Source organism: Silene latifolia, chromosome 10 (genome assembly GCF_048544455.1).
Source record: "Silene latifolia isolate original U9 population chromosome 10, ASM4854445v1, whole genome shotgun sequence".
In the NCBI taxonomy this organism is placed as follows: Eukaryota; Viridiplantae; Streptophyta; class Magnoliopsida; order Caryophyllales; family Caryophyllaceae; genus Silene; species Silene latifolia.
In genome coordinates, this window is record NC_133535.1 from 145,756,220 (window position 1) to 145,878,115 (window position 121,896).

At 38.5% G+C, this 121,896-nt stretch overlaps 7 protein-coding genes across 8 annotated transcripts; 3 read left to right on the plus strand and 4 right to left on the minus strand.

The window, feature by feature from the left end:
* The first annotated feature begins 33,616 nt into the window (after positions 1-33,616).
* Positions 33,617-35,532, plus strand: LOC141609291 (uncharacterized). Its single transcript, XM_074428398.1, has 3 exons — positions 33,617-33,653; positions 34,819-35,171; positions 35,267-35,532. Exons 2-3 carry the CDS (start codon positions 34,824-34,826, stop codon positions 35,426-35,428), a joined length of 510 nt encoding a protein of 169 aa, XP_074284499.1. The 5' UTR covers positions 33,617-33,653; positions 34,819-34,823; the 3' UTR covers positions 35,429-35,532.
* A 14,947-nt stretch (positions 35,533-50,479) lies between these two features.
* LOC141609293 (uncharacterized) lies at positions 50,480-51,559 on the minus strand. Its single transcript, XM_074428399.1, has 2 exons — positions 51,295-51,559; positions 50,480-51,214 (listed from the first exon to the last, which is right to left on the minus strand). Exons 1-2 carry the CDS (start codon positions 51,547-51,549, stop codon positions 50,846-50,848), a joined length of 624 nt encoding a protein of 207 aa, XP_074284500.1. The 5' UTR covers positions 51,550-51,559; the 3' UTR covers positions 50,480-50,845.
* Positions 51,560-63,557: 11,998 nt separating this feature from the next.
* Positions 63,558-70,517, plus strand: LOC141606194 (uncharacterized). Its single transcript, XM_074425231.1, has 5 exons — positions 63,558-63,980; positions 65,481-65,582; positions 68,652-68,793; positions 69,714-69,763; positions 70,143-70,517. The coding sequence occupies exons 1-5, from the start codon at positions 63,894-63,896 to the stop codon at positions 70,362-70,364; spliced, it is 603 nt and encodes a 200-aa protein (XP_074281332.1). The 5' UTR covers positions 63,558-63,893; the 3' UTR covers positions 70,365-70,517.
* Positions 70,518-71,043: 526 nt separating this feature from the next.
* LOC141606193 (eukaryotic translation initiation factor 2 subunit gamma-like) lies at positions 71,044-76,382 on the minus strand. The gene is made up of 9 exons (XM_074425230.1): positions 76,169-76,382; positions 74,694-74,838; positions 74,533-74,594; positions 74,334-74,446; positions 74,028-74,130; positions 73,338-73,565; positions 73,015-73,233; positions 71,861-72,121; positions 71,044-71,610 (listed from the first exon to the last, which is right to left on the minus strand). Exons 2-9 carry the CDS (start codon positions 74,797-74,799, stop codon positions 71,308-71,310), a joined length of 1,395 nt encoding a protein of 464 aa, XP_074281331.1. The 5' UTR covers positions 74,800-74,838; positions 76,169-76,382; the 3' UTR covers positions 71,044-71,307.
* Positions 76,383-77,346: 964 nt separating this feature from the next.
* Positions 77,347-93,338, minus strand: LOC141606192 (putative phosphoinositide phosphatase SAC9). 2 transcript variants are annotated; one of them, XM_074425228.1, is made up of 14 exons: positions 93,141-93,338; positions 92,987-93,035; positions 90,914-91,515; positions 90,020-90,152; positions 87,255-88,471; positions 86,552-86,659; positions 86,245-86,415; positions 84,999-85,241; positions 83,903-84,328; positions 81,732-82,565; positions 80,502-80,699; positions 78,470-78,925; positions 78,090-78,320; positions 77,347-77,804 (listed from the first exon to the last, which is right to left on the minus strand). In XM_074425228.1, the coding sequence occupies exons 2-14, from the start codon at positions 92,997-92,999 to the stop codon at positions 77,523-77,525; spliced, it is 4,914 nt and encodes a 1,637-aa protein (XP_074281329.1). In that variant the 5' UTR covers positions 93,000-93,035; positions 93,141-93,338; the 3' UTR covers positions 77,347-77,522. The 2 variants fall into 2 exon arrangements, with proteins under 2 accessions (XP_074281329.1, XP_074281330.1); XM_074425229.1 differs by having other exon boundaries at positions 93,120-93,219.
* Positions 93,339-94,749: 1,411 nt separating this feature from the next.
* Positions 94,750-102,041, plus strand: LOC141606195 (uncharacterized). The gene is made up of 13 exons (XM_074425232.1): positions 94,750-95,182; positions 95,895-96,758; positions 97,360-97,460; positions 97,561-97,675; positions 97,904-97,981; positions 98,133-98,225; positions 98,417-98,500; positions 99,238-99,336; positions 100,823-100,885; positions 101,000-101,030; positions 101,271-101,317; positions 101,413-101,471; positions 101,571-102,041. The coding sequence occupies exons 1-13, from the start codon at positions 95,138-95,140 to the stop codon at positions 101,794-101,796; spliced, it is 1,905 nt and encodes a 634-aa protein (XP_074281333.1). The 5' UTR covers positions 94,750-95,137; the 3' UTR covers positions 101,797-102,041.
* LOC141606196 (uncharacterized) lies at positions 102,012-102,920 on the minus strand. Its single transcript, XM_074425234.1, has one exon. It carries the CDS (start codon positions 102,829-102,831, stop codon positions 102,292-102,294), a length of 540 nt encoding a protein of 179 aa, XP_074281335.1. The 5' UTR covers positions 102,832-102,920; the 3' UTR covers positions 102,012-102,291.
* Positions 102,921-121,896: the final 18,976 nt, after the last annotated feature.

A 121,896-nucleotide genomic window follows, 5' to 3' on the forward strand; every position in this document is an offset into this window, starting at 1 on the left:
AAAATCAAGCATACCTTTGGTGTTACATATACAAGGAGAAGATGGCTAGGACAAAAGGTGGAAACAAGGCACCTCCAAAGAAGAATCTCTCAAAAAGGCAACAAGCTCTACAAGCTTCAAAGGCTTTGGTGGTTCAAAGTGCAAGTATGGAGATTCAAGAGACTACTCCTACTATGGTGGAAACTACTACTTCTACTCCGGTTGTTGAGCAACTAGATGATTATCCAGAGGTAATTTTCATATCTGATGCCCATAGGAAGAAATTTTTATCTCTTACTAAGAAATCTATTTTACCCACCAAGTTCATATGCCAAGAGACTTTGACCAAATTGGGTGTCTTAGAACAAACAAAGAATTTCTTCGAGTCCATGGGATTGCTTACTTTGTTTAATATGCAAGAGTTGACCTACGCATCCCTCACCTTGGAGTTTTTAAGCTCATTGCAATTTACCAAGGTGGAAACTCGAACAAACATTGAATTCCGCCTTGAGAATGTTGATAGGAAAATGTCTTATGCCGAGTTTGGTAAAGTTTTTGGTCTTAGCAATGACTTGACCTATGTGAAGAAACCCGCCACAAAATATGATCCCGCTCCCTTATGGAAGGCTATTACCGGGAGAAAGTTTACATCTTACCATGATTGTCGTGCCCTTTATGTCCATCATCCGGGAATAAGGGTGTGGCACAAGGTTGTTGGGCATACTTTGATTGCAAGAAAGGGAACAAACCACTTCACCGAGCTTGATTTTATTTATCTCGAGTCAACCTTGAATGTTGGTAGAGAGTTCACCAAGAGGTACAATATTTTTCGACTTTTGATCGAGAGGTGGCTCAATATTGACCAAGGAAAGGAAGGCACGACCTTTATTGTTAATGGGGGATTGGTAACTTATTTGGCAAAACACTTCAACCGGGACTTCAACAAAGATGGAACCTATAAACCGGTTAAGGGAGGCCATATCATTGATCTAGCCAACATGGTTCAAAAATTCAAATGGGTCAAGAATGATACTCTTGACGACTGATGCGTGTCTAATATATGATGTTTTGCACCTCATTTCACACGAATTTCAGAGCTTAATTGAGTAGTTTATGCTACTATTTCCCTTGTTTCGTGTATTTCTTCTTTTTCGTGTGATTTTGTAGGAATATGAAGATTTCAGCGGAAAATGAGCCAAATCCGTCCCTAAGTATTTAGCATAGCATTTGACATGAAGGTAAAGCTTGAGGAATGAACTTGGCGCGCGTTTCAAGGCCTAAAGATAGTGGAAGCATGGGTGCGTACAAGTTAGAAGCATTTGACAAGCAAAGAAGCACTTCACGATATTGCAGCCTGTTTCAAATGGCTATATCTCGAGTTTTATAACTGATAATCAAGATATTCCAATTGCAGGTGAAATCTTATCCTCTTAGCTTTCCAACGCCGTGAGAATCGCTTTATTCCGATAAGTAACGAAGAAATGGCAGCTGTTTTAAGATCAGCGCGCGCTGCAGAATTCGTCAGAATGCATTGCTGTACAGCACGTTTGGTCGATCGACTGGATACATTGGTCGACCGACCAAGTATACTGAAGCACGAGATTTAGTTTTAGTCAGAAGCTACTGTTACCCCGACATTTGGTCGGTAGACTGCTCCCTATGGTCGATAGACCACTCCTCAATCTGACGAGAAACTAAAAGACGTGATTTAAGCCCATATGTAATTAGGTTTTTAGATATAGGTTACGTGACTTTGCTATATAACGTAATACTCCTCCCCTGTATTAATCATTCAGTTCCTATTAGGTTATTATTAGCTTACAATTAATTATTCAATACGTTAGATTGTTCTTCATACTTTATTCATCAATAAAGCTTTGCTTCGGATCTTCTTCTCCTTTGCTATTTCGGTATTATTCCCTTTTAACTTACAGTTCACTTTATTTGCTTTTTAGTTTAGAATTGCTAGTGTAGATATCCCGAAACCGTCATTAACGTTTTATGCAATTTAATTGTTCTTCTAGTTTAATTATGAATTCTATTCCTTTAATCGCAAATTACATTGTTGTTATCGTTGTTATTATGTCTAGCTAAATCATCATTGCTTGGATGTAGGCGAACTTAGCATAGATGGCATTAGAATAGGTGATCCCCGGATTAGGGCTTGGTCGACCGACTGGCTTACCTGGTCGGTCGACTGAGTCGGGTGGTCGGTCGACTGGGGTAGCTGGTCGATCGACCATCTTCGTGTCTGATTTGCTTCGTTTGATTCGTTAAGTGCAATATCTATCAATGAGACCTAACGGAGACTTGTTAGATACTTAGTTTTGACCAACCCATAGATCGAAAGATAGGGAAGGGCTTAGATTAACAAATTAAGACGGCTAAATTGCTAGACTGAAAGGTAAGTGATTTAGGCATTAGGATCACTAGTCAAGAACGAAAGTTAGTATTAGTGACACCTAGGGACTAATAGCATAGACCGAAAGGGGCTATTAGTTGACTTCGACCGAGAGGACTTGTCATACCCATTACCCACGACTGTGTTTCGAGACTTACCTAAACTTATGTGCCATCGTAGCTGTAGTGACCCGACCATCCTAGCTCCTTTTTATTACTTGTTCACATCGTTTATTTTCATTGCTTATTTTTCTTATTGTCTTTTTATTTTACTTGCATTTAGTTTAGCTATTATTCATATCAAAATCCCCCTCATTGTTACCCTCAGACTAAAATTGAAAGCAACTATTATCTCCCTACCTCCCTGCGGATCGACCCTTACTACCGCTTGCTAGTAGTAGTTTGGAATTATAAATATTATTTTTGGTGCACACAACGACACACATCAAATTTTGGCGCTGTTGCCGGGGAGGCAGCGCTAGTTTTAGTTGTTTTTATTTTAGTCTGTCTTTAGCCTCAAGGGATTTATTCGTTGAGGCAGTTCTCATCTTTTTCCTTTAGTTTTGTTTTTATAGGTCTTTCAGGTCCTATCTAAGCAGGATTTTGGAAGGAGAACATCAAAGGAATGGCTTGAGTACCTTTGATTCTTCCACCAAGATGTCTAACGTCTCAAGAATTATAGCACAATTTGAAGCTCAGAATGCAAAATCTGACAAGCTGGAGAGTAGACAGTCGCGGAAAGCAAGTGTAGAGATGAGTACTGTTGCGGCACTTGAGGCTTCTGTTAATGCTCAATCTAAAAAGCTTGAGGTGGCACAATTGAAGCAAGAAAATTCAGAGCAGAATGCTTCGGTTCATGGCACCAATGAGATTGCGGAATTGAGAACGGTAGTCCAAGCTCTTATGGCTCATATGGATAAAATTGAAAGCCAAATAGCTATCTTCGCAGCTAATCAAGTTGCTAACTCACCAAGTAAATTTGAGGTGCCTATTGAATCCATTAATGCCATTAATCTCCGAAGTGGCCTTTCTTATGGTAGACCCGTGAAGCAAGGAGAGGATTCGGGAAATATGGAGAAGCTTATTAAAGTTTCTGATGCGGAAAAAGATCACGTTCCCAGTACTCATGGTCGATCGACCGTATCCCATGGTCGATCGACCAACCTACCTGATGATACTGCACACTTTGACAGTCAGGAGCTTTCTGATCCCAGCTCCAATGGTCGACCGACTAACACAACTGGTCGACCGACCAGTATGTGATACCGTCGTAGAGTACCAAAGATAAATTTATAGTCCAAACTACTACTATAGCTAGTGGCAGTCAGGGTCGAACCACAGAGAGGCGATGCAATTTATAGTTGTCTAATTCTAGTCTAAGGTAACAATTGTGAGGGCGATTTGATTTGAATTGATTTATAACTAAAGGCAACAAATGAAAAGTAAACTAAGCTAATGGATGAAATCAAATATTAAAAGGGTGCTAAGATGGTCGGTTCACTATAGATTCGGCGGCAGTATCCTAGGTAAGTCTGAAATAACACATGAGACGGGAAAATAAGAAGTTCTCTCGGTCCATTCTTAACAGGTAGCATCTTTCGATCTCGCTACGGGTCCCTAATATCACTAATGCTAACTTTCGTTCTTAAAAGTGATTTAAAAGTCTAAATTAACTTATCTCTCGATCTTATTAAATTAGTCGTCTTAATTAGGCAGTCTATTTTCCTCCCCTATCTTTCGATCTTACTGGGTCGGTCAATTCCTAAGCATTCAACTAGTCGCGTGCACTCGATTCGTCAAAAATAGCAGTTAAATTAATTAAAACGAAACTGATCTCACGTGGCCAGTCGATCGACCAGGGTATGCGGTCGATCGACCATGGCGCGATTCAGGTATACTATTCTACGCCGCCTACTTCTACAGATTCCCTACATCCTAGCACAGGGTATTTAGCTACTCATGTTTACGATAAAAATAACAAGATTAACGAATAAAGATACTGAATTCATGATTAAATTTACTAAATGAACAATTAACATAAAATGACAATTGGCTTTGGGAATTCTAACCTAACAATTCTAGCTATGAACAAATTAAAGCAGTAAACTGAATAATAGAACAGAAGAATACCGTATGAAAACAGGAGGAAGAATCGAAAGTACGAACGAAAATAAACCAACAAAACCGATTGTATTGAGTGATTAAGAAATCTAATGCTAAACTTGAATGAAAACCCTAATTGTTTTTCTCAAACTGATGATATATGACTTGATGATAAAAACCTTTTTTTTATTCTGAAAACTAAGGTTACGTTATATAGGAATATTACGTAACTCTTATTCCTAAACCTAATAACAATGGGCTTCGGAATTCTCGTTCTATTAACTTGCGTCAGAATTAACGGTTTGGTCGATCGACCATAAAGCTCAGTCGATCGACTGGAATACGCTGAACAGTAGCTTCTGATCTTCGTGCTTTGGTCGATCGACCATATAGGTTAGTCGATCGACCGAAGTAGCTGGTAGTCCGCTTCTAAATTCTTTATAAAGTTGTCTTTCAGGCCTTGAAATGCGCACCAAGTTCGTTTCTTGTGTAAATACTTCATGTCAAATGCAATGCAAGGTACTCGGGGACGTATTTAGCTCAATTTCTACTTATTTCCGCATAAATCTGCAATATTACTTAAAAATACGACAGTAGACGAAATAGGGCAAATAGTAGCATAAACTACATAATTGAGCTCTGAAATGCGTGTAAAATAGGGTGTAAAACATCATATAAAAGACACGCATCAAACTTCCCCAAACCAAACCTTTGCTTGTCCCTAAGCAAGAACTAGACTCGATCCTAAAACCTAATGGAACGAGTTCAATCTCAGAGCGAAATGCAAACCGTAAAGCCTAAACCAATTTAATGCAAAAACTAACAATCAATTAATAATGTGAATCATGCAAACGAGTTATATAGTCATTAGAAACTGCTGAACCGTCAACTGTAGAGACTTATCAAATCGGACTCTCACGGGTCGCTCATATCACTCAATAAATACAGGTGAGTATATGTAAAGATAGAAAGAAGTAAATGTAATGACTCTCACCTAACTACGACCTATAAGAACATGCCTGCAATCTAATATGAAAATAATCTCTACAACCGTACATATGCATTCCAACCAAACAAATGACCATGACACATGCCGAGGTAAATTTGGATATGTGAGGCTATGGGTAAGAAGAGGCAAAACAATTATGGGAATGTGGAGGCATAGGTGATCAAACTAGTACCTAAACAAAACCATATGACAACATCCAACTTCTTGCTCAAGATTTTTCAATAAAACCAGTGCTAATTTTCAAGCACTAAACTCACAATCTCCAATAGATGTAACTCCCCAAATGATGATAATAAAGCATGGGAATAAAATCACCGACTAATCAAAACTCCAACCATGTGATTTTGTTTTTTTTTTCTTTTTTTTTTTTTCTCGGGCTGCAGTTGATCGACCAAGATGGTCAGTCGATCGACCGGATTATACAGTACAACACTCGTTTCCTCTTTTTTTCTTTTCGAATCATTTTTGTTCTCTTTTTTTTTTTTTTTTTTTTTATCTTTCTCCTCCTTCATTCTTTCATCCAACATCATCTCAATAAGAGCATATGCAACCAAAAATAATAAGAACATTCCCAAAGACTAATACTACTAGCTTGACAAAGGCAGGCTGAATATAGGATGTAGTAAAAGGGACAAAAGGCTATTTTTGGCTATGTGAAGCTTTTGGGCAAAATGAATAAAGGATACCTCTTCCACATATGTCAACAAACCACAAACCGAATGCATACAGGTATTAAGCAGATTAAGTTCATATTTATGCAAATTGATAAAACATGTCTCACAAGGAGTAACTACTCACATCCTAGATGAAGTGGTCATGAATGACACCAGTTATAAGCTCTAAACCTCAGAAAATGATGTAGTTTGCCAAAAATCAAAGTCAAGTCTCAAGTCCAGCAAGTAAATTAATGAAAACTCGTAGACTATGCATATGATTCTACTAATAACATGTCAATTAAGCACGGCTTAGGCATAAACAGATGAAAATGCAATGTCATCATTGAAATACTACCGTTCCGACTCGACCTATATGCTAAAATAAACATGCATTTTTTTGAATTTTTGAAATTTTTCAGTTTCTTTTTTGAATTTTGTATATATATATAAAATGAAAAAAAAACAAATGCAAACTGAAGTGCAATAAACGTGAAACAGAAATGCAATAAAACATATGAATGCAATGCAAAACCCTTCCCCAAACCAAATCACACAATGTCCTCATTGTGCAAAATCATGTATAAAGAAGCAAAAGAAAATGGGATTTTGCGATAAATAACTAAATAAGACATGAAGTAAGGACTCGGAAACTCACAAGACTTTAAGCGCAGCAAAAGGAAACCTCCCCAAACCAGCGTGAGCTAGGAGGTTTCAGTAGCCAGCAGTGCTACCATAGGTACCTGAAAAGACAAACAAAAGTACCGTGCGTAAATCCGAGAGAACAATTTATTAAACGCATAATTATGTGTAAAATAAAGAAACGGAAGAAAACAGAAATGAGTCGGAGAATAAAGTGGAGAAAAGACTCCCTCAACTCCACAAATCGACCAAACACAGCAGGAGAATGATCGAAAACAGGTATAGCAGCGCTGGGCGGTCGATCGACCACATCACTCAGTCGATCGACCAGAGTGAACAGGAACAAAAGCTCCTGGAATTCGCAGCTCAGTCGATCGACCATACAAGGCAGTCGATCGACTGGAAAACCTGCTGTAAGTTCTGATTTTCTTCGAATTAGCTCAATAAACTGAGCCAACATGGTCTATAAACGTGCAAATACACATAATAACGCGCCCAAAATTGCGCAAAACCCAAAGTAACAGTCTAAAGTATTTAAAATCCTAAGCAAACTTATTAAAATGCGAAGTCTCGCGCACACAAAAACAATAAAAAGAGTCTAACAAAAGCAATAAAATGTTTTGTAAAGTCTTAATCAACTAATAGTTGATCAAGAATGGCGTCAGTGGATTTAGGCTGAAAATCCACTACCTTGTCTTTGTTGTAGCACGAACCCTCTTCAGACCATCTCAAGAATGAGCCATTAATCGTCATCGGGTCATACTTTGGAACCGAAACTGACCCATCAGCATTTGGGTCTTGCCTTAATAATTTCGGAGTTGTCGTACCCCGAAATAAATGGTCCCTCAAGTTATTAGGCATTGGAGGACGAAAAGGTTCAATATCAGCAGCGCTGTCAGTCGATCGACCGGGTATATCAGTCGATCGACTGACTTCTACTAACTCCGTGTCGTATCTTGTTGCGTGTTTCGATCGATCGATCGGGTATGTCAGTCGATCGACTGATATACCTGGTAAACGTCTTTTTCTTGCCACTGTTCGTTACTGCCTTCTTCTTACTTGGTTCCGCCTCATCTTTTCCAGTAGCTTCTTCGACCATAGCGGGCCCATCAAGGGTGGACCCACTCCTCAAAGTGATAGCATTTAGGGTCTCCTTTTGATCCGGCTGCGACGGTAATTGCCCCGGAGCTCGAGTTGCACTCTTGCTTGCCAATTGAGCAATTTGACTCTCCAACATTTTTATCCCGGTCTCTCTAGCTTGAGACTCCTTTAGCAACAAAATTTTCAACTCGGCTAAATCGGAGCCACGGGACTGCTGCTGCTGCTGCGGAACATACGGAGGCTTTTGGTATGGCTGCTGCTGCTTATGAGGGGGCACATAGCTTTGCTGCTGCTGCTGTCGTCCTAGATTAAGGACATTATGGTTAGTCCACCTCAAATTGGGGTGGACATTAGAGGGATCGGGATAAGCACCAGTTTGCCTATAATGTTGAAAGGCAGCACATACTTCAGTCGAACTGGGACAAAAATCCGAAACATGTCCCTCAGCTCCACACCTCTTGCATATAAAGGGACTGTCTGAAACTGCATTAACTTTATAAATCCCTCCTTTTTGAGATCCCCAAAAATCTATCTTGTCAAACCTCGCAGTAAGGGCCTCTATTGCAGCTACAGCAGGTGATTCAGCTGACCTCCTCTGATTTCCTCTAGAATTCCCATGCTCAGCTTTATGGGTGGCTATGTCATCAATGATTTTCCACCCCTTTGTCTCACCACTATTTTCTTGAAATCTCCCATTAGCTGCAGCATCTAGGATGGCTCTTTGATCATCATAAAGACCATTATAGAATTGGTTGCACAGAAACCACTTCTCAAACCCATGGTGCGGAATGGTTCGCACTAGTCTCTTGAAACGGACCCATGCCTCATGAAAATCTTCATCAGGGCCCTGTTTAAAGCTCGTGATCTGAGCTCTAATTGCATTGGTCTTCGAGGCAGAGAAATATTTCTTGTAAAATGCTAGGGCCAGCGAATTCCAATCATTAATCCCGTTAGCAGCTCGATCCAGGTCTCGGTACCACTCCCTTGCAGCATCACGAAGAGAGAATATGAACAACGTCTCCTTCACCTGGTCCTGGGTCACACCGGTTGGTGGGGGTATGGAACAGTAGTAGTCAATGAACGTCTCCATATGTTTGGCTGTATCTTCATTTGCGGCTCCCCCAAATTGGTTCCTCTCAATCAAGTTGATATAAGACGGTTTTGGCTCGAATTTTCTATCCGTCCCTGGCAGTGCGAATCCCTTATAGAGATTCTCAGCTGTTGGCTCCGAGTGACTGGCTATACTTGCTTCTTCAGCCATATCTGGAGATGTGACGGTCTCAGCTGATGAAGTAGAAATAGGAGATGAAGGTGGATCCTCCTCGAATAGCTCGTTCTCGTAGTAACTGGACAGACTACTCAGCTCTTCCTCTGTCGGCAATACTCTAGATGATCGTCTCAACTCACGCAAAGTCTTCTCGATCTCAGGATTGGACGGTAGTAATTCACCACCCTGTGACCTGCGCATAAGAGGAAACTACAAGTAGAATATGAGAAAAGTTTAAGGAATAGATGTCCCTTAAACTAAGATAAAGACCAAAATAAAAACAACCAAAAAATTAAACAATTGCCTCCCCGGCAACGGCGCCAAAATTTGATACCGTCGTAGAGTACCAAGGATAAATTTATAGTCCAAACTACTACTATAGCTAGTGGCAGTCAGGGTCGAACCATAGAGAGGCGATGCAATTTATAGTTGTCTAATTCTAGTCTAAGGTAACAATTGTGAGGGCGATTTGATTTGAATTGATTTATAACTAAAGGCAACAAATGAAAAGTAAACTAAGCTAATGGATGAAATCAAATATTAAAAGGGTGCTAAGATGGTCGGTTCACTATAGATTCGGCGGCAGTATCCTAGGTAAGTCTGAAATAACACATGAGACGGGAAAATAAGAAGTTCTCTCGGTCCATTCTTAACAGGTAGCATCTTTCGATCTCGCTACGGGTCCCTAATATCACTAATGCTAACTTTCGTTCTTAAAAGTGATTTAAAAGTCTAAATTAACTTATCTCTCGATCTTATTAAATTAGTCGTCTTAATTAGGCAGTCTATTTTCCTCCCCTATCTTTCGATCTTACTGGGTCGGTCAATTCCTAAGCATTCAACTAGTCGCGTGCACTCGATTCGTTAAAAATAGCAGTTAAATTAATTAAAACGAAACTGATCTCACGTGGCCAGTCGATCGACCAGGGTATGCGGTCGATCGACCATGGCGCGATTCAGGTATACTATTCTACGCCGCCTACTTCTACAGATTCCCTACATCCTAGCACAGGGTATTTAGCTACTCATGTTTACGATAAAAACAACAAGATTAACGTATAAAGATACTGAATTCATGATTAAATTTACTAAATGAACAATTAACATAAAATGACAATTGGCTTTGGGAATTCTAACCTAACAATTCTAGCTATGAACAAATTAAAGCAGTAAATTGAATAATAGAACAGAAGAATACCGTATGAAAACAGGAGGAAGAATCGAAAGTACGAACGAAAATAAACAAACAAAACCGATTGTATTGAGTGATTAAGAAATCTAATACTAAACTTGAATGCAAACTCTAATTGTTTTTCTCAAACTGATGATATATGACTTGATGATAAAAGCCTTTTTTTTTATTCTGAAAACTAAGGTTACGTTATATAGGAATATTACGTAATTCTTATTCCTAAACCTAATTACAATGGGCTTCGGAATTCTCGTTCTATTAACTTGCGTCAGAATTAACGGTTTGGTCGATCGACCATAAAGCTCAGTCGATCGACTGGAATACGCTGAACAGTAGCTTCTGATCTTCGTGCTTTGGTCGATCGACCATGTAGGTCAGTCGATCGACCGAAGTAGCTGGTAGTCCGCTTCTAAATTCTTCATAAAGTTGTCTTTCAGGCCTCGAAATGCGCACCAAGTTCGTTTCTTGTGTAAATACTTCATGTCAAATGCAATGCAAGGTACTCGGGGACGGATTTAGCTCAATTTCTACTCATTTCCGCATAAATCTGCAATATTACATAAAAATATGAAAGTAGACAAAATGGGGCAAATAGTAGCATAAACTACATAATTGAGCTCTGAAATGCGTGTAAAATAGGGTGTAAAACATCATATAAAAGACACGCATCAGTATGACTGCACAGAATGAAAATCCGTCACTTGATTTGCATGACACCACAGCTAATGATAATGTGACGAGGGTTTTGAACATGCGCAACTTCGATGTTGTTGATTTGCGTGATACTTCGGCCCGAATTATTGACGGGTCATTCATTTCAAGAGCTATGAAGTCACTTCCGAGAGTTGATAAGGACAAGGTCCTTAATTCAAAGGATGTTTCAAAGAAGGAAGTAGAGGAGCGAGTCGAGTTGTCAATAAAGCTTCCATTTCTTGAGCGGCTCCCGAAATCGGAAGATGAGGTACATTATGTGAATATTGATGATGTCCCACCTTTTATTCCTACCCTTATTACTGCTCTAACACCTCCGCCCCAGATTGGGAGCAAGATGGAGGAAGATTTTGCTATTTTGACTGTTTCAGGAGCTGGTTTGGGGAAGAAAGAGCCACCTGATTTTCCAGCTTTGAAGAAGTCAGAGCGAGGCATGGAGTATGATCTGGAGTTCGATGAGCCGGATGATACTAGAGCATGGAGGGCTAGAGCTGCTGACGATCCATTGAGTTGCCTAGATGACGGAGATGGGTGGTCTCCATCTGCTGAGATTAGTATTGCTGAGGTGACTGCATCTAGCCAAAGGCCATGGTCGGAGTTATCCCGCAGTTTCCGCGGATAAACACTTTCACATTTTATTGCTTGAGTTTTAAGACAATTCTTTTTATTGCATTTTTTTAGACTATTCCCCACTTTAAGTTTGCGAGACTACGTATTTTATTTGTTTTGCTTAGGATTATTAAGACTATAGACTATTTTTATTGGGTTTGCGCGAATTTTGGGCGCGTATTATTGTGCACTTGCAGGTTTATAGGCCGTATTAACTCAATTTATTGAGTTAAAATCGAAGAAAACGAGTTCTGCTTCAGGTGCAGTGGTCGGTCGACCAGTCCCATCAGTCGACCGACCGGACCGCAGCTTCCAGCGAGTACTGTTCCTCACGACAAATGGTCGGTCGACCACACCATGTGGTCGGTCGACCCTTCTTGCTGCTGTTACCTGTTTTGACGATCATGCTTGGTCGTCTCGTGAAGCGTGAATGGGCATTCTAGGGAGTTTTTCTCTCTATTCTTTCCCTTTCACTTTTGTTTTCGTTTTCTTCTACTTTAAATTCCATGCACATTTTTCCCTCCCAAATTCTTCTATTTCCGAATGATGGATTGCTTTTCAGTCTTTCAGGTATCTTACGGTAGCACTGCTGGCTACCGAAACCTCCTAGCTCGAGCTGGTTTGGGGAGGTTTCCGTTCGCGCTTAAATCTTGTGAGTTCCCGAAATCTTTTTCTCTTATGTCTTATTTAGTTATAGTTCTTTAAATGCAGATTCCCATTTCCTTTTTCGCTTCTTATACATGATTTTGCACAATGATGACATTGTGTGATTTGGTTTGGGGATGGGTTTTGCGTTGCATTCATTCTGTTTTGCATTCACGTTTATTGCATCTTTGCTTGCATTGTTATTTCATTTCCTATATACAAAATACCAAAAAAAAATTGAAAAATTTCAAAAAAAATTAAAAAATTGCACGTTTATTTTAGCATATAGGTTGAGTCGGAACGGTAGTATTTCAATTATGACATTGCATTTTCATCTGTTTATGCCTAAGCCGTGCTTAATTGACATGTTATTAGTAGAATCGTATATGCATATCTACGAGTTTTCGTTAATTTATTCGCTGAACTTGAGATTTGACTTTGATTTTTGGCAAACTACATCATATTCTGAGTTTTAGAGGCTTTTAACTGGTGTCATTCATGACCAGTTTATTTAGGATTTGTGAGTAGTTACTCCTTATGAGACATGTTATATCAATATGCATAAATATGAACTTAATCTGCTTAATACCTGTATGCATTCGGTTTGTGCTTTGTTGACACATGTGGTAGAGGTTCCCCTTTATTCATTTTACCCATGAGACTCTCATAGCCAAATTTAGCCTTTTGTCCCTTAACTACATCCTATATTTAGCCTGCCTTTGTCAAGCTAGTATATTAGTTTTTGGGAATGAGTGTATTGCGGTTTGGTTATATTACTCTCTATTGAGATGTTGGTGAATTGGTGAAAGGGAAGAAGAAAAAAAAACAGAAAACAGAAAAAGAAAAGAAGAAAAAGAGTTCGAAAAAAAAGGGTCAGTCGATCGACTGTACCAAGTGGTCGATCGACTGAGTACTACAGCAGAAAAAGAAAATTCGAAAAAAATCACATGTTGCAATTGTCATGAGTTGGTGATTTACACTCCCATGTTGTATTTATATCATTTGGGAAGTTACATCTATTGGAGATTGTGAGTTTAGTGCTTGATAATTAGCACTGGTTTTATTGAAAACTTGACCAAGAAGTTGGATGTTGTCAAATGGTTTTGTTTAGGTACTAGATTGATCACCTATACCTCCACATTCCCATAAATGTTTTGCCTTTTCTTACCCATTACCTCACATATCCATATTTATCTCGGCATGTGTCATGGTCATTTGTTTGGTTGGAATGCATATGTACGGTTGTAGAGATTATTTTCATATTAGACTGCAGACATGTTCTTATAGGTCGTAGTTAGGTGAGTGTCACTACAAATGAATTCTTTCTCTCTTTTACATATATTCACCTGTGCTTATGTGTGATATGAGCGACCCGTGAGAGTCCATAATGATAAGTCTCTATAGTTGACGGTTCAGCAGTTTTAACGACTTCATAACTCGTTTGCATGATTTATATTCCTAATTGATTGTTGATTTGTAGCATTAAATTGGTTTAGGCTTTACTTGTTGCATTTCGCTCTGAGATTGAAATCGTTCCATTAAGTCCTAAGATCGAGTCTAGTTCTTGCTTGGGGACAAGCAAGGGTTTGGTTTGGGGAAATTTGATGCGTGTCTAATATATGATGTTTTGCACCTCATTTCACACGCATTTCAGAGCTCAATTGAGTAGTTTATGCTACTATTTCCCTTGTTTAGTGTATTTCTTTTTCGTGTGATTTTGTAGGAATATGAAGATTTCAGTGGAAAATGAGCCAAATCCGTCCCTAAGTGTTTAGCATAGCATTTGACATGAAGGGAAAGCTTGAGGAATGAACTTGGCGCGTGTTTCAAGGCCTAAAGATAGCGGAAGCATGGGTGCGTACAAGTTAGAAGCATTTGACAAGCAAAGAAGCACTTCACGATATTGCAGCCTGTTTCAAATGGCTATATCTCGAGTTTTATAGCTGATAATCAAGATATTCCAATTGTAGGTGAAAGATTATCCTCTTAGCTTTCCAACGCCGCGAGAATCGCTTTATTCCGATAAGTAACGAAGAAATGGCAGTTGTTTTAAGATCAGCGCGCGCTGCAGAATTCGTCAGAATGCATTGCTGTACAGCACGTTTGGTCGATCGACTGGATACATTGGTCGAGCGACCAAGTATACTGAAGCACGAGATTTGTTTTTAGTCATAAGCTACTGTTACCCCGACATTTGGTCGGTAGACTGCTCCCTATGGTCGATAGACCACTCCTCAATCTGACGAGAAACTAAAAGACGTGATTTAAGCCCATATGTAATTAGGTTTTTAGATATAGGTTACGTGACTTTGCTATATAACGTAATACTCCTCCCCTGTATTAATCATTCAGTTCCTATTAGGTTATTATTAGCTTACAATTAATTATTCAATACGTTAGATTGTTCTTCATACTTTATTCATCAATAAAGCTTTGCTTCGGATCTTCTTCTCCTTTGCTATTTCGGTATTATTCCCTTTTAATTTACAGTTCACTTTATTTGCTTTTTAGTTTAGAATTGCTAGTGTAGATATCCCGAAACCGTCATTAACGTTTTATGCAATTTAATTGTTCTTCAAGTTTATTTATGAATTCTATTCCTTTAATCGCAAATTACACTGTTGTTATCGTTGTTATTATGTCTAGCTAAATCACCATTGCTTGGATGTAGGTGAACTTAGTGTAGATGGCATTAGAATAGGTGACCCCCGGATTAGGGCTTGGTCGACCGACTGGCTTACCTGGTCGGTCGACTGAGTCGGGTGGTCGGTCGACTGGGGTAGCTGGTCGATCGACCATCTTCGTGTCTGATTTGCTTCGTTTGATTCATTAAGTGCAATATCTATCAATGAGACCTAGCGGAGACTTGTTAGATGCTTAGTTTTGACCAACCCATAGATCGAAAGATAGGGAAGGGCTTAGATTAACGAATTAAGACGGCTAAATTGCTAGACTGAAAGGTAAGTGATTTAGGCATTAGGATCACTAGTCAAGAACGAAAGTTAGTATTAGTGACACCTAGGGACTAATAGCATAGACCGAAAGGGGCTATTAGTTGACTTGGACCGAGAGGACTTGTCATACCCATCACCCACGACTGTGTTTCGAGACTTACCTAGACTTATGTGCCATCGTAGCTGTAGTGACCCGACCATCCTAGCTCCTTTTTATTACTTGTTCACATCGTTTATTTTCATTGCTTATTTTTCTTATTGTCTTTTTATTTTACTTGCATTTAGTTTAGCTATTATTCATATCAAAATCCCCCTCATTGTTACCCTCAGACTAAAATTGAAAGCAACTATTATCTCCCTACCTCCCTGCGGATCGACCCTTACTACCGCTTGCTAGTAGTAGTTTAGAATTATAAATATTATTTTTGGTGCACACAACGACACGCATCAATGACAAATTTGGGTGGTTAACAAAAGATGCCAAATCCTTCACTTTACTGAACAAAATTTGCCGATTAAATGTCCATAGGCCAAACTACCTTCTCCCACTCTTCGAGGAAGCCGATTACATTATACAACATCAAAGGGAGGACATTGCTGAGCCCTCCTCCTCAATTATCACTCCACCCTACCCATTCACCTACCATGAGTTTCAACCCGAAAATGTTAAGGCAGGGAATGACTACTTGACTCTTTTGATGCAACAAATGCACAAGCAAGCTTATGAGGATAGAATCGATGCTTATAGAGCACAATATCCGCTCCTCCTACATCTAGCTAGGAAAGGACTTCTTGACCCATCTTGTCCTTTGCCTAGTTGGGAGGATAGGGAAGTCTTCTTTCCTAGTGCTTCTAGGGGTGCTAGCTTGGGTGAAGAGGAGGTTGTTGTTGTTGAGAGTGGTGAAAAAGAAGGTGAAGAAAATGAAGAAGAAAATGAAGAAGGTGATGAAGAAGAAGAGGGTAGTGAGGAAGAAGAAGGAAGTTCAAGTGCAAGTGATGATAACTCCGGATCTATGGAGGTTGATTCTAGTGAAGAGGTTGATGATGATGGAGATGATAGTGATGACGCCATGGGCGAAGATTGAGGATTAGCAAGCTCTTGGGAGGATACACATTACTTTGTGAGTTTCCTACACCTCCTTTAAGGTTTGTTTATTTCTCTTGTTTTTCATATAATTTTTATCTTGATCATGATTTTTGAGTCCTAGCATCAATTAGAGGACTCAAACCTCGGTCCCATTGAGGTATTTCTTTTATTGTTCCCACATACAAAATCCAAAATGACAATTTTAGTTTCATGCATAGCATCTTTATGCATGAACTCTCCCAATTTTTGACATTAGAAATAGTGTCTATTTTGTTTTGGAAGTTTATGCATATGCATTGGGAGCTAATCTAAATTATGCTCTCCAACCAAAACAAAAAAATCATGCATCATATAGCATAGCTTAGTTTGCATTCAACTCTTGTTTATATGTCATATAGTTTGCATTTAGCTTAGAAATCATGCATTTTCATATAAATTGCATAATTTCCTATCGTATTGGCCATCGAGGACAATGCCCATACTAGTGTGGAGATGGGAAATTCTGACATGACTTCTAAAAACAAAAATGATAAAAATTGAAAAAATCTTGAAAAATACAAAAACATGTCATTTTATTTCATAAATCATAAAAACCATAAAAATTTGAAAAATTCAAAAACCCAAAAAAATGTTCGTTTCCTTTGTAGTGTAGTCTTGTATATATTGTGTTTGTTCATCCTTTTTCACATTAATCGACTACGCCACATCCGAGACATGAGGATATTGAAGACCGCGTGGTATGATCTTTCCAATCTCCTTTTTCCTCTTTATGTTAATGACTATGTGGCTTCATTTTGATTGATGCGGTAAAAACAATGTGATTATAGGATTGTATTTAGATTATTTGGCATACTAGTTGGTAGAAGCATATGCATTAGGCTGTATATATGTTAGTTGCATCATGGCATATAGTTGCATGCTGGGAAAATTTTTGTGAAACCATCTATTTGGGAAGGTTGACAAGTGTATATAAGACCCTTGTAGATACCTTTTCTTCTTAAGAATTTTCTTGTTAGAATACTTGTAAAACACCCTTGGATGTGTCATGTTAGTATTCTTTGACCCATGGATTAAGGCGTAATCAAGTGTACCTTGTGGTGTGATAACTCCTTGGCTACCGTTTATTCCAAGGTGACCCTTGAAACCATGCAACCGTCATCCATGTTCTACCACATTTTGTCATCAAAGGGAATGAGCACAAAATTGTTCAAATTTCAGTTCAAGCAATGAAAAGAAATGAAAAAGTTTGCAATTGCATTAAAAGAAAAGAGGAGTAACAAAATAAAAACTCCTATGCTTCAAATATAAGCACCCTCCCTGCAAATGGGGTGACTTTGAAAATGTTCAAAAGAAAATGCAAAAAGTTGAAAAATTGTCAAGTGTTGAAAATGCCAAACATCAAAAGAAATGGCAAAAAGAAAAGTGTTCCCAAATGTCAAATGCCACAAGAAATTAAGGGGAAAACAACAACAAAGAAAACTCCCATATGAGACTCAAGTTCTATTGATCTCTTTTCCATCGTATCCACTTTTGCGCATGGTAGAGAGGGGGCGACCCTTCTTCTTGTCTGGGCAAGAAGGGGAATTTCGCGATCCTCCAGTGTTTCTAACACCATAGGGAGTCTACTCTTGACGGAAGCATTTAACGATTGAGGACAAAGGTACCCTAGCTTGACACAACTTGGAGGTGATTTATTGGTATCCTTCTAGGCCTAGTAGTTTGAAGAAACCGTATCTAAAATGGAATGTGTACCCTTAGATTGCTTCCCCTTTAGACAATTTTTGCCACTTAGATGAGGAAAGTGGCTATTCATTTTTGTAGATGCATCCATTACTTATTTTGTGTGCTTTAATGCTTGGATGTGTCACCATTTTGGCAAGCCCCACCTTGCCTTGCAAAAAGGCATCCTACCTCATGGTTGTCTCGTTGTGAGTTGCCGGGGCGGAGTGAGACCCGCTAATTATCTCACATCGGCTATATTAGTAGGATAGTTTGAATAAGGGTCCTAGTTTTTGTCACCTCTTTACTCGGGACGAGCAAAGGTTCGGTTTGGGGATATTTGATGTGACTCATATTTAAGCATATTTAGTCCCCGAATTAGCCTCGTTCCTATGCTTTTTAGTGCATAATTGGGTCATTTACTATCTTTAGTTTTCCGTTTTTCATATTCTTTGAGGTTGTGTTCCCTTGGTAGGAAAGGAGTGCAAACCTTGCATTTTCATGGCAAAATGGAGCTAAATTGATCAAATTCAATGACCAAGCATCAAAGGGACGACGATACTAGAAGGCCTATGTATATAATAAAATAGATTGGGCAATGATGAAAGGATCCTTGCATCCTCAACAAGATCCCTGAGCATTGTTGAGGAAAGAAGAAAAGAGAAGTGCTGACCCAGAATCTGAGCGTCTCCCTGCCCAGGACGAGCGTCTCTCTGCCCACCAATTCGAGCGTCCCGATGCCGAGACGCTCGTCTTGAGGCCAACAAATTCGAGCGTCTCTCCCCTGATCCGCTCGGATTCCCTTGCAAAACCCACCGTGCTTACTGCCTAGACGCTCGGAACGAGCAGATTTCCTGGAGACTACCAAAAAGGAGATGAGCATCTCCTTGGAGAGGAGTACTTCTTCAACTTTTCGTAAAGGTCTTAATAGTCATTTAAGCCCTTAGTAACCCTAATCCTTATACCTAATCTCTAGTATAAATACCTCATTGTACTACCTAGATTGGCATGTCATCTTAATAGGATCTTAATCTTATCTTAATCAAATCTTAATACTCTCTTAATCTTGTAATCAACTCTTAATTTAGCATTAATACAAATCCCACTTCTTAATCGTTCCTTAATTTCTCTATTGTTCATCATTTATTTTGGGTAATTAGAAGATTATTTGGGTTTATTTGAAGGATTGACAACCTTCCATTTGAAGGATTGACAACCTTCCATCAATCATCAAGTACTTCTATTATTCTTTGCTTTATTATTGGGAATCATCTTTTTAGATATAATTCTCTCTTAATCCTTTTTAATTATTGTTAATCATCTTCATTGGTTCATCATGTTTTGCCTTGCTAGTATGATTGACAACCTTGTTAGCATGTTAAACTTGATAATGAGTGAGTATTTTTCTTAACTAGGGTTAATGGGGAATTAAGGGAAGCCAACATGGGGATTGATTCATGCTTAATCTAATATGTTTTCATAATTAATTTGCTTGCTTGTTGCGATTCCAACTTATGCACATGTTATGTTTGATGAAATGCGAGCCTATGAATCCTTGCATTTTTTTACCCATCACTTACCTTTTCAATGAGACTTGTAAGATATAAACCAACTCGAGTCTCATTAGACCATGCATATAGTTGGATAGGGAGGATTAAGTCGACTTGTAGGTGTTGTACAATCTAATCGATTCGGCTCCGGGACCCAAACCTTCCTAGGGATTGTAAGATATACACTAACTCGATCCCATCATAACAATAAGTGCTTGCATCTAGTAGAAAACATGTTTGTATGATCAAATCTCATGAATCCCCTATGAACCCATGACACCCTAGTGCTTTTAATCAATTGTTTACACCTCATTTTAATCATCTTGCTTGTTTTCATTACTCTATTTGTATTATTGATTAGTTTAGTTGATCTCCTACCTCAACCCAAATTATGACACCCTTAGACACAACCATTTGCAATCGAAAATCCTACATCAATACCCGTCTCTTGGGATCCGACCTTTACTTACCTCTTTACTAAGAGTAGAGTAGTTTGTGAAGTTATAAATATTGTTTTGGTCTAGGTAACTTTTGATGACGAGTAACAAAACCGAACACGACCACGGGAACCACAAGGGGCGAATCAAGGGCGTGAAGCCACTCCCGCAAGTGACTCCACTCAGCCGAGGACGCACCTCACCAATATAGCCAATCCACCACAATTCCAACAATCAAGAAAGACAAGCCAACAATGATACTAATCATGCCAATACAACCACAATCATCTTAAATCAATTAAACAGACAACTGAGTAGGAAAACCCTAACTTATCACTGATTCGAATCACAAGCACACAGCGAAAGCTAGAATTGTTACTCTACGAATCCTTTACCTGGTAACTATCACAACAATACTAATCACAAGCATGCCAATCAACCTTTTCCCCAAATCTAATCATTAGGGCAAAACCCTAAGAGACAATTCTAATCAAAAGACACAATACTAGTGAATTACCGACGAACCTGATGCGAAAGAGATGAATGAAAGACTCACGAGTCACGAACGATCAATTGCCTTGAGAGTGATTAAGGGTGATTAGAGGAGTGAAGAACGTAGTTTAGGTTTTGGTAAAATGAATTAGAAACTATTAACGAGGTTTATATAATCTTTAATCACCATTAACCAAACCACGGAAATTAATCCCGTCATACCGGTTACTTGGTCGAGTACCCCTTACTCGGCCGAGTATTACACTACTCGGCCGAGTGTTCCGGGACCAGAAAACACACGACACCTTACTCGGTCGAGTTAGCCCTATTCGGCCGAGTAAACTAGACTCGGGAAACCGTGGTATTACACACCGTCATGGTAAATAAATAAATAAGTGTCGGATTTGCTATTGTCGAAGCCAATGCTTGAAACATAGGTAGCAAATCGTTGATACCAGGCACGCGGTGCTTGTTTGAGGCCCTAAAGAGACTTTTTGAGAAGACATACATGATCGGGATGTGTATGGTCCCGAAACCTGGGTGCCTGATACATATAGACTGTTTCTGCTAGATGACCATGGAGAAAGGCATTATTCACATCAAGCTGCCGGATTGAACATTTTTTAGAAATCGCGAGACTAAGAACAGTGCGGATTGTTGCAGGTTTGATCACGGGACTAAATATTTCGTCACAATCGACTCCCACCTGTTGAGACCTACCATTGACAACCAAGCCAGCTTTGTATTGCTCCAAATCACCATTAGCCTTAAATTTATGCTTAAACAACCAAAGACAACGAGTTATATTGATATCGGGAGGTCGAGGCACAAGAATCCAAGTCTTATTCTTAATGAGTGCGTCAAATTCATCTTTCATGGCATGAATCCAATGTGGGTCATTACGTGCAGCGATGGGATTCTTGGGTATGGGAGATATGGAGGTTGTAGTGCATAAATAAAAAATGGGTTTAGGTTTAAAGATTTCATGATGAGCATGAGTTGTCATTTGGGGACACAGGTCATGTGGGGTCGTTGGGGAGGAAGTATGTGTGGTCGAGGGGTGTGTAGGGGTCACGGTGTATGGGGTGTCGTTGGTCGACTAGGGAGAATTGGACACGGGTGTGCGTGGAAGGGTCTGAGGGTCATTATCCGAGGTCTCGATTGTAGAGGTCGAGGAATTGTGAAGATGGGGGGTAATGTAGGGGGTCGGGTCAGAAGATAAAAAATCATAGGAAGAGGGGTAGGAGAAAAGGTAGTAGAAAATGGGAAAACCGATTCATCAAATGTTACATGTCGAGCAATAAAAATTTTTCGAGTGGTCAGGTCCAAACATTTGTAACCTCGATGGTTAGACAGGAAGCCGATAAAGACGCATGGAGTAGCACGAGGGGCCAGTTTGTGAATATTGGAGGGAGGTATGTGAGGATAGCAGAGGCACCCGAAGGTGTGTGTAACCAGGAACTCGACAATATAGACTGGAAGTGTGGGGGGGGGGGGGGGGGTCGTAGAGGTTAGCTTTACTAGGTAGGATGTTGTGAATGTAAGTGGCCATAGCGAGGGCGTGGTGCCACATAGAAGGGGGTATATGGGCGTGGAGAAGGAGGGTGCGGATTATGTTATTTATTGTGCGTATCTTACGCTCGGCCTTACCATTTTGTGGGGATGTGTGAGGGCAAGAGAATCGGAAAAGTATACCTTGACTAGCAAAAAAATTGTGAAAGGGAGAGTTGTCGAATTCGCGGCCAATATCACATTGAAGAGTTTTTATGGAACGATTAAACTGAGTCTTAATCATGTTATAAAATGTGGTGAAAACATTATAGACATTGAATTTATTTGTAATTGGATAGATCCATAAAAAATTAGCGAAATCGCCGAGGAATAAAATATAATATCGATGACCTAAAGTACTCGGAATTGGGGATGTCCATAAATCAGAAGGCAAAATGTCAAATGGACAAATAGTGTGTGATAAAGATGGATGAAATGGAAGTTTAATGTGCTTATGTGCTTCCCTAATTGACAAGAATGACAAACAGACAATTGTTTCATGGGACTACATGAGATAGTTTTATTATTGCAAAGATAATTAAAAATGTCGCAGCCGGGATGTCCTAGGCGACCATGCCAAACAGCAGACGGAATGGCCGTAAAAGCATGAGGGACGGTTGTGTCGGTATGTTTGGACAGACGTAGAAGGTAAAGATCACTCGTGCTATGGCTTCTCATGATCGGTGTCCCCGTCTTGAGATCCTTCACAGTAAAACCAAACGGATTAAACTCAACAGAGATATTATTATCGGTTGTGAATTTCCTAACAGACACGAGATTTTTAATGATATGGGGAAAGTGGAGGACATTTTTTAAAATAAGAGAACTATGGGGAGGAGGGAGGGACATAGCATCACGACCCACAATAGGAATCATATGATCATTACCGACTACAATATGACGATTGTTACTCAAAGAAGAATAAGAGGAGAGAGTACCATGATTGGATGTCATGTGCGAAGACGCCCCGGTATCCACATAATAATTGTCATCAGGCTGTTGAAGCGTGAGAGTCTGCATCGCGGCGGCGATGTCGGTAGGAACAAGAGCATCTGGAAGCATTCCGGTAGCATTAGGCTGTGCAAGAAAAGCTTGTTGTGGCCGAGGACCAAAGATCCCCTGCGAGCGAGAATTGCAAGGGGTCTAACTGGTAGTGGGGTAAGGACACGGTGGCACAGGCCTTCCCTGCGGTGGCGGGGTCTGCCATGGGGAAAGAGGGGCCCATGTCCATGAGGATGGAGCCGAGTTGTTATGTTGATTCCCGGATCGAGAGCCACCACCTTTGTGGGTTAATATCCGTATACTACCCCTTAAATTGCAGGACTATAACGTAAAATTTACATGCAATTTATAGTCATAAAACGATAAAACAATAGAAACGATAAGTGTATAGAAATCAACCTCGGGTCCTTTTAATTGCGGCGTAAAGATCAGAAATCTAAGCAGATTCCCTCCTAATCGTTGCACCCAAGACTTGGTCCGAGATATGCCCTTGTGCTAGAACAGTGTTCTCCGATTGCCTTGCAATATAGGGAGAACTGTTGTGAGTTTTGTCGAGATGAGAGATCTCAGTTTCAGAGAGAAAAATTAATCTCTGAAACCCTAATTCTTTCACTAATGATGATTAGCTCTTTCCCGAAGGAGGAGGCTCTCCTTTTTGTTCTCCTAATTCGGCCAAGCCGAGTCCATGGGGAGGAAATGGGCTTTTCCATTTCCTCTTCTCTTTGACTCGTAGTCCGAACCCAAATGGCTAAATGTATATGACGCGGTTTGATTATAAACTGTTATCGGTTATCGGAAATTAAGGCATCGGCTAATAATACGGGTTAGCTGAATTATTAATTCGTGTCCGACAAAAACAGTATTGTATAATTATTTTAATATACATTTAATTAAATATAAATCACGTATATTTAATTTCACGAATTAACTGGTTAATTCGCCTTAGCCCATGATATTTAATCCGTATTAAATATAATATCTCAACATCACGTATTTGACTAATTACTAGTCAAATAACTCGGACTAACTGGTTAGTCAATTTTGGCATCTACATGACAGTATTTTCATACCGTCACATCTCTCGAACGTATCCTATAGGTGTGACTTTTAGGGACCAGTTGATCACCGCCATCTGTATGACAATAACGTCAAACTTATCTAGCAAGCCAACCGTTATTGATAAACGTGGATCAACTGATAATAATACCAAAGTATGCCCTTTGATCCTTTTAGAGGTTTATAAGTCCTTGCACTAACTGTTAAGGACACCAACCCCAACAAGCTCCCACTTGTCCGTACAAGTGTATGTGCAATGACGTTATCCGCACTAACTGGAGGACACAAGCTCCAACAAACTCCCACTTGTCCGAACAAGTGTAGGTGCGATAACCGATTCTCATATTCATTTTAAAATTTCTCCCACTCAATGTAAAACAATTTGCAGATCTGGATCCACAAAGGTCGTATTTTACAATCGATCTGTATCTAGAGTGGTTTCCCCGACTAGAGAGTAACTTAACTGATAAAACGAATCCGTATCCGAGCATGGCCATGCATTTCGATTCTGACTCCTCGAGTGGCCCTGAGAAATATCGAGTACCTGATAAAGGCTGAATATTTCCTTCAACTCGACTCCTTCCGATCTAAGCACAGCATGAAATGACCCAGAAAAAATCTACTTGGCCCCCTGTTACGGATGACCGTGAGAAAGAAACCAAAGTCACCCAAAATCTGCCGTAGTCTCAAGAGACAGTCGATAGTCAAAGAATCGACTCTTAGGATCACCATGGAAGTCCTATCCACGACCGGGCAACGAATGTTATAAAACATTTAGGACTCCACGTCGATGTCACAATTGTGTCCTACGAAATATCCGTATAAATCGCCTCTGTGATTGGTCACCAACCTGTTGACTTATGGCTCGTTGAACCCACCATCAACCAACGTCACGAATAATTGCCGAGTTATCACTCATGTGGGCAATTAAGGACTAACAAGATATGATGTTTGTTCAATTCACTTTGTGGTGTTCAAAATTGTCGTACAATTCCACATGAAAAACAAAATATATATATAAAATATCAAAACGATGATGTCGTATAGAGTACAAAGGAGAATGAATCGATCCATAAAAGAGTACTACAACTCAAGAACACGTTTGATTCCCATGGAATTTACGTGCCCTTCATGCTTATCTTGTCGTAATGCTTTAGTGAGAGGATCTGCTATGTTATAATCAGAGCAATCTTTTCTATCACTACTTCCTTTTGCTCCACGTAATCCCGGATTAGATGAGCTTTCCGTTGTACATGTCTAGACTTGTTGCTAGACTTTGGCTCCTTAGCTTGGAAGATGGCACCACTATTGTCGCAATAGATGGTGATCGGGTCATTCGAACTAGGCACTACAGATAGTCCATGTAAGAATTGACGCATCCATATCGCTTCCTTTGTTGCTTCGACGCGGCATAGTACTCGGACTCGATCGTAGAAATCTGCTTGTAACAGTTTGTTTCGAACTCTTCCAAATGATCAGCGCCATTAAGAGTAAAAACGAATCCAGACCGAGATTTCGAGTCATCTCGATCCGTTTGGAAGCTAGCATCTGCGAACCGATTCGCATAGCGTTTGAGAGCCTCCATAAGTCAATGCCCAATCTTTAGTCCTCCGTAGGTACTTAAGAATGTTCTTGACAGCCAACCAATGTGGTTCACCTGGTTGCTGTTGGAATCGACTTGTCATACTCAATGCATATGCCACGTCCGGACGTGTGCATATCATGGCATACATGATTGATCCTATTGCCGAAGCATAAGGAATCCGTGTCATGCGCTCTTTCTCTTCCGGTGTCTCTGGTGCCTGAGACTTGCTCAAATGCACCCCTGGGGACATGGGAAGGAACCCCTTCTTGGAGTTAGTCATGCTGAATCTCTCTAGGACTTTGTCTATGTAAGACTCCTGACTGAGAGATAACATCCGTCGTGATCTATCTCGATAGATACGGATGCCTAGAATTCTTTGTGCCTCTCCCAGATCTTTCATCTGGAAATGGTTTTTCAACCATACTTTCACCGAAGTTAAGAGAGGTATGTCATTCCCAATCAGGAGTATGTCGTCAACATACAATATTAGGAAGACAATCTTGCTCCCACTCGACTTGATATATAGACATGGTTCCTCGACCGATCGAGTAAATCCATTTTCTTTTATCACTTGGTCGAAGCGATGATTCCAACTCCTTGATGCTTGCTTAAGTCCATAAATGGAACGCTTAAGCTTGCACACTTTCTTAGGATGTACTGGATCGATGAAACCTTCGGGTTGTACCATGTACAACTCTTCCTCCAAAAGCCGTTTAAGAAGGCGGTTTTCACGTCCATTTGCCAAATTTCATAGTCATGAAAAGCGGCAATCGCTAAGATAATCCGAATGGAACGCAAAGATAACTACGGGTGCAAAAATCTCATCGTAGTGCAAACCTGGCACTTGGGTGAAACCTTTAGCAACTAGTCGTGCTTTGTAGATATCTTGTTGACCTTCCACAGAATGCTTTATCTTGTAAAGCCATTTGCATTGAAGGGGACGAACCTTAGCCGGTAAGTCAACAAGATCCCACACGTTGTTCTCATACATGGAGTCCATCTCGGATTGCATGGCCTCAAGCCATAGCTTTGAGTCGAATCGGTCATGGCACCTTTATAGGTTGCGGGTTCACTACTCGTTAAGAGTAGAACGTCATCTATGTCATGTTCCTCGACCATACCGATGTATCTGTCCGGAGGAATAGAGACTCTTCCCGACCTCCTAGGTTCCTCAAGAATATTCACCGCAGCCGGGATTGAAGGAATAGGTTCCTCCAATGGTTGCTCGGTGTTTGGTTCTGGAATCTCCGACAGGTCGAAGGTTCTATCACTCTTTGCATTCTCGAGAAATTCCTTCTCTAAGAATGTCGCACTAGCCGCAACAAAAACACGTTGTTCGGTTGGCGAATAGAAGTAGTGACCACGCGTTCCTTTAGGATAACCTATAAAGTATGTCTTGACCGATCGCGGGCCGAGCTTATCCTCGTGTCTCCACTTGACATAAGCCTCGCAGCCCCAAACCCGTATAAAGGACAAGTTAGGGACCGTTCCCTTCCATAGTTCATATGGAGTCTTGTCAACAGCTTTAGACGGACTTCGGTTAAGTATTAGAGCGGCTGACATAAGAGCATAACCCCATAATGAATCAGGTAAAACCGTGTGACTCATCATGGATCGAACCATATCAAGTAGTGTTCGATTTCTCCGTTCGGACACACCATTCAACTGAGGTGTTCCAGGTGGAGTTAACTGTAGGGCAATCCCACAGTCCTTTAGGTGTTGATCAAACTCGTGAGAAAGATACTCGCCACCACGATCCGAACGCAGTGTTTTAATCTTTCTACCCAATAGGTTCTGCACCCTATTTTGGTATTCCTTAAATTTCTCAAAGGATTCACTTTTGTGCTTCATTAAGTAGACATAGCCATATCTACTCAAATCGTCCGTGAAAGTGATGAAATACCTATAGCCTTCTCGTGCGGTGATTGACATAGGACCACATACATCCGTGTGTATGAGCCCTAATAGGTCAGCAGCGCGCATTCCAACACCTTTGAAGGAAATCCGAGTCATCTTACCGATGAGACATGATTCACACGTGCCAAATGATTGAAAATCAAAGGCCGAGATAGCTCCATGTTTGATGAGCTGTTTTACGCGTTTCTCATTAATGTGTCCCATACGGCAGTGCCATAGATACGTTTGATCTTTGTCACCAACCTTTAACTTTTTATTCATTACGTGTAATATTTCATTGGTCCGATCTAAAACATAAATTCCATTCATGGAAACTGCCTTTTGTAAATCATATCGTGTAATGAGAAAATGCAAGCATTGTTTTCTATTACAAATGAAAAACCAAGTTTATCAAGCGCAGAAACTGAAATAATGTTTTTAGAGAGACTGGGTACATAATAGCAATCATATAATGATAACTTAAATCCGCTAGGAAGCTGGATCACATATGTCCCTTTGGAGATGGCAAAACTACTCTTGCTCCATTCCCAACACGCAGTCCACCTCACCCTTTACGAGGGGTTCGATGTTTCGGAGCCCCCGCACATGATTACACAGATGAGAACCACAACCAGTATCAAGTACCCAAGTTCCGTAACTTGCGTGGTTAATCTCAATCATATGAATAAAAGTAGAAGAGAGAGAAGACATACCAACAAAGTTTAACACGACCGCCTTTAAGTCCTCATGATAAACAGGACATGTGCGTCTCCAATGCCCAGTCTTGTGGCAATGATGGCATTCCATGTTTTCACTCTTGCTCTTTGTCATGCCTGATGAGTTACTCGACTCACCAGGACCACTCTTCCCTGAACCCGACTTCTTGAACTTCGCCTTACCTCTCTTTGTTAGGTTTGCCGGAGCTTTGCCCTTACCTTTCCCTTTGTTTGACACAACGAGGACATCCTGTTTCGAACTCCCACCGCACTTCATGTCCTTCTCGGTCTGTACGAGGAGGGAGTGCAGTTCATGGGGAGTTTTCTTCAAATCATTCATATAGTAATTCGCTCTGAATTGCGAATAACCATCGTGGAGTGAATGAAGAATACGGTCGATAACAATATTCTCGCTGATGTTACGATTAAAGGTCTCCAGTTTCTCGACATTCTCAATCATGCTGAGAATGTGTGGGCTAACCGGTTGGCCCTTCTGGAGTCTCGCATCAAAGAAGCGAGTGGTATGCTCATAGGTCACGATTCTCGGTGCTTTCGAGAATTCCTTAGTGAGCGTGGTGAAAATCTTGTTTGCACCTTGGGCTATGAAGCGTTTCTGCAAATTGGATTCCATTGCAAAAATGAGCACGTTTTTAATCGCACCCGCTTCCATGACGAAATCGTTATAAGTAGCGATCTCGTTAGCTCCAGCCGTGGGAACTGGGTGTGGCGGCATGGGCTCAAGTAGATATTTGAGCTTTCCGTCAGCAGCGGCAGCATTCCGTAATGCTGCCTCCCAGTCCGCGAAGTTGGATCCATCATTCTTCAGTCGAGTAGACTGATTCATTTGATTCATGAAGATCCTAAGCCAGGACTCACGGTCCAATGTGGCACTTGGCATTGGGTTATCACTTGAACCAGCCATTTGATGTTAAGCAGTTTAAAACGTGATCTACACTGAAAAAGAAAGAAAAACAAAACGAAATAAGCAACTCATCGAGGTGATTTAAGTCTATTTTAAAATTCATTTTAAACATGTAGACTCTTGCACTTGCATAATTGATCTCCCTCAAGAATGATACAAGTGATCCCAAGACTCAATTTCAGTAAATTGATAAGCCAACTGTTTAGCTAATTCTTCCTTAAGAACTCTTGGTCGATAGATTTCCGTAAATCCTATCTATAGTCCACCATGATCACAGGATCGTACGAGTGACCATAGTGTTGAGATAAAATAGGTCAATCGGTTCCAACTTACCCGACGTAGAAGGGGTCATAGTATGCCTACCGACGAAGAAGGGACTCATTGGAGTTTGACCTATAAAGACCGTTCTCAATTTTTGTTTATACGAGGAAGATCCCATCAACTAAATTATAATTCATTTTTAAGTGAACGAATAACTAGCGTCTGTCGTGAATGAATTTATTTGGATGATGGCTTAAAACGTGTGACATGAGAATGTCAATGAAAACTAACTCGTGACCTCTATATGTGTCAGTTTTCATGCAATAAATTAGGTGGTTTGGTTTTTAGGCGGAATATGATGCATATTATCGTTGCGAAAAATAAATAAATGAATGCAAAAACGTAAATAAAAATGTCCTAGTGTGGCCTATCCTAGTAAAAGAACATAATACAACTTTGGAATCCACCGTTGGACCCGAAAAGCTTGTCTTGATGTTCCATCTTGATCCAAGTAGCGGGAGTGAGCATCCGGTCTCCATCTTTGGTCTTCTCAAAAATTACAATTAAAATTACAAATATAAACCTATTTACATTCTAATTAAAACTGTAATTACAAGTGAAAAATCCAAAACGGAGATACAAGATCTCAAAATACAACCAAGACCGTGTTCCATCATTACGGTAACACGTTCTACTAAGGCCACACTAAGTTACAACCGCTTGCAAAAATTAAATACGTAATAAAAGGCATTCACGGCATTCATAAAATAACGATTAAATAAAAATGCATCAACTAAAAACAAAACAAATTTATTCATGACATAATTCCGTAATTATGTTAAATTTATCCAAACCACCTTTTAATGATTAAAATTCGTGTGATAAAACCGCTTCTATCATTTAATTTTAATCTATTATAATCCGTCATTTTAAAGACACTTTAAAACAACTATATGGTACGTGAGTGAACCGATTCACTATTAAGCGAGTGTACTATATCCGGATAAAGTACATATTAAAGCCAAAGGAAAATTTAAATCAAAAGAAACAAATTTTCAAAGCTGCTAAAGACGAAATCCCTCGATCCAGGGACATAAGTGCTCGATCGAGGGACAGGGGAGCTCGATCGACTGAACTGCAAGTTGATCGAGAGGTATGCTAATCAGGAGGTGCTCGATCGACTAAACTGGAGGTCGATCGAGTACCTATATCAGCAAAACTACTCGATCGAGTACGAGGACAACTCGATCGAGCAGAGGGGTTTTGAAAGCGGTCGATCGAGTACAACAGGGGACTCGATCGAGCAAAAGGTTTTTGAAAGCGGGGTCGATCGAGTACAACAGGGGACTCGATCGAGCAAAAACAAGACAAAAAAAGACTCGATCGAGTAGAAATACGCTCGATCGAATGCAAAAGTGGTGAAAACCTCGGAAAAACCAAAACCCTCGTGAAAAACCGATTTTCGAGATAAAATCAATTAAAATTTTGATCAAAACGCATCAAAACAAATTTGATAATTGATAAAACATGACATATTGTTATAATCTCTGTATAAAACAACAACATGCATAAAACCAAAACGAGAAAAAATGAAATTGCCGTGTAATACATGACACGGTTTCAAACAAATTCTGCCGTGTATACTGGGCACGGGTTTTCAAGCACAAAAACATCGTTTCAAAAAAACGTTTTATGAAAAACACATATAAAAATTTACGTGGCCTCGCTCTGATACCACTTGTGGGTTAATATCCGTATACTACCCCTTAAATTGCAGGACTATAACGTAAAATTTACATGCAATTTATAGTCATAAAACGATAAAACAATAGAAACGATAAGTGTATAGAAATCAACCTCGGGTCCTTTTAATTGCGGCGTAAAGATCGAAAATCTAAGCGATTCCCTCCTAATCGTTGCACCCAAGACTTGGTCCGAGATATGCCCTTGTGCTAGAACAAGTGTTCTCCGATTGCCTTGCAATATAGGGAGAATCTGTTGTGAGTTTTGTCGAGATGAGAGATCTCGGTTTCGAGAGAAAAATTAATCTCTGAAACCCTAATTCTTTCACTAATGATGATTAGCTCTTTCCCGAAGGAGGAGGCTCTCCTTTTTGTTCTCCTAATTCGGCCAAGCCGAGTCCATGGGGAGGAAATGGGCTTTTCCATTTCCTCTTCTCTTTGACTCGTAGTCCGAACCCAAATGGCTAAATGTATATGACGCGGTTTGATTATAAACTGTTATCGGTTATCGGAAATTAAGGCATCGGCTAATAATACGGGTTAGCTGAATTATTAATTCGTGTCCGACAAAAACAGTATTGTATAATTATTTTAATATACATTTAATTAAATATAAATCACGTATATTTAATTTCACGAATTAACTGGTTAATTCGCCTTAGCCCATGATATTTAATCCGTATTAAATATAATATCTCAACATCACGTATTTGACTAATTACTAGTCAAATAACTCGGACTAACTGGTTAGTCAATTTTGGCATCTACATGACAGTATTTTCATACCGTCACATCTCTCGAACGTATCCTATAGGTGTGACTTTTAGGGACCAGTTGATCACCGCCATCTGTATGACAATAACGTCAAACTTATCTAGCAAGCCAACCGTTATTGATAAACGTGGATCAACTGATAATAATACCAAAGTATGCCCTTTGATCCTTTTAGAGGTTTATAAGTCCTTGCACTAACTGTTAAGGACACCAACCCCAACAACCTTTGTTGTTGTAATTATTATTTTGAGAACCACTACCGTCGTTACCCTTCCCGCGGTAGTTCCCACGCTGTTGGCAGCTACCCTTGCCCTTGTAATTATTATTGTTGTTGTTGATGTTGTTTAGGCGAGATTTGTTGCCACCATTGTGGTTGGAGGACTAAGCACGGTTGGTGTCAGCTGTGACATCGGCCTGAGAGGCGACGAGAGCAGAATCAGAGGTCTTGGCGCGACGAGTTTATTCAAGAGTAAGAGTGAGCATGGATCTGGCCTTAATAAAAGGGGAAGAGGGTCACTTTGCTGAATGATGGTATGTAGCGACCCCATCGTAGCCATCAGACAAATGGGTGACGAGTTGAAGAGCATGCCGCGTTTCGGAGACAGAAGCCCCAACGTTAGCCAATCGGCTATCATTTTCAAAGCTTGACAACACGTTCGAGTAATTATCCATATGTATATTGGTGAATTGTTGTTCCAACATAAGAGCGCGAGATTTTTTATTGTCATTGAAAATATCCTTGAGACGATCCCAAGATTTTTGAGTCAAAGCCCCAGGTTCGAGAATGGTGTGAAGAAGGTCAAGTGATATAGTACTGTAGATCCATTATTTAACCATGGCATCGAGGCCATCCCACTGGGCATCTTTTGAGAGGACGCCATCTTTGGGTGGAGAAATATGGTCGAGAACGTCGAAGGCACGAGCGGTATTGAGGAAAAGCTCGGCCCACGATGCGTAGTGCACGTTTTCCGTTCTCAAGGATAATCGGGACAAATTTTTTGATGTTGGAAACAGGGTAGGGAGGGTGGAAGGAAGGAGATTTGGATGTGTCATTTGTCATGCATGGTGAGGGAAGAAGGAGAATAGAGAGGACGAAGAAGCAAGCGGAAGAGAATATATATACATCAAGACTTACCTAAGTTAGCTAACTAATAAAATACAAATATTACAAGAATAATACAAAGATTACAGCGAATATTACCATATTCTAATAATAACCTTTAAGATTGTATTTATCATTACCCTAATACAAAGTATTATATACATTGGCCGTCGGCAAGTAGCGCACGATGAGCTTGCGTGATACAAGAGGAAAATGAGTTGTCTCGTTAATCATAGAGTTCCCAAGTAATAATAATAATAATAATAATAATAATAATAATAATAATATTATTATTATTATTATTAATAAAATACATGCAAGTTGATAAGCGTGTATAATGTAAAAGATAATTAACGATTATTGACCTCCGTAAAAGATGGATCGTCTCAGCTCTTGAAATGCTATATATACGTACTCCACCATTGTCCATCTTAGTCTTAACACCACAATAGTCAATAATCCCTTGCATTTTCTTCAGACTTCACCATTATTTCAGGTATATATACTTCTTTCTTTTTAAGTCATCCCAACTTTTTTTTTCCTTTTCATACTTTGTTTTTTTCATCTTGCTTTGTTTTCGCTAATTAAGCTGATGACCTGGTTAGAGTTCCAAAATCGGTTTTATACTCTAACACGGTAACACGCCCCCTCACACTCATACGAATGCCCTTTGGGCTTGAAGTGTAGATGCAACTGCATGCTTCCCTATACCTGGTGCTAATATTTCACTTTAGAATTGAAGGGGCTTAGATTCGAACAGGTGACCATTCTGGTCACACTTGCTCTGATACCATGTCAGAAAACCATCTTCATCAAAAGTCTAAGTTGATCGTTGGAGTTCCAAGATCGGTTTAATAATCTAACATTGGTTGATGTTATCAGAATCAGGAAATATAGCAAATCACACCCATAAGTTTGATACTATGTGCAATTAAACCCCGTAACTTATAAATATAGCAAATAAGCCCCATAAGTTTCTCTTAACGTGCAATTCACCACATATCTTATTTTTAGTAATGAAATTAATGAAATTTACTAAATTAAATATATTTACTATTATTAAAGGTCAATATTATTGATCAAATATTAATCCTAAAATTCCTAATTGTAGAAAGCATGTTCAAATTTTTTTTTTTTTTTTTTTGTATTTTGGTGAAAACATATTCATTATATAAGAATTTTTATTTTTTTTAGTCAACTTACAATGAAAAGTTACATGCCCAAAATTTTTTTGATCTTAAATTTGGTTCACATTTTTTGTTGAATATGTAAATATTGTATTTAATTTTTAGTAGATATATTTAAAATGATTTTTATAATAGAAAATAATAGGTTTTAGTTAAAAAAATGGTAGAAAAATTGATTTGGGCTTAATTGCACATTTTTGAAAACTTATCGGGGTAATTTACTACAAATGAAACTTAAGGGGTTGAATTGCACATAGTATATAAGTTATGGGGGTAATTTGCTACATCCCCAGACTAGTATAATGCTCTGTATTTTATCTGCTGGTAGCGATAACGTATTACGTATATATACTACTCTTGAGTCATACTTAGTGATAATTATAACATATGAAATATACTCCGTATTATGCCTGATTTTATAAATGTACTAATATATGGACTAAGCAAAGATCAACAACCAACCTAACATAGCAGAGGAGATGAGGGCAGCAAAAATAGTGGTGGCGAAAGACGAACAAGGTGAGTTTGAGAAGTTGAAGAAAGAGTTGATGGAAGCTGAGCAAGGAAGTTCAGAAGAACTTAACGTAGAAACAATCTACAGAAATTTTTCCAAGAAAAGTGTTAAGCTGGTCGATATGCATTATTGGAAAGGTCACAAGGAGGATGGTTATGATGAAATAATTCCAACCAACCATTCAGCATACACTTTGCAGATAGGCACTCTCCCTGAAGGAGTCAAGTTTGGTTTAGTGTATAGCGATGGTGTCGATGCTGATGACACCGATGCTCGTAAGTTTGTTGTCGCCATTGATAGCCCTGCCCGCAAGGTAATTCCTCTATTAAGTCGCACACTGTTTCTATCATGCTAGCTAGAAAGCCTTTTTATGTATGTTTATTATATATATTATTAATTTTTGTACAGATTTATGCGGAAGCTGGTCCAATAGGTCCAATCGATTGGAATGTAGTAGAAGTTAAACTAGGCATGGCCGAAGACAAGGTCGTGTATGAAGATCCTATTTTAGGAGGAAAGGTGGAGGCGCAGATGGTACGCTTCCATGCCATTGCCGAATTTCACAATTAACTTATTGTATGGAGGTGTAATCAATAGTATAACATCTTCAACTACAAGCTTATTCTTAAGACACTCCGAATTAAGTTACTTATGTAGTTATGTATGAACTAAATAAAATTTGTTGGGAAATTAACGTCAATCTCCCACGCGCAACGGAAGCAACCAATTGACAAGTAAACCGTAAAAGTAAATAAATGTAAGCAATAATAAGATGAGACAATATTTAGGGTCAAACCCAGGACAAAACCTTCCAAACCGGAAGTAAAACCCACTAGCCAAATCGACTAGAATCCACTATAATAATACAGTACCAGTACAACGTAACCGTCCCGAATTAAATACCAATTCGAAAACCCACAATAATATACCTCTAGCCCTCCAGTAATATTAGTCAATGCCACTAATATTACCCCTAGAGTAACCTCCTAAATTATTGTATAAAAACACCCGTTATACTGCCTCTCACCCTCAAACCCGACTTGCTATTTACCAAGCTAAGTCACCTTGTTTGATATTTTGTTGTGAGATATATTTTTCCAAAGGATTACAATCCTTTATATAGTAATGTGAAGTGACGTTATATTTTACAATAATAAAATCACTTCACGTTACTCACCAATGAATTAAAACAATTCATATGTTTTTCACGTAATGTAAAACACAAATGAATTCACATCATTTAATCACATCTAATGTTACATGTACATAATCCATAATTTGTACATGTAACACTTCCAAACTTAATGCCTTGTGTTGGATGTTACTCAACAAATCTCCCCCTCCAACACAAGAGATCATCACCGAGGAATCAACCATTGGCCTTTTGAAATCACTAGAGTTGCACACCCGAGTTAGTATATGGTCCTCACCCTAACTCACTTTCACGGCCAATGCACCGTATACAGCCTATACCCAGTCAATGACGTTACTTGACTCCGGAGAGAAACCTCTTGCTCTCCACCTTTCTACCAGCAGTAATTTTACCTTTGCGCCCGTCTGCAACCTGGAAACAATCTACCTTCGCCGCCTCTTCCGCAAACGAAACACGTGCACGACTTTTCCGTTTCCAGCTATCCTTTGAGGTTTTTACTGCATATGCATCCAGACGGTATAAACCACGACGTAGCTCCCCCTTCATGAGGACCATAGAACCCTTAGTAACTTTCATTACTCCCCCATGAGCTTTACACCCATAACCTTCGGAGTCCAGTTGACTAAGTGAAATTAAATTCTGCCGCAACTTTGGAACATAAGCAACCTTGTCCAAAGTGTGCACCACCCCATTTGACAATTTGATTTTTACCACCCCAATACCAATGACATCAACTATTGAGTTATCAGCCAAACTCAATTTCCTAGCCACGCCTTCTTGGAGCTCCTCAAAACTATCCTTTCGGGTGCAAATGTGGTTGACACAACCAGAATCTAATATCCATTCTTCCTTGGAACACACGTCGTTTACATCCGTGACCGCAAATATGTCACTACCATCGGTAAGGAAACAACCACTACTTCCTTCACCGGCAACCAACTTGGTGTCGCCCTTGTTTTCTTCATTCCCGCATTTGTTAGGACAGAACCGCCTAATATGCCCAAGGTCACCACACTTGAAACACTTCACATCATTATTCCTAGAAGCGTTCCTGGACCGAGACCTGCCATGCTTCGATCCATCCTCCCTGTTAAACGATCGACCTCTCCCATCCCGAGCAACTGCAATTGTACCCGTACTGTCGCTCCGTATTCCAGCCTTATCCTTCTTCCTCGCATCAAAGGACAATAAAGCTGTCTGTGCTTGCTCCATCGTGATGGTGTCTTTCCCGCACAGAATAGTATCCACATAAGTCTCATATGTGTCCGGGAGAGAATTGAGGAGTAGTAACGCCTTATCTTCCTCCTCAAGCTTTACCTCGATCTTCTTTAAGTCGTCTAACAGTCCATTGAACACATTTACGTGCCCAATTAAATTTTCATCCTCCTCCATCCTTAACCGATACAACCGTCACTTCAAAAGCAACTTGTTGGTCAAACTCTTCGCCATATAGAGCTTCTCCAACTTTTCCCATATCACTGATGGAGAGTCGTCATCAAGAACACAATTGATGACTGAATCCGAGATGCACAACCTAATAGTACTTGCACACTTGGTGCAAACCTCTTCCCAGTTGTCATCACTCATCTTCTCCGGCTAACCATCATCTCCTTTCAGGGCTCTAGCCAAGCCAAGATGTACCAGGAGATCCTTCATCCTTCTTTGCCAAAGAGTGAAACTACTTTTACCATCAAATTTTGGTACTGCAAATTGAGACCCCATATTTGACATCCTTGCCAATTAAACCACCACTGGCCAGAGCCTAGTGGCTCTGATACCACTGTTGGGAAATTAACGTCAATCTCCCACGCGCAACGGAAGCAACCAATTGACAAGTAAACCGTAAAAGTAAATAAATGTAAGCAATAATAAGATGAGACAATATTTAGGGTCAAACCCAGGACAAAACCTTCCAAACCGGAAGTAAAACCCACTAGCCAAATCGACTAGAATCCACTATAATAATACAGTACCAGTACAACGTAACCGTCCCGAATTAAATACCAATTCGAAAACCCACAATAATATAAGATAACAACCTCTAGCCCTCCAGTAATATTAGTCAATGCCACTAATATTACCCCTAGAGTAACCTCCTAAATTATTGTATAAAAACACCCGTTATACTGCCTCTCACCCTCAAACCCGACTTGCTATTTACCAAGCTAAGTCACCTTGTTTGATATTTTGTTGTGAGATATATTTTTCCAAAGGATTACAATCCTTTATATAGTAATGTGAAGTGACGTTATATTTTACAATAATAAAATCACTTCACGTTACTCACCAATGAATTAAAACAATTCATATGTTTTTCACGTAATGTAAAACACAAATGAATTCACATCATTTAATCACATCTAATGTTACATGTACATAATCCATAATTTGTACATGTAACACTTCCAAACTTAATGCCTTGTGTTGGATGTTACTCAACAAAATTATGCTCTTTTTTATTTTGTATTCCGTATTCAATTCTGTAGTAGTAATTTGTGGAATAAAGTTGTTCTTTTTAAGTTAATCTTATTTTGTTTGGATTTATCTTATACTCTTGCTAATTGTTCAAACTTTAGTTGTGCTCGAATACCAAGTATCTTAAGAGATGGTGTGATGATAAATTTATTGGGCGATTATTTTAAAATATAAAGTCAAAATGGTATCAAAAAGTAATAAACCGGTTTACTAATTATAAAATATTCAAAAAATTGAGTACACGCTCATCATAAAAACAATTACGAAGAGGTTATTTGGTTGGGAGGTTTGAAATAAAATGGAATAGATTCTAGTCATTCTACGGTTTGGTTAAGGTATTTTGGAATGGAGTTAAAATCCTGATCGATTCTCATTACACCCAATAACTTATCGATGGCCAGTTTCTCTCAAAAACCATTGGCAATATGTGGTAAAAATTCAACCTATATTCATCTTATGTTCAGTTAGTGAGATATGGACTCTCAAAATAACTATGAGCACGCAATTGTGGATTTGTTTTTTCAAATCTTATTTTCTTTAGATTCATTCTCTATTGAGCACAACTACCTAAATCCTTGAACCTAATCATAATAATGAAGAAGTTGATTTTCCATATGATTCATAATAATAATAATATTTAGGTAAAGTTAATCTTTATGAATATGTTAATTTAGCTTACTCTTCAAAATTGTAAAATAATTAATGTATTTTTACCAATTATTTTTTATTTCTAAAAGAAAACTACTAGTGTTAGTGGCTTAAGGTAGACATAAATATAGTCTGTATGAGTCATAATAATATTTACGTAAATTTATTTAACATTTAATATATTACATTGAACGACTAATATTTATCAGTTCATGGTATAATCAGTGTATAATCAGTATAGACTAGACCAAACCAGAAAATTAGGTTTAAGACCATAGTAAACTTTTGGACCAATCTTTCATCCTTCATAATTTTGAGAATTTTTTGTCTTCAATCTGATGCACCATTCGATACTGAACCGATACTTAACTCAATGTTCAAGCTGTTGGAAATGATGGCTTGCTAAAGCAACTTTCAACAATTGCTCTTTGTTTGTTTGACATCCCACATCGGTGGAATATAGCTTCCACTCTTGGCTTATATATCAACTTGTTCTCTATTGGTTAAGTGAGCGGACTAAAGAGGTTTTTGTTGTAAGTCTTGGGTCTGTGGGTTAGGGTCCAAACACATGCGCACGCCGGTCCGGCCTGAGTTCAGGCTTGGGTTTGGGCAGAGCACCTGAGGTGCAGGCCAAAGGTTCCCATTTACCTTTTTGCTCTTGTGGCTTATATATCAACTTGTTTTCTATTGGTTAAGTGACCGGACCAAAGGGGTTTTTGTTGTAAGTCTTGGGCCTGTAGGTTTGGGTCCAAACACATGCGCGCGCCGGCCCGGCCTGAGTTATGGCTTGGGTTTGGGCAGAGCACCTGAGGTGCGGGCCAAAGGCCCCCTTTTACCTTTTTGCTCTTGTGTGTAATGGGCTGTCTACATTCTGTTTGGTGGTTGAGTGTGTTGATTTAGTCAGTCAATTGAGACTGTTAGTGCCTGCGATTAAGGAGCTTAATCTGCCCACTAACTCGGTCTTGACTGCTGCTTTTGTGGAGCGGTTTTGATGTGCTAATAGAGCGGCCTGTTTCACTTCTAAAACACACAAAAAATCAAACTCTCTTCTCTTCTCTTCGTCTTCTCTGCTCTCTCATAATTTCTGGGTATTGCTGCTTTTATCGTTCCAAGTCTCACAGTTCTGAGTGGGCGGAACTGCGTGGGGACTGTAGTATTAACCTTCTATTTCAAATAAGACATTTACTTGACATATACGTACCCCCGCATATTTGATTTCAAATAAGTCTCATGTCTCCTTCTGTTTCTGCATCTTTCGAATAACACAAGCAACGACAACTTGACATATACGTACCCCCGCACATTTGGTTTCAAATAAGACATTTACTTTATACTTGTATACATATGCACATATTACATTGTTGTCATGTAACTGGACTTTGGATGCCACTGTTATTAAAGGAATGGTGCTCAACTTTTTCGTGAGCTTTTTCCTGGTCGAACATCAACAATTAATCTAGAAGGGCTGACTATTGGTTTGTTTCCGAGTTAACCATGGAATAAAGTGAGAAGTTGGACAATAACTATTTGGTAGCGGATGTTCAGTGCGCTTTAAATCAGATGTCTCCCTTTAAAGCCCCCAGAGATGGTTTTCAAGCTTTGTTTTATCAATCTCGATGGGAAAGGGTATCCTCTAGTTAATGCAAAATGATATTCGGAGCCCTTAATGACAATATCTTACGGGAAGGACTGGGAGAAACTTTTATTTCACGCATTCCAAAGATAGACCATCCTCATTTGGACCAATTGGTTGGTGTACTTTTTCTTATAAGATCGTTACTAAGATGATTATCGACCGATTCAAACCCGTCTGAAAGTGTTCAATCTCTTGATTAGGGTTGTTAGTTTATTTCCAATATATAGTCAAGTACATAATCTTTGGTTAGCTACAAAATAGGGAAAGCATACCTAATTACAATGTGAACACTACAAACTAGGATATATACTTAACTAAATATGGTTAAAACAATATATACAAGATATATGCTAATACACCCCCGCAGTCGGAACGGGAGCAGGGCGAACGCTAAGACTGGAGCGAAAACGAGTGAACAGGTATTTAGGAAGGTCTTTAGTGAAAATGTCCGCATATTGGTACTCAGCTGGAACATGTAAGACTCGGACAAGGCCAAGACGAACTTTCTCACGAACAAAATGTATATCAATCTCAATGTGCTTAGTTCGTTGATGTTGGACGGGGTTACCTGATAAATAAACCGCGGACACGTCATAATAAATAAGACTGGCGCGAGTTAGGGGAACGTGCAGCTCAAAGAGTAAGTTTCGCAGCCAGCTAGTTTCGGCAACCGCATTTGCAACACCCCGATATTCAGCTTCCGCACTAGATTTGGAGATAGTAGGTTGGCGTTTAGAGGACCAAGACACTAAATTATTGCCGAGGAAAACACAGTAGCCGGAAGTAGAGCGTCGTGAGTCGGGACACCCCCCCCCCCCCCAATCCGCATCAGAGTACGCAGTGAGAGTATGAGGGGCGGGTGACTTCGAAATGGTGAAGCCGTAAGCAAGGGTTCCTTTGACATATCTTAAAATTTGTTTGAGGAACTGAAAATGAGGCTCACGCGGGGCGTGCATAAACAAACATATCTGCTAAACGGCATAAGTGATATCGGGCCTAGTAATAGTGAGGTATTGAAGAGCACCGGCTAGGCTTCGATACAAAGTAGGATCGGTCATAAGTGGGCCGGCTGTAGAGGACAGTTTCGAACCGGCTTCGACTGGCATTGTAGCGGGATTGCAGGAGTCCATATGGGCGCGTTTGAGAATGTCACGAGCATATTGCGTTTGAGATAAAAATAAGCCCTCTTTGATACGATGGACCTTAATCCCAAGAAAATGGTTGAGCTCACCCAAATCGGTCATGGCGAATTCAGACGACAGAGCGGATAGTATTTGTTGAAGCAATACATCACTTGAAGCTGTGAGAACGATGTCGTCGACATATAAAAGAAGGTAAGCCATATGAGCACCATCCCGGTAAATGAATAAAGACTGATCACATACACTGCTTTTAAACCCTTTCGAATGAATGAACGTCGCAAACCGATGATACCAAGCCCGTGGGGCTTGCTTTAATCCATAAAGAGACTTACGGAGGCGACACACATGATGAGGAAAGCTGGGGTTTACAAAACCTGGCGGTTGATGCATAAAAACGGTTTCAACAAGATCGCCATGTAAGAATGCGTTTTTCACATCGAGCTGATGAATGGGCTAGGAGCGAGAGGTGGCGAGGCTAAGGACAGTCCGTATAGTAGTTGGTTTAACCACCGGACTGAATGTTTCATCACAATCTACGCCAACCTATTGACTTTTGCCATTAACGACAAGGCGGGCTTTGTACCTCTGCAAGGAACCATCAGACCTGTATTTATGACGAAACAACCAAAGGCACCGAATAATAGGAGCATTTAACGGGCGTGGTACCAGTTCCCATGTCTTATTGTCAATTAGAGCACTATATTCATCGGTCATGGCCGCATGCCAATTCGGGTCCTGAAGGGCAAGTTTGGGTGATTTGGGAATGGGGGACACGGTGGTGGCTGATGAGGCGAGGAGGTTAGTGGGGACACGAGGTTTGAAAATACCGTGCATACCACGGGTTGACATGTTGTGGGCACTGGAAAGAGGGGAAGGAGGGGGAGGTGGGGATGGTGTGTGCACGGGTGGTGAAGTGGGAGGTGAGTCAGGTGGGTTAGGTGTGGCTGGATTGGCAGGGGTACGAGGGGAGTGTGGTTGGTGTTGTGGCTGAGGGGAGGGCACGGGGTTGTATAGGTCGTGGGTGATGGCAGGAGATAGGGCGGAGTCGAGGGAGGTATAGGGCCGAGGGTCATGCGAAGGGGACTTAGCGAATGGGAAAACAAATTCGTCGAAAGTAACATGACGCGAGATAATAAGCTTGCATGTAGCTAAGTCATAACATTTATAGCCACGAAACTCCTGTGGATAGCCGATAAAGACACATTTGGTGGACCGGGGTGCTAATTTATGAGGTCGTTTGGAAGACAAATTGGGGTAACACGCACATCCAAAGACACGGAGATGGGAATATGAGGGATTTTTGTGGAAGAGAGCGGCAGTGGGAGAGCGGAAATGGAGAGTTTTCGTGGGTAAGATGTTGTGTAGGTGGACGGCGGTTTGAAGAGCGTCGACCCAAAATTTGGGTGGGGCAGACGAGTGGTGAAGCAAGGCTAAAACAATTTCATTGAGACGTCGAAGCATACGTTCGGCCTTACCGTTTTGGGAAGAAGTTTGAGGACATGAGAAACGAAAAATTAATCCATTTTTATTAGCAAAATTACGGAATTCACCATTGTCAAATTCACGTCCTAGGTCACATTGAAAGGCTTTGATGGGTCGATTAAACTGAGTGGTGACATAATTACGGAAATTAAGAATTTTAGTGAAGGTGTCGGATTTGAATTTGAGTGGATAGACCCATACAAATTGAGTGAAATTGTCAAGTAAAATTAAGTAATACTTGTAACCGGCTTTGCTTGGTATAGGTGATGTCCATAAGTCACTGTGAATAATATCAAAAGGTGCAAGAGTAGTAGAATGTGAATCATTAAAAGGCAAACGTCGATGTTTACTTATTTGACAAGAACGGCATAAAGACGATAAATTATTATTACTACTACAATTAATGTTTGACTTGGACTTAAGCAATTGCAAAATATTGGCATCCGGATGACCAAGACGGGAATGCCAGACATCGGTAGAGAAAGCAAGAAGGTGCGTGGTCGACTTGGATGACTGCGTGGGAGACGTGGGAGTTGTGGCTGACACGGGGTAAAGGTCACCGTCACTATTGCTCCTCAGAATCAGATTCCCATTCGCTAAATCGTTCACAGAAAAACCACATGGATCAAATTCGACGGAAACGTTATTGTCTTTGGTAAATTGTCGAACGGATATAAGATTTTTAATTATATGTGGGGTATAAAGCACATTGTGAAGGTGAAGGGTCCTATTAGGCGATGCTATGGTTGTATTACCGGACCCATGAACTGGAATGCGCGCACCATTACCGACGTAAATAGAATTAATCGTACTAGAATTGAGAGGACTAGGGAACGTACCTGCATCAGCACTTAAGTGAGACGATGCACCGGTGTCCATATAGAACGGACTAGAAGCTTGAGATTGCAGTTGTAAAGCCGCGAACACCTGCGCCAAGTCTGTTGGCTGCTGTTGCGAGCCGTCTTCAGAGGCTACATGGGCCTGCCCGAAGGCAGGAGGTGGTCTAGAGCCACGCTTTAATCGAGACCCGGATGACGAGGCAGGGGGTATGCTAGCAGGCCATTGAGGCCATGGGTTTGTCCACCCCGGGTATGTAGGGTATGGGCAGGGTGGAGGAGACCACGGACCAGGCCAGCCGGGCATATGGCCCCATGGTGAGACCACGAGTGCAGCAGGGGTGGACTTCGACTGAGAGCGACCGTTTCCACCGGTATTAGTACCCTTGTTATTCCCGCGTCTGCCACCATTGCTACGTTTGCTATTGCGAGAAGGACTAGGGGTATCGTCGGAGGATGGGGCTGATGGCGCCACTAAGGCCGTGACCTCTTCACGGCTGGATTGGCGGTGGTTTTCCAATTCAATCATGCTCCGAGCGGTTTCAAAATTGGGTAGAGTTTGATTGATGTACGCGGCTACCGTATCATACTCATGGGGCAAGCCGCGCACTAATTGGAGAACCAAGCGCTGTTCCGTAATCGCAGCACCTACGTCTTTTAATTGACCAGACAACTCGCGAAGACGTTGACAATAAGCATCAAAAGACGGAAACTTACCGAGTTTAAGAGCGTGAAATTCACTCTTGAGACTGGCAGCTCTAGCACCTTTGTTGTTGAGAAAAATATTCTTGACACGGTTCCAGGCTTATTGTGCAGTGGAGTCGGGTTCAAGAACACGAGGTAACAACTCATCCGACAAAGTCCCATAAATCCACTGTAGAACATGGGCGTCGATTTCATACCATGCGTCATATTGCGGATCGGTCTTTGGCGGAGCGGGTGTATCATTAATGTGATGAAGAACTTTGTATCCTCGTGCATGGAGGGTGAAGAGGTTCACCCACAACGCATAAGATACCTTGACACCGTCTAACACGCGGACCTTATTTTGGATGTTGGTGACGGTGTAGACGGGGTGAAGCGCAGGCTTCGGTGGGGTCGAAGTGTCTCCGTCAACCATTGTAGCGTGAGGCTAGGATGAGTAAGAGACCACGACTGGTTTGCCGGAGGCAAAGAGAAAGAGAGAACGAGGAGGCAGGCGGATCGTATTTTAACCTGATACCATGAAAGTGTTCAATCCCTTGATTAGGGTTGTTAGTTTATTTCCAATATATAGTCAAGTACATAATCTTTGGTTAGCTACAAAATAGGGAAAGCATACCTAATTACAATGTGAACACTATAAACTAGGATATATACTTAACTAAATATGGTTAAAACAGTATATACAAGATATATGCTAATACCGTCCTCCCTATTTTGATCCATCTAATACAATGTAGCTTTGTTCCTCGGAGACAAATCACGGATAATATTATTATTATACAAAAGGCTATTCATTCCATGCGTAGTAAGACGGGGAGAAAAGGTAATATGGCACTCAAACTTGATCATGAGAAGGCTTATGACAAATTGGAATGGCCGTTTATACAATTTACTCTAAGGGATATGGGTCTTCCGTTGAGAATGATTTGGACTATAATGTTTTGCATTAATTAAGTCAGTTACTTTGAATGTCCTTTGGAATGGTGAAAAGATAGAGCCTTACACGCCCACTTGTGGTATTCATCATAGGAATCCATTTTCACTCTACAGTTTTATGATTTGTATGGAGAAACTTAGCCACCTTATCGAAGATACAAGCCGTGTGGGCGAGTGGAAGGGTTTCCAAATCTGTAGAGGAGGCCCGACCTTAGCGCATTTATTCTCGCTGAAGATATCATACTATTTGGTGAAACGTCAATTAAACAAACAAGAATATAATTAACATTTGTTTGGATGCTATTTGCAAGGCGTCGGGTCAAAAGGTCAGCCGATCCAAATTTAAGGTATTTTTCTCGCCTAATGTCGATGGGGGAAGACATGTTGAACATCACAAAGGAACTCCAAATAGCTTGTACTGACGATCTTGGAATGTACTTGGCTATGCCAACTTTGAATGGTCGAGTGACAAAGGAATTGTTCGAATTTATTGCACAAAAAGTCGATAAACGTTTCTCAGGATGAAAATCTGAAAACCTCTTCTTAGCTGGTCGAGCAACTATATTTCAATCGACGTTATGTTCAATTCCTTCCTATGCTATGCAAATGGCAAAGTTACACGATCTCGATAAGAAATCACGGAGATTTTTATGGGGTGGTGACCAACATAATATATGGGTCTTAGTCTCGTTTCTTGGGACATGGTGAAAAGGACAAGAAAAGCAATGGCCTTGGTCTTCTATCTACGCTCCAATTAAATATCGCTTTCTTGGCAAACCTTGGATGGAGAATACTTTCGGAACCTAATGCTCTTTGGGCCCGAGTTCTACGACACAAATATTGAAAGGGCCGTTATGACGTGGACATGTTCAAAGCCAAACAAGTGAGCTCTAATGTTTGGAAATGAATGTCGCAGGAGTTAACGTTTTAAAAAAGGGTCTAAACTCATTGATTGGTAATGGCAAGAAGGCTCTTTTTTGGAAGCACGCTTGGGTCACGGATGTATCCCTCCTAGATACGCTCACTCCTCTTTCGATCCCTCCTCAGTTATTTGAAGCTTTTATCGAGGATATGTGGGAGACAAGTTCGGGTTGGCGCTAGAAATTGTTTGCTGAATTCTTCTCCTCGGAAATACTTCAAACAATCGCCTCTTACGAAATTGTTCCGCGGGATGAGAATGAGGATAAAGTTTAATTTGGCAGCAACCTCTTCTAGTTTTTTCTGTTAGAAAAAAGTGGAGCAATATATTACCGTAAATAATATTACAACATAAATATAATAAATATAAAGATGTAAATAAATAACAATAATATAAAAGATGAAAAGAGAGTAGAGAAGAAAGATGTAGCCTGGGTCGAATCGCGCTAGGCGCTTTCCTAAGAGAGATAACGCCTCCACTGCACTGGTTACCAAATAGTGCGTTCCTCTCCCAAGATACGACAACCCGTTGGACTCCTTCGATAGTAGCAAGAGGAGCCCCCGAACCGACGATCACCCAATGCTCAATAATAATATCTTGTTAAAATATTTCAAAATTATATATTTTGAAGATACTGTTACAAGTATAGTAATCTCATACCAAATACTCAAAGTGCCTATATAGCTTTTATAAAATAAAAAATGACGACCAAATACATCCTGTGAGCAAGTTTTCCTTAATATATTTTTCATACACACATTGACGTATCACCAAATAATATATAGTAGCACTTTAATCTCTTAGGCCCTGTTCTTTTGGACTTAAAGTTGCTGAACTTAAATTAATTTTTCTGAACTTAACTTAATTTTGCTGAACTTAACTTAATTTTGCTTAACTTTTCTGAACTTAATTTTGCTGAACTTAATTTTGCTGAATTTTTCTGAACTTAATTTTGCTGAACTTAATTTTGCTGAATTTTTCTGAACTTAATTTTGCTGAACTTAATTTTGCTGAACTTAACTTATAATAACTTAACTTTTCTGAATTAAAATAATCTTAATTAAATTAACTTAATTTAACTTCACTTAATAATAATAATAATAATAATAATAATAATAATAATAATAATAATAATAATAATAATAATAATAATAATAATAATAATAATAATAATAATAATAATAATAATAATAATAATAATAATAATAATAATAATAATAATAATAATAATAATAATAATAATAATAATAATAATAATAATAATAATAATAATAATAATAATAATAATAATAATAATAATAATAATAATAATAATAATAATAATAATAATAAAGAAATATAACTAAAAACACAAGTGAAGATTATAAAATATTTTATTTATTGTTCCGGGTGTAATTCCAGAGAAAGTATTGTTACCACCCGTGGCTTGTAGAATGACGTCTTTGCTTGAATCCTCCTCGCGGTCTCCTGAAACGATGAACAAACTGAGGGCTCGGCTTTGGCCGAGCGTACTCACTCCGACGCTCAAGTCAGTAAACTTAGAGAGGTAAGTTGTTGTTACTTGGCTAAGGATGTATTGTAGAGAGATAAGGAAGATATTACCAGATGAATAGTGATTCTTAGGTTAAATTGTGGATCCTTTCCTCAATGAAGGTTGAGGAGTATTTATAGACTTTCACCTTTTGTCACGTAGTGGCCAAGTGGCCAAGTGGCTAGCAGGTGGAAAGACCGTTCTACCCTCGGCCGATGGACCAATGGCAGGCCGGTCGAGGGTCTTGGATATGAGTACGCGGATATGTGCCCCGGTGGCTAGTTGCCGTAGAGACCAGTGTGACAGTGATGGGTTGCATCGGCTAGACTGTCTAAGTCGTTGACTTTGCTGTGGATACTTTGACCTTGCTCAATATGTTGACTTGGTCAGCGGTGCAGAATATGCCCCATCATTTATATAAATTAATATGTTCGTACACATTACCTAATACATAATAAAAATAAAAAGTAAATCACATTAATTTTTCTTTCTTTCTAATCATCTAGTTCCATATTATCATCTTCCTCGTCACTTTCTTCTTCATCTTCATTTGAGCTCACCCCGTCAAATCCATTGCCTCGCCAAATGTTCTTGACTATGTTATTTCGCACCTTGTACATAGCTTTTTTCCGCTTCTTATCAAACATGCCTGAATCTGTTGTCCCTAGGATGTTCTCATGTTGTATAATAGGTATCCCAAGAGTGTGCATCCGTATAAAATTATGAAGTGTAAAAGTAGAAACAATAATGGACATTTGATACTTAGGTGACATTTGAGGCATAACTTTTAACACCTTCCACCTTTTTTTCAATTGACCAAATGCCATTTCAACTTTCATTCTCAATGACGAATGTCGGTAATTAAAATGCTCTAGCATACCTTCGGGGGGTCTATGTTTAAATTCGGGCATATGGCATCTAAGATTTGCTTTTTTATCGCTAATAGGAGACAAATATCCTATTGTATTCGGGTATCCGGAGTCCACTAGATAATACTTTCCTTTAGGTGGATGCGGGAAAGCATATTTGGAATTAGTTAAAGCATCCCGCCATACCGTAACGTCATGGGCACTTCCCTCCCACCCAACATGGATAAATGTGAAGATTCTATCAAAAGAACAAGAGGCTAACACATTCCAACTTTTGCTACCATGGCGATTTCGAAACGGCGCCCCATTTTCGTCTTTCACAAGTGCTTGTATATGAGTTCCATCTAAAGCGCCAATAGCATTCTGAAATAAGAGTAAAAGTTAATCAAGAACATTTGAAACCAAGAGCTAAGCAAATACATCCTAAATTCATGCTGGAATACATGGGAAGGTAGGCCTAAAATGGGAACTGACGCAGATACAATCAACTACACATCCCTTGCAGTAGTGAAAATACACATCCAAATTACATACTAAAATATGTTGATTACTACTGTCATATAAAGTGTTTTCAATTATTGATTGCTGGTGGTATTTTACAGAACCTGCATTTATTTTACACAGCCATGACATAAAAGGCGGAAAATAAAATGTAAACTAACAATTAAAAGAAATGGCGGATTATATACCTTAAAATAAGGCCAATAGAGTGAGTTGGTTTCAACCTCGGGAGGCACCTCTGATAAATCCCGATGAGGCCTAATAATGTCATAAGATAATACGACCAACGCATCCAACACTTTTCTAAAATACTTGCATATGGTAGATATTGAATGCTTGAATCTATCCGCACCATCATGATAAGAAGCTCCTTTGGCCAATATGTATAAACAAATTCCTACTTGCTCGTCGACTTTAACATATTTACCATCTACTAACAAATTTCTTTCGATCATCAAATTGACAAGTTGGTTATACATAACTCTATCAAGTCGTAACTGCTCTTTACACGAAGTAGAGTTTTCATTCAACAATCTATGTATGTACTCCGCACCACTTTCTCCCCTTTCCCTTCTAGGTCGCCTAATTGTAGTTTCGGGCAATAACTCATTTTCGTTAAACGATCTCCTCAATTCCTCCAATCCAACAATCATAGCCGCACGCCTTATTATATCATGCATTCTATACCAAAATGAAATATAAGTAACAAATCCTACAATCACCAAGGATACACACCTTAAACAAAACAAAGCAAAGCACCGTACAACAAAGAAAACTGAACCCTCACGAGAAAATAATATAACTTGAACAAAGTAGCGTCAACATCAAGCTTTAAAATCCAACATCATAATCAAATTAAACAAAGTACTCCAAGCGTAGAAGTTCTTACATCCAACATGAAAGTTAAAAAAAATTACACCCAAACCAAACTACTACAGAGGATAAAATGTGTCAATCCCTTGCAAATAAATCAATTTCTGATTATCATTTTCTAGAGATAGAAAATTGTCAGCATGTTTCTCATCACTCAAATACCTAATGGCTTTGACGAAGTACTCGTCACCATTTCTCTCTGCTACTTCCAACCTTGTCAATTCCGCACTGACCAATTGAGATTTTGAAGGTGCATTTGATGAACCAATGCCCGACAATAGCTATATGACACTATCAAAACTTGCTTGCCTACGCTTGTTTTCAATTGAGTAACAGGATTCCCCACTTTTTCGTTTATGAGACATCTTATTAGAAACTTTTTGAACAACTAACCTAGGTGGAGATCTACTCTCGTTACCGGACAAGCTCAAATCTGGCTGATCACTGTTTTCTTCATCTTCATTATCTCCAGAACTTTCATCAATATTAAGGGCGTTCAAATTATCAGTCAAGTATGATGGCCCTTTTCCCATTGCCGGAGAAAAGCAACCACCCACACCATGAGCAGTTTTACCATCAAATAATTGGATCAAGAGATCAATATTTGGCAACCCATTCCTAATTATTTTCTTACCATACTTAACGTTCCGCTGTATAAAAAAAATTCTTATATTCACATTTGGACAAATTAAAAGAATTTCAATGTAAATTAATTAGTAAATAATTTTACCTCTAGATATGCCTTATATCTCTCCAAAGACTCCTCTTGGACATCTACTTTTTTTGTCCTAGGATCGTATGCTATGCCGGTTAAATTTTGCAATTCTTCCCATGACTTGAACTTTTCTTTCGAATCAGAAAAATGGTTTCTTGCTTGCTTTTCGTTAATTTCAGTCCCAACTTGTGCACTAAAAACCTTCGCGATGCTAATCCAATTATACTTGCTAGTTCCTTTATTTTTCTCATCAACCAAAATTTTAAGCATTTTCTTTGAATTGTCATCCATCCAGCTAAACCTCCCCATTTTCTTTATATGAAACAAAATTAACAATAGCACAAACAATGTAGTTAAATGATAATTCTGTAGCATTTTTGAAACATAATTTTTTTATGGAAAACATTAAAGCAAGTAGCTAAACTATCACTTTTTTTTCAGTTAAGGACCTAAACTATTAAAGTTTCCAGTTAAGGAACTCAAGGCTTATTCCGTTAAGTTTCGGTTAACTTGTATAATAATTAATTAAATCTTGCAAAGCTTTTTTTACTTTACATAAGATCAACTTCCTATTTATTTCTCCATTCCCTGTCATCAATGTCTTTGCCTTCAAAATAATCAATGACACTACCTTACCTTCAAAATAAGTTGGGTAATTTTTGAATCCACAACTAGTTTTGTGACCCGTGAAATTCACGGGTTCTTTTGTTTTTTACTATGATATTTTAAGTGAATCAAATCATAACATTCTACAATATGATTTCATGTTTTAAGACTTCTATAAAATCAAGACAAATTAGTTTTTTTGTACAATAGTTTTATGTAAAATCAGAAACTAAAGTGTTATATAGTAAATACTTTTATCAAAACCATGTCATTATTTGACGTTCTTTTATGAGGGTTTTAAATGGTAAGTGGTGTTACTCAAATCCTTTTACGTGCTTTGTGATATGTCAAATATGCGCAAATGGAAGCTGATTAAAATCAATTAATAATACAGGTATTCGCATAATCACATTACATGAAAACATAATATTATCAAACAAAGATCGCCAAACATGCAACACCCTCACTAATTAGATATTAAAATTTTATCAACAAATCCGAAATTAATATAAAACACACGATTAGAATTGTTGTGACAAAAACTAACATTTCACAGCACCCATAATATTGTAGCTAGTACTATAATAAATTGTGGAACTAAGAATTTGAAAGGAGCAACTCGTAATAATTGGATCATTAAGTCCCTATACATCATCCATTAAACAATATTAAGCAAAAATGTGCTTTGACATTTCTCCAAATTTTCCACCTTGGGGATTCAACCGTATACTTCAAAATAGATAAACTAAGCATTCCACTCAATCATGTTTTCTATCAAAAGCCATTTTGAATAGGCATGTGTCTCATGTGTATAATTAAAGAAAATTAAAATTAAATTTAAGGTGTACAAAAGAATAATGTAGATGTAAATAAACTTTTTAGATTTCTCTCATCTTTATAGTTATTAATAATTGATAATTAATTCACCTCACTAATTTAACATCTAACTCCTTTCTTAAATGATAATTTTTGGGCTTTTCACTCCATTATTTATGCTACCTATTATCCATGTCAATAAGATTGAGATCCTCGCAAATTCAATTTCATTCTATGAGTGTTATTTTTCCAAGGAAAAATGATGATTAAAAAACAACACATATCAAAATAAAGCATACATTTGAAAGTTTTTGAAATACTAATTTTTTTTATGAACCTAAAAACAATTAGTCATTTACATTCATGTTGTCAATCTTATAATTAGTTTATAATATAGTATTGAGTCGAATGAATAGAGTATTTGTTTAAGTAATTCTAATATTTCTCTTCTTAGTCTTCTTTCTTCAATAAACCATCCCTATATAAAAAAAATCACTTAGTCATTAATTTTTGTTATTAATTTAAGTTTCTCTTAAATAATGGAAGAAAGATGACATTGAGTCTAAAGATGTAAGTATATTTACCTTTGAATAGCACAACACCACAAATCTCAATATCCCTAAATAAGAAATAAACAACAAATATGTGAGGTTAAAAATGTGATGTACTTCATAACCAATGGAAAATAAAATAAATAAATGAATTCTTAATTTAAAACCTTAATACATTTACCTTGATGCTGATACAATGATAAAAAAAAAAAGTTAGTGACATATACAATTCTTTTCGCGATAGCGGTACAAAAACATTTACTTAAATGTTGTCTCACAAATGTTGTCTTCCGTCAAAAACTTATAGTCAATCTTGTAGTTAGTTTATAATATAGTATTGAGTGGAATGAAGGGAGTAGTTGTTTAAGCAATTCTAATATTTTCTTTCTCCATATAGTATTTTTTCTCCAATGAACCATCTATAGGGAAAAAAAAGGACAAAATCCATCGAGTAATTAATAAGAAATAAAATGGTGAAATTTGATTTACGTGATATTAATCTTATCGTTATTAATTTAAGTTTTTATTTAAATAATAATAGAAAAAGGGCATTGAGCCATAAAGATGTAAGTATATTTATTTACCTTCGAATAGCAGAATACCACAAATCTTGATAGTTCCTACATAAGAAAGTTTTAAAAAGTGATGAGCAACCAATTGAACTTAAAAACAAATAAATGAATTATTATTTTAAAACCTTAATACATTTACCAAACCTTAATACATTTACCTACCACAAATCTTGATAGTTCCTACATAAGAAAGTTTTAAAACGTGATGAGCATTTCATAACCAATGGAACTTAAAAATAAATTATTAAATTATTAATTTAAAACCTTAATACATTTACCTTACCTTGATGTAGATATACTGATAAGATTTAAAAAAGACTATTTACATATACAACTACGATTTTATTGGCGATGAGGGCAAAAAAATATTGGCGTGAAATTTGGCTCACAAATGTTGTCTTACATCGAACATTTATATCCAATTGAGGATGCATGTTATGACTTTTGGGTGTCTTTTTATTATTATCATCAAATTTAATATATATAATAATTATGTAGTAAGGTTTTAGGACTTTTGAGCATTCTTTTTCATTATTAGCAAATTTAATATAAACATAAATATGGAGTAAGGAGAAATGAAATGTTAAAGGTTTCCTTTAATTTTTATTTTATTTTTTATTTTTTTGTTGACAAAAGCCACCTTGTTTAATGTTAAATATGTTATTATTTACTCTTAATATCAACAAAATATTTATTTTTTTAATAAACGGAGTAAATTAGAATTATGTGATATTTATTTGTTACTTAAAATATTCTAACAATAAACGTCGAAATTTAAAATTTAATATGAATTTTGATTTTAATTGTTGTTTAATTTATCTACAAGCTTAAAAGTCCAAAGTATAATATTTGTAATGCTATTTGCATTTAATATTTCTTTCTTTTTTTCTTTTTTAATTTTAAAATTAGAAATAATGATGTAAACTTTGGTGTAAATTTTAATTATAAATTATGAAATTTTGATGTAAATTTGAAAGGGATATATAAATTTTGGAAAAAAATATATTTAAATTAATGTCATACAATAATAAGTTGATGATTTATACCACATTAACTCGCCATGTCATATTAAAATTTGACATGTCATGTGTAGTAAGTGACGTGGCTTTTTGGTAGTGTAAGGTGGCATTTATGACGTGGCATTTTAAGTTCCCCTTTTAATAGTATTATATAGATCAAAGCAATGAGAAGAAGAGTATTTGAGGGCTGAATTTTATTGTTAATATTTTATTTCAATGGTTAATGACGGGAAACATAAAGATACTGGTTTTATGCTTTTCAGTATTGTTGCGCCGACGCCGTTAAAGCTTCCTCTTTTTTTTGTGGTATTTCACAAGAGGCTACAGGGAAAGGGTGGACACAGGGGCGGCCCAAAGCATGTTCCATTCGGTCCTTGGAACCGGGGCCCAAACATGTTTGAGGCCTCATCTGGAAAGCAAACCATTATAATTATACACAAACGTTGTCAAATTGTGAGTATGTGTGTGTGGCGCAGTGGTAAGATCAGCAGCTATGCATATGTCTCGCATATGGATTATTTACTATTTAAATCACACATCCATCATTTTAGTGAAATAATGTAAATGACTTGTTAATTTTGTCAAACTTATTTTTAAACAAATAATTTCATTAAATGTATAATTTTTTTTTTAAAAGGACGGTTTTTACACTGATTTTACTACCGACAATGCACTTAAATTACTCCATTTTTTTTTACTGTGTGGCTTTATTTTTCAATTTTTCTCTAAACGTGTAAATAAGTTAAATGAATAATATTGGAAGTAATCTCTATTTACAAATTACAAGACAGTGAACATATTATAATGAGGTACGTAATAATAATTATAGATTCGAATTCAACACCTCTACGAGCTTAATTACTTTTAGAGCATTTGGGATCTTAAAAACGTCTCCTATGATTATAAATGGCCTCAAATATTTTGTTTGCATATGGCACATAAAAAGTATACAATAATTATCGTAAAGGCCTTCACCTAATATTTTGAACAGGGCCATAATATTCCACAGGCCGCCCCTAGGTGGACATCGTCTGCTTTTATGGCGACTCGAGAGTGCTGCGTGGGAGGAGTCATGGTTTTAAGCTTAGTATTACAGTTGTTACGAAATTATGGCCTGGTTCTGACAAAATCCATTATCATTCCACCGTTATTGAAGTAATTTGTGAGCTAAGTGGTTGGTCAATAAAGAAACGAGTCACTTTAAAGAAAACACCCCAGATCCTACATTATATTCATAAATGAACTATAAATCATAAACGAGTCAATTAACATAAATCAATCAAATTTAAACTATAATTAACTCACTTAAACAACAAATAATCCCATTTTTTAGGCAACCAAGATTAAAATTATGTGCATAAGTTGAAATAAAAAAATACAAAACTGCAATTGGATCTTACAATTAACATCCGCATGAAAGGAAAGGAGAAATCAGAACGAGACTAATTAAAAAAATATACAAAATGGAGAAAGTAAAAGAAATAAACCTGAAGGAAAATGGAGTTTTGAATGAAAACGGTTGGAGATAGAGAAGACTGAGGAGTGACGACTGTGAATAATAAATGGGATAGGTAGAAGAGTGAGGGCTGTGAGGGTTTTTGTTAGACGAATATCTTGGATATTGTAGAGTACATATCTTGTAAATATTTAGTCCACTGTTAGTTTATTAGTTCCTAGTAATTAGCTAACCTTATCCTTTTTATTAGGAAGTGTATCATCTAACCTACGAAGTAGTATGTAATTCTCTATATACTCCCTCCTATTCTATATAACCGTCCCATTGTGAAAATGGCACAAGAATTAAGAAAGTGAGTTTAGACCACACAAAACGGACAATGGGACAGTTATGTGAATAGACGGAAATGGAATTGAATTTGGACTACACAACACTTACCAAAAATAGACAATGGGACAGTTACCCGACTAGACGGAAATGGACAATGGGACGATTATCTGGAATAGGAGGGAGTATATGATATGGAAATGATCTCCCAATTCAGGGATTATCACAATTAACAGTTTTGATAGGGAAGAATACGGGCTTGAAATAAATGCTTTTTTTTAAAAAAAAAAAAAAATTATATAGAACGGATTGTTTATACAACTGATTTGAACGAAAATTTTATCTATTTTTTAAAACTCGTCAATATTATGAAACTTATTATTTTGCTCAACTCTTCTGAATTTAATTTTACTGAATTTTTCTGAACTTAATTTTGCTGAACTTAATTTTGCTTAATTTTGCTGAACTTAATTTTGCTGAACTTAATTTTGCTTAATTTTGCTGAACTTAATTTTGCTGAACTTAATTTTGCTGAACGTTTCTGAACTTAATTTTGCTGAACTTAACTTAACTTATAAAAGCTGAACTTTTCTGAACTTAACTTATTTTTGCTGAACTTAACTTAAATTAAGCAAAAATAAGTCCAAAAGAACAGGGCCTTACTGTCAAAATTGCTCCAATCAATACTCATAACCGTCAATATTAAACGGCACAATTAAGCACATTAGTGCAGGATAACAACTATTGATTGCTTAATAACACCTCGCATTATTACCGTCATTGACCAAAAAATGTTCTTTATTACTCTTAAAAATAAATAGAGTAAATTACTCATTTCAAATATTAAATGGTCAAATATTAAAACTCATGAATAAATTCTTAAATCACGAATATTTTCCAACATTTTCTCTATTAAGTCGGCCATTAAAATTTTGAGAAATGACTCGGTTGAAGAACCGAAACCGTTCTGAAAATGTCTTGGAAAACATAGGCTCCTCAAAAGAATTTGAGTCTTCTAGTGACTTTTTATTCATGATAGGATTATGTCGAATTCCAATCAAGCTCGAGGTTTTACAAAAAAACTCGTGTTGCGGATAAACATCATTACATCTGTTGCCCGATGATATAGGGATTTGCCGTCACTTCCCAATCAAAAACAAATTCATAAAACCCAATTAAAAGTAGTGTTTAGTCGGGTGTCGAACACAAAGATGGTGGGGGTTAGATACTTGGTTTGTTTTAGTCTTTAGTTTAGTCTAATAAATGAAGGAGGTTTGATTATAAACTAAGATGCAAATAAGAAATAAAATTAAACTAAATGAAATTGTAATTAATCAATATGAGAAAGACTAGAGCTTTGGGTTCACTCGGGTCATTGGGCATGAAACAAGGCAAATATGGGAAATAGGTGATTCAAATAGTCAAGGAATTATGCCTAATGTCTTAGGACATCTAGAAATTCATTAACCCACTTTCATGCGATTAACCAAATCTCGTCACACACATACACAAAGATCATCCAATAGTCTACACACCAAGATTGTTCATCCACTAGTATAGACACCAAGATAACCAAACATGTGAGAAAATACTCAAACTTTCATAGGAGCAATTCTACAAACACTTCATGTGCAAGAAAGTGACAAACATTAAAACACCCAAATCAATATGTTATCAACCCAAATTCACACCCATTTACTACCCAAGATCCCCCTAAGCTCTAGATGAGGACTACTCACACATGTTTAAGGATGAAAATCTAACAATAAGATGGAACAATGCACACACAAACATGCTAAACATAATAAAGATAGAAACTTTGAATGAAAACAACAAGTAAAGAACAATAAATGTAAACTAATGAACTAATTGTAAATAAAAGATGAGAATTGTACCAACAAAGAGGAAAGGAACAAACTTGGATAATAATGGAAGATGAATTTCTTCTTGTCTTCCAAATACAACCCAAATGACTAAATGTAAACTATTGAGAAAATGAAGAACTTGGGTAAACTAAGGAAGAGTTAAACTAAAATTAAAGAAAGATTACAACTTTTTATTGAATGAAAATGAGAGAGTAAATATTAAGGTTCTACAAAAAATTTGAGAGGAGAATGAACTAATCTAATTTCTATTCTAGTCTAATTCTCATGTCTAATATCTAAGGTAAAAAGTAATGGTGTAATAGTAATGTGGTATCCCCTTTATACTACTCTAATAATAATGATACTACTACTACTAATAATAATAATTGTGGCCCTGCGTGAGAAGCATCCTGTCGCCCTGCCTCCTTCATTGCCTCCTCTGTCTGGGGATCATCATCCTCTGGTTGCCTCTTCCGCGGTGGTCTTGGATATGATTCGGAGCTTCCCTCGTGGTACTTCTTGTGGGAGGGATGGTTTTTGTGCTCAGCACCTTATGGACTGTTTGAGTGGCGCTGCTGTGGCTATCTCCGATGATTTGATCACTTCTATTACTAGGGTGGTTAATCTTTTTCTTGAGGGTCGGTGCCCTCTTCCTCTGCGGTGAGTACATTGCCGCGCCCTCTCACACCACTCGTTAAACCGGGTGGTGGAGTTCGTCCTATTCTTTGTCGGTGCACGGTGCGGAGACGGCTTGTCTCTAAGGTTGGTGCTTCTATGGTTGGCCCGTCTTTATCTTCTTATTTTGATGGGCTTCAGTTCGGGGTGGGTGTGTCCGGTGGAGGAGAGGCTATCTTGCATGCCTTGAACCGGCTCATTGAGACTCGGGGGGAACAAGTGGGGCTTTCTATGTTGCTGGTTGATTTCCAGAATGCGTTCAACCTTGTTGACCGTTCGACCATGCTTCAGGAGGTCCGCCGTCGGTGCCCGGCTCTCTCCCGTTGGGTGGAGTTTTGTTATTCCAGCCCGCCCGCCTTTTTTTTATGGGGAGCACTTGCTTGTGGTCTTGTCGGGTGTTCAGACATGGTGATCCGTTGGGGCCTTTGCTTTTCGCGTTGGTTTTGCATCCCTTGGTTTGCAAGATCCGGGACACTTTTGACCTCACTTTGCAGGCATGGTACTTAGATGATGGCACCATTGTGGGAGATACTTTGGAGGTGGGGAAGGTGTTGGACTTGATTAGGTTGGATGGCCCTCGTTTTGGTTTACACCTAAATGTCTCCAAGACGGAGGTCTTTTGGCTGTGAGGATCCACGGAGCCGGCTTCCGAGGGTTTTCCCCACTTCTATTTCTCGGCCATTGCGCGGTGTTACGAGATTGGGAGGACACAAGACTTGTCCTGGTTTTAGCAGTGAGATTGCGGCGACGAGAGTAACTAAGACCATTGAGCTGATGTACTTGGTTGCGAGGATTGAGGACCCGCAGTGTGAGTTGCTTCTTCTTCGAGCTTGTACTGGTATATCTAAGCTCTACTTCTCTCTTCGTACTTGCTCCCCTAGTGTTTTTGGGTCTGTCCATCTTCCTTTTGACGCCGCTCTGCGTTCTAGCTTGGAACGTATTGTCACCGCGTCAGGGCCGGGTTTTGGGGATTGGCAGTGGCGCCTTGCTACATTCCCTTTTCATCTTGGTGGCCTTGGTGTTTATGCGGCCGGAGATGTTTTGTTTTATGCTTTTATTGCGTCCCGCTTGCAGTCTGCTGGTTTGCAGGCTAAGCTCCTCGGCCCTTCCCGTGTTGTAGCTGCTGGCCCTGCTTTTGATGATGCCGCACAGGTGTTTTCTGCGACTACAGGTTCTGATATATTAGGTCACCCTAGTGAAATTGCTGCCCCCAAACTTATGAAGAAATTGGCAGACATTTATTTCACGACGGTTGCTCTTGCCTCGAGTCTTTTTTCTTTGACACCTCGCCGGATCGCTCTATGGCGGTCTAAGCGGGGTTCTCACTCCTCCGATTGGTTACGTGCGGTTCCTATCGCGGGGTTGGCGGACTATGAACGGGAGGACTTACCGTAGTGTTCGGGGTATCGTCTGGGTGTTCCGTTATTCTCGGTATCTAGGCCATGTCCCGCTTGCTCTCGGGTTTTTTTTGGGGATGTTTTTGGGGACCACGCTGTTTCTTGTCTTGCATCTTGTGGGCGTTAAACATCGGCATAACCTTGTCCGGGACACTCTCTTCGACATCTGCTATAGATCCGGTATTTCGCGGGGAAGGAGGTTGATATCGGTTTGGTTGATGGGCATGGTGGCTCTCTTCGTCCTGCGGATTTATTGCTTTATTCTTGGGACGGGGGGGCGTGATGTGTGCGTCGACCGACGGGTTCTTCACCTTTGACTCGGGGCCGGGTTGGCGATTTTTGTGTCGGGCGGGTTGTCGGCCGATCTTTGCTCAGCGAAAGTGTGCTAAGTATGGGGATTTGTGTGCGGTAGCGGGTTATGGTTTCCTACCTTTCTCTTTCTCTTCGCTTGGGGAGTTGAGTTCGGATGCTGTTGCCTTGCTCAAGCGGATCCAGAAATTCTCGGTATCTCGGATACTTGGGGCTCGGGTAGCCGCTTACATTTTTACTCGTATTAGCTTTACTATTGCTAAGGGTGTGGGAGCCCAGATTGTCTCTCGGCTCCCCACCAATTTCATGTAAACCTTTTATTTTTATTATAATGAAAGCTGCGCGCATAATAATATTAATAATAATAATAATAATAATAAAAAATAATAATAACTCTAATTCTCTCCAAAAAAAACATCGACATAATTTCACAAAAACAAACAAAAAGGGGAAAGGGTAAAAGCAAGACAATCACGTGTCTGATGGGGCTCTGCCGGTCAGCCGGCGGCCGGGCTGGTCACCGGTAGCGAGACCATCGAAGAAAGGGGAAGAAATTGATGTGATGTGTGTTATGCCGGTCTGTCGGCTGCCGGGGCACCGGTAGAGGAGGCCAAAATCGATGCGAGATGTTGAAAGGGAGCTGCGAGCCGGTGTGTCGGCTACCGGTGCCTATGCCGGTAGCGAGACCTTCACAAAAAAAAAAGATAAGAAATGAGTGTGTTCTGCCGGTTGAGGGAGTCGGCTGCCGGTAAGCCGGCACGGAGAACAAAGCTTCATAAAAGCTCAGTTTCGATCCCGAGTTCGAATCCGATTATGCTTTGGAGATGATGGAGTTGCTGTTGGTGTTTGTCGATGAGAAAGAATGGTGGCAGTTGATTGGTGATGACGGAGGAAGTGAATGAAGGCTAATTGTTGCGATGATGGAGAAGGTGCAGGTGCAGGTGCAGGTTGCTGATGATGATGGCAGGAGGTACGTGAAACGTGAAAGGGGTTGATGAAGGAGTCGGGTTGAGTTGGTGGTTTGGTGGTTGAATGGTGATGGTGATGAAATGGTGAAGGAGGAAGGAAGACGGGTTTGGAGTTGCAGCTGATGTTGATGAATGGAGGTTATGAGTGAATGAATGGTAATGGCGGATGTATAAGGTTGAATTTGTGGTTTGCAGGGGAGATGAAGGATATCGGGTTTGATGGAGTGGAAGTTGCAGGTTGTTGATGATGGAGGAGAAGGAAAGACAGAGGTGAGCAGGGGAGTGGAAATGGCGCGGTGATGATGCAGGGTGATGTCGGTTGAGGATAAAGATGAAGTAGTATGGGGAAGCTTGACTTTTGTAAAGTCAAACGTTGACTTGGGGTAATTGGTGACTTGTTCACTTTTTATTATAAATAATAAAATCCGTCTCAACCCGCTTTGCTCTTCAATTTCCGTCTCAATACTCCTCCTTGCTTTCCTGTTTCACATACGCAATAAATTAATATAATAATAAAATAATAGTAATAATAGTGATATTATATAAAACCGATTAATTGTTAAATATAACTAATACGATTAATAATTATTATAAATTAGTAATTAAATGAGCTAATTAAACAATTAAGCACGCAAAATAGAGTCGAAATAAGCTAATAGGACGGGGCTAAATCGTCCTAAATTAGGACGATATCACCCGATTGTCCGGAAGCTAAAAAGGTTTGGGCGATGTTTTCGTATGCTAAATTACAACTTTTCTACACCTCCACTAGTGTCCGAGGATTGGTTATTGAAAATCTGATGAAAGGCGAGAACGGTGGGCTGGAGCCTGGAATTGTGGCCCTCAACTTTCTCCGTAGTGGTATGGTGGTTATGGCGTTGGCAGAATTGTCGAAGTTTTAATCGAACAGAGGATATTGTGTCCAATACCTATACTTTCCTAATGCGACAAGTTTGGGAAGTACTCTATGCAAAAGAGCCGAGTGACATTTGTTCTAAATCAAGAGAGAAATGACATCATAAGATTTTCGTTAGATGCGTTGCACCGCCCTTCTAAGGGTAATCCAGGTTTGTGTGGTGTGGGAGGCATCTTTAGGTCAATTAAATGGGGCTTTTGCGGAGAAGCTCGGTTTGGCTACACTCGGTTTGGCTACAGTAAATCGAAATGAAATTATAGCTTTGCGGAGAGGTTAGATGATTGCTTTGAAACTTCAGTTACTCATCTAATTATTCAGACGGATTCACAAGTTGTCAGAATACTAATAGATACGAAATTCTCTTTTCAAACGGCGCACTTCCACTTGATGCAATTTTGTCAAGCATTTATTCGAGATAGTCCGTCGAAAGTTGAATTACATCATATTTATCGGAAGCAAATTCATGTGCGGAATGGCTAGCAAATCATGGAGTTTCTCAAATGCAGCACTTGGTCGTTATGATCATTCCAATGTGCCCAATCACCTCTTTCAATTGGTGGAGCAAGATACTGGAGGCGTCTCATGGCCTCGTGTGATCCCTTTCTTTTCTTTTTAGTTTTATCATAGTAATTTCGTAGTTCGTTAGTTTGTTATTTTTTTTTGTTTTGGGAATTTTAGTCCGCTTCTCTTCACCCAAAAAATATTACATTATTATTTTTATTTTGACATTATGAAAAATTAAAAAATTACACTCCGTATAATCTTATCGTACTCAAGAAGAGAAATCTTATCGTACTCGGTAAGACAAATTAAACTAGTCGAAAATAGATCGATCCCAATTCCCATCAAATCCTTTCACTACCAAGTCCTCACTAGCCAAAGGACCCATTAATCAATCCTGAGGCTCCTCTCCTCCTGCTCATCTCTCCTTTCTTTGTCCAACTTTCACCCAATTCTCCTCACTTCATCGATCAATCAATCCATTAATTAAATATCAGTATTTCCTCAATTCATCAATAAAGTTTCAATCTTTTTTTCTTGTTTCATCATTTGGGCATTTGATTTTCCCCCAAAAGTTTCAAACTTTATTTATTTGCTTGCAAATTAGTCATCTGGGCACCTCCCGAATCATCAATTATGGGTAAAAATCAAGCTTACAAAGCTATGCAAAGATCTAGGGTGGGGTCCAGTAATGGTAACCCTGATGAGGTTGAGGATGGCATGGTTTGTACCCTTCCATATCATTTTGACTTTTTTCTCCTTTAATTCTATATTTTTTTTGTAATTTCAAGATCCTTTCTTTTGATTTTGTTGTTTTTGTTATTGTTTGGGTATTGTTTCATTTTAGTTTGAGTTTATCAAGTTGACTGTGTAATTACAGATATCCGTCTTAAACTTAAAACGGGACGAACTGCTGTGTAAAAGGTTGTGATTATAACAGATAACAGTATATGCTGCTGTCTTTATAGTAGCAGCAATGTGTGGATTTAGGGGAAAAAGAATGGCATGCGTTGACATTACAGAACCTCAAGTGAGCAGCAATATTTTACTAGAATATTCATGCTTTGTTTGTCAGAAAACTCATATTATCCAGGAAATATAACTTCTTAATTTTGCTGAAATCGACTCGGTTTCGCAGTGGTTATGTATTATTAAGGAGTACTATATATGCTCTCAAGTTTTGAATGTATGGAGAAGCTTTTTCTGGAGTAATTAAATGATGGTGCATTACATCACTTTCTGCTTTGGGTATTGGGTTTGTCAATTGAAGTTCTTAGACTATTCAAACAGCTTTTTCTGGAGTATGTATCATGTTGTGTTAATGTGAGTTGACGAGTTTGCTAAAGTACCCCACATGTGGGTCTCTCGCATTGAAAGGTGAGACAAATTGATCACTTTGTAAAACCGAGGGTTTACTCTACTCATTGTCAATAACTTGGTATGGAACCTAGTTTAGGTTTTAAGAAGTTAACTTTGTGTCTCGTCCTTGTGGGTGCAGCCCTTACCTGTTTTTTGTGGAATTTGACAGGGTATTTCAAACAATAGGAATTGAGTAACATGATATTCTTTGGCTGCATCTGTAGATGTAGGGTATGTAGTCATATGATGTAAGCGACTAAACGATGTGATTGTTCTCTAAAGTCTTTGAGTTGTCGTTTGTGCTAAGGAGCGACAGTGTAGATGTTCTTCTAGCAGTACAAAGAGTGGTCACTGTTATGTGCACCAAGTAGCTTTGCTCCTATGTAATTAGATGTGGCACTATTGGTTGTTAGGAATGCAAGATCAGGTGGAAGACATTAAATATCTGAGGATCGTAATTATCATAAATAAATCATAGTTGGCCAAAAACAAAACGCTGAAACTTAATATTTAAATTTTAGGATAGTACAGTATAAGCAAACAATGCTGATCTTTGAGGGGGAAAAAAGCGGGTTGCTGGCTTGATTATGTGACCTTGAGACTATTATTTGCCTAAGAAACCGGCAAAGCACACTTTTTTATGGATTTGTATGAACAAGATGTCATTTATGGACTTTATTCTCAGATATTTGGGGAGTTCAGGCCCCTTCTTTCCCCTCGATAATCCACGGCTAAGGAAAACGCAAAACTTGTTAAGACTCAATCATACTAATTTCTAGCTTCATAGTCTTTATTTGATGTACAGTTTTCGGCAGTTGATTGATAATCTGTTCCACATACATTTACTGATGAGGAGAGTCTCAGGTGGATGGTTCATTTCATACACCAGAGTGGCATGCTGCTCGTTTGGCTAACCTGAAAACCTCACACACTGTCACTTGGGAGGAGTTCAAGCAGAAGCAAAAGGTATATTCTGCTTTACTGAGTGCTTCATTGTGGAAACCTTCTTCTTAATGTTAGTTAATCTCCACAACTTTTAGGGATTGTTCTTATTTTTCTTTCGATTAGTACAAGTGTACAACGTTGGTATTTAACCACTAATAGGCTAATAGCACTTTTAGTTAATCTCCACAACGTTAAATCTCATCAATCCAACTAACATGAATAACCCATTACCCAAAAATGATGAATAATGTCTTATTTTAAATACGTTAGGTAGGTTATCAAGTCAACTGATCCTAGTTGTGAGCCATTTAAATAAATAGTTTTTTCGTGCCGGGTTCGTATCAAAAAACCTCAACCCTACCCCAACCCAAATAAATTTCATGTTGTGTCTGTGTCAACCCAACTACTTAAACGTGTACGACATTAACCCTAACCCGTTGACTTTGTTTTGGCTCGCGCCGGGTTCTCAGATCGGATCAAATATTGCCATCTCTATGGTTATTTCTTATATGGTTGGGACTGTGTAATTACAATGCTGGAAATTGGAAATAGTGATGTTCATTTGGTGTGTTAATGGTAAATTATTAAGGGCAAAGCTGAAACCTCCAATTTCCCTATAGCAATCCATGGTTGTTCATGTTCCATCTAAAGCACTTAAAATGCAGTACTTTGATTTTTGTTCTGAGCTGCTCATAATATTTGTTATGTTTGTCGAAGGGTTATTTGCATTTTGGTGCCCTAATGTTTGGGCTAATTCAACTTTCATGACCTAAAGGGTTATAACAACAAAATTGCATCCTAGTAAGACAATTTAAAAATAAGATAAGATCACCAAAGTGATTATTTTCTTTAGTGATTATTTTTGCATTTTATCATATCAAAAACTATCATTTACTTTTATTAAATTGACTATGGCATACCTTCATTCAGCAAAAGGAGGGGGAATTGTCCAGATTCAGTTTACCAAATTGGCACTTACCCGAAACCTTGGGTCATTAAAGTGAATTAGTGACATCCCAAGATACCTAAGTCGAATTTATCTAAATCTCATGGAACCGATGTGGAAGTAATACTTCATCTAATTAGGTGAACATGCATGACTCGTATAGTAGTGGAATCGCTGTTATAGCCTAGGATTGACTGTAATGAGTTTTAGACCTCTTTTACTTTTATGGTGAAATCATGCTGAGTGGGCTACTTGTTGCTTAGTCTCCATGATTTTAAATCACTGATTGATTTTATTTGGCTAGTTTTAGTATTACTATAGTCTTAATTTTAAGAGCATGTGCAACCCAGGTTCTCTTTTTCCTTAGTTTTTCGGTGTCTTCCTATATTTTTACACCATCTTTTCTTTCACACCCCCCACCCCCACCCCCCCGCTTCACCTTCCACTGTGTTATCCTCTTCCTTTTAAGGTTTACCCGTCTCTCTAACAATCATAATGTTTCATCATAATTCTATTTATCCCACAGCCACAAGTTTTATCATATAAGCAAATAATAAAACCTGGAATTTTTTGAATAAATATGTTCTTAAGTAGAATATATTACTTAGAGAGTTAGAGACTAACGGGTGAAAATGGCTCAGTATCTACATTCTATTTATAAAATGAGAAACATGCTATGGATAGTCTAATTTTTTCTATCTTTCTAAGTACCTTTGGAAAATATTATAATTGATGAAAATCAATTTTAGTCCAATACCACCTTGGAAGAATAGTTAAATACTCATAGTTAAAGAATTAAGATAAGGTGACAAGTGTCACATTGGGACTGCAAGAAACCCAAAAAAAATGAATCGCAAAGCCAAAAGCGACTAGATAATGGTTTCCTCCATGGAAAGATGAGTCTCCTTTGTTTGAGGGAACCCTTTGGACTTCTATAACCAAGGAGAAACTCTATTAAACGAGAAAGAAAAGAAAAAGGAACCCTTTTGCCTTGGTTGTGGTTCTCCAAGGCTTGTGTTTGTGTCTTTGTGGAAGCCTACTATCTTACTCCCTCCATTCTATTTATATTTTCCTCATATAACTAGAGGTCATTTCAAAGATTTAGTAGTGAACTATTGTCATTACCATTGACTTAATGAATTTACATGTAGAGATAGCATATGACTCCTCTAGAAGTAGAAACAGATTGAGCGAAGTATATACGGGGTAATTAACTAAGGATTGTATGGTGAATTCACTTTTTAGTTTACTAGATATAGAATTAGGCTAATTATTTTGGAATTGACCAAGAAGGAAATGGAAATAATGTAAATGGCATTGAAAGAGCATAATTTGGAAAGAGCATAATTTATGGGCCTTTTATCATGCAATGCTTGATTTTTCGAGCTTGAAATGCATGTACCAAGAAGAATGTTATGTAACTTTATACAGGCTATTGTAAAGAAAAAAACAGGCTCGTTTAAAACCGGCAGATAAGGATACTAATAAAGCAAAAGAATGTGCAAGAAATTGCTGGTGCATTTTCAGTGGATATGTTGTCTTCTTAGCTACAAGTGGAGAAAGGTTGGTATCTGGGTTATTTATGAGCTGCCTTTTCTCTCAAGGGTTCCACAATGTCAGCCTGGTTGTGGCGAATTGGAGGTCCTGTATTATCAGTTTAATTGGATGTGCTTGCCTTGCAATATCCTGCTCTGGGTTGCAAATTTTCACTAGTTTTTACGGCATGGTATAAAATGTGCTACGGGTGTTGGTTGCGGGTGACGGTAGCAAAATCTGGTAGCATGATGTCACAGATTTTAAAGTAATGGATCGTGACCAAATGCCTTAATTTTCGCGTCTTTACAAAATCTGAATTTGAGTTTATTTTTATGCATGCTTTCAGCCTATCTTCTTTTTTTTTGACCTTTTTTTTTTCACAAATACATGTAGCATTTGTTAATATACATGTTCAGAAAAATAGCTGTTTAAAAATATTAATTCACGATGACATCAGTTAGGCAGCACGTAATAATAGTGATATTTTGAAATATCAGCTTTTGCGAGCAAGGCACTAACGTTTTTCATTGGGTCTAATAATAGTGATATTCTGTTACGTAAGTTGTATACCATGGATTAGGGATTTATTTGTTATCTCTGCTATTCAGGAAGATGCAGTGAAAAGAGGTGAATTAGAAGCTGACAAAGACAGGATGATGAAAGAATACAGGGCTCAACTTGATGCAGAAAGAGAACGGAAACTTTCTCAAGGAAGAAACCATTCTAGTAGCAAATCCAAACACAAAAAAGGTATTGGGGAAGATCCTACATATTAGAAAACGTATGGTATGTTGTATCTTTGTAGCTATATTTATTAAAATATATGTGTGGGTTTATATGGTGTATATACTTATGTCAAGGCTATGCTTCACACCCCAAGTATATGCTTTGTATTTCGGTATATCCTTGAGTAAAAATGGTTTGTCACTTTAAGTGCTTTGTGCACATGATGTATAGAGATACATTGAAAATTCCATTAAAATTCTAGTATCGAGAATACAAAATGACCTTTTAAATGGTTTCTTATAAACTGACAATTATTTTGGAACTTTAATATTTGGCTAATATGACTTGCAATTTCCAGCATAGAGTGTAGTTAACCCTAAGCAAATATCACTCTTATATTGATGGCCAATTCTTGATGATACATCTTCTATTAGGTTTCAAAGATAGTGTTGTGGTTGACTCATACAGTATATCGATTAAAATCAACTTCGTATGATCACCAAAATCAATTAAGGGCAATATAATAGGGTGGACGACTGGACGGAGTATAATGCACAGGAAAAAAGAGAGAATTTTTGTGTTATGACAAAATAATCATCTCTTGGTGTCATCGAGTCATGTTCAGGTTTTGTTTTGTTTCCTCGCTCACACTTTAGTGCTAGTTTTGTTAACTCTACTTCCTAGCATTTTTTTTGAATGCCACGTTCTATATGCTTTTTTTAGAGAGAGAAGAATCTTGGTCCTGTTTAATTTGCATTTATACAGACCATATCAATAAATTTTTCGTCTCTTATGACTAGCTGAACAAAGAATTTCATAGAAGTCCTAATAAATTGTTCAAAACATATGGGACATGAAGGAAAACATCCAAGAACTAACTTGAATTGCTTTATGTTGACATTTTAATTTCGAAATTCTTAGATTTTGATTTTTTGTTGTGGCAGATAAAGATAAAGAAAAGAGTTCGAAGAAACGTAGTAGCAAAAAAAGAAAGGTATCTCCCTGTTAACTTGGTTTGCTTTTTAGCTTTTAACATTTTAATACCTTCTCTTAGCTTTTAACATTGTCAAAATAAAATTGTTGTTAAATAAAGTATACTGTATTATTTTTGGACTATCCTTTTTGACCGGTTTTGTACCATAAGACGGTCTTCATAGGGCTTAGGTATTTTCCTTGTGAAATCGACTTTTTCTTACTATAAGACCGTCTCATTGGAGGGTTGCTCTGATCTTTACATTCCTTGAGAAATCGATTTTTTCTTACCGGTCATAATTTCACTAGTAAATGAACCCTCTTCCTTATCTACAGCAAGAATATGTCAATATTTCAGCTCAGAATTCTAACCTATGTCACCATTTCTATGTTGATCGCAGCATTCAAAGAGGCGGTCTTCAGATTCAAGCTCCTCAAGCTCATCTTCTGAATATTCTAGTAGTGATGAAGAAGAGAGGGAGTCGCGAAGGTCAAAATCTAGATCTAAGAGGACAAGAAAGGAAAGAAAACATAGGTCTAGGAGCAAAATTTCAGGCAGCGAGGGTGAAGAGGCCGATGGCCCTCTACCACTTTCTAGGTTTTTTGGCAATGTGAAAAGCTAAGCCGGAAACACAAAACTACTCTCAATTTGTATTATGTTTAACTTTATGTTATCAACAAGAGTTTCTTTCTTGGAATTATCTTCTTTTCGCTTTTGTCAATCCAATGTCGTCATAATTACTTGGTTAGTAATGATTTGGGTTTCGTTAACATAAGCTGCCGTAGTTCTGATTTCTCAATTATGTTAGCTCAATTTACCATATTTTCTCATCAGTATCCTTCACTCGAAGTTAACCAATTCTAGAACCACATTGGTACAATAGCACTAGGCACTTTCTGAGTACTGAACTGCTTCGACATTGAAAGAACTGTATGCCTATTTCTATAGTTTCTCTTAATAGACGGTTTTATACAACAATGATATCTTGGAGCTCGTTTGATATTTATTCTATTAAGAACGTTAATGCAAAATGGTACCTCAAATGTTGAAACATGTTTAGCTCCGCATTCCACCTAGTCTATAATTATGTTGGTGACGATAGATCGAGTAATTCAAACAAGTTAAATTGATACTCTCTCTGGCTTGCTGTTTTCTTCCCACTTCATTATAATACTCCTCACATATAATAGAGAAACGGGAAGAAAAATAAAAGACAGAGGGAGTAGCTTCCAGTACAAAAGGGAGGAAAGGTGACAAATCTGACAATTTGAACAAACAAAAAAAAAATTCCAAGATCTCAATGAATGAACCGTAACAAGTGGACTCAAAAGCTCTATTGCAAAAAGCCGCAGAAATGTACAACTCCAAAAGAAAACAAGACCGCCTAAAAAACAAAATATACGAAATTGCAAATCATCTCCAAGACAAATTCCAAAGAAACCATAAGCTAATTAAAAAAAAAAGTTTATTCCATATGGAAAAAATGATCTGAAGGGCTTGTCTCTGGTTCCACATCACCGAATTCTTGTATTCTTCCTATATAGTTTGTCTCGGTTTTGTTTCAGTTAAATGGGGCAGGGTGGTATATCGATTGTTGTACCGGCTTGAATTTGGCCCCACCCAATAAGTCGCCAATGCTTCTCAACACGACGGCTGAGTGCGATCTTCTCACCTTTGCTTGTGCAAACTGGAGATGTCAGTTGCAATTTTGCCAAGTCGTTTTTGACGGCAATTACTCGGGCTCCAGTTGACATGGAACCAATGTTCAACATAAGAATTTCACCTTTGGTTAATTTTGTGACCTTGCCTTGTTTCTCCGTCCCCTTAGTCCTGACACCAAGCAGCCGTCTTAGCAAGAAGAAATTCACCTGCGCCATTGGGAGTTCGTGGGTTCAGAAATCCAAATAACCATGAACTAGGGATAGAATGCCAAAAAGGCGAAGAAAACCGTTTTGAACATTGTTAATGAGGGGCAAGAACTACACTGGAAATCTGACCAACTAAACACAAAGCCAGATGTGGTATTTTTAGGCTACATATGAAAGTGAAATAATGAAAATGTGCACCAAAATATAGAAGGAAAGTGGAAGTACAATGCTACAGAACAAAGGGATTTACCTCTAGCTCAACGAAAACATCTGGAAGAGATCCAACATCGCCAAGTACTTGACCTACTAATCGGTCAGCACGGGTTAAAGTAGGGTCCATGGTTGTTCCAACCCCAATCAGACCTCCTGGCACAGCAAATTGTAGCTCGTTCTGATCAGCGTACAATGAAACTATTCTGGAATATATGGGCGTGCACTTAATGTTTCCAGATTCATCTTTCACAACAATTCCAGGACGAACCTCAATATTTTGGTTCACCCTTAGAACACCCTGCAAGCATTGCAGGGACCATGAGAAACACTTACAAAGAAACTGTAATATAAATTAGCAGCTCATTGGCACATTTGAAAAGTATAGTAACCACTAGATAAAATTGTGAAGAAACTAAAACCAGGGCTACAAGCATACCAGCCTAAAAACCCACAACTAAGCAAAAGAAGTCATTCGAAGCACTTAACGGTGTATGTCTCGTTTCATATAAAAACACAGCCTCATGAACGGTCACGTCCACTAGAAATGCTATACAAAACAACTGGTGTCATTATTCTCATATCATCAGATGAAAGTTACTTTGACAAACAAAAACAAGCTGAAGTCCATCGTTTTCTGTCTCTTTTATTTGATCAGAAATGGTTACCGAATTCGCTCGGTGCCCAACGAATCGCGAATTAAAAGCAAATTCTATCATGTTGCTTACTGAAAATACATATAACACACATTCTATATGAGCGAAGAGCGAATTGCGAATTGGCAAGTATTCATAGCGAATTCGGTAACCATATAAATCAGAATGACCTAACGAGCAAATTGTACATGAGCAATCATTAGAAAATATATATCAAGTACCCTATACAATTTAAAACAGTTAAAATTCGTTACATTCATCATGGAGGACATGCAAAAAGTAGAACAAAATAGAACATAAACTGCACGGATGTCTGGAAAAAGGAAACTGGTAAACGGCATACAACGAAGCTTAAATTGAACTTACATATACAGCATAACAACAAACAAACAAACAAACAAACAAACAAACAAACAAACAAAAAATCTTTTATGAGGAACATTCATGCATATCAGCTCACTTAATATAGGGAACCTTAGACACTACAGCATGACACTTATGGAGACATCAACCATGTGATACTGGGTAAGAAGAGAACCTTAAGAATACTTCCTCCAGCAACACCACCACGTATATCATCAACCTCATAACCAGGTTTGTTAACATCAAAAGAACGAATCACAATCATATTTGGTGGCGAGGTAAAATTCCTCTCAGGAATGGGAATCTTTTTTACGATATACTCGCAAACAACGTCAATGTTGTACTTCAACTGTGCAGATATTGGAACTACTGGAGCTGAATCAGCAACAGTTCCCTGCAAACCAGACAAGCAATAATTAGCGTTTAGCAATACGCATCATTTTACCCTCTGGCAAGAGCAAATGCATTCAGACAATTGGGTGATTCAAGACAAGATACCTGAACGAATTTCTCAATTGCTTCATGTTGGTTGATAGCTATATTTTCTTGAACTAGATCAACCTTATTTTGAAGAATGATGATATGCTGAAGTCGCATGATTTCAATGGCAGCAAGATGCTCGGAGGTTTGGGGTTGAGGACAGCTCTCATTGGCAGCAATGAGAAGTAAAGCGCCATCCATAATAGCAGCTCCATTAAGCATGGTGGCCATGAGAATATCATGACCCTGAAATCAACAATTAAGATAGATGAATCACCCTATGAAACTCTATATGTTAAAAAACAGAAGGCTTCTAAATCTCAAACTACTTGAAACATGTGATTCAGACAACTGTAAACATTCAGAATTCAGACTGTGCTACTCCAAGTATTCTACTTCATCTACGTACACGTGTCCCAACACACTATTCTAGGACATAGGTATGACAGTTAGACACCTCATTTTAAGCCAAAATGCGCGGACTTTTCATAAAAATAGCCGAGTTCAATGCATGGACAAGCATCCACTCCGGACCCATATCAGATACTTTTAAGCTAGTCCAAGCAACATAGCGAGCAAAAGGACAAATTAAGCATTATCAATTGTTGTAAAGACCGTCAGAGGAATTAAAACCATAATCTGAGGCTAACTGACGTCACCAACGAAAAAGGTGAAGACGTATAGTAATTTCAATAAATATTGACTCACTGGACAGTCGACAAAAGACACGTGTCTTAGAAGCTTCATCCTGCAGTTTTCAAATCCAGGCACGTCACACATAGGACTATCTTCCTTTCCACTTCCATATGCCCTGTAAAATCATTTGTCTATTATTTTGGCAACGATATCAAGTTGTACGCAAAATGCTACCTCCTACCTACAACAATCTCCCCTGATTCGCAGAAGATTTCATATTCTAAAATCTAAATAATACTCCCTTCACCCCTTTTACATTTTCCTATATGTGAGGTAAGCTAAGGCAGATTGCATCAATATGATAAATATTAGACATACTTATAGGACTTAGGTCGTGGGCATCGTTCATCCTCACATTTGTATATCTTTGCATTAGCATATCCAAGCTTGATGGTGATATTACGCTCCAACTCGTTCTTAAACCGTACAGTCTGCAAAAAGGAAGCAAACAATTATATATTGCAGAGTGAATTAGTGCTTCGTGCAACACATCATGGAATTATCGATAGAAACATGCCTGTACACCAGATATTGCTTTAACAACAGTTGATTTTCCATGGGCCACATGACCAATGGTTCCTGGGAATAATAAAAAGGGCGCAGATGAGATTTCAATAAAAAACATGTCCTACAGTGAGTTGTGTACTTGTGTGGCAACTGGCAAATACACAAAAATACCAATATTAATAGTTGCTTGACGAGAAATAACTTCTGGTGAGAGAGGATGTAGCTTTGCCACATCCAATTTGCTCAAGTCTTGCTCCATTAGCCCTTTACGCGCCATTCTGAATGCAGTGGTTAAACTCCGCTACCCTTGCAACACCTGCAATAATTAATAAGCAGGAATGTGCAATATTGTCATACAAGTTACCAAACAGTAAAACCAGAATTTAAATATTCATTTAGTGGAGGTAAGGTTATCTACAGTCTGGATATTATATATGGGTATGTCTATGATAAGGCTGCCTCATAGTATAAGACACAATTAATAGTACCAACTCGGCAATAAAACCCCTCTTTCTTGCTTGTGTACAAAATATCAATGATGGCAAGGGGGCAGACAAGTGGTAAGTGTAAAAGATGAATGATGAAAATTAATCTGGTCGGCAATAAGATATATGTGTTCATTTTAATTCAAATTGTCAAGTTAAAACAAAACAAAAAAAATTAGATCCACATTTCCGAAATGGGGCAATTTCATTTGATAGAAAAGAAAATGGGGCAATTCCTTAGTATAAGAGGGAGTATATTTGAAGTAAATCCGACAAAACCTCTCCATCTCTAAGCTAGAATCAAGTTGAGTGAAACATGTGTTGCTCAAACTCTAGCAAATTTAAAGGCTTGAAGGGCTGCGGTGAAGCCACATCTTTCTTTCTTACTACGACAGAAACTTGATCGACACCACTTTCACAGGCAGGAAAGTTTGAACAACACTTTCACCCTAACTACCGACCCCCAAAAACTCATAAAGTCACCTATCTCAATGTTAGACCGTACCACCTAACATCCGCTAAAATCATTCTAAGCATAAACATGTACTAATACTGTAATAATGTATCCTATGAGCACGCATGTTCAACCATTTCCAATTGAATTACCAAGCAAAATAATTCCTCCATTCTATTACTACATTTTTCGAAATGTATACACCCTCTGTCCCAATCATTTGTTTGCCTTTGATTGAAATACCTCTTTGAAAGAATGAAAATGGCGAACAAATGATTGGGACAAAGGGAACACAATTCAATGGAACGGAGGAAGTAAGTGTTATTCTTTATATCATTGAGAACTGCAATAAAACGATGATTAGCCGAAACCATTAACCAGATCAATTTGAGTTGCATCAACACTCCTAATTTTCATTCTCTCTCTCCCAACACAAATCAATAACCAATAATCGCCAGCGAGTGATAGCGCCACATCGAAAATCGACATACAAGCTGAACACATGCTCAAAACGAACAAAATTAAACATGAACTAATTAAAAATTACAACACTTCAAACATCAATTACAATCAATTCCCCCAATTCAAAACAATTACAAATTAACAACCCTAAATATTAGCAAGTCAATCAAGTAACCAGATTAAATAATTATGATTCATGAGGAATATAAAGAGTAAATTAATTAAATAAATGATTGAATACAGACCTAGAGAAGAAGCGGAGAAATGACGCGAGAGGAGAGAGAAAGAGATGAAGACGAAGAAGATGAAGATGCGAATGTGTTAATACGCAGATGGTAACGCTGCAGACGGTAAAAACTCTCTGGATGATACTATGATGCTCTTCGATAATTGAATTCTTAAACCCTAGACCGTAAAATCTTTGTCCGCTTTTTAATTTTAACGGTTTTATTACTTCACGTGTGTATTTCGGATGCAAAACATATAGATGGGGTCATTTACGTGTCATTAATTAAAAGCATATTTAATAAAGCTAGCTATGTTTAATAATTTTTATTTTTTTAAAGGTAGGTAATATTAAGTGTGATTTCAATTCATTTTTAGTTATTTCGGACTGAATCATTTACTTTTCTACTGGTTTTAGGTTGGATTATTTTGAGTTAGGTCAATTATGGGCCGAGCAAAGCTCGGGCTTTGGACCATTTTCAAGCTCTGCAATTTCACATCTCGAGTCAACCTTATCGCGTATGGTTGGTCATGTATGGCAAACTAGTCGAGTTGGTCTCAATCACAAGGTTACCTCCGGGTGTTTTGCTACGTTTGAGACCAAACCCAGTTGTTCCGTGCGGTACCACCGTACCAAGGTAGCATGATTCCTGCTTATTTTCTTTTGCTTTTGTGGTTCAATTGTACAGTGTGTATTTGTAATCTATGACCAAGGCATTTTGTTCTTTTATGTTGATTATGTATAATGCAAGAATATACATGCATTAACTTGCAGGTATACTTTTATTAATGTATAGTATACCGTATGCACTGGAAAGAAAAAGTCGAGTAATATACTTGAAGATGAACATGATGAAAAATTAATTCCCATATGGCAACCAAACGAGGCCTAGATATATACTTGAAGATGAACATGATGAAAATGGTTCGATAACATCTTAACTGGTTGACCCATGTAAGTTAAAAGCAGTTATCTAAACAACCTGCTTTTCAGAATGCTTATGTAAAACCGTCTTCCATAAGTATTTGTAATATGGCTTAGAGGACGTTCTTAAACTCGCACTCAATTTTGTCAATCTGCATGGAATTGAACAGTCCATAATTTGCTGGAAAAAAATATCGCTAAAACGTTGCACCAATCTTCACAAACTACACAGTACATGGGCAACATAGCCCAAATATTATTTACAACCACAAATATAATCAACTTATTCTCATTTCATTAGTAAATGAATCAAAAATTATACATACATTAACAACAATACAACAAAGAATAGCAGCGAGAAGAAAATTGCTGTCGTAGACTTAAAAATAATCACATGCACGCAAATTTCTAAAGAAAGCAGCGTGGTTTCTTGTACAAATGAATCGTATTTAGATAGTAGAAAGGCTAGCCCATTTTCCGAGTTCATAAGGATCAGCATAGTAGTATAACTTGACTCTATTTGCCAAAGACAAACCTGTAGCCAACGGTGAACTTCTGAACTCGCCATCATCCTGCTCTGTTGGGTCGTCAGTGAATGCAGCGATATCTCCAACAAGTCTGAATGATATTCTACGAGTTTGGATCTTGCTTGGAAAATCAAAGTATAAAGGAGTTCCAGGTGCAGTCTCAGGTATTCGGTATTCAGCTACAGTTACCATGTTATGAGTTTCCTGTTTACATATTATCAATGCTACACGTCACTTGTTCTGAACTACACTGCTCAACCGTGTGAAATAGCATATTATTAGCTAGGATGCACGTGCAAAGCTTAGGTTTCTTAATAGGCCAACGGAAAAAAATTCCTCCATCTGTTAATTTTTTTTTTTTTCAAATACAGAGGAAAATCCAAAGACGCCACCTTACCAAAGGTTCTCAAGTTCATGAACAAATCTACGCATAGATGAAAGTGGCGGTAAGTACTGGCTTATATCAATACAAAGTCGGAGAAAAATTACCTGAAGGGCTGACACCTGTACATATAAAATGGCAGGAGTAATATGTCTCTCGTCTATGAGTAAACTTGAGGGATTCCAGACGTTAACATCAGACATTGGAGAATGAGTGACCCGGGGTTTGATTGCACTAAAATAATCAAGTCGAAAGCCAGACACCATAGGTGAAGCAGGTAACAGATACTGCTCTAACATAAGATCACTCTCGATTAATCTTTCAGTCTCTATTGGAACCTGAAACACAAAGGCACCACTAATTACTAAAATTGACTTATGTTCTACTAGCAAAGACTACTTTTTTATTGTAGTATTAAAAATGGACTATGCTCTTTGAACTTTTAAGATAGGCATTTGGACTTTCTTGCCAAACAAATCATACGGACCTTAAATCTATTCAGCTGCGGTGGTTTGTCCAGCCAGTTTTTTAATTGCAACTGTTCGGATTCATCCACTGTAGTAGGCGCTGTATCTGTTCGCAATGGAGTTCCAAATACAAGAATACGTTTGGCATGCAAATGAGGGTCCCTGTTGTCAATGCTCCCAAATGAGGCACGCCTACTTTGTTCAGCAAAAGGATTCTCATCAAGTGACAAGAGATGGAAATCTTTTCCGAAATTCACCGAAGCAGAGCCCGCACGTTGAAGGCGGAGTGTTATCCAAATAATGCGACATCGCACAGGATTCTTAAAGAAAAACTTTAAGTGTCGTGGAAACTTTTTAACATCTGAGTTTTCTGGTCCGTATAACTCTGGAGAAGATTCCAATAAAGATTGAGCTTCCCACTTCCCCACGCATGACCTTTCTTCCTTGCTAATTTTATTACTGGCCCATATTTGCACCTATGGTAAGAAAAGAAATGCAAAATAAATTTTAGTAAACATCATAATACCATATACACCCATAAGCAAAAATTTAGTGGGCAGTAATATATTTTAGAAGGCTGTAGCATGTAGCTAACATAGTTTTTCGACATTTATTGGCCGGAGACTATCCCATTGTCTCTCTTTGATTGGTGCCTGTGATTTCATAAGCATTTTACATAAGAGGCCAAAAAACATATATAACAAGACAACGAAAAATAAAAGCTAAAAACTAACTGAGAGTTCTTATTGATAATTAAGCAACGATGGAACCATGTACTCCTATAACAGATTAATTCACTTCCAATACAAAATATATGTCAGCTTTCCTTCACTCACTAAGAAGTATATGGCTTCGAAACTCTATCATTTACAGTCAACCACGCTTAGAGAAACTGAAGGAGTGTGCCCCCGTTAACATCTTTCACTGATTGCCTTATAGCATGTATGTCAGCCTCTCCGCCAATTTATATTCAATTCTGGATAATTTTTACTGGACACGTTACGGTTTCCTACGGAATGGTGGGGGCAGTGCATACACTAGCTATATTAACTATGATATGATGGTGAACCTTGTAAATAAAATGAGGGGTGTTAGGTTTGAACCATGCAAACCAATAGACCCACATAATGGACAAGATATCTTTTTTCCCTCAGAATCTCAGATGTGGGGGGAGTAGATCTGTCAAACCTTAAAAACTCCAGCACTGACACGAGTCATCACGACACACCAAATTATACTTCTCCCGATTCCTTAATGATTCTGATTGTCAATAAATTTGTTTGCCATAATCTTTCTCATCCCCTATTTACTAAAAGAATAGGTGAACTCATAATTTTTCCCTCCAAAATGCATATTCTTAAATTAGGGAGTTAATCACAATTAAATCCATTCATTAAATAAGGAATCTACCTATATGTTATAATTTATTTCACTAATTTATAATTTTTCATTAAAATATATATTTTCATCAAATTATTTAGTTTTCACTAAATTTTTTAACTATAATATTTTAATTAAATATTAATAAAATTTATACAAACTATAAATTGTTAAATATTTGACTGATGCTATTATTTGAGAAAGACTTGACCCATAGTACGTATCAAATAAAACTGTAAATAACTAATTTTGTTTTTGCAAAAAAAAAAAAATTGAGAGAATTTATAAATTGAAATCATTCGTTTAAGGTTTCAAAATATTTTCTTTAGATTTTAACTTTCAACTCATAACTAAATTCTCTTAATCAATTTTCGTTTTAACTTTTTTTTTCCTCAAAACATAATGACGAGAAATACGAACAATTATTGAGACACTAATTACATAGGTAATTTATTTAAAAAAAAAAAAAAAAAAAACTCTATACCGTGCATTTATTGCACGGGGTCTAAACTAGTATTAAATTACTCTAATTACGCAAACATGTATAAGAAGTAATTCTATGTTACTCTAACTAGACAAACATGAATAAGAAGTAATTTCAAATTGTCGATATGTAGCATCTAATCAACAATGACAGCTCGTTCTAGTGCAAGTAAAAAAGAGTACGCTTACTGTAGGAGTATCTGCTTCTGTGTAACCACAAGAGCTAACAACCAGGGTCACCCCACTAACATCTGAAATGTTAGTGAGAGTCACCACAAATTCAACACTATTGCAGTTTGAAGGAGCTCTCCAGTAGGAATGCTGAGGTCCTGAATCCAGAGGCGCCAACAAAGACAAGGGAGGTGCTGCTCCTGGAGCTGTTTCCACCTTTCATAACACAACAAAGAAACAAAGTAAGATATTTACATCAGTACTATGTCTCTTGCAAATCAACTAAAAACTGGCAAGTGACAATGCATGCAAAAAAAAAAAACGGAAACCTACACAAATAAAATGCAACTTTTGTTTTTTTAGCAAGGAAATTAGAAATATGGAGAAATAGACTGGTTATACTTTGTTTAACACGTCGACAGAGCTAAGAATAGATTTCTTGGGTCTTTAATATTAAGTGAGTGTACCGTACCTCACACTACTTTGCAAAAATTAGCCATCAGGAGTGAGTGTTTTGTTAATTTAATGTTGAGGACAAGATGTGGAATTTCCCATTCCTAATGGAACCAAGGAGCCCCTATTCTCTCCTTTTGGACTATAACAGAATAAAGTATACTGGCTTGAAAAACTGGCCCTTTTTTTGAAATTATGAAGTAGCAATCATTTGATGCAATTATCGACAAAATTTTCATTATTAGTAAAGGGGAAGACTGTGTACATCCGACCCCCCTTTACCTCTTTATTTGCGGGAACCATGAGGCACTAGGGTAATGTTGTTGACAGGTTTTAGAATCAAATTTACGATGATAAAGGAAACAATGACCCATTGATTGACATATTTCACATAAGCTGAATAAATGAATTCAGTGTAAAGCTGCAAACATGGAGACTGAAACATCGACCCCCTCTGTCATCCTACATATATGAGTATCTTATTAATGTTATAAGCAGCGAGAGGTATAAAAATTTCAGCAACTCTTTTTAGCAGAATAAACAATCAGGAGTGCAAAACATCTACTCCAATCCAAATCGCCTCTCAAGTTGTCACGTTCAATGTTGTCAACTAAAAGTACCCAACACTTTACTCTCAAAACCTCTTGGAAATAGCATCTAGAATTTTAGATTGATTTGAAATTGCAATCAAAGCAACAGAAAAGAAGGGTTGAAAAATTACATATTCAGACATTACATATAATATTGTTTCTAAAAAAAAGTTTGAGCTGGGAAGAAATTAAAATAAGAACTAACCGAATATAAAAGGCTCGCAAATGGGAATTCAGCAAGTGACTCTTCCCCATTGATTAAATTTCCCATGAAATCGCCTGAATCCAGACTTCCCGAAGGTTTACAACTGTCAGCAGCAGCATCATTCAAGGAAAATCCAAGGACACGATCTAATGCGGTAAAAGTAGCAGTATCAACACGGCTGCTTCTTCTAGAACTCAGTAAGACCCGGACATAATCAAGCACAAGTGCATTGAGCACAACATCACTACAGCATTGTTTACACATGATCCCTTCGGACACGATGGAGCTATTATTAGTATAAACATCACCTTTACTGCCGTGGCTAGAACCCCCACGTCCTGAAGCACCATTAGAACTCAAAGATCCCCTTGTACTATAACTTGCAAGCAAAAGAGCTCCTTTTCCGGCACAACAAATTTTACAAACTTTCCGCCCACAATGAGAACACAAAAAGTAAGCTTTTGTAGATTCCGCTGATGACTTCGAAGATGCCACAGGTACGGGGTTGTCCACACGTACCTCACATATGTCACCGCTGCAAGTCTCCCAGAAATCCAAAACATTCCAGAAATCAATAGGATCATCAACTCTTTTGTCGAGACCAAAAGATGCCGTGATTTTATCTTCAAGAGCTGCGTGTCCAACCATTGCTAGACTATTCGCTACTCTGCACAATTTCAACATGTATAGATCATCAAGCATAAGATTAGGGTTTATAGAAGCTGGGTCTGTCCCAACTGCCAACAGTGCCCTATCTCGTTCTGCAGCAGAAAGATTGAGCCGGAGCCGTTCAATTTCAAGCTTCATGGCTTCCATGAAATTTATCTTCTCTACCTGCAGTGAATCAATAAATGAAGAAGGCTAAGATTCAGCTTCTTTTTTTCCTTTTGTTAAGTAGACGAGGCTAAATAATTTTTTCCTTTAAGAGACACGAAGGAAACAACAGTACATGGTTTGGGTTTGTTTCACTTTAGGGAGAACTTCGAGTACGTGAGGCTAATGGATTCAAATAAAAAGCACTTTATCGATTCAATACTCAACGAACTGCCGAACTCTGTTCCTAAGGACAATTCGAGTCAAGGATAGGCCTAACGAACCCTGAATCACACAACCGCGGGAAACAATATAGTTCTTAAATCCACTAATAGAGTTCCTACTTTTGTGGGCACAAGTAGTCAGAAACCAAGTACACATGTGGAGAAAATGAAAGATGTGGGGTCATACATCACATCGTCCATAAATAACAAAACAAAAGAGAAAAGGTTTCATGTAGGAGCTTCAAATGTGGACATTCTAAAATGGGAAGTAAGAACATTATTAGTAAATGGAAAGAATAGTATAGTTCTATGGTTCGAATAAGACTTGTAACAAAAACAAGAGATTTAGCTATGCTTTAACTGCTAGTCATCTGCACAGGAGAAACTGATGTTTTGAACATTGATAACTTGATGTTCTGCAAAAACATGACCAAAGAGAAAGAGTGGTAGCAGTTGAAGTACAATGAACGGATTTAACCGTGACAGCGCATAAACTAAGACACCAAAAACATGATACTAGCCAAGGTCAGATCATCCAGATAATGTCACACTAGTGACTGGACTGATCTTAAATAATTGTGAGGTGGAAAAGAAGATTTTTGCCACAGCGTCACGCGACAGATACACTTAAATAATAAGTTATCGGAGATTATTAAACGGGTGATTATGAGAGAGATTTTAATTAAATTTGGACTCAAAATATTGGGAATATTGCCAGTCCGTTGAACGGAACTCAAAGTTATTGGTGCAAACAAAAACGATTATGAACAACGCTAATTGCTATTCAAAAAAAAAAATTCAGCACTATGCATACACATTGTTACAGACTCGCTTCACTGTATTGCCCATGAAAGTTAAGAAGCGAAATCCAGTGTTCAGAATTCAGCAAACATTCATCGGTAATGAACTCGTACCAGCCTTAAACTAATCAAATTTTACATTTCCTTGATGTCCAGTAATTGATTTTCTAAAAATAACAAAACACGTGATTGATTGAGAATGGAAAACATAGCAGGACATAAGAGTATGTTCATAAGCCTTGAAAAACTGCTACCATATATAATAACATATAAACATTTCATTTCTGCAACCCTAATAACAAGCTATCAACGCAATAATCTGATACATACATACCTTCTTGGAACCAGTCAGGAACTTTAAGCATTCAATATAATGATTGGCCCCATTGTGAGAGGGTTTCACATCGAGAGATGAAGAGGAATGACAACCATCGTTTTCATCATAGTGCTCACTCACTGGATTATCCAGGAAACTAGGTAAATCCTTGCTTTCATTATCCAGCTTCTCGACCGTCGATTGAGTGATGAGATCTGAGGGAGTCGTTTCTCCCGTCAGCAGGTCTAAACAATTGTTGGACGAAGAATCATGTGCAGACTGTGACATAGATTGCACATTTTCACAGGACACCAGGCTGAACTTGCCAGAGACTATAGTTTTTGTTTGTTTCTGGCATTTTTTTGCCTTCTCACGCAAACTTGCACCAAGTCCTTGATTAGCGAAAATACCTTTCCAAGGAAGTGGCACCCCAAGCACTTCAACCTACAGGCGAAAACCCGTAAAACAAAGAAGTATTACAAATGAAGTTCAAATAGATTAGTATAATATGAGAACAATGTTATTATGACTTTTTTTCAATGAAGGTGCAGCCACAATAGCAAATGAAGGTCATGAAGTCAGAAACAAATAGGAAATAATCTGAGTTTTGTACTTATGTTATGATTACAAGAGCCCCAAATTCAACTGGGAGCCAATTAAATATGGTCTCCATCAAACATTCAAACTTCATCTCATTATGCTAGATCGGTTGCAATCGATTATACAAACAAGTACTAATCTGTATGCTTCATATTGTATGCAAACAATCTAGATAAATCAGAGAGCTAAACGCCTAAAAAGGCACAAATATTCAAGCAGGAAACATACTCTCAAACAAAGAGTAGAAAAACCCTCTAATGCAAATCCTGTCAAATCTCCTTCTTAACGTGTTCATTCCATAATGAGGTCTACATATTTATTGTAGTTAAAAGATTATCAGTGCAAAAATACAACTTCAGATTTGAACTATTTCAGCATAAAAGATTAGCCTATTTCACCTCTTGGCTAATGACAAGAAATTAAGAAATTGATACTTTATAAACTCAACCTGCAATCACTTCACATATTTACAAAGTAAATGATAATCAAGAATTTCCTCAAATCTGTTGTTTACCTCACCAAGAGTTAACGGAGTTTTTCCAGAAACTGAAGGGTAGAATAACAGGGTCACAACGCGAGTCAGGAAGTCTACTTCTCCCTCCAATTCCTCAAAATCATACAGCAATGAGGGACTTGAAGCATGAGCACCATTAAGACGTGCACCAGCTCCTGTCACAGCCACATCTTCTGAACTAACTGATCCAGGTAAGGATATTAAAATCTTTGTTCCATTTGCACATTGAGGTATTGAAGCACCCTGAAATAGAGCTCAAACATAATGAGATTAACAGCTTGTCTAAACAGATCTAAAGAGTTTGTAAGTAATACTCCCTCGGTTTTGTTTTATATACCGTTTTAGGATGTTACACAAGAATAAAAAATATCATTGGAAATATTAAAATACAACAACAACAACAACAACATCAGAGCCTTAATCCCAAAATGATTTGGGGTCGGCTGTAAGTATAATAATTACCCCTTGGAAAATTGAATAAGAACTCTTTGTATCAAGTCTTATTTGAAACATAGACATTAGCATTGGTTTGAAAAATAGTGCATGGCAATTTACAATTGAAGAGAGAAGTTAAGGGGAAATGAAAAACGGCAAATGAAACGAAAAAAAAAAGGCATTTTGTTTCTGAAACGACTTATAAAATGAAACCGAGGGGGGGATGTGGGGGGCGTTAATTAAAGGGCACCAAAGGGATGTTGGCGTGTTGCCCACGTGGCCATGTACAAAAAGACACCAAAGGGGTGACAACCATATATGAAGGGTAGGCAATGTATGCATAAAAGGATGTTATAATAAACATTACTCCGCAAACAAAAGAAAAACTGATAGGATGAATTTCTCATGCTGTTGTTTACATAATACTAATGATTGCTCACAAGCATTGATCTTGCCAAACAACTAGCGTCCACAGTGTTCAATCAAGCAAATAAGCTGAGTAACCAATCAAATAAGTGAGTTTTTTCTTCCTCCACGACCCCTCTCTCCTCTGCCAAGGATGTTGGATTTCTGACAACTGACTATTAAATAAAAACAATTTAATGCCTACCTTATTTTCATTTTATGTACAGGAAACATAAACGTTGTACTCTTGTAAACAACAAAAAAACTGAAACAAAAGTTAATCAAAGAGACAGTCATAGGCTTAACAAGGGAGTGAATTTGGAATATGTTTCAAAGGACTTTATCAATGAGTGTCTACATATTGGTGTTCCTCCTTACTAGATATCCTGAATGAGATAAAACTAACCTCCACGACAAGTTTAAGTCCATCCAGGTCTCGACCTGTTCTCACATCGACCGTTGCAGGAAAAGTCATATCATCAGAGCCATGTGAGACAGTGAGAAGAAGCTGACAAACATGGCATGGCTGACTAAGGTGAATGAAAAGTTCAACTACATCAGCATCCTGAGGGCAAACCTGTAACATTAATTTTGATCAAAAATAAGTTTAATCGTACAACAACAATTAAGTCTAATGACATATTATCCAAAACAAGAAAGAAATTATTCAGGGAAGCCAAAATAATGTGGCCTTTACAAGTAAGAGAACATACCCAAACCAATTCTTTTTTCTTTAAACTTAGAAGATCAGAACCATCACCAGAATTTGGGAAAATGCTTGGAACAGGCTTAAGAAAGCAAGCTGGAAGCCGTGACAATACCTGAGATAAACAGGTTTCTGAATAAAAAACAAATTAAAACAATAAGGCAACATTCAATATTTTTTGTATAGCCTTAGCCCTTAACATCATTCAAAACATGAAAGCATATCCATAATTAGAAGTTCGAATAGCAATAGGACTATCTCCTTTAAAATGAATATGAGTGAATATAGAACACTAATCCGAGATACCATAATTTTGTCACACTCATGCCTCTTACGAAGCTGGAGCTCCTGCCTGCTGCACTTCAGGGTTTTAGCTAGACCGTTCACAGATTCCAACGGTCTGGCCCGCATTCAAACTTCAAAGATGCCAATTTAATACAAGTGGCAATAACTTTTGGGGAGTGCAAGGACAGAAATAATAAAACTGCTTGAAAGACGAACATAAGGGGTAAACTGGAAAAGTTTAAGTAAAACTTAGTGCTAACTGAAAAACGTATTAGTATAATAGCATACATCAAGCAGCACATCTAGGGAAAAAAAAAACACAAATAGATTCACCAATATAATAACCAGAAGAATTAAATAAATCAAATACTAGCATTTTACATAGAATAAAAAAAAAATAGTAGAAACTCCAAAAGACTGCTTACATTCAACGGAAAAAGGCTAACTGAGGGAAAAGCCTTAAAGAGTCTCATCCCAAGAAACATCTCCAGCTGCTTTTGGCGAGAACTATCAACAACAGCATTTTTGTATCTTCTCAGAAGACTTATCTTCACATTTTGTGCTGCAGCTAATTGTTTAAACTTGCTACCTTCATCGTTAAATATATTGAGTATTTGACTGTGCATAGCTTCAGAACCAGTGTAAAGTGTTGCATGTATATCCCCAGCAGTTAAAAACATATCTGAAAGTATAGCCACAGGTGATAAAATTGTCGACCTCTTAAACTCCTCAAAGGCCATATCAAATCTCTTCCATGGTTTATCTGGGCATGGGTGCTTCCATGTAGTTGTCCTGGTGTTATGATCAATAAAGTATGTCTTTCCCGTTACGGAATCTGATCGTTTTTCCCAGCCTGGTGGGAGTGGGGCTGTATATCCACTGTAATTATCCACTGATCGATTATCATACGCCATATCACTGTCAAGAGATATACCCAGCCTTCTACATTGCTCTACAAATACTTGTAGAGCTCCAAAATAACTAGCAGCATTTGTTCTATCCAAAGAATCAGCACAATTAAAGCGCAGAACTCCATTTTGCCGTGATCTTAAGCAAAATGCACCCTCAAACTCATCAGTGCAGATGACTTCCCCTCTACAATTGCCTATGCACTCGCGTGAAAATAGGTAATCCCCTTCGGTAATCCCAATGGTTGTCGTTGGACCTTTGAGGAGTAGCCAAAGGCCTTCGATTGTTTGCTGCTCACCCTTCAACTTAACGCTTGCATGCCAGTCATAATTGATTAAAACAAGTCTAGCAGAAGGCACCTTCCTAGATGATTTAATAAAATGTAAAGACTCCTCAAAATGCTGAACCAAGATAGACTCAGATTTACCTTCACCATTCCTTAGCAAGTTCATGCACACAATTGGGACCAAAGGGTTCTTCTTCTGGGTCTCACCGTCAGTCAAAACAAAATCTCGGGCATCATATCGCTTGCTCAACCTTTGGTAGTATTCTGCACTTCCTCTGTATGGATCATGTTCAGCGACATATATCTCTGCCTCGGCTGCAGTCATCTTTAGTTCGGCACCCCACCAGATGGGGATAGAGCCCCTCCGCCAAATGTATGTACTGAATGGAACACTCTGGCCAGTTCTTTTAGGGACCCAAACAAGTTGTTCACATTCAACTTCATTTCCTGTCAAATTTAGTATGACACAGTATAACCTTTTAAGGACAGCATACAGATTAAAAATGCAGAGATTAGTTTGAACAAACGAAGAGTATTTCATGAGCTTTACACTGAGTAAATCAAATTGAATAAGCAGAATACATCAAGTAAAACAACATTACCCTGATGGCTCAACGCCTCAAAGGCCTATGGAGAAGAGGTGGGGTGGGGTCATATATAAACTCTATACATCCTAAACCCTTCTATCATCGCCTCACCCATGATCAAACTGATGTCAAAATTGCATTGACCCGCTCGGGCCGCTCCTACTTCAGAATAGAAGCATATACATTTCAGGGGCCATTTTGGAATCCGGCAAGGCATCAAGCAAATGTTAAAGTTTTCTGAAATCCTCCCCACCATGGTTTTATAGAATATTTCACTAAACATGACAGCTTGATAGGGAAAAGAAATATGATAGGCTCCAGCCGTTCTTTGTTGTATAAACTTAGTTGAAGATCACCAACATGTTACTACGACACACTTCATGCCCGCACCCGACATTTATAGCCGGCTGTAATAAAAATTGCACCAAAGAACTTGCAAAATATCAACGCAGAGATAAATTTTCTTGGCATGGACACAAATTAGAATAATTCAAACTCTTTTTTTTCTTATGAGGTATAATTTTAATGAAGGGACACCAAGTGGGTAACACCTATGTACAAAAGATATCATAGAGTTGGCGCCACCCTACAAAAAGACATGATTGAAATGATGGCCATGTACAAAAAGAGTAAAAGGCACACTAAACGTGACGCTGATTTACAAAATGTGACGTGGATAATTATACTCTAAATCTAACAAATTGAAACTCGTAAAATAGGAATTTATAATCTTATACTCCCTCCATCCCACTTTTATTGTCCTACTTTCCTTTTAAGAAAGGATTTAAGAAATAGGGTAAAATTACTACTCTATCCCTTTAATTAAGAACAAAATGGACAATATCATTTTGATAGGATGAGTGAGAGTTCAAAAATTAGCGGTAATAGTGGTAGTATACTAATTTATCATACTAAATCTAGAAAGGGGACAATAAAAGTGGGATAAATTTTGGAGAAAAGGGACAATAAAAATGGGATGGAGGGAGTATCATGTAGTCCTTCAGCAAAGAGATTATAATTCAATGCATTTTGAGAACAACAGTAGCCCACACTTTGCTTATTATTCTGAGGGCTGTGTTGTTTTTGCATTTGGAGTATAAGTGTATAACGGAACGGTTCGATGGGTCATTACTCATTAGCAGTCCACGCTTTATTTTCAACTTTCTCTCTCCCTCCCCCCTCCCTCCCTCCCTCCCACACTAATATAGCAAATGATGGGTCGGTCCATCTGGACTCAAAAACCTAGGACCAAAAAACAATTTCACTTGATCAATTAAAATTCTCTTGAATTCTTCTTTAATCGATTAAACTTCTCTCCTTCCACGTGAAAACTATACATCATGAAAGCAGCAGGCTGCCACAATGCTTCAAGTTTCAAATTTTAAAGGTGTACCCACTTTTATTTTACCTGCGCCAAAACACGAATTCAATCCCCTTGCCAGATATCTAGTACCAGGATGCAGTCTGCTTCGGCGAGCAATGAGAGCAAGAATACCTTCTTGCTGACCTGAGCTCCCAAAGGTCCGACATTCTGCAAACCCCTATGGCCAACAGAATGTTAGTGAACAATTGAAGAACAGGTCTAAAGACCATGCTAATTGCTGTTGTTATAAGAACAGGAGATAGAACAGATACAAGAACAAAAGATTTTCAGCCAGGCATGATATAACAGAAGATGAGTGTCCAATCACAATAGGCTGAGGGCCTGAGGCTAGAAATTCACCATAACAATATTTACAGTAAAAGGAAAAGAGATCAGAGACCAAGATCACCGAAAGAACATACACACACTAAAAAAAGGGATGGAAGACATATCAGCAATTAGTAATACCCATCCTTCTAAGCAACATCCTCCCCTTCCTCCGCTCTCCTCGCAGTAATAAAAACAATTCCAATAGGAATAGGAAGACAGTGGAAACTTAACCACATCAAAAGGCAAAGCTGCTGTGTAGCATAAGCGTATTGGCTTAACATGGAATACACGTTAGTTTGAGAATCTGATCTTATTCAGTAGCATAATCACAACTCATAAAACATAATGTTGGTTCGATCCTCTCTAAGAGTTGCATAAGCAAATCCGTAAGCATAAGCATATACGACAAGGGTCAATTAACAGAAAATTGAAGATTCGGGAAAAAAAGAAGTTATGTTAGAAGTGCGGGATACCATACTCTCAAAATGACATCAAGAAACCTTGAAAGAGACTACATGAGAGAGAACCTTTTTTAAATAAAAATTTCACTGCCTAGTGAGGGAATGTCAATTTGATGGGATTCGAAATAAATATACAAGTTATACAAACCTGTAACAGATTGACACAGTGTTGAGGAAGCCCAATGATCTTGAAGGGAGACGCCAACCATCCATTCCAAATGAATTCATCATCAGGCTGATCCAAGGGCCTTCGACTTGGAAAAGGCCTACTTATGTCCCTTGTCTCACAGAAGTAATGCTTCCCATCAATTTCGAGGATCTCTGGTAGTTCTAGTATACTCTTACCTTCTCCTTTCCCAAGAGCTTGAGGATTATGCAGTGGAATTTTAATCCACCTACTCTCCACTACAGTATAAATGCAACCACCACCAGGCAAAATTGGAACGGTGGCAGCCACTTTTGTAGCAACAAGGAGTAAGCCCAAATTTCCTAGGGCTGCATAACCTAAGATCGCCCTGGCGTATATTGTACTCTTGCATGGCCAATTTGACCCGTTTGTGATAAAATCTACAGCTTCACGTTCAGACTTAAATACATCAACCCCACACTTTCCAAAATACTGCAGGGCTCCAGTCGTAGGATCAACATAAATTACTTGTGTGTCAATTCTGGAGTACAGGCTAACAATAATATATACTTCACCCGAATCCAAGGTAATAACAACAGCAGATGTATCCCGCGAACTACCACCTACATGAATGAGAAAACCATGGAAAAAATGAACAGCCATAGACCACATGTATTAGATAACAGCAAGGCATGCTAAATAAATCCAGCTTCTAAAAAAAATCATATTATGTAGCTAAAATGAACAATAAATAAAACAAAAACTTCACCAGTGAGAAGGGACGCGTTTAGTGTCCCCACTAGCTATTAATCAATTGAAAATGAAAGTTATAACTTCTCTAAAAGAGTCAATATAATGAGTACCTCACTGCACAGGTATCACTAAACGAATGAAAGAGCAGAGGGTTTCAAGCTCTTGAACAAGAGTAAAAGCCTCCCCTTCCCCTTGATTTTATAGTTTAGACTACTTATATAAGAAACATGAAAAAGGCTCCAATTGAAGAACACTTGGAACTTTAGTCACAAAATATGTCGAGCCTAGCACTAACTTCGGATAATTTTATGATCCTACCACATTGGGGTCATTGTCATCATCCAACCCAAAAAAAAAATGTTTAAGCTATAACATTTCAAGAAGGCATAAACCATAACCTGACCACTGAAACCATAAAGATGGAAACAGCATCTCAAAGAGGAGTAACTCCAAACATGATACTACTTTACAATTTCCTTCCCAATTTATTATTCCCATCGGGCTTTTTTTATTATCAGTTTCTGAAAATATACTCTATTAAGAGAAACAATGTGAGAAATGTCTACTTTGATCTATTATAATAAACAATTTCCATATTACTATTGTAAGAAGTGTTTAATAATGTATACTTTGAGAAAATAATGGTCAAAATTAATATTGTTTGATCACTAAAGTCATGGGGCAATATAAGTGTGATGGTTGACGTATTAAATATTGGTTTTCGTCATGTAAATAGGTTGCGCCTCCCAAAGCATCCACTCTGTGTTGGTAATGCAGGGGTAAGGCTGCATACCTCCGACTCCCCTAGTCACTTACTGTGAAATTTGTGAGAGTCCTTGAGGCCTTGGGGTAATGCCATATTAGTTTTTGGGGCCTCATCATGGTTGCACCATGAATGCAACTCTCAACACGGGTCATGGTGGGTCATGGTAACCTTCAAAACTTTACGACTCTATTACAATGTAACATCACAACTAGATTTGATGTCGCAAACAAACAAAGTCTCCCATACCATACTTTTTATCAATGAAACATGGATCAAGTAACACTACTAAAGCTCCAATAAATCCATCAATAGAAATACTCCGTACATCCCGGTCATTTGTTTCACTTTGCTTTTGGCACAAAGACTAAGGAGAAAGGAGACATGTCTAATATAGAAAGGTGAACAAATGAATGAGACCCAAAAATGGAATAGGTAAACAAATGACCGGGACGGAGGGATTAAATTACAGGGCACAATTCACAATCACATACAATAAACTAGATATTACAACTTTGATCAAAAATCAAAAATCATAACAAAAAGAACAAAAATAATAAATTTAAGCAGGTACCCACCTTGTGATTCCATGAGGTATCACCATTCAAGCTCAAACTTCATTGAAATCTACAGAAATTAAGCATTTAATTAACTCAAAAAGTAACAATTTTGATAAGAACATAATTAATCTAAAGAAAGAACAATAATTACCCCGATGAGCATAGAAATAACCAGCAATTGATGGAAATTTAATTGGGGGGAAAACAGCATTTGCCCAGATCAGACCCTGAAAATGTATTAAGATTGAAAGAGTAATCTAATGATTTAATTGGGTTTTTTTTATGGTTAGTTGAAATGTCAAAGTAAATGGTGCGAAATTTGGCGAAATTGTGATTTGAACTTGTGTTGAGTTTACTGGGATCTTATTTTGCAGAGTCAAAAAATGAAGAGAAGGGCTGGTAAGGCCGTAAGGGCGTAGCTGAGTCGATCTCGACTCGAGTTCGGATGGTGTAAGCAGACATGGACAGTGGGCGGGGTTGGCGGGTCAGGTTGGGCTAGGGGAAAAGCCCTGAGTCCACACCACGGACTGATGGTGAGTGGGCTTAGGCGGGCCAAGCTGGGATGTGGTGGTCTTAGACCGACCCGGTTGTGCTGTTGGGCTAGTGGGCCATGCTCGCCTGGTGGGGGTGTGCAGTGTGGGCTGTGAAGGAGTGGGCCCAACCCAGCCCGAGTAGGTGGTACGAACCCCGGAGCGGTCAGTGTGCCGGGAGAGGACTAGAGGAGTGAGGCTGTTAACGGGCTGGGCTATTGTTGGTCGGGCCAACCCGTAGCGATGTCCACCTCTAATGTCAACTATCAAGAGAGTTCGGGATCGATTCACCTGGGCTCGAGACAAGGGCTGAATGTTGATCAAACCGATTATTCGGGTTTGGTGAGCCGGCCCACATCATGTACAACTCTAAATTGTGTTGCACGTCGGTAATGTTTTACTAACATCATCGACATTTTGACATAATATTTCCAGTTAAACACTTCCCTCGCTTTACTCTTTCTCTCTTTGTATCTTCTTAGGTATTTATAACAATCAAGAGCAGCAATCAAACAAAATTGAAAACACATCATCAAATCTATAACAAAAAACGAGTACTCAAGAACTTGGGACATAGAAAAGGCTCATAAATTATACACATTTATGAACGATTTTAAACTTTAAATTGGTAACTGAAAATCTAAAAGTGAGAAACTTTGAACAACCATAATCTTGCACTCCGGTGTCCGATTGGACATTCTTTTTTCAACCGCGTATCTCGACCAAATTCATGTTTTTTATAAGTTGGGTTGATACATGAATTTTTCACGTCCATGCATAGGTCAGAACATGACAATTTCACATCCTATAGGCAAAAACACAAATCTCGTCAAAATATGTGATTCGAAAAATACCGCTATAATTTAATATTTTGGATGTAAATTTTGGTTATCTAAACTCCTACACTTGATTAGTGATCACCAATATTTGTTCGTACATCATTATTTTAAATCATCATCATAAATAATCATATGTTTTATGTAAGTCGTATTCATATATGTAATGATTACACTCCGGATCGTGTAATTTGGTCCAAACCAAACCAGACCATACTTTACTGATCCGGTTCACAATCCACCTATTTACATTAGCTTGGTCTTTGGTCTAATCTGTACCAAACTGAATGAATTGCGAATTTGACCGTGGACGGAACTTATGTAATGAATACGGACAAGGAGTAATCCAAAGTCCAAACCTCACTCAACCCCGTATGTTACTTCAATCCGAATATGACCCAATCCGTATTAACTCGAATCCATCAAACATCGACTGTCTTGTCTTGTAGGACCACAAAAATGAGAGGTAACCAATAAACAGAACCACAGAAGATGAACCAAACACTACTGATAGGCCAAACGCTTTCAAGCAGCATCATTTCTGTCATTTGTGATGTTCAGCCATTGACAATACTTGCTTAAAACACTGTCTTTTTCTTACCAGTTTTCCAACAACTGTTAATAAAACAACTGCTACTGCAATTTTTCACTTGAATTTGAGATACCCATTTGCCCAAAATGTTCCAAATTGTTGAATTTTTTTGATGGGTACTGTAATTTCAGCATAATTATTAATAATCACAAGGTAAATTAAGAATTGAGTTGGTTTTATTTTGGAAGAATTTTTAAGGAAGAAGGCTAAAATGTTGCCTGTTTGCTCAGCTACTTCCTGTTCTTCTCATGCACAGGTAATATATTGTGTCCAAGATTTAATCTTTGGAGTTTTTATGTAATGTACCAGTAATTAGTGATTAATTCTATTCATGTCTTTTTGTTTTGTTTAATATGATGTTGAATTGAGCAATTCCGAGTCATTTGTTTACTTTTTATGTTCGTCGTGAGGGTTATTCCAATCAAAGGTAAACAAGTGATTGAGACGGAGGGAATACGATTAATGCATGCTTTTTTATCTTTATCTATTTATTATTAATGTCTTGAGAAGTGATTATGGTCCATGAATGGAAAATAATTGATTTGATAAATGATGCATTGCATTAACTCTTTAAGAGGAATTAGAGCTCAACAGATGAAACCCTATATGGATGATGTGATAAGGTTTTAATCTTTAGAGTTTTTATGTAATTATATCACTAATTGATGATTAATTCTGTTCATGGCATTTTATTTTACTTAATATGATGTTGAATTGAGCAATTCCCGGTCATTTGTTTACGTTTTATATTTTCATCGTGAGAGAGGTATTGTAATCAAAGGTAAACGAATGATTGAGACGGAGGGACAAGGAGTACTATTAATGCATGCTTTTTATGGTCCATGAATGGAAAATAATTGATTTGTTAAATGATGCATTGCATTAACTCTTTAAGAGGAATTAGAGCTCAATAGATGAAAGTCATGAAACCCTTTAGTGAATGTGATAACCCTATATGGATGATGCAGATCTTGTTAAATGATGGATTGCGGTACGTTTCTCGGTCCCAAAAGGCATTAGATGTTACTGTTAGATGTGTTTCAGGAGATACATTAGTACAAAGGTGGTCGAGTGGTATTTCTCCTGAGGCATGCCTTCAGAAAGAAGCTGCAAATTCTCTTTACACAGAATTTGTAGGAGGACGTAAACCATTGTCGAATGAATGGCATTTTAATTCAGGAAAGATAAGTGACTCGCTTCTTTTGGGCGGAGAGCATCTGAAATATGTGTCAGAAGACGAAACTGTAGGAGAGACAATTGCAGATAATGCTGATTTCGTTCTAGGATCTTTTAGTAAAGAGCCTGCCTCAGTGTTGAGTAACTTTGCAGAGAATGCTACCAATGTTCCGGAAGTATCAACTGTCGTTACTAAATTATCGCAAACTGCCAATAGTTTCGAGAATTTTACTTCTCAGGCTAATGGGTCAATAGGAGAGTCAATTAGTAAGGTGGAAAATGTCTTGAATAGTTCTCTGGATAAAGTGACGTCAGCTATTAACGGCATCATTAAGAATGGCAACGAAGCAATTGAAAAAGTGACCAGTAAAGTGTTCTCTTCTGCTGATCAAACGGGTGAAATTACTCGTAATGGTTTGAGTAAGCTTCCAGGTGAGCTAAAGGCCGCCACTAGTACAGCTGGTGGTGTTGCTCTCGGGTTACTCAGGAAAACTATTCTCGTGATTGAAGATTCTTTAGTTAAGGGGAGTAAATCAGTTTACTACTTATATGAAACTTCGAAAGGGTTTCTGCCACCAGAGTTCCAGAACACTCTTGATTCGTTCGAGGTGAAAACCAGTGAACTTTCGAAGCCTGTGTCAATGGTTTTCCTACAGGTAACTTTGACTCATACTTGCAACTCTTTTTGAGTATGATCGTACAATTACAATGTCATTGTGAGCTTATAGATACTACATGTTATTTCTACCTGTTGGCATTGTAGTCATTGGATGCATTCCTAGACACAATATTCATAATGTGTTATCTAGAAACCACCTCTCTTGTGAGCGCCTTTGAGACAGTTGGGTAATGTTACTGTTGTGTCTACCTATTGGACTTACTACCTTATGCCAAATTATTGTGCTTATTAATTTTCCTTATCTTCTGCCCATACAACAACAACATTACCCCAATGCCACAAGGCTCCCGCAAACAGCGAGGTAGGTGTGTGTGTGTGTCGGATGTACGCGGCCTTACCTCTGCCCATCTAGAAGGAAAAAAAAAATTTGATCGTATGTTGCACAACATACTGGCATCTTCTTTGGTCTTTCTTCATTTCTTTGATGCATGAAAATCATTACTGTTATTTGATCATTCTGCATCATGCATACCTCAGAACTTGAATTTGTTATGCACAAGCATTAACCTGTGTTTTAATTATTTATCAGGTAATCAGTTATCATCTTTTTGTGTTTAATTCATATATCTTATTTGCAGGCATATTCTGCCCTTGAAGGGCTGGAGAGAAGTTTAGGCTTAGATCCCTCGGATCCTGTTGTACCATTTGTTATTTTCCTTGGCACTGCATCCACATTATGGTATTGATGTCCTTTTGTATTCCTTGTCTCTTTCTATGTTAAGCAGCAGGTAATTACTTACTTTACAGATAAATTTATGCTGTTCATCAGATTTGTGCAGGACTATATATTGGGTGGTAACCTACAGTGGCTATGCTGGAGATCTTTCTCCTACATTAGCTCTTGACCTCTTAAAAGGGAAAGATAGTGCTGTTCTTATAGATGTCAGGACTGAGGCAAGTTACTGTAGAAATCTCTTGCCTTTTCTGTGAAATAGTTACCATCGTTGATGCTAACACTGGTTATACTATATAGAGTTCTGAAGTTATCTTGTTAAGATATTGCATGGGGTTTCGTTTTGTGAAATGATAGTTGCTTCGTTTCTCGAAGTGTATATTCATGCTTATATGTACATTTTTTTTATTCTCTTCTGAATGCGTCCAATATGGTTTTGACATTTAAAGGATATGAAGCAACGAGATGGAATACCTGATCTGAGAAGAGCAGCACGATTTCGATATGCAGATGTGTCCTTGCCCGAGGTTTGTATTGCTAACATCTTTGAGTATGCTATGTTTTTCTTTTGGTGGTCTTTTAATTGGTCTAAGCACAACAATTCATTATTGACATGAAAGCGTTGAACTCGAGGTAATTGGATTTTAAGATGAATGGCTTGAATCTATGTTTCCGCAGGTTGATGGCTCTTTGAGAAAGTTAATGAAAAGTAGCAGAGACCTTGATGATGCTTTGATAGCTTCAGTCGTCCGTAATCTCAAGAATGTTCAAGTATGCATAGTCTTACTTTCATACTTCATAACCAGAAGAAATTTTACAATACTATATGATACAGGGATTTTTAAATAGAGAAACATGACCCGACAATTGATGAATTAGACATCCACATCACGATATCTTCATGCTTTCCAAATTTTACTTCTTCTCTAGTTATCTCATGGTAAGTCTTGTGCTATCATTAGGGTCGGTCCAAGGTCATAGTTATGGATGTTGACGGAAGTCGAGCCAAAGGCATTGCAAGATCATTGAGAAAGCTTGGGGTTAAGGTCAGTTACCTCACATCTTTAGCAGATTTAAGTAACTTACCAGCATTCCTTTTGCTTCGCTAGAGAGATTGTGTGATAAACTCGGGGGTTAAGCTTGTGATAAACTATTCTTAGTAATAAGGAAATACATTGCTGTTCGACTTGGTGGTAGTTGATGGGATCATATCAGTATATCACTTCACTACGTATTTTTTTTTTTTGGGATATTCTCATTTGTACCCTTCAAACTTTTTCATTTTCTCACTTGCACCCCTCTATTTTAAAAAAAAAAAAAAAAAAAAAAGCCTTGACTAACAATAACACTTGGCAACAACGTCAGAAAACAGTAATTTTTTTCCTAAATCGAAGATCTGTAAAGACAGTGAATTCGAAGGAAAAAAAATCATCTTTTTCGAAACTTGTGCCCCGGAGTTCTAGTTAGTCAAAGTTTTTTCCGTGAAAAAGCTCTCTGACCGATCATTATTCCCCCTACGAATTCAAAAAACAATGATTTTGTTTTCAATCTGAAGATCTCCTAAAGACGTAAAATATGCAAAAAAAAAAAAAATTACCGTTTTCTGAAGTCGTAGCGAAGATTTACTGCTAGTCAAAGTTTTTTTCCAAAAAAAGAGGGGTACAAGTGAGAAAATGAAAAAACTGAGGGATACAAGTGAGTATCCTTTTTTTTCCCCTGCATTTCAGTTTGTTCTTTCCAGCTTCTCCTTTTTCACTAATGTTTTACTTCGTCTTCATCACAGAGACCGTATGTCCTCCAGGGTGGTTTCCAGTCTTGGGTTAAAGAAGGGCTTCGTGCCAAGGAGCTGAAGCCTGAGACAGTAATTTCTATTCTCAATGAGGTAGTTTTCTGAAGCGCTTGTGTACTTTCCGATTCTTCACTTGTTTTGAGAATGCACCTTTTGGGAAAGAACTATCCTTTGCTTTTACATCATTTGTGGTTTCAGTTACAAAGTTTTGTTAACTTACATGGCTTTTTGATGCAGCAAAATGTGTGACTAATTTAGAAAAAAATGACACAAACCACCACGAGTCCTATGGATCAGAAGTAATAATGCCACAAACCACCACGAGTCCTTCAAGGTTCACTTCACCTTCAACCTTGAGCAACTTCTCAAGGTCACTCATTATACAATTAAAACCAATGAGCATACTTAAATGTGAGCCGAGGTTCTTATCACGCGGTTTTCCAAAACGGAAAATGCATTGTGTTCCATTTAGTAGCACTATCAATTCCTTAACACAACCTCTTTGTAATCTAGAACATTACACTCAATCTCTCGTATGAAACCAATGTTCTCATTGCCTTGACAGTCAACCATAGTATAGCCACATAATCTTGCTCACATAGATCGCTAACCCCATAGCTTGCTCCTACAAGACAGCTGGCATAGGATCTACCGATCTCGTGCTCAGTACGTGGCTCTTATATAACTGTGGCAAACTGGGTATAAAATTTTTAACTATATTAGAAATTTGGCTGATTTTCCTCCGTAAAAATACAAATTTTATTTGTGAACATGTAACTCAAGTAAGTATATGATGAGCCGATAGTGAAACAAGTCAAAGCTGAATTTGTTTCTGAAGGTTCAAAAAAAATTCTTTGGAAGGCTATATTTTCAAAGCATTGTGAGTTCGTGACATCTTACTAGGTAGGTTTCGACCTATTGCATTCATCCATCATCCATGACTTAGAGAAGTGTGTCATGGTTTCAGATATCAGCCCCGCGACACCATTTCACAACTAAGTGATTAGGGTTTTGGAGGTTACCACGGCCGCATTTTGCACATATTAACGCGATATCTGCCGCATTTAACGAAATTAGGCCGTGATAGCAGATGCCTCGAGCCCTCGACTGTGACTAAAACTGAAGCTGAGATTTCATACAATGGAGAGTGCTCAGCTTCTAGTCTTATACTCCCTCCGTCCCAATCATTTGCTTACCTTTGATTAAAATACCCCTCTGCATGACAAATGAAGCAATGAGCTAATCTTGTAAACAACATATATTTTTTTAGTATATTCATCGTCAAAGTTTTGAAACTTTGACCTCAAAAAGCATAGTGGGGTAGAAAGGATTGGACGGGAGGGAGTACTAATCTACGGGAGAAGATTTTTGTAGGTTTAAACTAATTTACTTGACTCGCTTTTACCCCTTCGGAAGCGGCAGTGGTACTATGCTATCATTTTAGATTTTTTTTATTTCACACTTATTTTTCTGTTTAGAAGTTAAAATGTGAAGTTTCTGAATCTCCATTGCTTCTACCTTTTCTTAACATAAACTGTTTTTATTAAAAGTAACGATATGCAACTTTAATTTTTCTCAGGAAGCTGAGGCGATCTTGGAGGAGTTGAGTCCCAGTCCTGTGCAGCTCCTGGGATTTGGAGTGGTAAGATGTAGTGATGAGTTTGATGACATTGACAAAAATAAAGTTGATGAATTGTTTGCTAATCCGAAATGAATTGTATTCTCTTAAATAATTGCCATCTTTTTGTGTGTGTAGGGATCAATTGCAGCTGTGTTTGCATTATTAGGTATGTGCTCTCGTCATCTGAAGTAAAAGTGTATTTAGATACATGGAATTGATAATTTGATTTCGTCCCAGATTAAAACTCCATATTTAGCATTCGGAATATTTATCAAAGCTCTATGTTGTGGTACTGCTTAGGTTAACTTTCAGTTTTTATTTACTATACTAGTTCGACTGTTTACCTATGGCCGCCAACTGTTAATAGATTTCATTGCGTTCTACTGACCGATATCTATGGTTTCAGAGTGGGAGAAGTCTCTACAATTCATTGGTGTTATTGGTCTCATTCAGGTACATTACTCTATTCCGGATGTTTATATACAGTCTCAAATATATATATTCTCTAGTACTTTATGATTTGTGATTCGGGTTGCTCAACATATCAGACTATTTATCGCCGAGTAGCTTCATATGAAGGTTCTGAAGACTTTACAGAAGATGTGAGGTATGCCCTATAAACTTTCAACAACATTACCTCCGCTTGGGTCGAGTTGAATTGGATTTTGCTCAACAACTCATTCTTCTCGTGGTGTTTCTTTAAAAGGTTGTTGCTATCCCCCGTGACAATGGGAGCCCAGGCTCTAACCTGGGCAACTGGAAAAGCGGAAACCAACGGTAATGGGCTGCCAGTCTCACCTTCATCATCAGATGTCCAAAGTCGAGTGTTGCAGGCTGCTGCAAAACACGAATCTCAACCAGAGGGATCTCAAGATTCTGTCACAGAGTCGACCATTCAAGTGGCTGGAAATGCTGATCCATCAGAGGCTTGACATTCCGGGTTCCCGTTTTAACAACATATCTCTCTCTACTACACTATTTCAGGGTGATGATCCAAATTTGTAAACTTCCTACACTTTTGCTAACTTGTGAATATATTTTGTTTACATTTAAGTTTTACTTTTTTCTTGTTTTTGGTAAACCGTGTCATATACAAGTTTTCGCTGTATTTGTTGATATTGCATATTATAAACGTTTCACGCAAGAGTAATTTTGAAGCGAAAGTAATTTTTAGCCATAATGGCGTGTTTTCCCTCGACTGTGTCTGATTCGGAGCACTACCAAAATGGAAAAAATTAAAAGAATACATGTTTTCCCTCGACTGTGATATTGTAATCACGCACATGAATATGAAAAATGACTCGAATACCATATTTAGAAAACTCCGCTATAAACTCTAGAGGATCCAAACTCGAATGAATACATAGATTAATAATTTATACTCCGAAACAATTAAAAGAATCATTGCTAGATTTGTAGCTCCATTTTTAAACTTGAAAAGGCCAAGGCCAATTCTTCAAATCATCCTGTTTCCCACCATTTCCGCAACCACTCCCTTCAACAAAACCACGGTACCTAATCACAAATGCCAAAGTCATAACAATCCACTCCAAGCAAAACATGAGCACACACAACCCACCAGCCATCTTCAGTATCACGACCGCGTCTTCCTCCCTCACATACGACTTAAGCGCAGCCAAGAAATTGTCGGTCGTGGTAAAAATGAGAACAGAAACAGACCCCTGAAAGATTGCAGTAAGGACAGTGGCCACCATGTGGAATGCATACCATCTGTGGGATGATCCCCTGGAGGAGACACACCCTGATACGGCCCCGGCTATTGTGATGATGTGGAGGAGGATGAAGAGGAAGCCTACGGCCGAGGGAAATAGTCGAAGGGAGATTGTTAGGAAGATGCAACTAGAGGCTGCTCCTAACAGAATGTAGTTGCATAGTTGGAAGATTTTGTGGGTTTTTTGGTGGGATTGGGGGATTGTGTTGTTTTGGTTGTGGATTTGGATACCCATTTTGGTGAATTTATCTGGGTTTTTGTCAATTTCTTGTGTTTTTCAGTAATTTGTGATGAAATTAGTGATTTGTTGGGAGTTTGAATTGTGGAATGGAGGAGTTATTGGTTATATTTGTAGTAGAAGCAACGGTAATATTTGAGGGTTTGGGGATGGAGGGTTGGGCCAAATGTGACCGTTGTTTAGGGACACCTTTTGAACTCAAACGGCTATGGGAACTTGGCGCTCGATGTTTTCTATACTTGCGTTTAGGTTTAAGGATGAACTCCAATTAGTCAATTAGACCTTGTGAGCATATCGTTGTAAAGTTTGATCGGGTTATTTCGGGTGCATTACTTAAAAATATTTTGGATCGTATGCGAGTAGGATTATTTTGGATTGTATGTCGAGTAGGATTACTGAAAAATATTTTGTTTTAAACCTGAATTAGAGTCTTGGTTTTAGATTAGGTTTGAATTTTGATCATGTCAAACTTAATCTGAACTGATCAATTGCCAATTTGCCATTCTAATTGTTATTAGATCATTTCAAGTTCAGGTCAATTAGTATGTGTCATTAGCGGTACATACCTGTTGCGTTTATTTTTGATTAGCTGATCAAATGTATACATGTTATTATGTTAATTAATAGGGATAATTTGGAATGCTAAATCTTGAGTCTAATAAAGTCTGTGTCTAAACGAGGTCGCATCGGTTCTAGTTTGATTTTGGGCATATCGGATTGCAAACTTAGATACTCATATAACTAGAGTCTCGTGTCAAACTTATATTGTAGACTTTCAAGCTATGGGCTTTTGTTGACGACAAATTGAGTTAATGGCTCATCATTTTAACTAGGGTAAATTGATAACTTATACCTAATATAACACCATTTTTCAAAACTTATACCTAAGATAATTTTTTTTCAAAATTTATACCTAAAATCCTATTTTCTTTCAAACTTAATACCATATCTCAAAAAAAGACATAAATTGACAGTTTTACCCTTATTAATTAAACATAACCACTCTTTTTTCACCAATTAAACCCCAAATCCACACATCCACCATAATCATAACCATGAACCACGAACCATGGTACACCCACTGAACCACCACCGGCGGTATCTCCACCACCCAACGGTTGTACTCTCGACGACCCCTAACCTCTATTCAGCCCCACCCCTTCAGCCCGTCAAATAAATGGCCTCCAACCCCTAACCTCTATTCAACACAAACACCACTTCTTCTATTAATCCTCTAAAGAGAAATCAATCCAATACCGTTGTTACCATCATCCCTCCACTGCCGCCGCCACCACTGCATGATAAAAACCACCTTGTCCGCCACTTTCGATTTTCGCACCTTTCTACACGTCCATCCTCTCAATAAACTGCAAAGCCAATTTACTTACACAACAAAAAATCACCTCAAGAAATAGCTCAAATAGAAGATGGAATTTCCATACTCTTCTATAGTTTCATCTAATCTTTTCTAAAAATCCCAAAGATTTGATCTTTTCATTTATAATGACAGTGAAAGTAGCAATTGAAGAAATCCAGAAACAAGAACTGGCTAAAATGGTTACTGAAAATAAAAAGAATGTTCTGGAAAAATCTAAAGATAAGGGAAAGATGAGAATGAGCCGAAACCCGCATCGATTGAGAAGAGATTTTCTTGTAGTGGTGGTGGACTGGTGGTGTGGAAGGATTTGTTTTGTGGTGGTGGTAAAGGCGAGGTGTATTTGGAATTCAAGTGTTTAACGAGTTAACAGGGTGGGGAATGAGTGGATGGGTTTATTAGTAAGGGTAAAATGGTCCATTTATGTCTTTTTTGAGGTTTGGTATTAAGTTTGGAAGAAAATAGGATTTTGGGTATAAGTTTTGGAAAAATGTTATCTTAGGTATAAGTTTTGAAAAACCTTATTATGTAAGGTATAAGTTATCAATTTATCCTTTTAACTACATATCGAATCAGGTTGGTTTTATTTAACTTGATTCTTGGATTCTTTTTAAACAGATTTTAGACAGTTTGAATTTTCACATGAAGTAACATAACTTTATTTCCATGTTAACATTGTAGTACTTATTGTAAATTTTTATAATTACTTCGAAATGATTAAATAAGGTTCCTATCTACAAGAGAAGAGAGTTAGAGTGGAAGAAAGGCCAACTTTGACCGTGGTATACACGACCTATCTAGAGGAAGCTTCTATGTACACTGAAACTTGTGATTTTAACTTTGTTTGGTAGTCTTTTAGAAAATGTTTGGGCTGTCATGAGACTCATGACTCATGTGAGTGTTGTTGAGTTAATGAAACTTCATTAATCCAATAAATTCTACTTGAACTCACAAATCATCCTGAAATAACAAATCATCCTGAAATAACAAAACAACATACTTCGTAGTCCATAATAATTAGCCCTAACCTAACTCGACCAATCCCATCAAACTCGAATTGAATTTGAGACAAATCATGTTGATTGTTAATGATCTAACCTATATGTAGCATGGCAAATATAATTTTAAAGAGTAGTTGATTAAATGATGTAAAAATATATTGTGATCAATCCAATAAAATAAACACGACTTAAAAGGACCCGTGAGGTCGTGACCAATTCAACCCGTGTAATATTAAGGATATTAAAGCTTGACTTTCAGTCAACAACAAACTTACGTAACAAACCTCCTAAAGTCCTAAGCTAATGAACACATGTTCCTATTATCTTGTATTTACTTAGTCAATTAGTTAGACTCCTTCTCCTAGTTTCTAACATCTGTTAGCTTAGGTTTCTACTGATATTGTTAGCCTAACTATTGTATAAATATAACTCCTTGTAATCTATTTTATTTATCAAATCAATTATACATATTATTTCATTCTCTTTATGGTATCACGAGTCTGACGATCCTCACGATCAAATAAATTCCGTCTTCTTCTTCGTAATCGACCCCGACCTTTCCCATTCGACCACCATGGCTAACAACCAAATGCAAATCGTTAACAACGCAGACCCGACACACCCCCTTACCCTTGTCAACTTCTCAAACTGCATTCAACTTAAGGACACCATCACCTTCCGTCAATGGAGATTTCAGGTCCGTGCTATTATGAACAGTCTTGAACTCTTCTCTTATCTTGACAGAACCACCGCTGCCCCACCCCAAACCATCACGGTTAACCCTACCCCACCCAAACTGATACCACCATTTCTCCCAACCCTGCCAATTCCACTTGGTATAGACAAGACCAACTTATTTTAGGAGCCCTTACCGGCGGTACCCTTGCACCCCCGATAGTCGCTCTCATTGTTAATGACACAACCTCCCATGCTGCTTGGTGTGGACAGCGGGCCGCCGACGGGGGCGCTTGGGATGGAAAAGAGAAACAAGCGTTTGCATTTTTGTTGGAGTCGCCACCAATTTTTATGGGAAATTGGAATCGTTCGAATACCTCATGTCATGTCAAGACATAAAGTAAAGACATGAACACTAAGCAATCGTTACCCTTAGCATTCTATGTCTAGAATGACTCTCGTGGATGCCAATGAACACGGGTGCTCACGGAGATCTGGAGTAAGGGGTGAGGGTACGTATTAGGAAGCTCTTTTGATCGAACACCTAATCCCGCCCGCCTCGATAGCGGCCTCTACTAATGATTAGGGAAGTTATTCGTACTCGATATATCGTCGGTTATATGCATGCAATGCAACATCCAAGTTTTAATCCTAGCATGTGAGAATTAGGCTAAGTCGGTGAACAGTTAATTTAACATACAATTGATGTCGAAGTAGGATTTAAGATTCAATTACATGTGAAGACATACAAATGAATATGAAATACAATAAATACAATAAATATAAATTACAATAATGAAAATTACAATAATTACAATGGGGTAGGCGATTTATGTCGAAAATACCTTTAAAACGGATAATTTGAGAAAACGAATAAAGGAATAAATTAACGAACAGGAATTAAGGCGATAATACGGATAATAGTTAATTAAACGTATGCTAATTAATTACGTCAAAGCAACAACGGAGTTCAGGGACAGAATTCAAACCGGAACAGGCGCAGCAGAGCTGCGTCCTTTGGAATAGGCGCAGCAGTTGCTGCGTCTGTTCCTGACCTGAATTCTGGCTGTGAAGCCGGAATTGCGTGTTGTTAATACTCGTTGGTGAATTTAATGATTGATTGAATTATTTACTCGGATGAAAGTGATTAGCATGTTATTTAGCATATGAATGGGTCATGAAAACAGTAAAACATGGATGAGACGGATGCAAGCGAATTATTTACATGAACGAATGATTAATTAGTGACATGGGTGAATGAAATAAGCTAAACATGATGAATTAATGACAAATTAATGATGAACAATACAAAAGACAGATGAAAATATATCAAAGAAGTGAATTACAGAAACCCAATATGAACAAATTGAATTTCTACAACCCGGATTGAATTTAATGACGAAAACCCGCAAATATGAGATTACTTGGGATTTAAGTCGAATTTAAATGATGAATAAAACGTGTTAATGAATGATAAATAATATACATGTGAATTAATATGTTATTATGACGAAGGAATTAAAGAACAAACGAAAACAAACAAGCAAATACAAAGACGAATTACAGAGGACGAAGAAAGAAGAAAGGAAGCAGGAACTGCGGCAGCCTCACGAAGAGGCGCAGCAGAAACTGTGCTCCTTCGAAGAGGCGCAGCAGTTGCTGCGTCCTTTCTCGACGGTTTATCTTCTGGAAATCCGTAAAAAAGAGGTTTTAAAGCATGGTTTTAGAAATCAGTTTTAATGATATTTTCGACATAAACCTTACAATTGATGATACAAAAAGTAAATAACAATAATAAAAGAGAGATTATACACCCTCAGACTTACATGTTGACGAAACGAGAAGGACTAAGATATCGATTAGTGATGCTCGACGCGAATGCAAAGAAAGTGCCCTCGTAAGAGGAAAACGATTAAGTTGATTGATTAAGTTGATTATTGTGTAGTTGGTCAAATTGGTCGGTCATGCAACGGAAAGGCTGGTACTCAGAAAGATCCGAGCTTACGTGGTCGAAAGTTCAAGCACGTAGACGCCAAAAAGTAAGAACAAAGTCTAGAATACAAAGGGAGAAGAGAAGGGCGGACACTCGCGTGAGAAATATGAGGAGCGAAGGCTCCTATTTATACTAATCACGCGACGGAATTATGGTAAGACTAGGATACGGAAGGAAAGATCCGGAAACAACCGACTTAGGTTAAAACACGGAAACTTGGACAAAAAGAAAGCCATGGGAAAAGGTGCAGCAGGTGCTGCGTCCCTTGGAAGAGGCGCAGCACTTGCTGCGTCCTTTCCCGGGTAGGTTCCTCTGCGAGTAGAAAACGCGTTTGACAGCCTGTCGTATTTTAGGCATAACTTTCTCTACAAGACTCGGATTAAGGTGATTTCGGTGGCGTTGGAAAGCTAAAAGAAAGATCTAGAACTTTCTGTGAAACAGGCCTGACCCAAAAAAAGTAGTTATCACCTCGTAAAATGGGCCTAAAGTTCGGGTTGTCATTTTAACTAAATGAAATGCACATTTTGTAATGTAAACTTTTAGTTTAGCCTAATGAAGTGACATGAGACTCAAAATTAGATATAATCTAACATTTTATGACATCCTAACCTTAGGTAGACAAGCACATTGCTTTGACTCGGGATTTGACGGTTTTAGGAAATGAAGACGGTTTTTGACCCAGACTCCAAATGTACTCTAATTACTGCCAAAACGACCGTATTGGCGCGTAGATGACATTTATGAGGTATATATTAATATTTGAGCAATCACTTGACGATAAACTTACGAACTGTCACAAATCGTTCCGTATACCAAACATGCGGCCCAATCATCACCGGGTGGTTTGCGGGAGGTGCAGAAATGAGGTGTTTACAGAGCCCCCACTTTGACTGAGGCTTGGACAAGCCGAAAGTCAAAGTATAGCCATCAGGTCAATCGAAGATTACAACCTGACGACTATGGCGACGCGAGGCGGCTCAAGGGGTCTGAACCAAGGACCTGTCGTCGGGAACATTTTAGAGTCTGTCGACTTCCGGGGAGGGTCGTTTAAAGTCCATTAGACTACGTAAGAAAGCTCGCCAGCCATAAGAAGAAACCATACCTGAGATACCCCTGGGTGAAACGGGACTGAAGACGCTTCGGCAAAACTCTTTGATCTGAAGATAACTTGGTGTCTGAAGGCATTAGGGGTCACAGGGATACTGAAGAAACTTCTTAATACTTCTGAAGGCTAACTCTAAAGGCTATCTCTCACTAAAGGAAAGGCTGAAGGAAGGATTCTCTCTAAAGGACTGAAAGGGGACTTAACTGAAAAGGGGTTATCTGAAGGTTACTGAAAGGAACAATATGTGAAGGATTATCTTGAAGGGATGTTAATTGAGGTTTAAAGGTTGAAATAGAGGTTGAAAGTTGATGGTTGAGGTGGTTGATAATTGAGATTGAAAGTTAGAAGTGGGAATGGTTGTGTCCTTGAGGACTGCCTACGTATTCACGTGAAGTGAAATCAAACCAGATCGTAGTTCTGAGGTTTGGTTAATTTTGCTTGGGTGTTATGGTTGTATCCTTCTTGTGTAAGAAAAGACTGCCTACGTATCCACCTGAAGAGGTGAAATCAAACCATGCTCGTAGTTCAGGTGTGTGCCTAAGCTAAGTTGTTAGGGCCTTAAAGTGCAGGGGTCACAAGGGTAATATTCCTTTGGTGACTCGAAGAATCGATTTGAGCTAACTCCCTCTGATCATAGACCAAAGAGGTATAACTAAGTTTGTAAAAATTTCCTTGTCACGTGAGCACACCTAAAAGTGGACCCTAAGGATGATATGGGTATGTCCCATTCTAGGTAGTAAAGTATTTGAAGACTCCGTGTATGGGTCAAGGTGAAACTGGATTAGATATTTGGAATGTGGAGCTCGGTAATAAGAGGCTTTGATGAACAAATCTCTGGAGCTTGATTTTGTGGAGTTAAGGCTTGATGGGGTTATGGCTTTGTAATATGGCTTGGAAATGGAGTCTCTTGGCTTGATGTAGCCTGAGCACATAAAGGTAGGTCGAAATGACGTGGGTTCAAGTTTCCATGTCTTGGCCTTAAAGGATGGGTATACTTGACAAGCTTGAGAGGATTCTCAAAATTCCTAACTATCTCCCCATAACGGTCTCGAGAAGGACTTAGGGTGTGTGATGTGTGAAAGGCTAAATGAGGGTGCTAGCTGACCATCTTTATCGATGTCTTCATTCTTTTTAGACTTCAGCAGTATTCTGTATTTAATTTTAGGCTTGTTCTTGATTCAGATTCAGATTCTTGGTCTAGAATATATCTAGGATTTTGCTCAGATTCTTGATTCAGGTTTTTGAAGACAACTTTGACCTTGGGATATTGAATTGACTTGCTTGATTGAGCCTTGTTCTTATTTTGATTTATTTGTCTTGGATTATGGGCATAATTGTGGCCTTGGATATTGACCTCAGTTTCTCTTGATTGAGCCTTTATCTTTGATCATGGCTCGTATTGTCTTGGATTTGACTTGGGTCAGACTAGCACCTTTGGTGTGAAACGGGTTGGTTTTTAGTAACACGGGTTGTTTATTGTGGGGAATGGGCTTGCCTTCCGTCATGGATCACTAACAAGGAGATGGTCTGGATTCGTCCTAGAATCTTTTGAGATAGGCTCGTCCTAAACTGGGGTATATTGAGGTTTCTATCGCCAGACATGGAATAGGTAAAGAAAGAACACGGAGTTTCAGGTCCTCTGCAACTTGGAACGGAACATCATCTAAGAGCACTCACATTGACTTGGCATGTGTTGTTGTTCGTTTTAAAATGTCTCAAATCAATTCTTGTTGTCACAGGAAAAGGATAAAGGAAGATAATATAGGATAGAATATGTGGATTGAAAATTGTACTTTTATTGAAATGAATAATGAATGTATTTAACATAGACTCGAGAAGACACGTGACTCATGGGACAGCCCCCATATTGTCACTAGAAATGGACACGAAGAAAGGCACTAGAACATAATTATGGTATAGAAAGCCTAAGACTCGGACTCGGACTTTGACTCGATTCCAGATCTAGACTCGTAATCATCGGCCCATGCTTGAACATTTTCTCTTCCAGAAACTGGCTTTGACACCTGACTTTGAGCATTCACCCATTTGAGCACCATGTCCTCATCATTGGGAATATTAGAAGGATAACAGTCAAGAAGAGTTTCTTGATAAATGGTATATCCATGAGGATCGCCGAGGTTGCTTTGTGGGCTAAAGGTTGAGAGGGACAACTTCCCACTTTCGATCATATCTTGGATTATATGCTTCAAACAAAAGCATGCTTCTGTATCATGTCCCCTACCACGATGATATTGGCAATATGCATTACTGTTCCATCTAGGTAGTATGTTTTCAGGGTCTGGAGTTGGACCGATTAGGTGTATTTTGCCCTGTGATACTAACATTTGTAGTGTTGCTGCATAGGTGATGCCAAGGTTAGCGAATGCTCTAGGAGCCCGTCCTGGTCTTCTGGGTGGAACTTCCATGAGTTTAGCCCTATCACACTTAATGTCATCTTGAGCAAAGGTCGATACATGGTACTTGCCATTCTCGATATTATCTTGGATGATATTCTTTAGTTTGTAGCAATTCTCGGTGTCATGCCCCCTTCCTCTATGGTATTGACAATACGAATTGCCATCCCAAAACTTAGACTTCCTTTCCGGATCTGGGGTGGGCCCTATTGGTTGAAGAAGACCTAGAGAGGATAATTTGTTTAAGGCTAGGGCGTACGGTATGCCTAGACTTGTGAATGACCTGGGAGAGTTCTTTGACAAAGGCTCCATGAGGTTGACTTTGTTGATTTTGATGCTTGGATTGGAAGAATTAGAGATAAGTGTCTCGTTTGTTGCTTTAGGACTATCAGGTTGAGGGTTTGTCTGGACACTTTTCATTTTGAGAGATTGGGCATCAAGCTTCTTACCCATTTCAACAAACTGGTTCTCCATGTTGGAAAGTCGAGAGTTTAGGCTATCAATAGTCCCCTCCATTTTGGCAAATCTATTGTTGAAGGCAATGGAAAGCATGAGCATTCCATTTTGGATATCGTCGTCTTCAAGCATGTTGACATCTCCGTTGTCGTAAGGATCGAGGAGATGAGAACAGTCTAGAGATGATTCTTCGTCATGTTTAATGATATTAGACCCAAGAGGGTCGATTTTCCTGGATTTCTTGACAGAAGGTGGCTCTGGAAGCATCCCCCCTTCGATCATATCTTGGATGGTGTGTTTCAAGAGAAAACACTCTTCAATATCATGACCTCTACCTTGGTGATATAAGCAGTATTTGTTGCCCTTCCAGAGGTTCACCTGTTTCTCTAATGGTGGATCCGGAGTCGGTCCTATTGGATGTAGCTTACCTTGGGCAGAAAGTCTCTTCAAAACATCGGCATAAGACATGCCTAAATCGGTAAGCACCCTTTGATGCCTCCCAGGTTTTCTTTCAGCTATTTTTGGCTTTCTAGGACGATGGTTATTGCAAGAGGTAAGCTTTGGACGACCTAGACTAGAGGTTTCTCTAGGTGGCGTGTTCTTTTCCATCATTCCATTCTCGAGGGTGAGGACGCGAATGCTCAGATTTTCCACTGTAGCTTGAACTCGTAGGACCATGGCATAAACGTCTTGGAGAGACACGGTGATTGTGGCTTGAGCTGCTTCGTGACCTTGCTGACTGATAGAACTTGCCGGATCCCTACTCGACAGAAATGACGCGCATTACACTCGGTTCGACATGGGATCACGCATACTAATGAAACAAACAAAGGAAGGGACAAGATGACACATCTAGACTTGACTTGTGAATTCGTGAAATGCCGTGAGCGACTTCTCGTGTTTGAATTCACGGTGTTTGACCTTAATTTTAGACTCGAGTGTTAACTTTGACGGAGTGACATTTATACAGTTGACCTTATTGACGGGATTGAAGACACGTGTTGATTATGGACTTGAGGTTTGCTTATAGGTGTTAAGAAGGCTGCTGTAGTTTAGACTCAAATATGAGGCCCATTGAGACTCGTGTGTTAAGCTTCGGAACGTGTGACTCGAGTGTTTAGATCCTAACTGAATTGGGGTAGGGGGTCCAAAATGACGGCGTGACGCCTTAGGACTTGACTCGAATTTTGAAAAGACCCAAAATGTAAAGGAAGATGGGTTTATAACTCGACAGAGTTCCGACTAGGACATAGTCGGTTTGGATTTTGACTCTAACTTAGCCCAATTGAATTTACATATTTACATTTACATGATTTGAAAAATCTTTTGATTAAAACATTCTTTCTTTTTTGGACTTTTTTTGTTTTTTCTTTTGGACTTTTTTTCTTTGCACAGGTTTTGTATTTAGTTTTGAAATGGGTTTTAGGCCCGAAGTTTGACTTGACATTATGGACAGAGTTTAGGCTTATTCTGCGCTATTTTGAAAATGTTTACATTTTGAAAAGGATTTTATTTTACAAAATGGTTTTCTTTACAAAATGGTGATCACATATATGATACAAACATTCATACAAGCATTATAACGGGATGCTGAGTGCATTTAAAAGGGTTTTGGTTTAAAGGGTGGGTTGCTATACCGAACCATCAAACCCGAAGTCTGTGGAGAAGCTCGTACCAAACAAGAGTAAGGCCGATTCCTAGTCCATTTCCCCAAGTAGTGAAGGCCCTTGATACAAACAAGAGTAAGCATCATGGTATGGATGACGTCAATCGCTATCCATCCTTAGGCCCAAATAAGAATTAGGACCGTTTAGACGGGACGATTGGTCGAATTGGTTGGGTTGGGCCTAGGAAGGCCGAATGAAACGGTCTAGGAAGACCGAGTTATGAAAACCGACAATTGTCTTGTACAAACTATTCCCTAACCTTGTTCAAGTTTCACCCTTGCTACACGTAAGTGTATTTTCCCCAGCGGAGTCGCCAAACTGTGGACAGCGGGCCGCCCACGGGGGCGCTTGGGATGGAAAAGAGAAACAAGCGTTTGCATTTTTGTTGGAGTCGCCACCAATTTTTATGGGAAATTGGAACCGTTCGAATACCTCATGTCATGTCAAGACATAAAGTAAAGACATGAACACTAAGCAATCGTTACCCTTAGCATTCTATGTCTAGAATGACTCTCGTGGATGCCAATGAACACGGGTGCTCACGGAGATCTGGAGTAAAGGGTGAGGGTACATATTAGGAAGCTCTTTTGATCGAACACCTAATCCCGCCTGCCTCGATAGCGGCCTCTACTAATTATTAGGGAAGTTATTCGTACTCGATATATCGTCGGTTATATGCATGCAATGCAACATCCAAGTTTTAATCCTAGCATGTGAGAATTAGGCTAAGTCGGTGAACAGTTAATTTAACATACAATTGATGTCGAAGTAGGATTTAAGATTCAATTACATGTGAAGACATACAAATGAATATGAAATACAATAAATACAATAAATATAAATTACAATAATAAAAATTACAATAATTACAATGGGGTAGGCGATTTATGTCGAAAATACCTTTAAAACGGATAATTTGAGAAAACGAATAAAGGAATAAATTAACGAACAGGAATTAAGGCGATAATACGGATAATAGTTAATTAAACGTATGCTAATTAATTACGTCAAAGCAACAACGGAGTTCAGGGACAGAATTCAAACCGGAACAGGCGCAGCAGAGCTGCGTCCTTTGGAATAGGCGCAGCAGTTGCTGCGTCTGTTCCTGACCTGAATTCTGGCTGTGAAGCCGGAATTGCGTGTTGTTAATACTCGTTGGTGAATTTAATGATTGATTGAATTATTTACTCGGATGAAAGTGATTAGCATGTTATTTAACATATGAATGGGTCATGAAAACAGTAAAACATGGATGAGACGGATGCAAGCGAATTATTTACATGAACGAATGATTAATTAGTGACATGGGTGAATGAAATAAGCTAAACATGATGAATTAATGACAAATTAATGATGAACAATACAAAAGACAGATGAAAATATATCAAAGAAGTGAATTACAGAAACCCAATATGAACAAATTGAATTTCTACAACCCGGATTGAATTTAATGACGAAAACCCGCAAATATGAGATTACTTGGGATTTAAGTCGAATTTAAATGATGAATAAAACGTGTTAATGAATGATAAATAATATACATGTGAATTAATATGTTATTATGACGAAGGAATTAAAGAACAAACGAAAACAAACAAGCAAATACAAAGACGAATTACGAGAGATTTAAGGAAGAAGAAAGAAAGCGAGAATCGGCGGCCTCACGAAGAGGCGCAGCGAGAATCGCTCTCCTTCAAGAGAGCGCGGCGATTCTTTGCGTCCTTTCTCGACGGTGTATCTTCTGGAAATCCGTAAAAAAGAGGTTTTAAAGCATGGTTTTAGAAATCAGTTTTAATGATATTTTCGACATAAACCTTACAATTGATGATACAAAAAGTAAATAACAATAATAAAAGAGAGATTATACACCCTCAGACTTACATGTTGACGAAACGAGAAGGACTAAGATATCGATTAGTGATGCTCGACGCGAATGCAAAGAAAGTGCCCTCGTAAGAGGAAAACGATTAAGTTGATTGATTAAGTTGATTATTGTGTAGTTGGTCAAATTGGTCGGTCATGCAACGGAAAGGCTGGTACTCAGAAAGATCCGAGCTTACGTGGTCGAAAGTTCAAGCACGTAGACGCCAAAAAGTAAGAACAAAGTCTAGAATGCAAAGGGAGAAGAGAAGGGCGGACACTCGCGTGAGAAATATGAGGAGCGAAGGCTCCTATTTATACTAATCACGCGACGGAATTATGGTAAGACTAGGATACGGAAGGAAAGATCCGGAAACAACCGACTTAGGTTAAAACACGAAAACTTGGACAAAAAGAAAGCCATGGGAAAAGGCGCAGTAGGTGCTGCGTCCCTTGGAAGAGGCGCAGCACCTGCTGCGTCCTTTCCCGGGTAGGTTCCTCTGCGCGTAGAAAACGCGTTTGACAGCCTGTCGTATTTTAGGCATAACTTTATCTACAAGACTCGGATTAAGGTGGTTTCGGTGGCGTTGGAAAGCTAAAAGAAAGATCTAGAACTTTCTGTGAAATAGGCCTGACCTAAAAAAGTAGTTATCACCTCGTAAAATGGGCCTAAAGTTCGGGTTGTCATTTTAACTAAATGAAATGCACATTTTGTAATGTAAACTTTTAGTTTAGCCTAATGAAGTGACATGAGACTCAAAATTAGATATAATCTAACATTTTATGACATACTAACCTTAGGTAGACAAGCACATTGCTTTGACTCGGGATTTGACGGTTTTAGGAAATGAAGACGGTTTTTGACCCAGACTTCAAATGTACTCTAATTACTGCCAAAACGACCGTATCGGCGCGTAGATGACATTTATGAGGTATATATTAATATTTGAGCAATCACATGACGATAAACTTACGAACTGTCACAAATCGTTCCGTATACCAAACATGCGGCCCAATCATCACTGGGTGGTTTGCGGGAGGTGCAGAAATGAGGTGTTTACACTTGGACTACCTTGTGTCGTACCTTCGCCAATTCCTCTAGAGGACACCGTCTCCAAATTAAGGACCGCCTTGAAAATATTACCCACACCGATAATATGACCATCACCGAATACATGACTGCCATAAAAGCTTGCACCGATGACTTGGCTCAACTCGAACATCCAATGGATGTTGATGATATCACTGCTCGCATCCTTCATGGTCTTAATTACGACAAGTATGGCTCCGTAATTGAGGCAGTGCGCGCACGTGATACGTCAATATCCTTTGAATCGCTTCATGAGAAACTGATCCAACAAGAACTCCGCCTCAAACACGCACCAGCTGCCAACCCATCCAACAACTTTACTCCCTCTGCCAACGCCGCTCATACTAGGCACCATCATACCCACACCAACTACCAAAACCGCACCACCTATACTCCATGCAACAATCAACAAAACCGCAACTACACCCCAAAACCGAATTCCCAACCTGGTTACTCCAAACCCTATAAAGGTCACTGCCACTTTTGCGATGAAGTTGGCCATGTTGCATCCGACTGCTGTGACTTTCAGGCTAAGTACCCCAATGTTGTTTTCCCAACCCGACAGCGCCGTGGCCCTACCCCTCAAGCCCATACTACCTCTCATCCATCGACCCAACCCTCGAATACTTGGACTATTGACAGTGGTGCCTCGCACCATATTTCCGATGACCTCAATACCCTTTCCCTTCACCAACCTTATGATGGTGATGATCTTGTAATTGGAGACGGTTCAGCTCTCTCGGTCACGCACACTGGTTCTTTTCGCATTCCCTCACTTACTTCTTCTCTTAATTTTAATAACGTCTTAATTGTTCCGTCTATATCACGAAAATTACTATCCGTCACTCAATTCTGTAATGATAATAATGCTTATGCTATTTTCTCATCAAGCTATTTTTGTTTTAAGGCAAAAACGATGGGATCAGTTCTACTTCAAGGATCCCTTATTGATGGGTCATACACCTGGACGCCATCTCCGCCTCACGCACACAGAGCCGTAGCTCCTGGTCAAGACTCGTGGCATCATCGTCTTGGCCATCCTTCCAACAAAGTTATTCAAGTTTTAAATTCTAGGTTCAATTTCCGTATTTCCCTTTCCGATCCATGTATTGCGTGTCAAATTAATAAAAGTCACAAGTTATTTTTGGTCAATCTACTCTTACTTCCACAGCTCCCCTAGATTTAATATTTTCCGATTTATGAACGTCACCCATTACCTCAACCGAATCATACAAGTATTATGTTGTATTTGTTGATCACTTTACACACTATATTTGGATTTATCCACTTAAACGAAAATCTGAAACCGAAACCGTCTTTCTAAAATTTAGAGCCATCGTTGAGAAATTTTTTGAAAAGCCAATTAAACAATTTTATTCCGATAATGGCGGTGAATTTGTTAAATTAACTTCTCACTAAAATATTAATGGAATTATACATTTAACATCTCCGCCGCACACGCCTGAGCATAATGGATTTGTCGAACGTCGCCATAGACATATTGTTGAAACCGGCTTATCCCTTCTCACTCATGCTCAACTCCCATCCTCACTTTGGCCGTATGCCTTCTCTACGGCCGCGTATTTAATTAATCGTCTTCCTACTCCCACTCTACAAAATGAGTCTCCTTATTTTAAATTATTTTGTCAAAATCCGAATTTTTCTAAACTCCACAACTTTGGTTGTCTTTGATTTCCTTGGCTCCGTTCATACACGACTCACAAACTTCAAGCCCACTCCATTCAATGTGTGTTTATAGGCTACTCTCCGACAAAAAGTGCCTATTTATGCCTTGATCCTATTACGTCCCGCATATACACCTCGCGTCATGTTCGTTTCTTTGATAATAACTTTCCTTATAATTCCCTGCTGAAAATACCATCTCCTACATCTTCTATCACTTCCAGAGACTGGTGTCAATTCTCTGTCCCAATTATTTCTCTCCCTTCAACCGTACCCTCCACTGCCACACCCGTTTTTGCCCACGCCACTTCCGACGACACCACCCCCTCCTCAAGTAACCCGCAACCCACCATTAAATCCCCTGCTATTGCCGCATCAACCAAACCAGATGCCCCCTCTTCCTCTGTCCCATCCTCCTCTGCCTCCCCTACCGCCTATGCCCCACCACCTCCACCACTGCCACCACCCCCACCTTCATCTCGACCAACGACTCGACTGTCCAACAACATTATTAAACCAAATCCGAAATACGTCAAACCTCCTGCCTCATCCAAACGTACCACTGCTCTTGTCTCCACCTTACCCTCACCACATGTCACTCCCTCCACAATAAAACAGACGCTTGTTGATTCGTCCTGGCGTGCTGCGATGCAAGTAGAATATAACGCCTTAACCCGTAATGAAACATGGACTCTTGTTTCTCCTGACTTGGCTCCCAACGTCATCGGTTGCAAGTGGGTTTTCCGTATCAAATATAACCCGGATGGTAGTCTAAAACAACATAAGGCCCGTCTTGTAGCCAAAGGATTCCACCAACGACCCGGACTCGATTACACCGATACATTTAGCCCAGTTATTACACCAACCACCATTAGACTCATCCTATCCCTAGACGTTACCCATGGTTGGTCATTGAGACAGGTCGACATCAATAATGCGTTCTTGCAGGGTACTTTGCATGAAGACGTTTATATGGTTCAACCTCCTAGATTCATTGACTACAAATTTCCGTCTCATATTTGCAAATTAAAGAAAGCAATTTACGGGCTCAAGTAAGCCCCTCGGGCTTGGTACAATGAACTCAAACGATATTTTATTTCTTATGGTTTTCAACACTCTATTTCTGATCCGTCAATGTTTATTTTCACTAATGCTAATATCTGTTTGTATGCTTTAGTCTACGTCGATGATATAATTGTTACTGGGACTAATGCTACTGAAGTTGACAATTTTATTGCTGCAATTTCATCACGGTTTTCGCTCAAGGACATGGGTTATCTGTCTTATTTCCTCGGGATGGAGGTCACTCCGACATCGAAAGGCTTGCATTTAAATCAATCTAAATATATTACTGACATTCTCACTCGATACAACATGCTGGATAGTAATCCGTCTACAACGCCCATGCTGACTCATCCGCCCCTCACTCGACAAGATGATCTCCCGATTGAAAATGAATCTGATTATCGTGCTATCGTTGGAAGTCTTCAATACTTGTCACTAACTCGGCCTGATATTGCGTTTTCCGTCAATAAGCTTGCTCAATTTCTTACTCATCCCACTGTGCATCATTGGACGTCTCTCAAACGGCTACTACGGTATTTAAAGGGCATTGCTAATCACGACATTCATTTGTTTAAAAATACTCCCTTTAATTTTCATGCATTATGTGACGCAGATTGGGGTGGTGATCGGTCCGATTATGTTTCCATTACCGGGTATGGAGTGTTTATTGGCCAGAATCCAATCTCTTGGTCCTCTAAAAAGCAACGAGCTATTTCACAATCCTCTACTGAAGCCGAATTTCGAGCTATTGCGGCCACTACGTCTGAAGTTTTATGGTTAAAATCTTTTATGTCTGAACTTGGTATTTCATTATCGTCTGCCCCTACTATTTTTTGTGACAACCTTGGAGCCACAAGCTATTCTGCAAATCCCATCTTTCATTCACGAATGAAGCACCTGACAATTGCTTTTCATTTTGTTCGGGAACAAGTCCAGTTGGGTACCATACGAGTGCAACATATCAATGATGACGATCAAATTGCCGATACTCTTACCAAACCATTGTCCAAGTCTCGGTTTCTCCTTCTAGCTTCAACTCCCAATCATAACCATTAATTGGTGTCATTTGCTTATGCATTTCAAATGTTTTTGATGCGCATATTATTGGGTGTCGACGAACTATTATAATGATTCACATTTGGCTTTCGGACTCGTGCATCCAATGTATCACCATTTTAATAAACTAACCTTTGGACGCATCATAGACTCATAGATTCTTAGTGCATATAATTGGTTCCACTTTTGCACTATAAACACGTGGACACTCTCAAAAGTTGTTGTGCTTTGTATTTTTTCCCAATATAGAATGTTAAGTGTTATAAATGTTTGTCAATAAAACTATAAAAACCGAATATTTGTTCAAGTTTATTCGGGTAAGTGCCCTAAAAGTCTAGCATGTCGGATGCAATCATGCATTTCTGATCTCTACCTATGACTATCATCTTAATTGTTTTTCACTTTTTAGTTCGAACATTTTAAACAATTGGTCTCCCTTGTGACGGGTTACCATTTGTGACGGATATTTTGTGAGATAAAATGGTAACAAAATGGGTTAGTGGAGAAAGGGGACCACATGAATAGTGTTGCAGAGAGAGAAAAGTGGGTACATTGTGAGGTAAAATGGTATCCGTCTTCAGCTTGTGACGGATATGTCATGTCTTCAATGAGAATTTGTGCATTTTAAACGCTAATTTTAAAAATTCCTATGTATGGTTTAAGAGTCGGAATATATAAAATTCTCATGGCTCTTAATTGCAAAATTTAATTTTTGTTGAGTCTTCCGCATCATGAGACCGGCCCATAAACAAGTGAGATTTCATTCTAAAACCAATTGGTGATAAGGGGAGTAGCCCATTAACTTATAAACTAGCCCCTTCACTATTATTCTACCGATGTGGGACAATGCCCCTCACATACACATATGGGAAGAGACCTCAACAATCTCCCCCTTTCACATGTGTGCGCGCTGAAACTCTCCCTCACTTGGCGCTATACTCCGCATCTCTGGTCAACCAAAGGAGAGAGTCCAACGGTGGTGCTACTCCGCAACCACGACGCTACTACGCGCCATCTCGAGCACCGTCACCATATCAAACCTTGCGGTCCCAAGCTGAACCATCGGCTCTGATACCACTTGTTGAGTCCTCCGCAACGGGTTTATAGAATTCGATGCATGAGACCGGCCCATAAGCAAGTGAGGTTCCTTCCTAAAACCAATGGGTGATAGGAGTAACCCATTAACTTATAAGCTAGACTCTTCACTATTATTCTACCGATGTGGGACAATGCCCCTCACACACATATGGAAAGAGACCTCAACAATTTTTGTGTGCTAAAAGAAGTAAAATTGTGCTCGTTATCAAGCTTGAGAGCTTTAACACGAGTTCGAGCCAAATTCGAGCTCAACTCGAACCTATATATAACTGTTGAATGTTTGTTTTTTCTCTCTCGATATTTTCAATAATAAGGCTAAAAAAATTTATATAGAAATATTGGAAAATCATCGAGATATTTTTTGACATGTGATACAAATATATAATCATGACAAAATATTTTAATAAAATATGAGTAATGTCTTATCTAATTATACAAGTTCGAGCCTGCTCACGAGTTTTTAGAGCCGAGCCAACGTTTGCTAATTGGCTTGACTCATTAAGCTCTCTAGCCGAGGTCACACG

What these genes read in the sequence shown, in the direction of transcription:
- LOC141609291 (XM_074428398.1), top strand. Translation starts at nt 34,824, where the DNA reads ATGAGGGCAGCAAAAATAGTGGTGGCGAAAGACGAACAAGGTGAGTTT. An exon ending in TTGATAGCCCTGCCCGCAAG is followed by an intron (nt 35,172 to 35,266) that starts GTAATTCCTCTA and finishes ATTTTTGTACAG; the next exon opens with ATTTATGCGGAAGCTGGTCC.
- LOC141609293 (XM_074428399.1), bottom strand. Translation starts at nt 51,549, where the DNA reads ATGCTTAAAATTTTGGTTGATGAGAAAAATAAAGGAACTAGCAAGTAT. An exon ending in GATATAAGGCATATCTAGAG is followed by an intron (nt 51,215 to 51,294) that starts GTAAAATTATTT and finishes TTTTTTATACAG; the next exon opens with CGGAACGTTAAGTATGGTAA.
- LOC141606194 (XM_074425231.1), top strand. Translation starts at nt 63,894, where the DNA reads ATGGGTAAAAATCAAGCTTACAAAGCTATGCAAAGATCTAGGGTGGGG. An exon ending in CAAATCCAAACACAAAAAAG is followed by an intron (nt 68,794 to 69,713) that starts GTATTGGGGAAG and finishes TTGTTGTGGCAG; the next exon opens with ATAAAGATAAAGAAAAGAGT. An exon ending in GTAGTAGCAAAAAAAGAAAG is followed by an intron (nt 69,764 to 70,142) that starts GTATCTCCCTGT and finishes TGTTGATCGCAG; the next exon opens with CATTCAAAGAGGCGGTCTTC.
- LOC141606193 (XM_074425230.1), bottom strand. Translation starts at nt 74,799, where the DNA reads ATGGCGCGTAAAGGGCTAATGGAGCAAGACTTGAGCAAATTGGATGTG. An exon ending in AAGCAATATCTGGTGTACAG is followed by an intron (nt 74,447 to 74,532) that starts GCATGTTTCTAT and finishes TCCTTTTTGCAG; the next exon opens with ACTGTACGGTTTAAGAACGA. An exon ending in CAATTGAGAAATTCGTTCAG is followed by an intron (nt 73,234 to 73,337) that starts GTATCTTGTCTT and finishes TCTGGTTTGCAG; the next exon opens with GGAACTGTTGCTGATTCAGC.
- LOC141606192 (XM_074425228.1), bottom strand. An exon ending in TCCTGACTGGTTCCAAGAAG is followed by an intron (nt 82,566 to 83,902) that starts GTATGTATGTAT and finishes GATTCACTGCAG; the next exon opens with GTAGAGAAGATAAATTTCAT. An exon ending in TTGCGAGCCTTTTATATTCG is followed by an intron (nt 80,700 to 81,731) that starts GTTAGTTCTTAT and finishes GTGTTATGAAAG; the next exon opens with GTGGAAACAGCTCCAGGAGC.
- LOC141606195 (XM_074425232.1), top strand. Translation starts at nt 95,138, where the DNA reads ATGTTGCCTGTTTGCTCAGCTACTTCCTGTTCTTCTCATGCACAG. An exon ending in TAATTTCTATTCTCAATGAG is followed by an intron (nt 99,337 to 100,822) that starts GTAGTTTTCTGA and finishes AATTTTTCTCAG; the next exon opens with GAAGCTGAGGCGATCTTGGA. An exon ending in AGCTGTGTTTGCATTATTAG is followed by an intron (nt 101,031 to 101,270) that starts GTATGTGCTCTC and finishes CTATGGTTTCAG; the next exon opens with AGTGGGAGAAGTCTCTACAA.
- LOC141606196 (XM_074425234.1), bottom strand. Translation starts at nt 102,831, where the DNA reads ATGGGTATCCAAATCCACAACCAAAACAACACAATCCCCCAATCCCAC.